Here is a 121,896-nt window from a genome sequence, read left to right as displayed (position 1 = left end):
ATTGAAATCAACATTTCAAAAATTAAACGGAAAGCTCCATAGTGTTTTGTACATAGCAAAGGTATTATTTCATGAAACTCTTATTTCTTATGAACACACACACATAAACACACATACACACACAAACATATACACACACATGTATACGGAGTTGTGAAATAAAATTTTACCAAAAGTTTAAGCATCGAGTGCCATCAAAAATATTTGATCCTGGGGTGCCTAGGTGGCTCAGTCAGTTGGGTGTCTGCCTCTTAATTTTGGCTCAAGTCATGATCCCAGGGTCGTGGGATGGACCCCACACTGGGCTCTGCACGGAGCATGGAGCCTGCTTAAGATTCTCTGTCTCTTTCCCTCTGCCCCTCTCCCCCACTTTCTCTCTCTCTCTCAAATAAAGTAAATAAATAAATAAATTGCATCTAAAAAAACTAAAAAATTTTTTGACCCTAAGAGACCCCATTTAGCATTTGGACCATAGATACGACACCAGAAGGAACAAATGGTTTTGGATCCTCTGTTAGTGAGTTGGCATATTAATGTGTTTTTTAAAATTGTGATAAAATATACATAACATAAACAGATTAATTAATTAATTAATTTTTGAGAAAGAGTGAGTGGGAGGGCAGAGACAGAGCCAGGCACAGGATCCAAAGCAGGCTCTGCGCTGATAGCAGCAAGCCTGATGCAGGCTTGAGCTCACAAGCTGTGAGATCGTGATCTGAGCCAAAGTCCAACACTCAACTGACTGAGCCACCCAGGTTCCCCCAAAAAGATTAATGTTTTTAAATGTAAGAAACAAAGTACTAAAACGAAGAACCTCCCACCTCCAATTTGCATCCTCTTGTACCTTTGGGTTTATGATGCCTTTCCCCCTCCTCTACTCACCTTTTTTTTTTTTTTCTTCCTAGGTTCCTGGTCTATAACTAAGGTAAGAGGTGTACATTTTGACTTTGATCTTATGGGACAAGCAGCCAAAGTTCCCTCTTGCTGCATCTGTGCCTGAGTTAGAGAGGAGAATGTGTCTACATGCAATTGTACATTTCTGTTAAAAATAGGTTATTAAAAACAGTTAAACAGAAAGATTAACTAGAATCTACATAGGCATATAATTTGGAGCAGGATTTAGAGAACTACAGGTATGTCCTAGTGGGCACATCAAAGCCTTATGTATCTTTTCAGATCTGGACATTTCGCTGTCATAGACCCCAGCTTGCTTTTATTTTTGCTTGTATTTAACATTTGCATCCTTGTTATCTTTTAAGTATAAATTCTGTTTCCCCATTTGTCTTCTGTGTCCCCTGTCTTTTCAGAGGTATAGATTTGTCATATCTACTTATGAGTCTTTGCCTGATGCCCAACACTACTACAGTAAATGTTAATAATAATGGCAATTAATTACCTTTTCTTCTCAGCCATTACCAATGAGTCTTTTTTTTCTGTAATCAGGATATTGAAAGCCGTTAAAGACAACTTTCCTTTTCTTAAGTAATAGTTGCTTAGAACTTTCCCATTTCCAGGCTTTTCCCCACTCTGGCCACATTTACTCAAGTGGCTTGGGCTCTGAACTAGCTGCACATTATATCTGTATAACCGTGTGGTTTAAGGAACTTTCCTACTTTTTAATTCACTGGCGAAGGAAATAAAAGGGTGTTATCTCCATGTGGCCAATGGGGAAACTGATACATGGAGCCATTAAACCCATGTTTCTACACCACAATCGGTAACAGCTCTGAGACCAGTTGCTGACTTCTAGGCTGGGATGCCTTTTCACTATGTCAGTGGCTTTTCTGGCTTGTTTTTTTCCTGCAATTTCTCCTTCACCAAATAGCAAGACTTCTGCTTTCATCTCCAGGTGAAGAAAAAAGGGAGAGGGAGAGAATTTTATAGCTGATGACTCCTGTACCCTTTTCTCCACCAGTAATTCCCCTGATGTAGCTGTCAGGTATTTCTGTAGACTAGGGTCTTTTAACATTGGCATGCCACAGGCTCGTTGTCACTTCAGAATCTTTGCGCAAATCATTCTCCTAGGCTGAAAGCCTCATTTCTTCTTCTTCATTGACCTAAAATCCTACACTAGTCTGCAGACATCTTCCATGTTACTTTTCTGCCTGACTCTGCTCCATCCCACCCAGGCTGACTCCACCAACGCTGACCAAAGTCTATTATGTGCCAGTTTACTGTGTGTTTTTAGGAGCTTGCGCCTGCCACATCTCATTTAAACACACAGAAAATCTGCAAGGCAGGTATTTTAATCCCATTTTCAGTAAGCATTACTAAGAGAGATGAATTTTGTCTGAATGACCCATCTGTATGGCAGGGCAAACATTTAATTACCTAACACCTGCTCTTCTTATAGTCCTGTGAAATATCCTCTTCCCATTTAAAGCCCCAGGCCTGTCTCCCATTCCTTAGCTCAGCATGGCATATAAGCCGCAATTGTCCAGGATGGAGGAAAAAATTTTCCTTTCCCCAAACTGCAAGAATTTCAGTTCTAAGGTCTCTTACGTCTGAAGAAGATTGGACCTTGAATAATAGCCATTTCAGTTAGGCCAGATAGTTTAAATAAAGATGATGAAAAGCTGATGTCATTGCAAGCATCCAAATTATTGGGTCTCCAGAAGTGGGAGCTAATGTAGTGTAATAATGGCAACCGCAATGACTACAATGAAAATCAGATTAAAAAAATAAGATGTTGGACCATTTGAATGGAATACCAAACAAAGCAAACTTGCCTCTCAGTGGGTATAGATTCTGCAACAAATCAAGACAAATTTATATTCATCTACTTGAAATTGCAGAGGAGGGAGAGCCTGCAAAGCTTCTAGGGAGAAAGGGGTAGTAAAGGGAATTTAATTCCATAGTGTCCATTGTTGCTAATAAAAGATATGAAATTAAAAATATAATTGACATACTGTTTAAAGTGGTGTCCTCTTGGTTGTTTCATTTTAGTGACTGTAAATTCTTTCAGGTTACCTTTAAAAAATTTTTTTTTCATTATGGTAAGTGTACTTTTTAATTCCCATTCCCTACTTCTCCCATCCCCCCTCTGACTCCCCTTTGGTCACCATTAGTTTGTTCTCTATAGTTAAGAGTCTGTTTCTTGGTTTGTCTTTTTTTTTTCTTTTCTCATTCATTTTATTTCTTAAATTCCACATATGAGTGAGGTCAGATGGTATTTGTCTGCCTTTCTTTGACTTATTTTGCTTAGCATCATCATCTCTAGCTCTATCCATGTCATTGCAAATAGCAAGATTTTATTATTTTTTATGGCCAAATAATATTCCATTTTATCTGTACACCACATCTTCTTTATCCATTCATCTATGGATGGACGCTTGGACTCCTTGCATAGTTTGGCTATATAAAATAGAGGTGCATGTATCCCTTTGATTTTGTGTGTGTGTGTGTGTGTGTGTGTGTGTGTCTTTTTGGTAACCACCAGCAGTGCTATTACTGGCCCCAGGGTAGTTCTATTTTTAAATTTTGAGGAAACTCCATACTGTTATCCACAGTTGCTGTACCAGTGAATGTAAAATTTTTAATTTGGATTTTCGTAGGTTCCTCCTAACCTTGGTCTCCTTAGCCCGTTTGTCCATGTGGCTGTAAGATTTTCACCTCGATTCTAGCCATGTTTGTTAAGATCCCACAGGGCAAGGAAAGGGAGAAGGGACTCAGCCGGCCCATTGTCGGAATTTCAAGGCGGCCCCTCCACAGCTAATCCCTATCCGTCCCATTCCTCGATTTCACTTTTTCCTGCGTAGACCCTCTAAAATGCAGCTATGTTTCTGCTTATAAGATTTAAAAATATTCCTCCCTGGGGCGAGATTTTAAAGAACGGGGGGCAAAGGGAAGGGGGCGGTGCGCAAACCTCGTGGTACTTCCTGAAATTTAGCGCAGAATTGGGGGAAGAGCCGGAGCCCAAGCCAGGAAACGGATTTGCATTTTAAAGGATTGTGCATTGTCCCTCAGGGCTCGGACCTGGAAAGCGCTTTATCTATGACCCTTTTATGGCCCTGCCCGTTTTCTCGCTTTGTACCTGTTTGTAAACTTGTCCAATCTTGCCTGGACCGACTAGAGGCGGGGAGCGGGTGTAATTGTTGGAAAGAGTTTAAAAAGTGACAAGAATCCTATTTTATTTGTTATGCATTGCACAACCTTATAATAACAATAATGGCAGTGAACATTAAAGTTCATCTACAATTATGCCCCCCTAATAAATCACTTGTTTCTGCTTTCCTTTTCATTCCCTCATGCATTAAACATCATGCAAAGCACTGTGCCCGTCTTGGTCCACGTGCATTTTTTACACATCCTAAATACAAACTTGCATTCTGCTTTTAATTCTTTTTCCTTTTTGCTTCTCCTAAGCACTTCTGAGGCTGCAAAATATATACTCACAATATGTCTTTATTGGCTACCTAATATCCCAACTAGGGCATACACTTTAAGGAATTATTTCAGTGTTAAGTATCCAAGATGTAAAAGTAAACGCCAACACCATCACCCTTTGTACTGCAAGGCCTGGAGGTCGGTCAAGGTTAGACGGAGGGCTCCGTGTATCAAGGCTGCGGCCCGGGACGCGGCGGAAGGCGGCGAGGAGGAAGCCAGTGCGGGTTCCACGGCTCCTCCCGGCACCTGCAAGCTTGGCGCCTTTTCCCTCCGACCACGCCCCAACCCGCTCCTCCCCGCCCCTCCGCGCACACTAGTCGAGCGCCCTTGTCCCAGTGCGTGCTCACGGCTCGCCCAAGGCAGTCCATTTCCAGGGCACCTCTGGGGTGTACGTGAGGCAGGAAGTGACGCAAAGCCTGGGGGGGTCGGAAGAGGGCGGGGCCAGGTTATAAACAGCCGGTTGGGGGCGTACATCCCCCACAGAGCCTCAGCTTCGGCCTGTAGCGGCTCGGGCGGTAGCGGCCGGAGGGGAGACTGTGTGAGTGACGCGCCGATGCTAGAATCTCGCCGACCCTCCCTGGCCTCCCCTCAGCCTGCTGGGCGGGTGCGAGCGGTCTCCGGTGCGGGCCCCCTTGGTGCTGTCCAGCTGCATTGGGGGACCGCAGGGGGCGCGGGGAGGCTTGCGGAGCCTTCGGGAGGAGAGGGCGGGATGGAGCGGGGCCCGCGTGCGGGACTGGAAGGGGCCGCCGCGGCGCGGGGAGCGGGCTGCAGGTGCAGCGAGGTGGAGCCGCGGTGCGGAGAAGGGCTGCCCTTCTCTGCCTTTCTGCGCCCTTCTCGTCTCGCCGGGCGGCGAATGGTTTCTCCGTTAAGGCACTGAAGGCGGGATGAGGGGTACCCGGCTGTCGCTCTGCGCCCCGCCATTCTGCTTCCGGCCGTTCCTCAGGCCACCCCGATCCCTTGTCCTCACTAGCTCGTCCTTAAAAGATACAGGACCTCGTGGGACAGCCATAGGCCGCGGGCGCGGGAGTGCGAGCCACGCTGCCGCAGCGTAGACTGGCTCTGCTGGGAGCACGTGGCTACTCCGGGAAGTTTCCCCAAAGAACTGCTGTCGGGGTGCGCGGGTGACCTTGAGCTTGTAGCCCTACGCTCTCTCGGCGCCTACCCTGATCGTGGTCTCACTGCTCAAAGTGACAGAGCTGTCCTCCACTCGGTTACGAGTGTGCCCTGGGAATTTGATGTGAGCTTCTGTAAGCCGTGCGTTTGAACTCCGGCACAACCTGATCTTTCAGCGATGCCGTTGGCTTTGTGTGTGGGTTCTCAGTTTTCCCTAAGCAGAAGCTGTTTGAATGCCGCAGGTGCTGACTCGAAGAATATTCTGATTGCTCTCCTTGTTATAAGATGGGAGATTCAGAAATAAGACTTCTACTTTGTGAAAGCTATGGTCTAGAGGCCAAGTGAAAGCTGTTTAGATTAGAATTGGCTTTCCCTTTCAGGAAATTAGCAGTATGGTTAAAGGGCTTGCTATATTGACAAATGTCTTAGACGCCCATTGTGTTACTTTCTAGTGGATAGCTTTCTAATGTAGTGGGTAGGGTAAGAAAATATTTTGTGACTTGACTTTTTTCGGTTAACGTTTTTTCCTCTGTTTGTAGCGACCTTGGGTAAAGCAGGGAACTTAATTGTTTCTGCTTTCTCCCTTTTTTGGGGGGTGGGGTGAGAGGATTGAAGTAGGAAGTAGTTGTCCTCTTACAAAAGTACATGGATACCTGATATCTTTATTCCAGGCTTAGATAGGAGTTGGAATACTAGATGCTGATTCAGTTGCCTCTGAGCTAGGGAGTTTGACCTTACTGACAAAGACGTTTAAGGTGATTTCCAGAAGTTGTTGTCTACTGCAAAATTCAAGTTTAGTCTATTTAAAGTACTTCTTGGCTCTTCTTTTTTCTGTTTTGGATTATCATAAATTTAGTATACTTCACAAGATCTAGAACCTAAAACGTTTTGTCATCGATACGAAATATTTTCCAAAAATCGACTTACAGCATAGCACCTTTTAACTTTTCTTTGATAGAATATGGAATGTTTTTGTGAAGTAATGGTTGTGAACTTAGCCTGTACTGAAGATTGTTGGGTAGAGACAACAACTCCACTAACCCTGCCCTAGGTTGTGGCAGTTATTTGCCTCTGATAACGTACTTAACTATAGGGGAGCAAGGTGCCCGGCGAAACTTGAATCAGACAACAACAAAAGCTAGTTAAAAATGATCCTCTGAGGCCTTTTGGAACCCTTCTCTGGATGTGCCATTTGTCTGCTGTCTCAGATGAGCACTGTACAGGTAGACTGAATTGGACAATCTTTTTACAGAAAGCTGAATAGAAATGAAGATTCTCCTTGTTTTCCTCCATGGGGTTTCATTTTAGACCCTTAAAGCTAGGAAAGAGCTTGACCATCCTGGGTAGACACAATTATATGTGTCCTGGGGGCCCTGAAGAAGTTTTGTAGGTTCATGTCATCTTTTCATTTCTCCTGCAAATGCATAGGGAAACAATTTGCAAAACAGGTATCCATAACCAATTGCTTAAGATCTTGGAGCCCCACCAGGTAACCTTTTAAGTTTTTCTACCTTTTTTTAAAATTTGTTTGTTTACTTATTTTGAGAGAGAGAGCAGGGGAGGGGCAGAGAGAGAGGGAGAGAGAGAGAATTCCATGCTGTCATCACAGAGCCCAATGCAGGACTCGAACTCATGAACCGTAAGATCAGGACCTGAACCAAAACTGAGTTGGGTGCTTAACCGACTGAGCCACCCAGGTGCCCGTGAAGTTTTTCTACTTAAAAAAAAATTTTTTTTTAATGTTTATTTTTGAGAGAGACAGAGACAGAATGCGAGTGGGTTATGGCAGAGAGAGAGGGAGACACAGAATCCGAAGCAGGCTCCAGGCTCCACGCTGTCAGCACAGGGCCCCACGCGGGGCTTGAACTCACGATCTGTGAGATCATGACCTGAGCTGAAGTCGGACGCTCAACCGACTGAGCCACGCAGGCGCCCCTGAAGTTTTTCTCCTTTTTAAAATCTCCCTAGTATCCATGCTTTGTCCTGTGATTCTAGAATAAGCCAGAGTAGTGGCAGAGATGGGAGATGATTCCAGTTCCAAGTGCAAGGTTTTCATTGTATTCTTTTTTATGTAATTTCCAAATGATATGAGAAATGAACTTTACATACATTTAAGTATGTCCCCATACTGTTAAGAAATAAAATATCTTTCTTTGTTAATTATTCTTTGTATATTCCCTATCAAGTATAGGGTAGCGAAATCAATCAGAGAAGGCTTCATAAAGATGTTCCCTGAGCTGAGTCAAGAAGAAAGGAAGGATGAGTAGAACAAAGGAAGGATGTTAGTAGAGGCAGGGACTGAATTCGGTCTCATTTTGGAGATAGTAGAGGGCACCATTTAGTAGGTAGTGAAGTTCTCTAGAACAGAGAGCCTTAAAAGCAAGTAGAGGAACTTTGTTTCATGTGTGCTGCAAGGACTTGAGGCTGTGGCGCATTTTCCAAATGGAAGTAGGCTTGTCAATAATAAACAAGTGACTCATTCTTATTTCAGGTAAAATGCAGTAGCAGTTTTGGGTATGTTATACATAGATGACCATGCATTTTGGTGCAAAGATCCCCCCACCCTCAGCTGTATGTATTGTGTACAGACTCCTGGTCTTGAGACACCCCAAAGTAGCTTAAGACCTCAAGGTATTTACTGTATTTAAAAAAATTAAATAGAAATTAATGCCACGTTTGAAGAAAGTAGGAATAAGATGATAGGAATTATAAAGAAGTTTAGAACTGAATTATGAAGAAGTTTAGGACTGTAGTCTAGCTTGTACCTTCGCCTGCCTCCTGTCTTCCATCCATGGCTCAATTAAAAGACATTTCAGAAAGAAAAAAAAGACTCAGTTACTCCTTCCATTTCATGTTCAAAACATACACGGCTCTGTTTTGCTTACTTTAATTTTCATTATTAATGTGAGAAACTGAATACATTTTCAAGTTATCATTGAGAGCACCAAAGATACACAAGGTGCTAATATGTACAAAAATCCAGTTGGTGTTTGGTTTGTCTCTTGTTATGGGTTATCAGCAATGGTGGTGACATCGTGAAATAAGCTGTAATAAAAGATGTTTGGCTTTTAGATGCCATCTTTTAACAGAACTATGTAACTATAAACAGAACTGTTTATAGACAGTGATTATAACTGGTAGGAAAAGTTTCTCTGATGCTTCTAGAGTACATAAATTAGAGTGATTTCAGTTCAAAGAAAATTCAGTAAGGGGTTCTTTTCAATACACAGCTTTATCATGTATGAAGTCATTTTGAAAGAATGACTCAATTTTTTTGTATATAAAACTTAAGGAGTAACTTTTGTAGATATCCTAGAATTATCGTGTTATTCATAGATGCGGGGTTAAATTATGAAGTTAAAATGGGAATTGCCTAAGTCACAATTTTTTCCTCTGACTTGATTTCTTTTATGTTATAGTCTTCATTTTGTGTCTGGATATTGAAATAGAAATAACATACTGGTGTTCTCAGTAAAAACTGTACTTAGATTTTAATTATACAAAATCATAATTACATGTTCTATTAATATCTGTTTATGCAGAATTGCAATCAACTCAATCTCATCATTTATTTAAATCCTTTATTTAGATCATTTATTTAAAAGTGTTGTCACTTTAATCTCAAAATTAATTTAAAACTGGAAACCTTGAGGAATGGCTGGTTCAGATCAGCATTAAACTTGTAAACTGGTTTTTCCTAGAAAAGGGTGATTAAAATTGGTTCAGGGTGGGGTCTTCTAGTTCTGGTTCTAGTGATTGGGTTTGTAGGGTTCTGGTGCAGTGATAATGGTAAACTTTTTGTACCAGATAGGGCAAGAGACTTTGCTTCTCAGAATATGATCTTGCTTCTTGGCTCTGGTCGTTAAAGCTTGGGGATTAAATTTTTGTTGTTGTTAATAGGTTTTGATAGGAGACTTTTCTAATGCCAGTTTATGTAACGTCTTTTATTTTATAGTCTGTGTATATCTCAGTTTGCTTTGTGACATGTGCATGTTAAATGGTCTGTTAAGTGTACTTGTAGTGTAGGAAAAGCCTTAAAATAGTATGAAATAAATGACCATTTTATATATCTCAACATAATATCGCTTTAAAACATTTAGAGGCACTCAAATCAAATTAATTAGAAAATCTGGATTTCACTAAATACCAGTGCTTTAATTTAACATAGAACTCTGTTGGTTATAGAGGTGTTTTTCACCTTTAAAATGGATGTTAAGTTGCCTGGCTGGCTCAGTTGGTAGAGCATGTGACTCTTGATCTCTGGGTAAGTTCAAGCCCCATGTTGGGTGTAGAGATTATTTGAAAATAAAAAAATCTTTTAGCAGTGCCTGGGTGGCTCAGTTAGTTGAGCATCCAGCTCTTGATTTCGGCTCAGGCCTTGATCCCAGGGTCGTGGGATTGAGCCCTGTGTCTGTGTGCTGAGTGTGGAGCCTGCTTGGGATTCTCTCTGTCTTCCCTCTGCACTTTCCCCTGTTTGGGATTCTCTCTCACCCTCTCTTCCCTCTATCCCTCCCCCACTCTCTTTCTTTTCTCTTTCTCTCAAATAAAAAAATGTTTAAATCTTTAAAAAATAATAAAATGGCTGTCATTTATTTATTTTTAAATTTATTTTATTTATGGATAGTTGACATACAATATACAGTGTTAGGTACACAACATAGTGATTCGAAGGTTAAGATTAATTTCTTACATTTCTGGAGATGAGAACAGAATTTTTATAACTCAGTAACCCATTGAACTTCAGTTTTTGGATTATCAGTTTTCAGCCTTGAACAAGACACTGAACATCTCAGATGGTTGGCTTCTTTGTGTGTAAAACAGCATGGTGTGTTTTTCTTTTGTCTATTTCGTTTTGCATCAAAGATCTATTAAATCATTTGTAAGAACTGTTCCTTTAATCAGAAGGATCATGTTTTCTCTCCTTTTATATTGAAGATGGTTTGTTACAGGTCTTTTTAGCATGACCAGTCTTGACTTAATTCTACTTTGGGTTTTTTTTTCCCCCCAGGTGCTAGTCTGTTGTATTTGTCCCTTTGACTACTAAATTCAGTTACTTAAATTTACCTACCATGGTAGGTAGAACCATGGTAGGAGAACTTGAAATAATAGTACAGTATATATCCATATTCATGTACCCTTTATTCTGATTCATCAATTATTAACAGTTACCACATTTGCTTTACTTCTTATACACTTTTTAAAAAAAATTTTTTTAACATTTATTCATTTTTTGAGATACAGAGACAGAGCATGAGCAGGGGAAGGGCGGAGAGAGGAGACACAGAATCCGAAGCAGGCTTCAGGCTCTGAGCTGTCAGCACAGAGCCCAATGTGGGGCTCGAACTCGCAAACTGTGAGATCATGACCTGAGCCGATGTCGGACATTTAACTGACTGAGCCACCCAGGCACCCCAATTTCTTATACGCCTTTAAAGTAATTTATTAATTTATTTTTAGTCTATTTTGAGAGAGGAAGTGAGCAGGGGAGGGACAGAGAGAGAGAATCCCAAGCAGGCTTGCACCATGAGTGCAGAACCCAGTGTGGGGTTCAAACTCATGAAATCCAGAGTGGGATGTTTAACCGACTGAGCCACCTACGTGCCTCTAGGTGCCCCTCTTATACCCCTTTTTTTTCAGACGCTTTTTTTTAAACTAAACTATTTGAAAGTAAGTTATAAGTGTTAGGATACTTCATCCTTTCTTTTTTTTTTTTTTTAAGTTTTCCAATTTTTTTTTTAGTAATCTCTACACCCAGCATATGGCTTGAACTCATGACCCTGAGATCAAGAGTTACATGCTCTTCCAATGGAGCCAGCCAGGTGCCCCAATACTAAATTCTTAAATTCTTCAGCATTAATCTCCTAAGAACAAGGGCATTCTTTTCCAAAAACAGAATAAATCATCACACTCTCCAAATCTAATATAATCAAATCGAATATATCACACTCTCCAGATCTAATCTGATGCAATACTGTTATCCACTATGTAGTCTGTATTCAGATTTCTTATTTTTCCCAATAATATCCTTTGTAGTTGTTCTCACCTCCACCCCACCTCAACTCAGGATCTAATCAAGGATTATATTAAATTTAGTTTTCCTATGAACTAAATGTCTTTATTAAAGACCCTTTCTGGGAATGTGATAATATATTTAAAAGTAAACTTGATATATAATAATTTAGCGTGGTAATGAAAACCTCTTATAACTGGTACAATGGTATCTATTTTGTATTAAATTTCTGTTTTAATACTAGGTTCTTTCGTGTGGCAGCTCAGAATGATGGATCAAGCCAGATCAGCATTCTCTACCTTGGTAAGATATTTTAAGTTTTGTTATTCCTTGTCACCAGTTTGTGAGAATATGAAATATAGAAGAATGGCTCTCACCCAATAAGCATGAAGTAATATTCAAAGCTGTCATAAAGTATTTTTTTATGTTGAAGTGGTGGCTTGGCAATGTAACTCCTCCCACAAAGGGTATCTTCAGTCTTGTGTGGAGTTAACTATGGGAAATCTTGTAAGAACATACAGGGTATTTCAAGTATGGTAGGAGGGGGACAGCCACATTGATAAGATGAACAAAGAAAGCTGATCAAAATGTATACCTATATTAGTAGACATATGTAACAGAAACCCTGAATGAAAAGGCTGAATGAGATGCAAAAGGCCAGTGTGTGATCTAGCCCCCATCTACCATTGACAGAACTAGGTATCAGGAAGAATGTTGCTTTGAAAGAGGAACTTCTTTTTTCTTAAGAATATATAGCAAGTCATAGTAATGGTCCACTACTAAGTATAGTACCTAACCAAACTTTTGGTAAATGTTCCTCTTCCCTTTCTTCTCTTTCATGATGCTTTCTTTCTCTCTTTTCTTCAAATCTCAGTTTGGTGGAGAACCATTGTCCTATACCCGGTTTAGTCTGGCTCGGCAAGTAGATGGTGACAACAGTCATGTGGAGATGAAACTAGCTGCAGATGAAGAAGAAAATGTTGACAATAACATGAGGGATAATGGTGCCAGTGTCACGAAACCAAAAAGGTTTAATGGATTTATCTGCTATGGGACTATCGCTATAATCCTCTTTTTCTTGATTGGTAAGAGTGGCTATTCAAAACTTAAATGTTCCTTGGGAGTGACTCCAGGAAATCTGTTAATTCAGCCAAGCAAACATTTATTTTGTGCCTTTTTATGTGCCATTATGCTAGGCACTAGGAATACAACAACAATGACTAAGATTCTATGCCTGCCTTTGAGTTTGGCCTGGTGGAAGAAGAGAGACACATGAATCATTTCATTGTAATGTGCAAATGTTATACTAGGAATACACACAGGATATCTGTAGCATAGAAGCTTGGCCTAAGGATTTAAAGAAGGCTTCTGGGAAGAAAAGTTACCTATATTTTAAAAAGGTAACTATTTAGGGGCACCTCACTGGCTCAGTCAGTAGAGCATGTGACTCTTGATCTTGGGGCCAAGAGTTCAAGCCCCAGGTTGGGTATAGAGATTACTTAAATAAATAAATAAACTTAAACACAATTAAAAGGCAAGTATTTAAAGTTACTATAAAGTTGACTCTTGAACAACATGGACTTGAACTGTGTGGGTCCACATATATGCAGATTTTTTAAAATACGTATGTATATATTTAATTTATTTTGAGAGAGAGCGAGAGTGAGTAGGAGGGCAGGGCAGAGAGAGGAGAGAGAGAATCCCAAGCAGGCTCTGCACTGCCAGCGCAGAGCCAGATGGAGGGCTTGAACCCACGAACTGTGAGATCATGACCTGAGATGAAACCAAGAGTCGGACGCTTGACTGACTGAGCCACCCAGGTGCCCCTCAGTAAATATATTGGAAAAGTTTTTGGAGATTTGTGACAATTTGAAGAACTTGCACACCAACTGTGTAGTGTAGAAATACTGAAAAAGATAAGAAAAAGACAGATATTGTAAGAATATGGCACATAACATATGTAACATACAAATATGTGTTAATCAACTCTTTATGTTACCATAAGGCTTCCAGTCAACTGTAGGTTATTAGTAGTTAACGTTTTTGGAGAGTCAAAAGTTACATGCAGATTTTCTACTGTGTGAGGGTATACACCCCCAACCCCTGCATCGTTCAGGAGTCAACTGTATGATTTATTAGATTGAATGGTTTAAAATATAAAAAAATTGAGATTCATTATTTACTTTCCTACTGCTTACAATTTGATTAAAGCCAGTATTTTCAAGGCTTAGCTGAAAATATTAACAGTTCCTATAGGAATATATTGTCAGTTCTGAAACTTTTTATCCATAGGATTTATGATTGGCTACTTGGGCTATTGTAAACGTGTAGAAGCGAAGTCTGAATGTGAGAGACCAGCAGGAACAGAGTCTCTGGAGGTAGAGGGAACCGAACCTTCAGAAACAGAAGAGTACTTTCCTGAAGCACCTTCTCACTTATTTTGGTCGGACCTCAAAACAATGCTGTCAGAGAAACTGAGTAACACAGAGTTCACCAGCACCATCAGGTAAACTTGAGCTATTTCACAAATTTAATCTCAGTCCCTAACAAATACTGATTATTCAGAGCAGTGAAACAAAACAAACATGACAGTCTGGAGGAAAGACTTCTTACAGTAGGGGAGACTTCCCATGTTTAGCTGGAAGGTAAAGAATTAGTAAAGAATTCAAACTTGTTGGATGGGGAAAAAATTTTTGTGAGGACACTCCTTTTTCTTTAAAAAATTCAGAGGTCTTTGATCTTTTTGTCATCTGGTCTTTTATTTTTCAACGTTTATTTATTTTTGGGACAGAGAGAGACAGAGCATGAATGGGGGAGGGGCAGAGAGAGAAGGAGACTCAGAATCAGAAACAGGTTCCAGGCTCTGAGCCATCAGCCCAGAGCCTGACGCGGGGCTCGAACTCACGGACCGCGAGATCGTGACCTGGCTGAAGTCGGACGCTTAACCGACTGCGCCACCCAGGCGCCCCATCTGGTCTTTTAAGCTTGTTGCCTGCTGTCAGACTTTCTTTGCTTTGATTTTCATCTCAACCCCTTGTAAGGCACACTGAGCTTTGCTACCATCAACAAGGGCATCAGTAGCCTTTTTTATTCTTTAGATCAGGACTAACTTGACTGCCCGACTTGATATAGAGACTATCATGTCTCTAGTATTCGTGATTTCTTCTGGTTCTCATTAATCCGTATAGCCTTAGAAGTGTCCTTAAGGTTTCTGTCCTTCGATTTTGAAGACCTTCCTTAGACACGTATATAACCCTGTGTAAAGAACGTATTCATCGTTTACCTATTAGCTGGCTTCCAGTAGTTTCCGTGGTACAATGATTCTCTTAGTCTTAGATGAGGAATTTTGGCATTTTTACTTCATCTAATGAATACTTTTGTATATACCGTATACCAGGCATTATGGATAACGTAAGAGTGTAGTCTACCAAACAAAAATCAAATAACTAATATGATGTATATATATTTACAGTGAGACATAGGAGATCAGAACAAGGAGTAGTTTTGCTTCAAAGGTGAAAATTAAAGCTGTACATCTTGAGTTCACCAACAGTAATACTTTGATTTTGCTTACTCATTTCCCCTAAAATTACCCTAAGCACATATATGTGTTAAGATGGGGTTCTTGATGGAGTACTATACATTGGATTCAGAGGTTGGATAAAGCTGAAGTCATAAATTCCTTTAGACATTGGGCATAATTTTTTTTCTTCTAAGTTTGTCTCTAGTCAACCTTGAAATTTGGGGTCATAGTTATCTTAGCTATGATGAATAGTATTGAGTTATTTTAAAACAATTTTCTTGATATTTGAGTTCATTGTTTATTTTAAATTAAATTTTAGTTCATGTGACAGTGACTTTTTTTCCTCTAGGCAGCTGAATGAAAATTCATATTTCCCTCGTGAGGCTGGATCTCAAAAAGATGAAAGCCTTGCCTTTTTCATTGAGAACCGATTCCGTGAGCTTCAACTTAGCAAAGCCTGGCATGATGAACATTTTGTTAAGGTTCAGGTCAAAGGCAGGTATGTTGAAAGATGGTAAACTTATTTTCTAGAAGTAGCTATTTTCAGGTGTGCTAATACAGCAAAGACTTCCAGAATAAATAATGCAAATCAGATGCTAAATGTACTAAAGCCATTTTTTTCCCAAGGCTGTCCTTAGCTTCAGCTTCATTTTAACTTAATCTTTTTTTGCCAGTGCTTCAAACTCAGTGACCATAGTGGGCACGAACAGTGGCATGGTATACCTGGTGGAGAGTCCAGAGGGCTATGTGGCATACAGTAAGGCAGCGACAGTTACTGTAAGTAAGGCGAAACGGTGCATGAGATGGTCTTCCCTGTTGAAGAGCTCAGAAACTCATTGTCGTTACCTTTCTTAGGAATTTTGGTATAAATTTATTTTTTAAAATGTAACTGATCGTGAGATATTCTTATTCTCAGCCATCCTATGCCACAGTGAAAGTAAAATCCTAGGTCTTCTTTCAGGACGGCAAGGCTCTAAGTAATCCTACTGCTCTCTTCCTCTTGCACTCTGCCGGCCACTCCAACCTCCCCGGTGTTCCTAAACCACTCAAATGCAGGCATGCTTCCACCTCAAGGCTTTTATAAAACTCCCTTTCCTTCTGTGGGCCCACTCTTCCCCTGACTACCAATATGGCCTGTTCCCTCCTTTTGTGCAAGTGTCTTTTCCAGTGTTAACCTCCTTAGGGAAGTCTTCCTTGATTATCTTGTTAAAAATGGCCCTCCTCCAATCACTTCCCTTTATCCGCTTTATTTTTCTTACTGGTACTTACACCCCTGACATTACTCATTTGTTTCCACACTAGAATGAAAGCTACATGCAGGGCTAGAGGTTGGCTTCATTTACTGCTGTGTCATAGACCCTTGGACAGTGCCTGACAGATGGTGTTTGTTGAGTGAATGCATGTATCAAGATTCCACTTTATGGGGGCGCCTGGGTGGCTCAGTCGGTTAAGTGGCCGACTTCGGCTCAGGTCATGATCTCACGGTCTGTGAGTTCGAGCCCTGCGTCGGGCTCTGTGCTGACAGCTCAGAGCCTGGAGCCTGTTTCAGATTCTGTGTCTCCCTCTCTCTGACCCTCCCCTGTTCGTGCTGTGTCTCTCCCTGTCTCAAAAATAAATAATAAAAATGTTAAAAAAAAATTTTTTTTTAAATAAAAAAAAAAAGATTCCACTTTATGTGGGGACAGATATAATATAAGTAACCATCTTGGCTGGAGTCCAGTCTTAGCTTGAATCTTTAATTTAGGCAAATATGGCCAAACTACTGCAGAAATTTAAAAAACAGTTGATAGATCTACCTAGGTTTTTCAGGTTTTAAAAAACAAATGTTAGTATGTCAGGGGTCAATTTATTGGATGCCTTTCAAGCCAGATGAAGTTTTACCTGTGCTATATCACTTTCCCTGACTACCTATAACCTAGGGGTTTGGAGGTGGGTACACTGTTCTGTCAGAAACATTGAAGGTTTTAGTTCACCTGCAAGCTTTCTACATTTAGGTTATTTGGTTGTCAGGATCAGTTTATATAGCTCTATTAATAGTTTAGGAATATTATGAGACAGCTTTTATAAACATCTAAAAATTGATCTATGCAAGACACTTTATTGTGATAGATAGCGTTTAACAATTTTCATACAGATTTCTTATCAGAACTTTCCGTTAAGACCTATTTTTATGTATGTCCTCAATTATCTAGCATTCAAGTGTTAGGAACTTTATGTAATTGGTGCAGCCAGGGGTAGCCTACAGTATTTATATTGGTATATGTCTCTTTGTTTATCATATCCTGTTAGACTTTCTCTCCCCACACAATATTGGAAGCAATGTAAAAGAGATTAAATGTCAAGAGCAATGCAAATTAGATTCAAGGCAGCATGTGATGATGCAAGATGTGACTATAGGAGGCCAGAGTCTTGATTCACTCCTAACAACTGACTAGTTTGACTGGAATTCTTACATCCTTTTAGGCTTTGGCCTCCTTTTATCTCTGTTTTCTCTATTGGGTTTGATCTGTAAAACTATCCTCTCTCAGACTCTACGGCTGTTCTAATACCGTAATGCTCATTAAATCTCATGTTTTTATTCTAGGGTAGACTGGTCCATGCTAATTTTGGCACTAAAAAAGACTTTGAGAATTTAAACTCTCCTGTGAATGGATCTTTAGTGATTGTTAGAGCAGGGAAAATCACTTTTGCTGAAAAGGTGAGTATAAGTTATTAAATACACTGGTATCATACTATTCTTCCTTTAAGTGGTATCATTGATTATTTTTTTTTCACATTCTGGAAACCATCAGTCTTAAACTCTCATATCTAATAATATACTTGAATTTATTTTCTATTTACTTATTTTTTAATGTTTATTTAATTTTGAGAGAAAGAGAGACAGAGCTCAAGCAGGGAGGAGCAGAGAGAGAGAGGGAGACACAGAATCAGAAGCTGGCTCCAGGCTCTAAGCTGTCAGCACAGAGCCCAGTGCGGGGCTTGAACTCACGGACTAGGAGATTATGACCTGAGCCGAAGTGGGACGCTTAACTTACTGAGCCACCTAGGCACCCCTAAACTTGAATTTATTAAAGTATTCAACAAATCAAATAAGTTATAATTATCTAAACTGTAGGATACTTCCAGAACTATGGCATAGCCACTTGGAGTATTCTGTAGTCATTGTCTTTCGGTGACAATGAGGTAATCAGAAATGCTTCAGTGAAAGCAGTTTAAATTTAAAATAACAATATTCTGTTGTTACATAGAATTGCTAAATCATTGTTAAATTAAGGTGCTTTGTTAAGTTCTATATAACCAAATTTTATGTATATATGGAATATATATGTATAACTATGTTTTTTGAAAAAGAAAATTGAAAGTCAAACCTATGTAATAAGGGCCTAGAATGGAACATACTAAAAGACAGTGGTTGTGTTAGATGGGTTTTTATTATTTCTCTTATCTTTGAAACTCTCTTAATGAGTTAGTTAAGGGAAGTATTTTTTCTCAACATGTAAGCTATTTGCAACATTTGGGAGTTTCAGTGCAGTCCTCTGTAACCTTTTGTCTTAGCATAAAGCCCAACACTGTTCTTCTAACTTTGTGATTACATCTTCACTTCTGACCTTTACATGTTTTTCTTTAGGTTGCAAATGCTGAAAGCTTCAATGCAATTGGTGTCTTGATATACATGGACCAGGCTAAATTTCCCATTACTAATGCAGAGATTCCATTCTTTGGACATGTGAGTTCTTATTTCTTACGTAAATGAGTTTTTGGGTTCTACAAATTGTTGCTGGATTCCATCTGCATTAGTAGAAGTGTAACATGCCTTCCTTATTAAATACTCTTTTTTTTTTCTGGGAGGGTCTTAGCAGTAACAAGAAAATGGATTATGGGACTTTGAGACCTAGTTATTATTGCTAACATTACCTTTTCAATAGTGTCTTGAATTGAGATTTGGCATATGCCATTGCCATATAAAAACAAGAGTCACATATTTTAGAGCCACTCAGACCTTCATGGTTTGAGTTGCTAAACTAAATGTAGGCTATACCCTCATACTGAGTCTGAATCTTCTAAGGATTTCTTGAATAAATGTCTGACAGAGCACATTACTTTTTTGTTTAACTAGGCCCATCTGGGAACAGGTGACCCATATACACCTGGATTCCCTTCTTTCAATCATACTCAGTTTCCACCATCGCAATCATCAGGATTGCCGAATATACCTGTCCAAACCATCTCCAGAGCCACTGCAGAAAAGTTGTTTGGGTAAGTTCTTATTTGAAAATTGTCCTTTTTGAAAACTGGTTTTATGAGTTAGAAAGGAATAATAATCTCCTTAAGTTGATTTGATAACATTTTATTATTTATTTTTTTTTTTAAGTTATTCTGTTGGGCGCCTGGGTGGCTCAGTTAGTTGAGCATCCGACTTCGGCTCAGGTTATGATCTCCGGGTCTGTGAGTTGGAGCCCTGCGTTGGGCTCTGTGCTGACAGCTCAGAGCTTGGAGCCTGCTTCCGATTCTGTGTTTCCCCCTCTCTCTGCCCCTCCACCACTCATACTCTGTCTCTCTCAAAAACTAAATAAACATTTAAAAAAAAAAAAAAAAAGGTTACTTTGTTTTTGAGAGAGAGAGTGTGCATGAGCAGGGGAGGGGCAGAGAGAGGGAGAGATAGAGAATTCCAAGCAGGCTCCACCCTGTCAGCACAAAACATGATGTAAGGTTTGAACTCACAAACCATGAGATCATAACCTGAGCCAAAATCAAGAGTCAGACGCTTAAAAGTCACCTCAATTTGATAGCATTTTAGATAATTGGCTGTAGTTTTCCATATTTGGCATCTCGTGGGGTGGATAGCTCTTACGCTGGTGTAGATAAACATGAAGTTTTTCCTCCATAAAGTGATATTAATAATTAGACATTGGATTTACAAACTCTGCAAGTCCTTGTTCAATTTACCCAGTGAATTCCTTGTGTACCATTCCTGGCATAGCTTCTCCTTGAGGACTTCCTGAGGTAAAGCACTTTGTTGCCCTTGGCAACCTATTCAGTTATTGGAAAAGAGCTGTTAGAATTCATGTTGAACTGAAATCTTATTCCCTGTAACACCGATTAGTTCTAGATTTTCTTCTTAGCAACAACAGTTCAAGTTTTCTTGTCTATAATGGAATATCTTCAGTTCTCATGACAGTTTCCAGATGCTTTACAGTCATGATTAGTCCTGGATATCCTCCCTAATGTATTAGTATCTGTCTTTAAAAATAGAACCCTGTCTGATTAGAGTACATGTCATTAGTTTTTATCTTGATCTAGACATACTTCCCACCTGGTATTGGTATAGAATGTAGATCTGGTCTCAGACACTTAGATTTTCTGTGTGATGTAGAACAAGTTACTCTAACCCCACTGATCATGTTTCTTTCACTTAATTGGATAGCTAAAATATAATCTACTTAGCAGGGTGACTGATTTCAAATGAAGAGCATTTACATGTAAGGACACACATGTAACACCATGTGACTATTAACCATGCTATCTATGAGCATTTTTTTTTTTAACTTATTTATTTAGAGAGAGTAGTGCTCATGCGCGGGGAGGGGCAGAGAGAGAGGGAGAGACAGAATCCCAGGTGGGCTCCATGCTATTAGTGTAGAGGCCGACATAGGGCTCCATCCCACAAACAATGAGATGACTTGAGCAGAGATCAAGACTCAGACGCTTAATTGACTGAGCCACCCAGGCATCCCATGAAGCATTTTAAAAATGGTGATTTTTTATTGACTTATACCAAACTTCAAATCAGATCATTCTTACCTCCACCTACAGGTCTTCCCTAACCTGTGATGCCAGCTCCCTTCCCTGTCTTATCCTTGTGTAGTGTGGGGTAATTGTGTTTTGACATTTATGTAAATAGAGCAGTCATTGTTTGGGTAACATGAGGAATTAGACAGGGGAAGATACGTAACTATCAGCAGCATGAAAATATTCTTTTATAATTATGATAAGAATGTATAGGGGCGCCTGGGTGGCTCAGTCAGTTAAGTTCCGGCTTCAGCTCAGGTTATGATCTCGCGGTTCGTGAGCTCGAGCCCCACGTCGGGCTCTGTACTGACAGCTCAGAGCCTGGAGCCTGCTTCAGATTCTGCATCTCCTCCTCTCTCTCTGCCCCTCCCCTGCTCATGCTCTGTCTCTATCTCTCAAGAATAAATTAAAAAAAAAAAAAAAGAATGTATACTAGTTAGTGTAGAGAGGAAACATGGGAATATACTCACAGGTTTTTATGTCAGAACTTCATTCTGAGTCCATCTTGGTATCTACTTCACATGTAAATGATAGCTGTGTCTCTGGCAGAAAGGCACATTTCAGATGAGGATAGGTACAGAAATTTTTTTAAAACATTGTTTAAACCAGGAGATAACTGATGATTTTCAGATGATTGCCTACAGATCGGAGTAAGACACAAATGGTTAGCCACCAGGGAGTAAATTTTGTATATGTTTTCTTTATATGTCCTCTTAGCCTAAAACTTCACTGGAGAGTAAGGAAGATTGATTTTGTAAACCTGAGGGAAGCCATAATAATCAGAACTCTAATGTCTGTTTTCTACTTCTAGAAATATGGAAGGAGACTGTCCTTCTGCTTGGGAAACAGACTCCTCCTGTAGGCTGGAAACCTCACGGAACTGGAATGTGAAGCTCACTGTGAACAACGTGCTGAAAGAGATAAGAATTTTTAACGTGTTTGGAGTTATTAAAGGTTTTGAAGAACCTGGTAAAGACCCTTGGTTTTTTGTTTTGTTTTTTTCTTTTGTTTGTTAGTTTGTTTCTGTTTTCCTAGTTCATAAGAATGTGGCCAGAAGAGAGAGTGCAGGAAGGCTGGCTTTGGCTTGGTTTTGTGGAGTGCTCTGGTCTGTCCTACAGTGAACTTTTTAGGTGTCAGTTTTATTGGGAGGTAATAAGGCCCTAGGAAATTAATTTGTCAAAAATTGACCACTGTGACTAGAGAATCTCTTTGAAGTTATTGAATATGTCATCAGTAAGCAAACTACTTCTTAAGGGGACAGATAAACACTTTGCAGGATATACAGTCTCTGTTGCAACTACGTACTTAACTCTGACTAGCTGACTATGCTGACGCTGACGTTGTAGCATGAAAACAGCTGTAACCAATACATAATGAATGGGCATGTGGGCTGTGGTTTATTGATTGGTCCTTGAAATATGCAGTCTATCTATTTAAGTAGAATCTAATAGTCATGTAATTTAGTAAGGAAAGCCCTTGGACTTTGGTTGCTTATTAACCAATTAAGTAGAAGTAGTCAATACAATCTATCTAAGTAGAATCTAAGAGTCATGTCATTTAGTAAGGAAAGCCCTTGGACTTGGTCGCTGATTAAACAATTAAGTAGTACAAATTAGTCGACAAGTAAACTTAACTGGTAATGTGGAAAAGAGTAATAATACTAACAAGGAAAAAGAGATTAGTATTGTCATGTAAATTTTTAATTCCTAGAGTCCTAAGTCAGCTATGAAGAAAGGTTCTCTTATCCTTAATGCATATATTGCATTTTTATCCTTCTTACAAACATGCTTATTCTAGAGTTTAAAGCTCAGTATTAAAAACAGTTTAAAAGCTGATTGTGTAATTTATCTTTTTTTTCTTTTTTTTTTGTTTTTTTTAAAGATCGCTATGTTGTAGTAGGGGCTCAGAGGGATGCCTGGGGTCCTGGAGCTGCAAAGTCTAGCGTAGGAACAGCTCTCCTCTTGGAACTTGCACGGATACTCTCTGATATGGTCTTAAAAGGTAGAGTACAAATTGTGAGGACCCTTGAATATCTATTTGCTATATATAGTTCTAAATACTATATGCTTTCTCACTTTGGCCCATATTATTGTGGTTCACTTGTGCTGGACTCTGAGTTTGAGTACAAAAGCAGATCATCTTTTGTTGGATCTGCCTTTGACTTTGAAACAGCTTTCCATGCAGTGTCTTTGCACTGGGAATCAACTTCGATGAGACACTCAAAAAGTGTTGTACTGGACCCTAGCTCTTAGTCTGACATATTCAGAATGACATGGCTAATCTAGCGTGGTCCCTAAGAAATCTATTTTAAAGCAAGCAGTGGCAGACCTCTATACTAAGTTTCTATAATTTTGGTATAAAATTATAATATGTAACTTGATGTGTTATGTTTATAGACATAATACTGGATATGTTTTTATATATTTATAATATGTAAACACTTTCAAGCCTTTCTCCCTTGGTATTTGCCACTCCTCTACACACACCCACACACACATACAGACCCCTATCACATTCTTGAATCCTTGGGCCATGGGTAAGTTGCAGTGCTTATTAACTTTTGTGGAAAAGTACATAATACAGAAAAATGCATACCCAGGAAAAGGGGAGGTTTGGAGGGGAGCTGTCATTAATGTAATTTCTCTGTAAACTTTTTCGTAACTTAAATTTGTAAGTATTTACTCTGGTAACAATTGTAAAGTATCCCTATGTTTTCAGTGACTGACTTCTATGCAGATTCTTTTCAGAGAAGAGACACATTGTAGTTACACTGCAATTTCAAATATCTCTTGGTGCAGAATTTTAGGGGGGCTCAAAGAATGGAGTTGAAACAAAAGTGACTTCCTGTAAAAACTGGTCTCTACTATGTGTTTGAAATCTTATTTGCAAATGTTCTCTTCTTTTTTTGTAGATTACCTTTAAAATTTATTCTTATTTTTTTTTGTTCTTTCACCTGGGGCCTCAAAAGGGAAAGAAATATTTTTGAATCTGCTGTCTTGAGTTAGAAATTTCTGATTTCATCTGAAGTCAGTTGCCTACCTATAACCTTTCCCAAGATAAATTAACTTTTTTGCTATCTTTTAGGTGGCTTTAAACCCAGCAGAAGCATTGTCTTTGCCAGCTGGAGTGCTGGAGACTTCGGAGCTGTTGGTGCCACTGAATGGCTAGAGGTATTATTTGTATAACACTCATACCCAGAATGGGCACCTGAACTTGCCCTTGGCTTCATTTGTCCTCCAGAAACCAGACTCTTTTAGATTTGATTACAGTTGATCCTGAACAAGACAGGTTTGAACTGTGCAGGTCAAAACCTGGTGGATTTTTTTTTTTTTAATAAATGCAGCCTAGTCCTTTAAAAAAGTATAGTAATGGCCCTCTAAATGCATTTTCTCTTATGATTTTTTTTAACATTTTCTTTTCTCTAGGTTACTTTATTGTAAGTACAATATGTAATACATATACAAAATATGTGTTATCTATTTATGTTATTGGTAAGGCTTATGGTCAACAATAAGCTATTAGTAGGACAGTTTTCAGGAGTTCAGAAGTTACATGTGGATTTTCAAGTGCATAGTGGGGGTGGTCATCATCCCTAACCTCCCACGTTAGGGAAGTCAACTGTATATCATTTTTGCCTTTGTATATTTAGTGTTAATAGACTCTAAATTTAAAAAGAAGTCCCTAATAATAGCTACTCTATGTGACAGGTTAATACATATTAGTACATTTAGTATTTTTCCATCTCTTCTAGGGATACCTTTCCTCCTTGCATTTAAAAGCTTTCACTTACATTAATCTGGACAAAGCTGTTCTTGGTAAGTATCCTTTTCATCAGCTGTTAATGAATTCAGATAAACTACTTACAAAACAGAAGAAAGCTGGGGCAAGCGAGTGGCTCAGTTGGTTAAGCGTCCAACTTTTGATTTCGGCTCAGGTCATGATCTCATGGTTTCTGAGTTTAAGCCCCAAGTCAGGCTCCACACTGGCTGTGCAGAGCCTGCTTGAGATTCTCTCTCCCTCTGCCCTTCTGCTGCTTGTGAGCTTGTGCTCTCTCTGTCTCAAAGAAAAAAATAAAACTCCAAGAAACAAACCAGAAGAAAGCTTTCTTTTTTTTTTTTAAATGTTTATTTATTTTTGAGACAGAGACAGAACATGGATGGGGAGGATTAGAGAGAGGGAGACACAGAATGTGAAGCAGGCTCTGTTTCCGATTCTGTGTCTCCCTCTCTCTCTGCCCCTCCCCCGTTCATGCTCTGTCTCTCTCTGTCCCAAAAATAAATAAATGTTGAAAAAAAAAATTAAAAAAAAAAAAAAAAAAAGAATGTGAAGCAGGCTCCAGGCTCCAAGCTGTCAGCACAGAGCCCAGCGAGGGGCTCGAACTCCTGGACCGTGAGATTATGACCTGAGCTGAGGTCAGATGCTCAACCGACTGAGCCACCCAGGTGCCCCCAGGAGAAGGCTTTCTAAAGCAACACTTGTCTTTTTTTTTTTTTACAATTCACATTGTCCATTCCCTGATCAAAAGACTAACTTTGCTTTCTCTTAGTAGTCCATTAAATTATAAAATAGGTGCAGATTGCCTTGTCTAATGCAGTCATTCTCAGTGTGGTCCTCAATCAGCGGCATTAAGATCACCTGGGAACTGTTAGCAGTGTAAAATTTCAGACCCTACCCAGACTTTTCCACTTAGAAACTGGAACATAAATCCAGCAGGCTATGTTTTAACAAGCATTCCAGGGGATTCCGATAAACTAAAGTCTGAGAACCACTAGTCTGGACTATATTTTAGACCAGAAGGAACTCAACTGTACAATATAGAGTGATACTTCTATAGACTAATTCACATCTTGCTAGATTGTGGTATCACAAATAGAAATACCAGATAAACTAGTTCTGAAAGAGTTTGAATGTTATTAAAGGTACAGATGTAGCCAGTGGATGAACTGAGAATAGTAGAATATCTCATTTGAAAGAAAAAGGAAGGAATTTGATCTAAACCTTGGGGCACCTGGGTAGCTCAGTCAGTTGGGTGTCTGACTCTTGACTTCAGTTCAGGTCATGGTCTCCTGGTTCATGGGATTGAGCCCTGTGTCAGGCTGTCAGTGCTGTCAGCTTGGAGCCTGCTTGGAATTCTGTCTCCCTCTCTCTCTGTCCCTCCCCTACTTGTGCACGCATATGCATGCAATCTCTCAAAATATTTTTTAAAAATTGAACTAAACCTTTATTAGATTAGTTGTCATTGCCATCTTACCTATACAGCAGAATGTATGGAATATAGCAAGAGTAGCTAGCAGGCAATTGCCCTAAGATAGGTAAACTGAAAAAGTACCAAGAAACAGATCGTTAACATATGCAAACTCAGGAGTAAGATCTTCAGTCAATTAGAGTTAGCGTTTACTAAAGAACTTGACTCTTAAATCACTTTGTCTACTTCTTGAAGAGTATAGTCATATTTGCCACTGATCTAGGTTAATGTCTTCCTTTTTTGTCAAGTACTTTTAGTTGTTGAAGCAGCCATGTAAAAATCACTTGACTAGAGAAGAAGCAATGTTCAAATAATCTCTTTGCAGGTACCAGCAACTTCAAGGTTTCTGCCAGTCCACTGTTGTATTCGCTTATTGAGAAGATGATGAAAGATGTGAGTGTATACCTAATTACAAAATCTATAACTTAATTTTCTCATCTAATTTACGTAAAGTGAAAAGCATTGATGTTTAAACAATCATCATAAATAACCAAGTACAGGAATTTAGAATAAATTCTATAGTAGCATTATTTAAGTCATGCCCTTAGCTTATTTGCTCTCAGTCTATTGAACTGTGTGAGGTGAGGGTAAACTGCCCACTGGGGATTGTCTACAGAGTCATAATGCTAAGGAAGCTTTAAATGAACTTGAGAATGCCTAGCTGGCTCAGTTGGTAGAGCATGTGACCCTTGATCTTGGGATTGTGAGTTCAAGCCCCATGGTGGGTATGGCTTTAATTTTAAAAAATTAAAAATATGGGGCACTTGGGTGGCTCAGTTGGTTAAGCGACTGATTTCAGCTCAGGTCGTGATCTAACAGTTTGTGAATTTGAGCCCCATGTCAGACTCTGTGCTGACAGCTCAGAGCTTAGAGCCTGCTTCAGATTCTGTGTCTCCCTCTCTCTGCCCCTCCCCCCACTTGAGCTCTGTCTCTCTCTCAAAAATAAATTTTTTTTTTTTAATTTTTTTTCAACATTTATTATTTATTTTTGGGACACAGAGAGACAGCATGAATGGGGGAGGGGCAGAGAAAGAGGGAGACACAGAATCGGAAACAGGCTCCAGGCTCCGAGCCATCAGCCCAGAGCCCGACGCGGGGCTCGAACCCATGGACCGCGAGATCGTGACCTGGCTGAAGTCAGACGCTCAACCGACTGCGCCACCCAGGCGCCCGAAAAATAAATATTTAAAAAAATTAATGAACTATACCTAATACTTAAATAAGAAGGCCAGATGAAATATTCACTGGGTAAAAACAAACATGCAAATGACCGTGGTTTTGCAATAGGAAGGAATAAGATTTGGCTAATGAGCTTAGAGGCCATATATTGGAATCATTAAAGATGGAGGAAACAAGGGTCAGAGAACTTGGCCTTGATCCTATGGGAAACTAGGAATTGCTATCGAGTTTCCAGCAAGGCAGTAACGTGCAGATTAGGCTGCAGTAGTATAAAATGTGCTAGAAGGAAAAAGCCAGAAATAAGGTAGGCATCATGAAGGCTAGAAAGGGCTTTTAAAACTGTGCCACCTTTAAAATGGTTAAAGGAGGAAAACATTTTTTCTCTTGCTGTAACTAAAGGAACTGGCAGCATGAGCGTAGGAGGAATAACTTTAGAAATTGGAGATTGTTTTAGCTGTCTTAAATTTTTTTCAAGAAGAAACAATAAAATTTTTTTTTATAACTGTTTACAGATCGAAGTATGTTTGTGACTAGCCTGAATGACTGTGTGCAGAAAGATTCATTTTAGTGACAAATTAATTTTTCCTTTTATAGGTGAAACACCCAGTTACTGGGCAGTCTCTTTATCGGGACAGCAATTGGATCAACAAAGTGTAAGTTGAGAAAAGTGAATGAACAACTAGTAGAAAAGCAGAATCATCCAGTAGCCCCTGCTATGTTAGGTAGAGATCTAAACCTATCCTTGCAGTGAGCTTACCACCTATACAGTTGATTTAAGAATTTATTTGGGGATAGGGGTAGGGTTGCATGATAGCACAGGCTGTTCTTCAGAAAACCTAGAGACACATTCTTGCTTTCCTTGCAGTGAGAAATTTTCTTTGGATAATGCTGCTTTCCCTTTCCTTGCGTATTCTGGAATCCCAGCAGTTTCTTTCTGTTTTTGTGAGGTAAGTATGAAGAACTCTCAAGTTATATCTTAGCCCTTTCATCAGTTTTGAGACCAAATTTCCTAAAGTACTTGAAATGTTGTCAGAAGTTATACACCTGCAGTCATTACATGCTCCCTTATTATCAGTCTTAACGTGGAATTATTCTCAGCTTAATTAGCATTGGAATTTATTTGCTAAACCATCTTCACTTAGGTATGATGAGTCTTAATAACAAGGCTACCTACTGGACAGTGTGGGTATAGACTATTTCCACCAAATAGAAAGTTCAGCTGGACATTGCTGTTCTTGATACCTGTCGAAATACGGTTCTAGACGTTTGTCCAAAGATGTTAATCTCCTAAACCAGGTACAAGGTTGTTGTGACACAGAACTTTGAACTGACCAAGTTGTAGGAAAGCAAGATTGGCCTGTTTCAGGAGTCGTCAGAAGGCCCTGAAAGCCACGATGAGTAAACAAAATGATGAAGGCTTCTGCGCTGAAGCTGGAAAGCCAGCCCTGTAGTGGGCTTTCCCAGGGCTGAAGAGATCCTAGAGTTAATGTAGGAGGTCAGGGTGGAAGCTGTTGACTTTGGCATCAAATTATTGATGCTCTGGAGGCCAGGTCCTCACAAGACTTCTTATCACTGAGTGTTTTGGCCTGGAACTAGGAGGGGAAAGGTTTGGAGCTAGGGAGTGATGTAAGATCTGGATTCAGAGATTAACATAGGTGGAACTCCCTTGACCTTCTGCTAGAACAGCAGTATGGATGGCATTGAAATAGCTGGTCACAGTATCTGTTTAGTACATTAGGAAGAACTGGATGTCAGGTGCTACCGTTGTGGAGGTTTATGGATGATTTCTTTTGACCTCCAGAAGGTTTCTTAAAAACTTCTTAGATGTCAAAAACCCAGCAGGTAATACAGAAGTGTATAGTCTGAAAGTAAATAATTGAGGTCAGATCAAAGGATTGGCAGTGAAATTGTCACCAAGGACAAAGATAGGGAATAGAGTTGAAAAAGTAGTTACTGGGGCGCCTGGGTGGCGCAGTCGGTTAAGCGTCCGACTTCAGCCAGGTCACGATCTCGCGGTCCGTGAGTTCGAGCCCCGCGTCAGGCTCTGGGCTGATGGCTCAGAGCCTGGAGCCTGTTCCCGATTCTGTGTCTCCCTCTCTCTCTGCTCCCCGCCCGTTCATGCTCTGTCTCTCTCTGTCCCAAAATAAATAAACGTTGGAAAAAAAAAAATTAAAAAAAAAAAAAAAAAAAAAGAAAAAGTAGTTACTTAAATTGTCTAATCAAGGTGGAGAGAAGTTGTGAGCATCAGACATGTTTGTTAGAAAGGTTAACATGTATGAATGGATGGAGTGCTGAATCATTAGGAAGAAGGTAAATTCAGGTCTAAGCATGATGCTTTATATCAAAAGCACACTTCATACATGCTCTCTTCTTTCCTTATTTAATGAACCAAATTTCCCAGAGAAGAAAACAAGGATACAACCTCAAGAAATTCGGCTAGAAATCTTTTCAGGGTCTATGATGTGAGGGGACAAAGATTCTATAGAATCTAGAAGAAAGTAGTCATTCAAGGAGTTGGTCAGATTCAGAGGAAATAACAAGAGTGATATTAAAGTAGTGGATGTCAGATAAAATTGGAGTAGGTATGTATTAGAAGCAAGGGATGAATTGCAACTGTTATCACCTTGAAGGAAAAATGAATGTGAGGCTCCTACTCTTATGACCCTCCTGTGAGTACATTAACCTAGCTTTGTTTTTCAGGACACAGATTATCCTTATTTGGGTACTACCATGGATGTCTATGAGAAACTCATTCAGAAAGTTCCTCAGTTGAACAAAATGGCACGTGCAGCAGCAGAAGTAGCTGGTCAGCTTATAATGAAACTTACCTATGATCTTGAATTGAACCTGAACTATGAGATGTATAATGACAAAATACTTTCATTTGTGAGGGATGTGAGCCGATTCAGAGCAGACATAAAAGTAAGTACTAATTAAAATCAGGTTCTTGTTGCTGAAATATCAAGCAATTATGATGTTTAGCTATTCCTGAGAAAGGACATGATGGGTAGCCAAAGTACATTTTAAGGGAACTGATACATCATTTTTCTTAGATTTTTAACTCATTTGAAAGTTGAGAGGTTGTGGGTTATAAATCTAGGATATACCACACTAGGTATTTCAGAGTCTAGAACTGTGTTAACTTTTGTTAAGGCATGTTAAGTTTTTGTAATTCCAAGCAACCTGTGAAGAGAATCCAGAGAATACAAAGATCTCAACCATGACTTTGAAACTATGAGTTTGGGCCATATATCATATATGCCTTTCAGGGATGTCACGGCTAGAGAGATAACACAGTCAGTAATTACAGTCCTACTTAGTGTTCATCCTACGTGCCTAGTATTCAAATACTTGATAAAACCAAATTAATAATGGGGCACCTGGTTGACTCAGTTGGTAGAGTGTGTGCCTTGATCTCAGGGTTGTAAGTTCGAGCCTCACCTTGGGTGTAGAGATTACTTAAAAATAGAATCTTTTAAAAAATCAAATTAGTATTAATATGTGGCTTCTAACTGGTTTTATGGTACTAGAAGTCAGTTTAACAGAGATCCCTTAAATGAAGCAAATCACTGATGAACAAATCTTAATGATTATGGCTTTCTTGAAACTTGAAACTAATTGTAACTGATCAGAAAGTGGGAATTGTGAGACAAATCACTAGACTCTGAAGTTCACTGAACCAAAATGTTTTCAAATTTTCCCCCATAGGGAAATTGAACTGGAAACAATATACTACACAGGATTATATATTAAGTTAATTATGTTAAATTTCTCCAGGAGGACGGCTTCCTTATGAGACTAAGAGTGGAAAATTGTGCCATCTCTTGGGCTCAAATATGAGCATACCACTCTATAGAGCTTGGGGCCTCCTGGACAAGGTGCCTAAGTCTACCATTCTCTGCATCTTGAGCTTGTCCACGAGCCACCCCCTTTTACCAGAACCAACTCCCTTGCTATCACTAAATTAGAAAGGTATATAGTATAACATCCTTAGAAATACAACATCTACTAAAGAACGTAATGTCTCTCTGCTTCAGGAGATGGGTCTCAATCTACAGTGGCTGTATTCTGCTCGTGGAGACTTCTTCCGTGCCACCTCCAGACTGACAACAGATTATAGGAATGCTGAGAGAACAAACAGATTTATCATGAGGGACATCAATGACCGTATCATGAGAGTAAGTAAACTCCTAAAAATGGAAGAACTAAAGATTGTTAATTTTTAACTGGTGGGCCTTGCATTTCTAAAAAGCAGAGTAGTAACTCCAGGAGCCTAGCATCATTTGCTGCTTTAGAACTGAGCACAGATTTTTAACTCTTACTTATTAGCAAGATCTAGAACCAATATATCTAAACTGGAAGTCCAAGAGACATTTGTCCCAGTATTAACCTTTTTTAAGTTTTAAGAAACATTTTTAAGAAGGAATCATTGGGGCGCCTGGGTGGCGTAGTCGGTTAAGCGTCCGACTTCAGCCAGGTCACGATCTCACGGTCCGTGAGTTCGAGCCCCGCGTCAGGCTCTGGGCTGATGGCTCGGAGCCTGGAGCCTGTTTCCGATTCTGTGTCTCCCTCTCTCTCTGCCCCTTCCCCGTTCATGCTCTGTCTCTCTCTGTCCCCCCAAAAAATAAATAAACGTTGAAAAAATTTAAAAAAAAAAAAAAAGAAGGAATCATTAATGATTTTTAGCTATCATTTTCTCTGTATTCCTGTTCTCTAATTCAGCCCTTAACTGCTTCTATCTTAATCTGCCTGGAAGAGGCAGAAGACTCGATTACAGTAGAAGCTTGTAAATTTTCCATGTATATGCTTCAACTAAAAAAAAACCAATATAATTAGAGTTCACTTTTACAAAAGGATTGACTATACAAAAGGATTGATTGATTATAGTTTTAATGTTAGAAGATAAGTAGCCTGGTTCTCCACATTGCTAAATTGGGGGAATTTTCACATTTCAAGTGAGAAAATGGCCGTTGTTTTACTGTGTCAGGCCCCTACACCAAAAGTCCCAGCACAGTGTAAATTCTCTTGCATGTTTTGTTTCCGTAGGTGGAATATCACTTCCTCTCACCCTACGTATCTCCGAGAGAGTCTCCTTTCCGACATATCTTTTGGGGCACTGGCTCTCACACTCTGTCAGCATTACTAGAGCATCTGAAGCTGCGCCAGGAAAACATCAGTGCTTTTAATGAAACGCTGTTTAGAAACCAGTTGGCTCTAACAACTTGGACTATTCAGGGGGCTGCAAATGCCCTCTCTGGTGACATTTGGGACATTGACAATGAGCTTTAAATGTGGTACCCATAACTTATATGAGAACAGCAGGGTAGTGTGATTTTTAGACTTGTGCTGGTTGTGCTAAATTTTTAGTAGGGCTACAAAACCTAATATTGTTAAAATTCTACCCGACCATCTTGGTACCACTAGATTTCTTTAGGCAGCAGCTTTTAATACAGGGTAGGTACCTGCACTTCAAGTTAAAGTGAATAACCACTTAAAAATGTTCATGATAGAATCTTTTCTCTGATTATCTCTAAAATTTTAAATGTGTTGTATGGTAACTGCCTCTTTCTTGTTAGAGTTATGACAAAGTCAGAACCAGTTACGTAAACTATTGCTCTAAATCCTAAGGACATGAACTGGTATCTTCTAAATGGGAGGAGGGAGGTGGTGTCTCCTGGAGGCTGGAAGTGGTAGCTTAGTGGGATCCTCCACCTGCACTTGATGCTGGATAGGAGATACCAGGTTGTAAGACTTTATTCTCCAAATGAGATCTATGCCTTCCGTAAGGATTTAGCTGGTTTCCACATCCCTGAATGAAACAGTTAACTTTCAGAAGAGATGGGACTTGTTTTCTTGCCAGTGAGGTCTGAAACAGAGGTCCTTCCGCTGGATAAAGTGAGGTTCAACTGTTTATCACAGGAGTAAGGCCTTAATGTGTTAACCTCAAGATTATTTATGAGAAGAGGAGACCAGAAGCCAAAGACCTAGATTTTCTTTTCCTCTGCCCCTGCCCCGTAAGCCTTTGTATTAGTTTTTTGTCGTCTTTGTGTTTCCCAAAGTATTTTGAAAGAAAACCAGCTTTAGGTGTTTAATTTCAAACTCAGTTTGTCAGACTTTAAAGAACACGCTGCCAAATTTTGGCCAAAGTGTTAATTTTTTGGAAAAGCTTTCTATCATTTTGGCACTGAGATATTTATTGTTTATTTATCAGTGACAGAGTTCACTATAAATGGTGTTTTTTTTATAGAAGATAATTATCGGAAGCAGTGCCTTCCATAATTATGACAGTTATACTGTCGTTTTTTTTTAATAAAAGCAGCATCTGCTAATAAAACCCAACAGATACTGGAAGTTTTGCATTTATGGTCAACACTTGAGGGTTTTAAAAAACGGCCACACGCCAAATAAAATTATAAAGCTAAATATTGGTGAAGAATTCAATTGAATTAGAAGTTGCTAATCAAGTTAGAATTTTAGTCAACCAGATAAAAATGGCAGTTCTTAAAGGGAAGGAATTGTGACCAAGTTATACATTAATGTCACTTAAAGGCTGTGATACTCATACATGTGAAATTTTACAGCTCAATTTATCCAAGGTGTAACTTTAATTCGAATTTTGCAAAATTTCCAGTACCTTTGTCACAAACCTAACTCACATTATCGGGAGCAGTGTCTTCCATAATGTATAAAGAACAAGGTAGTTTTTGCCTACCACAGTGTCTATATCGGAGACAGTGATCTCCATATGTTACACTAAGGGTGTACGTAATTATCGGGAACAGTGTTTCCCATAATTTTCTTCATGCAATGACATCTTCAAAGCTTGAAGATCGTTAGTATCTAACATGTATTCCCAGCTCCCTATAATTCTCTTTTAGTTTTAGTTGCAGAAACATTTTATGGTCATTAAACATTTGGTGGGTGAATTCAACCACTATAAAATAAAATTACTTCATTCGAGAGTCTTTGTTTTTAAACCTAATGTAGTGTTTTATTATATTTGTGGTTTCTCCAGGTCTTCTGTTTAGTGGGATGGTAGTCCACATTTACAATGTTTGCTGTTGACAAATGAATTTAACTTTATCCCCTTATTTGCATGTCATCTCCTGGAAACTTAGTTCACACAAGTTTATATCCAGAATTGATCTTTTAGCTTAAATCAGGGGAAACTTGTATAGGAGACTCAGGGGGCTGGGGGAGTGAAATGTGTAGGGAAGCAAAGCTTGCAAAAGGATCCTTGATCATGTCTCCCTACCCGTTAGTATATGGTGGTTTTAAGTTAAACAGAGATGTGAACAAATAAGTTTGAAGCTACATGAGTAAAGACTTTATTTTCTAGTCCACCATCATTATAAACCTGATAATCAGTTGTTTGTTATAGGGCAGTTCACCCTAAGAAACTGCCACCTAAGAAAAAGTCCATAGACTTAATGTCCCTTACCGAAGTTAACATAGGTCTAGATTATTACAGCCTCACTGAATTGTTTCACTGCTCATGGTCTGTTTAGTCTTCACGGTGTTTTATCTTGAACTGGTGTTTAGTGTAGCTAAGTGGAAAGGTCATAGCTGGGATTCCTGGTTTGGGTATCATGCTTTACCACACTTTAATGAAAGCTCAGTAACTTCAAGACATACTATGAATATGGGCATACATTTTACAGCAGTAGATCTCTTCAAATACCTCTTTTCTGTAGTGAGGATTGAGTTATTTCTAATCAAAAAATCCAGTAAGTGGTAAGAGGTGTAATATTTCTGAATGAAATGTGTATCTGACTAGTGACAACCTGCTGGACTTCAGATTTTGTCTGGTTATAGATATCAGGTGCATTTTGAAGGTAAAGGATAAATGAGCTCTATCATGATTCACTATTCTAGAACTTGCATGACCTTTACTGTGTTTCCTCTTTGAATGTTCTTGAAATTTTAGTTGGCTAAACATGGCTTATTAGACTTGCCAACCTACTGCTCATTGATATCTTTGTAAACAAATGATATGCCCTTATAATTGTGTCCAAACTGGTATGTGCAACAGTGTGGAAATTCCTTATCTGATTTAATAAAATGCTTGAACACGGAGTTGTCATTTTTTAAAAAATAGATTATATTGTTTTAGGGCATTTTTGGGTTCACAGCAAAATTGAGAGGAAAGTGTAGAGTTCCCATATACTCTCTGCCTGCTCACCCATGGCCCAGCTTCCCCCACTGTCAGCATCTCCCAGCAGAGTAGTACACATGTTACAATTGAACATACATCGACATATCGTTATCGCTGAAAGCCTATAGTTTACATTAAAGTCCACTCTCAGTGTTGTATATTTTGTGAGTTTGAACAAATCTATAATGAAACATATCCACCATTTATAATATATATATATATATACTGAATGGTTTTATTGTCTTGAAAATCGTCTGTTCTCTGCCTCTTCATCTTCCTCTGCCTGATCTCTGGCAACCACTGATCTTTTTACCGTCCGTAGTTTTTGCCTTTTCCAGAATGTCACGTGGTTAGAATCGTACAGTAGGCAGCCTTTTCAGATTGGCTTCTTTCACTTAGTAATATGCATTTAAGGCTTGATAGCTCACTTTCTTAAAAGTTTATTTGTTTTGAAAGAGTGCGCATGAAAGATAGAGAATGAGTGGGGGAGGGGGAGAGAGACGGAGGGACAGAATCCTAAGCAGAATCCTAACCAAGCTCAAACTCACCAACAGATCATAACCTGAGCCTAGCAAGATCAAGAGTCAGATGCTTAACTGACTGAGCTACCCAGGTGCCCGATAGCTCACTTCTTCCTAGTGCTGAATTTTATTCCATTGTCTGGATGTAACTTAGTTTATTTATCCATTTATCTGCTGAAGGACCTCTTCATTGCTCCCAAATTTCGGCAACTATGAATAAAGCTGTTCTAAACAGTTTTTGCGTGGGCAGGTTTTCAGTTCATTTGGGTAAAGACCAAGGAGTACAATTGCCGGATCATATGGAAATAGTATGCTTAGTTTTGTAAGAAATTTCCAAACTCTTCCAAAGTGGCTGTACGATGTGAATTCCTGTAGCAGTGAGTTCCTGTTGCTTCACATACTTGCCAGCATCTGGTGGTGTCCACTGTTTTGGATTTTGGCCATCCTAATAGGCGTGCGGTGATAATCTTGTTTTGATTTCCGTTTGTCCAATGACATGATGTTAAGCATCTTCGTATATGCTTATTTATCAGCGTATGTCTTTGGTGAGGTGTCTGTTCACATCTTTTGCCCCTTTTTCTATTGGGTTGTTCATTTGAAACCTTGTATATTTTGGATAACCATACCATCATTTGTCAGATATATGTTTTGCAAATATTTTTTCCCCAGTCTATGGTTTGTCTTCTCATTCTCTTGACAATGTCTTTTACAGAGCATGAGTTTATAAATTTTAATGAGGTCCAACTTAATTATTTCCTTTGTGAATCATGCTTTTGGCATTTTATCTAAGTCACTGCCAAACCCAGTGTCATCTAGATACTCTCCTGTGCTGTCTTTTAGTAGTTTTACAGTTTGGCATATTACATTCAGGTCTGTGATCCATTTTGAATTCAGTTTTGTAAAGGGTATGTGGTCTGTGTGTAGATTCATTTTTTTGCATGTGGATGTCCAATTGGTCATGAGTTTTTGTTAAGAATACTCTAGTAAGACTCTTCCCTCTGAAAACATGAGCTAAGTAATTTTAAATGTCCTTAAAAAAAAAATTAAAAAAAGAAAAAAGGGGGCGCATGGGTGGCTCGGTTGGTTAAGCGTCTGACTTCAGCTCAGGTCACGATCTCGCGGTCCGTGAGTTCGAGCCCCGCGTCGGGCTCTGGGCTGATGGCTCAGAGCCTGGAGCCTGCTTCCAATTCTGTGTCTCCCTCTCTATCCCTCCCCCGTTCATGCTCTGTCTCTCTCTGTCGCAAAAATAAATAAAAACGTTAAAAAAAATTAAAAAATAAATGTCCTTATAGCTACATTAGAAAACTAAAAAGAAATATGTGAAAATTTTCTATATTTAACTCCATATATCCAAAATACTGTCATTTCAACTGGTATGCATTAAAATTACTGCCAAGATATTTTATACTCCTTCAGAGTTAAGTCTTCAAAATCCATTGTACTTCTAGCACATCTCAATTTGGAATACCCACATTTCAAGTGCTCAATAGCTACTTACGGTGAGTGGACACTGCTGCTGTATAGCAAAAGGCATAATTGGTAGGGCTTGCTTGCTTGCTTGCTTTTTTTTTTAATAGGCTTTCTGTGCAATTACCAAAACCATCATACGGTTTCATCTCATCACTACAAGTGCCAGCTGGGATCCTTCAGTATGATTGCAGGAATTGCAGCCCCTAGAATAGGGAGGCTTTTTAATTGCTTCACCTGTGTCCAAGCTTGCCCTTGTGAGAATTAGTAGCCACATGCATATCCTTGAGGAAGAAGCAAGACAGTAACGAAACTGCTTTGTTCTATAGAGGGGAAGTGCCTACATGAAAGATGGTGAGTGAGGAGACAGGCCTAAACAAATATATTTGAAGACATCTGTTTATTTATAAGATACACTTCCCTTGGAATATAATACATCAGAATGGCTTCCTTACGGCTACCAATGGGTTTACTTTTTTAGGTGGTTCAGAGACTTTACCATTTGCTACATCTAATGCATCTCACATGGATTTCTTTGACTAGTTAATACCTTTTTTGAAAATCTGTACATACTAATTAATGGTCAATGTACAGAACGGTCTGATTGAAAACTTTTTCTTCTCGTTTTTCACAATTTCTCCCTCTTTCCACAATCACCAGTTTCCTGCGTATACTTTCAAAGTAGTCTCTGCATAAGTGAGAATGTCCATGAAACCTTGATAAAAGCACACACGGGAGGGTGGTTGTTGGTTCCACTATCACAATGGAAATCCCTGCAACCCAACCCTCCGACTGCTTACAGTGATAAACTGGTTAAAATAGAAAAAATTCTCTCTCCCTGCCCCTCCCCCACTCTCAAAAATAAATAAATAAAACTTAAAAAAAGAGAAGGGGAGGTGCCTGGGTGCCTAAGCATCAGACTCTTGATTTTAGCTCGGGTCATGATCTCACTGTGAGATTGAGCTCCATGGGCTCCACGCTGATAACGCAGAACCTGATGGGGATTCTCTCTCTCCCTCTTTCTCTGCACCTCCCTTGCTCCTGCACCTGGGCTCTCTCTCTCAAAAATAAAACTGGGGCACCTGGGTGGCTCGGTCAGTTGGGCATCCAACTTCAACTCAGGTTATGGTCTCAGAGTTCATGAGTTTGAGCCCCGTGTCGGGCTCTGTGCTGACAGCTCAGAGCCTGGAGCCTGCTTAGGATTCTGTGTCTCCCTCTCTCTCTACCCCTAGCCCCCTCACACTGTCTCTCTCTCAAAAATAAACATTAAATTTTTTTTTAATAAACCGTTTTTAAAAATAGAAAAAAAACAAGAAAACCACCCAGGGACTTTAAAAAGTAAATAAAAGCAAACAGACTGGAGGGTAGTAAAACCTGAAGTGTTTGGCAAGAACAAAAAGAAGAGACAAAAAACTAATAGGATAATGGTATGCCAGAGTCCAACCAAATCAATAAAATTACATTATTGACCTATTAACATTCTAATTAAAAGTCTGATAGTGGCTTAGGGGGTAAAAAAAGCTCATTCATATGCTGCCTATAAGAAACACTTTATTTTTATTTTTTAAGATATTTGTTTTTGGGAGAGCACAAGTGGGGGACGGATAGAGAGAGGGGGACAGAGTATCTGAAACCGGCTTCATGCTAACAGGCTTGATGGCAGTGAACCTGATGTGGGGCTCAAACTCACGAACTGTGAGATTATGTCCCGAGCCAAAGCCGGAATGAGTTTAAGGTTAAAAGATGGAAAAAAATAGGATAGGCAAATTAGCATAAGACTAGAGTGGCTATAATAAATACCAGGTAAAACAGACTTCAATACAGAGATTATTACCATGGATAAAAATTAGGAACATTTCATAATGATAAAAGGAACAATTCATTAAAAAGATAGTACAAGTATAAATGTGTATGTGCCTAATAGCCTTAAAATACGTGAATAAAACGTTTAAAGAATTGAAGGAAGTAACTGACAATTTTGCCATAGTAGATTTTTTGAAAATTAAAAAAGAATTTTTTTTTAAATAAGCTCCATGCCGTATGTGGGGCTTGAACTCATGACTCTGAGATCAAGAGTCACATGCTCTGCTGACTGAGCCAGCCAGGCACCCCACTATAGTAAATTTTAAACACCCACTTAGTAGTCAATAGACAAATCAGGACAAAAGATTTGAACCACTTTATCAGCCACCTCAATCTACTTGACATTTATAGAATGCTACGTCCAACAACTGCAAAACACATTTTTTTAGGTACGCATGGCATATGCATCAAGATCCACGTATTCTGGGCTGTGAAACAAGTGTCAATGGAAGTATTGAAATTATACATAGTGTATTCTCTGACCACAGCGGAGCAAGAAATCAATGACAGGATATCCAGAAAACCCCCAAAACATCAGGAAATTAAGCCACGTTTTTTAAAGTAATTGATGGGCCAAAGATGAAATCACAAGAGAAGTTAGACAAATTTGAACTTCATGATAATTACGATATAAAGTATGCGGATGCGGTAAAGCAGTAGAGATGCGCTGCTCACTACAGTAGCCGTCAGCCACACATGATCAAATTTAAATTACTTAGAATTAAAGGTTCCAAATCCTGGGGCACCTGGGTGGCTCAGTTCATTGAATGTCTGACTTTGGCTCAGGTCATGATCTCGCAGTTTGTGAGTTTGAGCCCCACATCAGGCTTGCTGCTGTCAGCCTGTCAGTGCAGAGCCTACTTCAGATCCTCTGTACCCCCTGCCCCTCCCCTACGTGCACTCTCAAAAAATAAAAACATTTTTTAAAAATCTAAAAAAAGGTTCAAATTCCTCAGATACACTGACCACATTTCAAGTGCCCAGTAGCTACACATGGCTAGTGGCTACTGTATCAGACAGCAGAAAATCAAATATTTCCATCACTGCAGAAAGTTCTATTAGTCATGGCTAGAGGGAAACTTATGGTTTTAAATATATCAGAAAAGAAGAAACCTTTAAAATCAATGACCTGTTTCCACCTTAACAAATTCGAGACAGAAAAGCAAGGTAAACCCAAATGAAATAGGACAAAGGGAAATACTATAGACAGCAAAAATCAATAAAGTGGGAATCAGACAATAGATAACAAAGCCGAAATCTAATTCTTTGGAATGAAAAGCACAATTGAAAAACCCCTAGCTGGACTGATGAAGAAAAACATAGGGGTGCCTGAGTGGCTCGGTTGAGCATCTGACTCTTGATTTCAGCTCAGGTCATGATCCCAGGGTCGTGAGACAGATCCACGTTGGGCTCTGTGCTGAGCGTGGAGGCTGTTTAAGGTTCTCTCCCTCTGCCCTTCTCCCCTGTTTGTTTTCTCTCTCTCTCTCTCTCTCTCTCAAATAAATAAATAAAAAACATATAAAACAATCACCAATGTCAGGAATGAAAAAGATTATCACCACAAGTCCTTTAGACATTAAAGGAGAATAACGGTATACCATGAGCAACTTTATGCCAGCAAAATTAGACCACTTACACGAAGTAGATACATTTATTTATTTATAATTCAACTTAACCAAAATTAACATAAGAAAAATCAGAAAATCTGAATGGCTCTGTATCAAAGAAATAAAATTTATCAAAACTTTCCAAAAAGGAAACTCTAGACTCAATTTCATTGGTGAATTCTACCAAACATTTAGGGAAGGAATACCACCCATCTTACACAAACTCGTTCAGCAAACAGAGGAAGAGGAAACTGTTGAGACTAATACAACATACCAAAGCCTAACAAAGACGTTACGAAAACTACAGACCGATATTATAATGAATATAGATTCAAAACCCTAAACAATACTAGCAAATTGAAAACCAACAACGTGTAAAAGGATTATATGCCATGATCAAGTAAGATTTCTTCCAAGAATGTAGCCTTAATGCTCAAAAATCAATGTACCCAGCAATATCCCACCTATGTATATACCTCAGTGAGATGAAAACATAAGTCCACATAAAAGCTTACACGTGAGAGATCATAGTAGTATTATTTCTAATAGTCAAAAACTAAAAAACCAAATGTGGTATACACATACAATGGAATATTACTTGACAATAAAAAGGAATGAAGTGAAGTAATATCATGGAAGATGGCAGAGTAGGAAGCCATTCCTTCACGTAAATAGCTATTGAGCTGGCAAGAACTGTCTGAAGTAATTATTTTGGAGCTCGGGAGTCTAGTTGGATGCTTGCAAAGTCCAGGGTAGAGCTTGATGAAGAGGATAGTAAATTTCAGTAAATTCTAGTCAATTTTAGCCTTTCATGTAGTGGCTACTATCCCCCACTTCCCAGCCTCAGAGCAGAAAGCTGAGAGGAGGGATGGTGGCCCGTGATCCTGGTGCAGCTTCCTGGAGCCAGGGTAGGCAATAAGGATCTTGTCCTCTAAATATCAAGAGTTGTGTGTTTTGACTGACAGTGCTTTTGATCACTGCTTTTGAGCCCCTGTTGGCTGAAGTGACTTACAAGGGTTTTAAAGAGACATGATTTCTCTTTGGGAAACAGACATTTAAGGAAATCTTTGTCAGGTCACTGGCTGGCTGACTGCAGAGATAACAGAACAGAAACTTGAATGACCACACACAAGCAATACACACTTTGCAAAAATAGTTTGGAAATGTCACAAACACATGGCTTTAATCCTTAACAAGCAAGATTTAACAATCTCTGAGGAGTGAGAATTAGATTTCCAGAATTACCACAACATAATGCTCAGTATGTCCAATTCTCAGTAAAAAGAACAAAACAAAACAAAACAGGAAACAGAAAGTACAGCCCACGGTGGGGGAAAAAATTGACAGAAATCACTCCGGAGGAAGCCCAGATACTGGAATTACTCACTAAAGATGTTAAATCAACTGCTTTAAATATGTTAAGTGAGCTAAAGGAAACCATGGACAAAGAACTAAAGGAAATTAGGAAAACTATGTAGAACAAATGAGAGTATCAGTAAAGAGATAGAAATTATAAAAAGAAACCAAACACATTCTGGAGCTGGAAAGTAAAATAAATGAAAAACTCACTAGAGATATTTGATAGCAAATTTGAGCAGTGAGAAGAAAAGATCTGTGAACTTAAAGATAAGGCCACTGAAATTATCCAGTATAAGGAGCAGAAAGGAAAAGGATAAAGAAAAGTGAACAGAGCCTAAGGGACCCATGGACCACCATCAAATGTACCAGTGTAGGCATTATCCCTGTGCTAGAACCCAGTCCCAGCCTTCGTTGATACCCAGCTGGTCCTCTCAATGAATCCCTTAAGTGCTATCTCATCACCCCCAACCAAGTGCATAGAGACTGGGCCACATATAATCCTTATATGTAAGTCCTCAGCTCCACTAAAATAATGTTCACTCTCTTCCACTTGTTTTTGCAGCACAGCTTTGGAATGGCATATACATGTATGTGCTAGAGCGGTTAGGGAGTTGGGTTAAAAGAGAATCGGAGTTTGCATCTGGGTCGTGGAAATGCTAATCCAAATTCAGTCACCACTCTTAAATTGTTGGGTATCCTTGGGTAACCTGCTATACCTCTCGGAACCTCAGTGTCCTCACTTCTACATGAGGGGGTTAGGCCTGATGTTCTCTGATATTCCTTGTAGCTCTAACACAAAATCCCTTTCTCACTAAGAATGTGTGTTTCCTCTTTCAAACTCAGATTCAGTTCTCTCCTTTAAGGGTGCCATTATAATCCTTTCTTCTCTTTCCTGAGAGCAGAGATGTACTATTGATGAGACTGTGTTAATCTGAATTTATCTTGTAGACATTCTTCAGGCACTTGTTCAGTTGTCCTGGGTGTTCCCCTTGGTCTAATGATCTGATCACCTCTTTTGGGGCTGTTGATATTAAGGTGTCTTAGATGACTAAAACTGATATTCCAGAACTTGCCTTTTTACTATGGACAAGCCCACTATTGCAGGAGTTGTAGGTTAGCATCCTTGCTGTTGGTGACTTGTATTTGCTGTTCTGGATGCTTTCCTGGTTTCTGACATACTGACTGCCTTATCTTCTGGAAACAGAATTTTCTTAAGTTCTAACCCACAGACCTATCTATCTTGACCTCGTTTCAGCTGGTGCTCCATCTGGACCCAATTTCCCACTCTGTTACCATAACCAGTCACTTGCCGTGATTTGCAGACTACCTAGGGGGAAGTGGAGAGCAATTATAAGCTCTTGAGTAAGGGAGTAGGTTAACCAGTGTTTTAGAAAGATTAATGGAGAATTAACATGGAGACAGAGAGGCTGAAGTCAGTAAGGTCAGGAAAGAACATTTCCAGTAAAACACCATTCAAGAGTATAAATATCACAGTATCATCGTGTCACATCCTTAAAGTTTCCAGTGAAGGGAGAAACAGAGGCCTTCTGATGAAAGGCTGTGTTCCACTTCACAGGGAAGTAAATGCAAAATTAGATACGTAGCATTTCAAAGGTGCTTGATTACTATTTATTTATTTATTTATTTAAATGCTTACTTATTCTGAGAGAGAGAGAGAGAGCAAGCGGGGGAGAGGCGGAGAGAGAGGGAGAGAGAAAATCCCGAGTAGGCTCTGCGCTGTCAGCCTGGAGCCCAATGCAGGGCTCAGTTTCACGAACTGTGAGATCATGACCTGAGTGAGCCAAAATCAAGAGTCAGATGCTTAACCGACTGAGCCACCCAGGCACTGCCTTGATTACCATTTAAATGAATAAATGGTGTGGTGACGGTGGGTCCTGGGCCTGGATTCTCCCTAACTGTGCCGAGGTGGTGGCTGAGAGGAAGCCAGTCTGGAGACGAGGCAGGAGGGTGGAGCCCTGTGGTGTTTGGGGTCTGCACAAAGTGCTATAAGAGGAGCTGGATAAAGATGCTGTAAAGGACCTGAGGCTAGTTTCTGGGCAAATGAGAGAGCTAGGGGAGTAGGGGAGACAGAGCTGGATTTGAGAGTTTGGATTCGGTTGCCCCTTCCTCAGATTGCTGTGACCAAATGCAAGTGTCTGGGAGTCAACATCATTACTCTGGAGGCAGCCACCGATGTGGGAGGCTGTATCCACGTAGGCCTCACTAATTCGGATGTGTGAGTGCGTGCGTGTGTGTATGTGTGGTGGGGGGAGAGGTTAGTAGACATGAGCTCACCAAGCTGAGAGGGTGTCTCAAAAAAGCAGCTGCTGGGGCTTCTCTGGGATGGTCATTGTTGGAGCAGCAGGAGAAAGGAACAGACCACAAAGGACTGTGTTGTGTCTACACTACCAATGGGGAGATTTAACAAAAGGAGAGAGGAAAGGTGAAAAAATACCTCCTCTTCATTTAAGGATAAGCCCTGACAGCTCATTTCCAAACTTAGTACAGTGACTTCCAGGGGAAGCTGGATTTCAGGGACGTAAAGGAGTAGGTAGAACATAAAAGGAGCCAGGCTTCAATATGTTTAGTCACTAGCAGTTTCTGGATTATGTACACTGGGCCATGTCTTACATGACCGTGCCAGACACTGGCTCAAAATCTTGAAAACCTGTACCACTCGGTCCTTGTTCGTTACTAAACTTCAATTCTAGGTGTCCACCAGGGGGCGTCGGAACCCAGGTCTATGGTGTTCCTTTCTGAATAGCCCGTGTTGATCCAGGGTTTGTAATCTCTTGGCTCATTTAGCCCTTTCTCTAGCTGGGCAGAGGGGCAGGTGCGTGGGAGCAGCTGGCAGCACCTCCTCCCAATGCCCTAGTAAGGTTGTGCAACTGTCTGAATTGCTTAGGGGCATATGAGCCGGCCCATCTGAGCAGTTCCAGGGAGCTCTGGCTTGCTTGATAGGGTAAAGGCACAGTGTGTTCTCAGTTCTGGGAGGACATGGCCTGGGCTAGCAGATAGCCCCATGCCTAAGAATTCCTTCAGAAATCCCTCCCCTCAACCTCCTCCAGTAAGAGACAAATGGTCTCTTAGTCTCTTCCCAACTAAGAAATCTTCTGCCCTTTTTCAAATTGGTTTGTTTGCAAATTGGTTTGTTTCCAATTTAATTATTCTGGGGTGGGGCCTGGGCATCATTGTTTTTTTTTGTTTTTTTTTTTTTTAATTTTTTTTTTCAACGTTTATTTATTTTTGCGACAGAGAGAGACAGAGCATGAACGGGGGAGGGGCAGAGAGAGAGGGAGACACAGAATCGGAAACAGGCTCCAGGCTCTGAGCCATCAGCCCAGAGCCCGATGCAGGGCTCGAACTCGCGGACCGCGAGATCGTGACCTGGCTGAAGTCGGACGCTTAACCGACTGCGCCACCCAGGCGCCCCTGGGCATCATTGTTTTTAAAAGCTTCTCATGTGATTCTTATGTGCAGCGTAATTGAGACTCTCTGGGTCCAAGGCCTTGCTGCTCAAAGTGTAGAAGCTTGATAGGAATGTAGGGTCTTAGCATCCCCTTCCAAACCTGCTGAATCAGAATCTACATTTCAAGAAGATCCCCAGCTCATTCAATTGCACACTGGAGTTTGAGAAGCACTGATATAATCAGTATATTGTTCTGCTTCACCCATGCTCATTACCTGGCCTGAATCGGAGCCTCCACAACTTTCTCAAGCTGGAGCAGTGGGCTTTGGGAGCAGAAAGTTTTGAGTGTGACCTACAGAAAGAAACAGGTTGTATATCAAGAAGTAGAGCACATATGCACGTATAATGAAACAAAAATGTCACAAACACAACACCTTTATTAGCTGTGATGCATTCTCATTCATTCAATATACATTTCTGGCACCTACTAGGCAGTGTCGTAGGTGTCTGTGCCAATCTGCTCGCAGACAAAAACCTCTGTCCTTGTGGAGTTTACATTCTGTGTGTTGAGAGCGGGGAGGAGGGTTGTCAGAAAGTTAAGAAGTCATGAATATGAAGGGTATGCTAAATTAATATAACAGTTATTTAAAAATTAAATTTGTGGAAATGCAAGCTGGTGCAGCCACTCTGGAAAACAGTATGGAGGTTCCTCAAAAAACTAAAAATGGAAATACCCTACGACCCAGCAATTGCACTACTAGGCATTTATCCACGGGATACAGGTGTGCTGTTTGGAAGGGACACATGCACCCCCATGTTTATAGCAGCACTATCAACAATAGCCAAAGTATGGAAAGAGCCCAAATGTCCATCGATGGATGAATGGATAAAGAAGATGTGGTATATATATACAATGGAGTATTATTCGGCAATCAAAAAGAATGAAATCTTGCCATTTGCAACTATGTGGATGGAACTGGAGGGTATTATGCTAAGTCAAATTAGTCAGAGACAAAAATCATATGACTTCACTCATATGAGGACTTTAAGAGACAAAACAGATGAACATAAGGGAAGGGAAACAAAAACAATATAAAAACAGGGACGGCTGGGGCGCCTGGGTGGCGCAGTCGGTTAAGCGTCCGACTTCAGCCAGGTCGCAATCTCGCGGTCCGTGAGTTCGAGCCCCGCGTCGGGCTCTGGGCTGATGGCTCAGAGCCTGGAGCCTGTTTCCGATTCTGTGTCTCCCTCTCTCTCTGCCCCTCCCCCGTTCATGCTCTGTCTCTCTCTGTCCCAAGGATAAATAAACGTTGAAAAGAAAAAAAATTAAAAAAAAAAAAAAAAAAACAGGGATGGGGACAAACCATAAGAGACTCTTAAATGTGGAGAACAAACTGAGGGTTACTGGAGGGGTTGTGGGAGGGGGGATGGGCTAAATGCGTAAGGGACACTAAGGAATCTACTCCTGAAATCATTTTGTTTCACTATATGCTAACTAATTTGAATGTAAATTAAAAAAAATAAAAAATAAAATAAAAACCAATATGGACAGGGCTAGAGAGTATAATGCTAAGCAAAATAAGTCATTCCGAGAAAGATGAATACTAAATGACCTCACTCATATGTGGAATTTAAGAAACAAAACAAACAAGCAAAGGAAAATAAAAAAAAGAGAGACAAACCAAGAAACAGACTCTTAACTATAGAGAATAAACAGATGGTTACCAGAGGGGATGTAGGGAGATGGGAGAAATAGCGGATGGGGATTAAAGAGTACACTCATGATGAAAAATAAAATAAAATAAAATAAAATAAAATAAAATAAAATAATTTTAATAAAATATTGAAAAAAATCTGTTTGTATTTTCTCTTTGACACAAAAACTGTTTAATAAACTTTACATTTCTAGGTAGAAGAAACTTTGGTTCCTGACTTTTTTCCTATTTTCTAATTTTACTGTATTTTAATAAAAGAATATCGTCTGTTTTGTTTTTTTAAAAAATAAATAAAATAAAAATTAAATTTGGAAGTGCTTCTAGATGCTGGTTACGTCCTGTTTTCTGATCTGGGTGCTAGGTACCTTCACTTTGTAAAATGTGCACGTGTTTGCACTTCTCTGGATGTATGTCATACTTTAATCAAAAGTTCAAAAAAATTACATTCTCATATTTTCTATTGCATTATTGTCCTCTTCCACTAAAAAAAAGCCAGTTAAAACCTACTGAATTCAGTTCACCTCCTATGCATAGGTTGCAACAGTAGTTTAAAAAAACATTGCTCTATAAAAAAAACAAAACAAAACAAAACAAAAAACAGAACAAAAACCCTTCAGCCCAATCACTCAGCAACATTCACCACTCTTCGATGAGCACTTGCTTGCTGGTATGAGCCAGGCTGCCCCGTCACCACCTTCCTTGTCCTCCTGTATACCCTGCAGTGCAGTCATCTCGAGGTGGGGATTCTTAAGGGCACCCCACAAACCTCCCTCAAGCAGCTTGGTTCACCTCCATTTAGAACTAGACCTGACAAGCCCTTCTCCCTGCAGTCACTCTGCTGTGGGCAACCTTCCTCAAGTTCCAGATCTGGGAAGAGACTGGTACAGGCACGTTAAAGGGTTGAGGTTTATCCCCACAGCCACCTTTAAGCTCCTGAGCCTTATGCTTCTAGACTGTGTCTCATTTCCTCTAATATGCTGTCAGCTCCCTGAGGGCAGAGCCGTCTTCCTAGGTGTCTCTAGGCGATGGTACTGGACTCACAGAACAATGCAGGGGAGACAGACAGCCTCAGGGACCTCTCTCAGCATAGCCTCTGGTGCTCAGCGTGGTGGTGGAGAGAGTCCAAGAGTTGGGACTAAAAAGGATGGAGGAAGCTTTTCTGTGAAACTAAAGCTCCAGATAACCTTGCACTAAGCATGTAAGAAGGATGGATCTGGCTCTTGTGGGCAGGAGGAGGGGAAGTGGAAGAATGGGGACTTGGGCTCCCTTAAGAAAATCACCTAGCAGGACTGACCAGGATACAAGTGCTTTGATTCTTTGCTTTGATGTGGAGCTTGATTTACAGGCAGAAAGCTTGCTCCAAATCAGTTGTTTGCATCTATTGACTCCCAAATTTAGTCAGACCTTATACATCCCAAAGTGAGGCTCCTGGGTTTGGCATTGCTTTGTTGTGCTGATATCAGTGGTATAGGGCAGACTTTGGAGTCAAAAACTGGATCTGAATCCTGGTTTTAATGCCACCAGCTGTATGACCTGGAGCAAGTTACTTAACAATGTAAAGTCCATCTTTAAAATGAGGATGGTAATATGTAACATCATTTGATCGTGGTGGCCGGTAGATGAGAATACATGCCAAATGCAGGGCCTTACCCATAGGAAGTCTCCATAAACCTTAGCAATTGTCATTACCCATGTAGTGTAAAGGAGCTTGGGAGAGGACTCCCCTCAGATTCCTTCTCCCTGACTTCTTCCTCTGAGATCAGGCAGCAAGGGGGAACTTGGCTGAACCCAGAGGTGGCGTCAGGAGTCCTGCCTGCCCTAGACCCTCCCTTGGACCAGGTAGGGTGCATTCACCCCATGCTCTGGCTTCCTGATTAAGGTAAGCTGCTACACACACTGTTATCAAATGATTTAGTGGAAAGATGCCCAGCCTATCTCACAAGGCAAGACACCAAGACCCAAATCCACCCAGTCCAGCCCCCCCTTAGGTGTCTCTAACCCATCCCGATCTGCCCTACTGCTTCCCCCACCTCCCGCCAGGGCCCTTGAGCTCAATGCTGGACAACAGGGGTGCAGAGTCATCCTACACAGTTCTTTGATGTCTGATCCTTGGGACAATTCTCTCTGGACTTGTTTTATTATCGTACCCATTGCATAGATGAGGTAGTCAGTAACAGTGTCAACTGGCCTTAAACCTTTGGGTTCTAAGCACCATGCCTCAAGGCTGCCTCCAACTAGCTAGGATCTGGGTGCGATAGCTGCTCTATCAATGGGAGGAGGAGCTCTGAATTTTCTCCTTCTTTGTGGGTACAGGGAGGAAAGCACCCAAGAAGGAGAACGGTGCAGGAGGGAGGAAGGCCCCCTTTACCTGGGACTGTTTATGCCTGTGTTCCCGGCAGAAAGTGTCATAGGTCTGAAACCACCTCTCCCTTGTTGAAATGTCCTCCTTTGGCCCCAGAGAAAGGATGGGGGTGGCCCAGGTTCCCAGGCCTCTGGGCTGCTGCTGAGAGATTATGACTCAAGTCCACTTCTGCAAACACTCACTGGATTGTGGCCTTGGAAACTTTCCAATCCAACCTCCTCATTTTAGAAACAAAGCAACTGAGACCAGATGGAAGTGACTTTTTACACTGTCACGTGGTAAGTGAGCAGCTGCTGAACTGCTGCTACTTAGAATTCGAGACTCCTGTTTCAGTGCTCCTCCACTGGGCCCAGTTAACTGCACAGTCTCAGTGTAACTCCCTACCTTCGACTTCGTCTCTTCTCCGGTAGACACACAGGAAGGCGCAAGCTGTGCGGAGGGTGGGGAGATTCTGGAGAGTAAAGCAGGAGAATGGGTAGTGGGACTGAAGAGAGGAGAGAGGGGAGGAGCTAGCGGGACCTGGCTCCTTAAGAGGGCGGGCCAACCCTGCTGGACTCCGCCCCCCTGGGGCGGCGCAGGCGCAGGCGGGCTCCAGGAACTCAGGCGGGAGGGCGGGCGCTCCTGGCTCCCGAGCCGGTGCGCGGGGCCGCAGCACCTGCGGGGGCCGGCGCTGGGCGCGGCGCCCGGCGGGCGGACGTCGACGCCGGGAGGCTAGGGCGGGGAGGCGGGCCTAGGACGTGGGGGTGGCCGCGGAACCCGCGGGAAGGCCAGCCTGTAGCCCCCTCCCCAGGGGGACGGGGCGGAGGGAGCGGGGCAGGGGGCGGTGTAAGCGGGCGCCGAGGGCAGCACCATCTGGAGGGGTGGGACCGCGCGGCCTCTTGGGGGCAGGCGAGTGCGCTGGGCAGTGCCGGCGAGGGGCCCCGAGCGGGGAGCGCAGGAGGAGCGCGGCGGACTCAGTCCGGCGCTGCCGGAGCAGCAGCCGCAGCGGGTTGGAGTTCTCAGCTGGGGCCCGCAGCTGCTCCGCGGGCTGAAGCTCGGCGTGGAGGAGCAGGGGGGCGTGGGTCCGGCCGTGCAGGAGGAGGGCGGGGTGGGCCCGGGGGTGCAGGAGCGGGGCGGCCGTGGCCACGAGCCCAGCCTGGGGGTGGTGTGGGGTCCGCCGGACGGCGCGGACTGGAGGCGCCCGCCGCCGTGGACGGGCTCGGCGGGCTGGCCTGTGGTGCAGGAGGAGGGGTTGGGGCCCCGCAAGCAGTACCAGGAGAAGGGGGGAGGCAGCCCCGCAGTGCAGGAGCGTGGGGAGGCCCGCGCCGGGGTGCAGGAACAGGGGGAGGGGAGCCCACGCAGGCTGCTGCAGCAGCCCGAGCCGCTCTCCGAGTTCGGGGACCGTTCCTGGGAGCGCGGGGAGGGGCTCGAAAGTTCCGGGGAGCCGGGGGCTCAGCACTGGGAGAGCTGCGGGCACCTCAGGCGGGAGGCAGTGGTCCTGGGAGCGGCCCCGACACGCCGCGAGAGACTCGAGCTGGTGGGGAGGGCCAGGCCTGTGGGGCCCCAGGGGCCTGAGGGGGAGGGGCGCCTGGGGGTGCAAGAAGCAAATTGGTTGCCCGGGGTGCAGGAAGGACAGGTGGTGCGGGCTGTCCAGGAGACATACCTGGACGGGAAGGGGTCCCAGGAGGGAGAGGGGCCCCCCGAGGGGCACAGGATCCGGAGGCGCCGGCGGAGGAGGAGGTGGTAACCTACAGGCCGGCTGCCCAGCGCCCGGATCGCTCAAGGGCCGTGGTGAGCGCAAGATGTAGGGGTTTGGGGATTGGAGCATTGGAAGCCACTTCCCCAGAGCGGGCAGTGTGTCCTGCTGGATCCTCTTCTGCCACCTCAGCCTGGACATCATCGAAACTGTGTCTGCAGGGAGGCAGCCGAAGGCAGCAGGTAAGGAAACCCAATTCCCTTCCCAGCGGGAGTTGGTGTGTTTTGAAGCAGGGGGCTGCAGTTATTTCAGGAGAGGGTGGTCTCCAAACTGCTCTTGTTCACTTTGCTGTGTTTAAACCTGGGGAGGAAGGAAGCAGTGCAATTTCAACAGCGAGGCAGGACCCCTCCCCCCAGTACTAAAAATGCCAACTAGAGTGATGGGGCATTTCCTTAGAGTCTAGACTGGAGGTGAGACTGCCAGGCTACCAGGCCTGGGCAGAAGGCAGAGAGGGGTAGCCCTAGGCCAAGGTTGCGGAGGAGGTAGTCACCCCTCCATCAGTCTGCCCCTGGAGATAGGAGTGCCTCCGTGCCAGGGCTGGGATGGTGCAATCAGCACAGGTTTTCTCAGGTCCTCAAAACAGATTCCAAAAAAGGGAAGGGGCAGCATTGCATTAACTGGACTTTATCTAGTAACCCTGTTAGCCATGTGATGTGAGTGTGGCTGCCAGTGACTTGAGCACGAGCCTGACCTGCTCCCGCCACACCTTCTTGTCACAGCTGATTAATAATCGAGGGCTCAGAGCCAAGGATGAATAGGGGTAGCAGGGCAGAGAACTACTGGTGAGGCCTTCTGTCTGGGTGTGGGCTCTAGGCCTCTAATTTGAAAGGGACACTTTGAGGAGAGGGTGTTTGTACTACTGGACTCTGGGCATTCTCTGTGGCCCAGAGCTCAGCCCCACCCCATGGAGGTGGACAGCTGTGGCATCATAGGTTCTGTACCAGCCAAGGCCAGCTCCTGTCGCAGCCTAGAGGTGGGGCTTACAGGGTGGGGACTAGATTTGGCTTCCTGTTGACTCCCCGGTGGCCCAAGTGCCAGGCCTACTCATTCCTGGCCCATAGGGGGTTGGTTGGCCAGTTTATGGGCCTCATCCTCCTAGGGTTGTTCACCTCTTACTTGGCACTTAGAAGTTCCTGCTCCTATGGCCCTCAGGTTGGGGTGGGTGCAGAGTTGCTGCTTGCCTTAGCTGGGTCCTATGTCTGAGTCAGGTGGCCCCAGCCGCTTGTCTAAACCAGAGTGGGTGGAGATAGTCCTCTCTAGTCTGGACAGGGGGAGTGGTGGTGGTGGTGGCTGGGGCAGCAGAGCCATAGGCAGGCAGCTCCTGGGACTATGCTGGAGGAGCCGGTTAGTCTGCTCCTCATGCAAACCCCAAACCGACTGTCAGCTTCGTCCCACGCCTGCCTGTCACACTGCTACCCCAAACACTCATGCACCGGAAGTTCAGCTGCTGTGTCCACGGTGCCTGGCTCTTCTGGGGTGTCCAAACTGGTTCTGGCTCTCTGGAGCCAATGGAGAGATTTGTCTGTTCTAAACACATAGACATAAGCATATACCTTTATCCTGTTTCAGGTCAACTTTTTTGAATTTGTGGTAGATGAAGAGAAGCACTTTGACAGTTCTGGGTTTAGACCATCTACTACCTGTGTAACCTCCTGGGGCAAGATAACGTCTCTGGGCTTCAGTTTCTGTGCAGTGGGCCATGGTTTTCCTTACACTGTCCTGAGAGCAGAGGGCTCAGTCCCCTTTTTGGCAGTTTGGTGCCCACTTTCCCGGGACCCCTGCTGGCAGATGTTGGGGAGGAGGTGTCTGTGCTCCCAGACCTTTTCCTCTGGTCCCTAAATTCACGATTATCCCCTGTCCTGTGCTTTATTCTGGAGAAGGAAGTGGTTATTCTTTTTGTTTTTGTTTTTTTTAAATTTTTTTTTCAACGTTTATTTATTTTGGGGACAGAGAGAGACAGAGCATGAATGGGGGAGGGGCAGAGAGAGAGGGAGACACAGAATCGGAAACAGGCTCCAGGCTCTGAGCCATCAGCTCAGAGCCTGACGCGGGGCTCGAACTCACGGACCGCGAGACCGTGACCTGGCTGAAGTCGGGCGCTTAACCGACTGCGCCACCCAGGCGCCCCTGAATGGAACATATTTAAAACAGTAGGTTTTAACGTATGAATATATCTGTAAAACCACCACCACAATAAAGATAATGAACATACCTATTATTCCCAACCAACCCCCATAGTTCTTTGTGCCCCTTCCTAATTCCTTCTTCCCGCCCCTCCTTTGCCATGCTGTTTCCCCAGGCAACAGACTGGTCTGCTTTCTGTCACCATACATTAGTTCACATTACCTGGAATTTTATGGAAATGAAATCAGACAGCATGTGTCCTTTTTTGCCTGGCTTTTTTTTTTTTTTTCAGCATAATTATTTTGAGATTCATGCATGTTGTGTAAGCTTCAGTAGCTCATTTTTTATTGCTGAGTAGCATTCCATTACACATATATGCCACAGTTTATCCATTCACCTGATGATGGGTTGTTTTTAGTTTTTGGTTATTACAAATAAAACTACTGTGAACATTTGTGTAAGTTTTTCTATGGACATACTATTTTATTTCTCTTGGGTAAATCCTTAGGACTGGAATTGTGAATCATATGGTAGGTATACATTTAACTTTTAAGAAAATTGCCAGACTTTTTTCCAAAGTGGTTGTCTTATATTACATACCTACTAGTTGTAGGGCGCCTGGGTGGCTCAGTCAGTTAAGCTTCTGACTTCAGCTCAGGTCATGATCTCGCAGTTAGTGAGTTGGAGCCCCACATTGGGCTCTGTGCTGACAGCTCAGACCTTGGAGCCTGCTTCAGATTACATGTCTCCCTCTCTCTCTGCCCCAACCCCGCTCACACTCTGTCTCTCTCTCTCTCAAAAATAAACATTAAAAAAACTTTTTCACATACCTACTAGTTGTATATGAAAGTTCAAATTCTTCCACCTCTTTGTCAGCACTTGGTATGGTTAGTCTCTTTAATTTAATTTAGCTTTTATTTTTTTTTAATGTTTATTCATTTTTGAGAGAGAGAGAGACAGACACAGAGAGCGAGCCGGGGAGGAGCAGAGAAAGAGAGGCGGACAGAGGATTCAAAGTGGGCTCTGCCCTGAAAGTAGCAAGCCTGATGCTGGGCTCGAACTCATGAACCTTGAGACTGTGACCTGAGCTGAAGTCAGATGCTCAACCGACTGAGCCACCCATGTGCCCCAGTTTCTTTAATTTTAGACCTTCGAATAGGTCTGCAGTGGTTATCTCCTTGACTTTAATTTACATTTCCCTAATGACTAATGTTACTGAGCATCTTTTCATGTACTTATTTGCCATTTGTATATCTGGTGATATGTCTGTTCAAATTGTTTACCCATTTTTTAATTGTGAGGTTTTTTTTTTTGTATTGAGTTTTATGAGTTCTTTATATATTCTGCATACAGATCCTTTATTGAATATGTTGGGATTGGATATGTTTGATTTGCAAATATTTCCTTCCATCTTTGGCTTACATTTTAATTTTCCTTACGGTGCCTTTTTTGATGAGCAGAAATTTAAAATTTTAATGAACTCCAGTTTAACAACTTTTTTTTGTGGTTTATGCTTTTGGTGTCACGTCTAAGAAATCTTTGCCTAACCCAAAGCACAATGGTTTTCTCCTATTTCTCTTCTAGACATTTTATTTATTTATTCTTTTTTTTTTTTTCAACGTTTATTTATTTTTGGGACAGAGAGAGATAGAGCATGAATGGGGGAGGGGCAGAGAGAGAGGGAGACACAGAATCGGAAATAGGCTCCAGGCTCTGAGCCATCAGCCCAGAGCCTGACGCGGGGCTCGAACTCACGGACCGCGAGATCGTGACCTGGCTGAAGTCGGACGCTTAACCGACTGCGCCACCCAGGCGCCCCTTATTTATTTATTCTTAAAACAATTTTATTTTTAAGTAATCTCTGTGTGCAATGTGGGGTGCGAACTCACAACCCTGAGATCAAGAGTCTCATGCTCTACCGCCTTCCCCCTTCTAGAAATGATTTTTAGGTTTTACATTTAGGTTTAATGATCCATTTTGGGTTCATTCTTGTGTATGGTGCAAGGAATGAATTGAAGTTCAGCTTTTTTGCTTGTGGAGATCCAACTATTCCAGCACCATTTGTTGAAAAAAACGTGTCCTTCCATGGAATTGCCTTTGCACCTTTGTAAAAAAATCAATTGTATATGTGTAGATACAATCTGGGCTCTCTTGCTTCATTGGTCATTTTGTCTATCTTTATCCTAATACCACACTGTCTTGATTATTGTAGATTTATAGTAGTCTTGAAATCAGGGTAAAACCTTGAACGTTGTTCTTTTCAAAATTGCTTTAGTTTTTCCAGCTTCTTTGCACTTCCACATGCATTTTAGAATCAATTTGGGGATAATTTCTATAAGGAAGCCTCCTGGGATTTTGATTGGGATTGCATTGAATCTGTAGATCATTTTGGGGGAAATGTCCATTATCTTAGCAATATTAAACCTTCTGACCCATAAACAATATATATGTCTGTATATGGACTTTTAAGAATTTCACCAGTGTTTTCTAGTTTAAGTATACAGATTTTTCATGTGTTTTGTCAGATATATACTTAAGTATTATGTTTTTTTTTTATGCTATGTAAATGGTATTTGGCTTTCTTACTTTTTTATCTTAATTTTGGTAAAATATATATAACATAAAATTTACCATCTTAACCATCTTTCAGGGTATGGTTCAGTAGTGTTAGGTACATTTACATTGCAACTATCACCACCATCCATCTCCAGAACTTTTTAATCTTGCAAAATTAAAACTCTGTACCTATTAAACAATAGCTCTCCATACCCTCTCCACCCTAGTCCTTGGAACCACATTCTACTTTATATGAATTTGGCTATTCTAAATACCTCATAGGAGTAGAATCATGCAGTATTTGTCCCTTGGTGAATGGCTTTTTTCACTTACCATACATAATGTATTTGGAGTTCATCCATGTTGTGGCATGTGTTAGAATTTACTTCTTTTTTAAGGCTAAGTAATAACCCATTGTATGAATATGCTACATTTTTATTCGTCTGGTGGTTGTTTCCCACCTTTTGGCTGTCGTCAATAATGCTGCTATAAAATGGTATTGTTTTTAAATTTCTATTTCCTATTGTTAGTGTGTGTGTGTGTATATATATATATATACACACATATATATATTGTATATTATATTGATTTTTGTATATTAATCTTGAATCGTACCACCTTGATAAATGTATTCTAGTAGCTTTTTGTCGCTTCCATTGGATTTTATACATAGACTGTCATGTCATTTGTTAATAAAGACAGTTTTACTTCTTTCTTTCTGATCTTTATGCCTGATAATTACTTGTTTTTCTTGTCTAATTGCACTGGCTATATCTTCTGGTATAAAGTTGAGTAGAAGAGGGGTTACTTGTTCCTTCAGTCTTTTCACCATTATGCATGATATTAGCTGTGGGTTTTTCATATATGATCTTTATTAAGTTGAAGAAATTCCCTCTGTTCCTATTTTACTGAGATTTTTAAATTTGTTATTAAAAAAAAATTTTTTTAACGTTTATTTGAGAGAGAGAGTTGAGAGCACGAGCAGGGGAGGGTCAGAGAGAGGGAGAGACAAAATCAGAAGAAGGCTCCAGGCTTTGAGCTGTCAGCATAGGCCTGACACGGGGCTGGAACTCACGGACCGCGAGATCATGACCTGAGCCGAAGTCGGATGCTTAACCCACTGAGCCACCCAGAAGGTCCTGAGATTTTTAATAGGAATGGATGTCGGACTTTGTCAAATGTTTTTTCCGGGGTCGCCTGGGTGGCTCAGTCGGTTAAGCGGCCGACTTCGGCTCAGGTCATGATCTCGCGGTCCGTGAGTTCGAGCCCCGCGTCGGGCTCTGTGCTGACAGCTCAGAGCCTGGAGCCTGTTTCAGATTCTGTGTCTCCCTGTCTCTGACCCTCCCCCGTTCATGCTCTGTCTCTCTCTGTCTCACAAATAAATAAACGTTAAAAATAAATAAATAATAAATTAACAAAAAATGTTTTTTCTGTGACTATGGGATTTTTTTGTTTTAGTTTGTTAATATGTTGAATTACATTGATTTTCAAATTTTTGTTTGTTTTTTAAATGCTTATATTTGAGAGAAAGAGAGAATGAGCAGGGGAGGGGCAGAGAGGGGGCAGGGTAGAGGATTTGAAGCAGGCTCTGCACTGGCAGCAGTGAGCTTGATGTTGGGTTCGAATTCACGCACCCTGAGATCATGACCTGAGCTGAAGTCAGTCACTTAACCAACTGAGCCACCAGGCACCCCTGATTTTCAAATGTTATACCAACCTTGCATTCCTTAGACGAACTCCACTTGGTCATGGTGTGTTATTTTTTATATGTATTGTTGAATTCCGTTTGCTAGAGAATTTGTTAAGAATTTTGCATCTGTGTTTATGAGGATAGTTTTCTTTCCTTGTACTGGCTATGGGATTCATAATATACATCTTTATTTTAAATAATTTTTTAAATGTTTATTTTTGACAGAGTGAGCAGGGGAGGGGCAGAGAAAGGGGGGTACAGATGATCCAAAGCAGCCTCTGTGCTGACAGCAGACAGCCCGATGTGGGGCTTGAAGTCACAAACCGTGAGATCATGACGTAACCTGAAGTCAGAAGCCTAACTGACTGAGCCACCCGGGTGCCCCAGGATTCATAATACACATCTTTAATCACAGTCTGCCTTCAAGTGATAATAGTATAAAAATTTATATTTTTATTTCTCTCCTCCTTTTATGCTATTATTCAGAAATTATTCTTACACACGTTGTAAACCACACTATTTGGTATTATTTGTGTTTAAACAATTTATTTTTAAAAATAATGTACATAATAAAAATGTCTTAGATGTCTACCCCTGTAGTTGCTATTTCCAGTGCTTCATTCTTTGCATAGATCCATATTTCTATATGGTATTACTTTCCTTTTGTCTGAAGGACTTCTTTTGACATTTATGGTAGTGCAGGTTGGTGATGAATTCTTTCAGCTTTTGTATGCTTAAGTTTATTTAGCTTTTATTTTAAAAAGATATTTTCATTGGACTAAATTCCATTTCATTAGTTTATTTTTCAGTACTTTAATGATGTTGTGCCACTGTCTTCTCATTTTCATTTCTGCAGGAAATCTGTTGTCATTTTTTTTTTTTTTTTTAAGTAAGCTCTGTGTGCCCTTCATGGGGCTCAAACTCACCACCTGAGATCAAAAGTTGCATGCTTTCCCAGCTGAGCCAGCCAGGCGCCTCCTCTGCTGTCATCTTTATCTTTGCTCCCTGTCTGTAACATGTCTTCCTCGCCCTCCCCAGCTACATTTTAAGATTTTCTCTTTATCACTGATTTTGAGCAATTTGATTATGAGGTATGTTGGTACAGTTTTCTTCATGAGTCTTGTGCTTGGAGTTCATTGAACTTTTTGAGTCGGTGGGCTTATAATCTTAATCAAATGTGGAAATATTTAGGCCATTATTTCTTCAAATATTTTTTTCTGTTTCCAGCTCTCTCTCCTTTCCTCAGGGAACTCCAACAATACAAATGTTAGGCCACTTGAAATTGTCCCATTGCTCACAGACGCTTTGTTCATTTATTATTTTTTTTCTTTCAAATTTTTTAAAATTTAATATTTATTTTGAGAGAGAGAGAATGAGCAGGGAAGGGGCAGAGAGGTAGACACAGAATCCGAAGTTAGCTCTAGGCTCTGAGCTGTCAGCACAGAGCCTGACATGGGGCTTGAACCTATGATCCGTGAATTCATGACCTGAGCTGAAGTCAGATGTTTAACTGATTGAGCCACCCAGGTGTCCCCCCTATTTAAAAAAATTTTTTTTTCTCTTTTTAAATTTTTATTTAAATTCTATTTAGTTAACATACAGTGCAATATTGTTTCAGGAGCAGATGCTTTGTTTATTTAAAAAAGATTTTTTTTTCTTCTCTGGAGTTAATTTCAGATCATTTCTATTACTGTGTCTTCAGGTTCACCAGGTTTTTCTTCTGCAGTATGTCATCACCTTTAATTGCATTCAGTTTATTTTTTTCATCTCATGCAATGTAGTTTTTATTCTAGAAGTTCAATTATATTCTTTTTAAAAATATATGTTTAAAATTTTAAAAATACTTATTTTTTTTAATGTTTATTTATTTTTGAGACAGAGAGGCAGAGCTTGAGTGGGGGAGGGTCAGAGAGTGAGGGAGACACAGAATCCAAAGCAGGTTCCAGGCTCTGAGCTGTCAGCACAGAGCCCGACGCGGGGCTCGAACCCACGAACCGCGAGATCATGACCTGAGCCGAAGTCAGACGCTTAACCGACTGAGCCACCCAGGCGCCCCAAAATCTTTATTTTTGAGAGAGAGAGAGAGAGAGAGAGAGAGCAAGTGGGGAGGGGCAGAGAGAGAGAGAGAGGCACAGAATCTGAAGCAGCCTCCAGGCTCTGAGCTGTCAGCACAGAGCCTGATGCAGGGCTCAAACTCACAAGCTGTGAGATCATGACTTGAGCTGAAGTTGGATGCCCAACTGACTGAGCCATCCAGGTGCCCCTTAAAAAATTTTTTTTAATAGCTATATAGTTTTATAGTAATAATAGTTTTAATAATTGTTTTAATGTTTAATTATTTTAATGTCCTTGCTAATTCTACCATTTGTGTTAGTTCTGAGTTGGTTTTGATTAATTGCTTTATCTCCTTATTATAGGTCCTAGTTCCTGGCTTTTGGCATGCCTGATAATTTTTTATTGGATGCCAGACAATGTTAATTTTACCTGGTTGGTTGCTGGATACTTTTGTATTCTTATAACTATTCTTGAGCTTTATTCTAGGATGCAGTGACTTGGAAACAGTTTGATTATCTTGGGTCTTGTTTTTAAGACTTGTTAGGACCAGAGCCATGTTCAATCTAAGGCTACTAATTTTCCTGCTGAGGCAAGACCCATCTGTGAATTGTACCCAGTGCCTACCTTTTCCAGTTTGGCTGGTGGGAACAGGCACTTTTCCCAGCCTTGGGAGCACCAGGCATTGTTACTTCTAATCCTTTTGGGTGGTTATTTTCCCTACCCTTGGGTAATTTCTACACATTCACATAGATGATTAGTGCTCAGCTAAATACTTGAGGGGAACCCTTTATAGACTTCTGTGGTACTCTCTCTTCTTTGCTGCTCTGTTCTGTGAACTCTGGCCCCCTAAGACTCCCCAAACTCTAAGCTCCATCTCCTCAACTCCTGGAGTCTTTTGGGGTCTGACAGTTTCCCTTCTCTGTGCTGTAGCCTGGAAACTCAACCATAGGGCTGACCTCTTTTATTTCCTGACTCACAGGTATCACTGTCTTTAGTTCCCTGATATCTGGTATTTTCAAAACCATTTTGTATATTTCGTCCAATTTTTTGTTATTGCAGTCAGGAGAACAAATCTGATCCTTATTATTCCATCTTGGCCAAAGATGAGAATTTGAATTTAATTCCCCCATTGCTACCCTTCTATATTTCCCATCCTTCAATCTCTTCACTCTACTGTCTGTGTTTATTGTTACGGTGTAGTAAATTGTGATGACTTTTCCTTTCCTGCACAACTTTTTGTTCTTCCTGGAGTTGCTTTTGTTTGTTTGCTTAGTTTTCTGTGCACCTTTCAATTAGCCAAATTCCAGTAGCTGTCTAAGTTTCTCAAGATGTCAGTTCCATCAGATATTCTATCAAATTTATCTTTCTGAAGAAGTCTCTTTCAGAGCCTTGTGCCCTGAAGCAACATGGTCTGGTTGGTGTCTATCACAGGTGCTTAGCCATCCTCTTGGAACCTCCTTTCAGCATCTGGGCATCTCCTTCACTGCTCTTCTGTGTTGGATCTCCTGCATCCCATGTCTTCTCCTTTGTTGGTTTACTCTCTAGTTTTGGTAGAGTCCGTCCTTTAGTAGCTTCCTGAGGGAGGAGGGTGTATGGGTGGGAGATTATTTGGAGACCTTGCCAGCCTGCTATTCACTCAGCTGAATATAAAGATCTAGGTTGGAAATTGCTTTCCTTCACATCTTGAGGATATTGCTTTTAGGTTCTAGAATTAACACTGAAGTCTAAGGTCACTCCAAATCCTGTATGGGACCCTCTCCCTTGCCCCAAAGTGTGTAGGATCTTCTCTTTATCTCCAGTATTGTGTTTTGTAATGATTTCCTAATTAAGTAGCTTAGTATGGGTCTGTTTTCAACTTGTGCTGTATGCTCAGTGAACCCTTTTAGTTTGGAAACTTGTACTTCAGGTCTGGGAAGTTTTCTTGTATTATTTTGGTCATCTCTCTCTCTCTCTCTCTCTCTCTCTCTCTCTCTGTCTCTCTCTGTCTCTGTCTCTCTGAGCTCCTTTTGTTTAGATATTGGACCTTCTTATACTGATCATCTGGTTTTCTTTTTTTTTTTTTCCCTCTCCTGTTTGCCATCTTTGTGTCTTTTGTTCTCTGTTGCAGAAGATCTGAACTTTATCCTCCATCCCTTCTATTGTAGTTTTAGCAATTATGATAGCAGTAAATGTCTGTTGATACTATTTTTTCCCATGTGTGACATGGATGAGGTAGACACAAAACTACTAAATTCAACTTTAGTAATAGAAACCTTGGGAGAATGGGTTAGGATTTTTGATTAGGGAATTATCCACATTTCACTAAAAAACAAAAACAAAGGGGCGCCTGGGTGGCTCGGTCGGTTAAGCGTCCGACTTCGGCTCAGGTCACGATCTCACGGTCCGTGAGTTCGAGCCCCGCGTTGGGCTCTGTGCTGACAGCTCAGAGCCTGGAGCCTGTTTCAGATTCTGTGTCTCCCTCTCTCTCTGCCCCTCCCCTGTTCATGCTCTGTCTCTCTCTGTCTCAAAAATAAATAAACGTTTAAAAAAAAAAAAACAAAAACAAAAACAAAACCTCCTTCCCAAAAGGGCTTATTAACCTGATAAAGTTTCAAGGTTAAGGGTAACAAAAAATTAGATTAAGATAAGTGTGAGAATTTGATAAGGAAAACATTCTCAGACTGAATTTATTGAGAATTCAGTAGAATGATTTTTTTCATCCATATTAATGGGACTCAAAATTGAGAATCACTATCAGTATAAAAAGTAGTCCCATAAATTGATGCTCATGGCTATGATGAGAAGGGCCTTTGAGAGAGTGGTCAGTGTCAATAATGGAAGAGAACATCTGAGAACAGGACTGTTCTGGCCAGGTCAAACGAATTGGCACAATTACAAGCTTTCTACAGAGCAATGGTATTCAACCCCAGTCTGGATTCATCTGAAGAGGCTTCAAACTACGATGTCTCAGGGGGCGCCTGAGTGGCTCATTTGGTTAAGCGTCCACCTCTTGGTTTCAGCTCAGGTCATGATCTCACTGTTCATGAGTTCAAGCCCCACATCAGGCTCCACGTTGACCGCACAGAGCCTGCCTGGGATTCTCTCTCTTCCTCTCTCTCTGCCCCTCCTCTGTTCTCTCTGTCTCTCAAAATAAATAAACTTAAAATAAACTAAAAAAAAAAAAAAAAAAAAAAAAAAAAAGATACGCCTCAGGGGTGCCTGGGTGGCACAGTCATTTAAGTATCTGACTCTTGATTTCCGCTCAGGTCATGATCTGACTGTTGTGAAATTGAGCCCTGGATTAGGCTCCACATGCTGAGTGTGGAGCCTGCTTAAGATTCTCTCCCTCCCTCTCCTTCTGCCCCTCCCCTGCTTGCATGTGCACTTGTGCGCTGTCTCTCTCTCTCTCTCTCTTAAAAAAAAAAAAAAATGACACCTCAGTCTCACCTAGGTCAAGTTGATTAGAATCTCAGTGGGTGGGGTCTACACATTGACACTTTCCTAGCTCCAAGGTGATTTTAATGCATAGCCAGGGCAAAGAGCACCTCCAGAGTTTATTGAAGACCCTTGCTTCTCAGAGTGCGGTCTACTGGACCAAAACATGTGTCACTTGGCAGCTTGTTAGAAATGGAGAATCTTAGGCCCTACCTCATATCCATGGAATCTGTATCTGCAGTTTAACAATATCCCCAGGTGATCTGTATGTGCATTAAAATTTGAGAATCACTACTTCATTTATCCATTCAACAGGTATTTATGAGCGAGCACCTGCCATGGGCCAGACTCTGCTGGGTGGATTGGGGATGGGTCTGATGAATTTTGTATGTCACCTATTGTGTTTGTAATTTTTTGTTTCCCAATAATATCCTGTTCTTATTTTGAAGATACACTGTCTTGTCTCTGAGGGTATATTAATGAGCATTTTTTGGTCTGAAATTTTCTTCTGCATAGTCTGTTTCCTCTTGGTTGCTTTTTTCTGTGTGTTTTGCTCTCTGTCTTCCATGTTAGAGGCTTGTCTTGGGTGTCTGGTAATTTTGTGTTGTCTGCTCTCAACGGAGGATGGGGAACTACAGCACTGAATGGTCTTGTTGATGGAGTTTCTTTGTGTGGTGACCTAGATGGGCCATTTGTTGGGAACTCCTAGTGTTGGTATCTTTATATCTTTCTTGGCCAGGTCAGAGTTGCCAGAAAAGACACTTGTGTCTCCTGCCAAGATGTGGAAGCCTGGCTCCATGTTCCAGGAGCAAGTCGAGAAGGGGATTGGGATCTCAACATCCATGCATGCTTTCCTTGTTTGGGATGTAGCACCTGCCTGCTGCTCCCTCCCACCCCCCTGCCATCTTCCATGAAGCCCACTGTGCCAGTCTCAAGATGTTCCATTTATCCACTGTAGGGAAATCCCTGTTTTTTGCAGGGTGGTAAAGGGACAGTCACTCAGTGGCTCTGTATTGGGGAAGGAGTATGGTGGTGCTGGTGGTGGGGTCTTACTGCTTCTTAAATAGCTTTTAAATAATCCTCTATTTTTTAGCACTTCCCTCTCTCACCTCTTCTTCTTGTAGGGGTTTCTGGGGCTTCAAATTCCCAGGCCATTTGAGGATTCTGTGGGATCAGTCAGGTGCTTCTCACCTTGGGAGTTGTGACTTTTTTTTTTTAGGTTCTGCTCCCAGTTGTCACTGGCCCATCATCTGCTTTCCAGCTTGTTGTGGTTGTTTCCTCTGCCATTCAAAAAATTTCTCTTGAGGGGCACCTGGGTGGCTCAGTTGGTTAAACATCCAACTTCGGCTCGGGTCATGCTCTTGTGGTTTGTGGGTTTGAGCCCCATGTCAGGCTCTGTGCTGATAATTCAGAGACTGCTTCAGATCCTCTCTCCTCTGCTCAGATCCTGTCTGCCCCTCCCCTGCTCATTTTTGTGCTGTCTCTCTCAAAAATAAATAAATATTTTTTAAAAAATTCTCTTTAGAAAAATAAATTCTCTTTAAAAGTGTAGTTTTGGAGGGGTTTTGAGAAGGAATGGAATTATGTGCATGTGTGCAATTTACTGGTTTTTTTCCTGGAACCTCTGTCCCCTCTTTAAACTTCCTCATAGAATCCATGAATTCATTCAATATCCAGTATATATTTAATGAATAGGACTATAACTCTGCCCTCCGTGGGCTCGCGTCATTGAGCCAAGAAATTTAGTGTGCCTTTGTATATGGACTGAATCCTGGCTTCAGCTCTTATTCTCTGCATGACCTTGGTCACTTCTTCAAAACGTCAATTTCTTCATCTGTAAAACGGGGATAATGTAGAGTAATAAGGGGAAGTTTTTAATCAGTTAGTGAAGATAAAGCTTTTAAAGGACTGCATGTAGGGATCCCTGGCTGGCTCAGTTGGTAGAGTGTGCAACTCTTTGATCTTGGTGTTGTGAGTTCAAGTCCCACATTGGGCTTAGAACTCACTAAAAAAAATAAAAGTAAATAAATAGATAAAAAAAAAAAAACATTGCTTTCTATTAAAAAAAATAAAAGAACCTGCACATAGTGTCTTCTTGAGGACCCAGAACATAACTTCCCTTTCCTATTTCCCCAAAACCCTAACACAGGGTGAGCACATAGAAGGTGCATGGTGAGTGACTGAGGCGGGGTTTGGAGTGAGAGTTTTGGCTTGGTCTCTTCCTTCAGCAGCTGTATCTCCTGGGAGCCCTGGAGCCAAGGGCCTTAGCTGGGTGTAAGAACAGTGGGCTCTTCCTGTCTCTGCCTGTCTCCTGTACGCTGTGTCTTCTAATAAGGCAAGGCCTCCTCTTCCTGGGTCCTTACGTTTACTAATCCCTGACCTTGGTATGGCTGCTCCTCTGTGTCTACAGTCACCACCGCTCTGAACTATTGATCTCCCCTAGTTCCTAGGGATCTGTTTCCAAAGATAGCTCCGTAAGTGCCTTGTTTCACAAGTCCCTTCCCCTTTTAGGATCTCAGTTTCTTTATTGCTAAAATGGATAGGCAGGATATAGTGGGAAGGTAGTCCAACATTTCTTTTACTCCTAGGTTCAGTCCCTTTGTCTCCTGGGCCCTGCAGCCTGTCCTTCACTGGGTGTTGCTAGCTCCTGGGGTTCTGGTATGGACATGGTCCAGAGGGGATGAGCAGTCCCTCTTGCAGAATAAATGCTCTACCATTCACAGCTCTGGCTTCTTTCCCCACCCCACCTCCGGGGCTCAACAATAGGCCCCTTCAGCTCTAGGCTCTTGCTGAAGGGGTGGGGGTGGGGTGAGGCCTGAGCCAGCAGGCAGAGGACCAGCCAGGCAGCCTCTGCGCAGCCCCAGCCCTAGAAGAGCTCTGGGAGTGGCTGGCTGCTGGGAGCTGTGCTGCATCCTTCCTTCCGGGGAATCACTGCATCGCTTGGTGTTGTGATGATGCCTGGGCCAGAGGATTGGCAAGAGGCAGCTCTCTGCAGTGCCCTGCATCCGAGCCCTGGCACCAGGGCGTGTATGGTGTGCATGTGCACAAGACCCAGACAGCTGCTGGAATTTATCCTCTGTCACACATGAGTAGGGTTTTGTTGGTGGGAGGAGTGCTCCAGGAATGTGTTAGGGCTCTCAGTGTCCTGTCTCTGAGTGTCAGGGTTGGCATGCCAATCTTGAGCCACTGGAGCATGAAACAGCAACTAAATACTTTCAAGATCAAGTTGGTACATGTGGGGAGGTGTTGAGTTCAATGTGGGTCTGGATAGTGGATAGGTTCTGTGTAAAGGTAGATTCTTTCCTTTCTTCTCTGAAAGTCACACCTCCTTTTCTGTTGGAGTCGAAGATGAGGCATAGTGGGTCCCTGTATCTGATCTGATTCCCTGCTTCTGTGCCCTGCCTTCCCACCCTGTTACTCCCTTGACCCCCGTGGTGAGGCTGGGATGCCTGACAAACTGAGCTTCCTTCCCATCAACATTGTTGTATCGCCTACCCCAGCTGTCCCTGCAGTCTAGTGAGAATGCAGCCTTCTGCAGAAGGCCGATTCCTGGCCCTCCCTCTACATAAGCAACTGACTGGCCTTGTCATCCCTGGTGCTGAAACGGCTTTGTGGGAGCAAAGTAGCTTACTGGGACTGGAGTGGCTGTAATGAGATTGGCAGCCCCTCTTTCTATGAAGGTGCTTGCTTTTCTGGATTAGAAATACTGGGAGGGAGCAAAGCCTGGGCGGGGGTGGGGTGGGGGAATGAGGCTTATTTCTGATACCCTCTGGAAGTAAAGTAGGCCCCCTTTCTCCAGTGTCCATCTTATGGGTTTGAAGTCTCTTTCAGGAAACTCTCCTTGACCAGATACCTTGCCAGCTTCTGCCTTCAAGTTGATAGATAAAAACAGCTGGTTACTTTACAGGGTACAAACTACAGTAGAGGTGTGTACATAGAATCTCTCAGTAGAATTATATATTGATACAGAATGCTATAAGAACAGTGAGCCTTTAAGGATCAGAGTGTGATGGATAATTTGAAAATTATACATTGATTTGGCTATTTTCCACATGTACTACACTATCGTTGACTGTTGAACGCATGGGGGCTAGGAGTGCTGACCTCTCACACAGTCTAAAATCTGCATATAACTTTTGACTCCCCAAAAACTGAACTGATAGCCCACGGTTGAGTGGAAAACTTAACCAATAACATAAACAGCACATATTTTACATTTTATATGTATTACGTACTATATTCTTAGAACAAAGTAAACTGGAGAAAAGAAAATGTTATTAAGAAAATCATAAGAGAAAATACATTGTACTGTACCGTATTGAAAAAATTCACACATTAGTGGACCTGCACGATTCAAACCCATGTTGTTCAAGAGTTAACTGTATTGTGTGTTTATACCATTCCTGTTTTCAAATATTATTTTAACGGAATAACATGGGAAGCATGGCAAAAATAACCATTTAGAGGTAGGAAATGGCAATTTACAGAGGAGATGACATGGGTCTTGGGGGATGTGTTGGAATTCATCATGTAGACAAAGAGAAGGACTGTCACAAAGAGAATAGCTCAGAGACATTAAAAATTTTTTAATGAGAAATGTTCTTTTTTTTCTAAAGTTTTCTTTCTTGATTTTTGAGAGAGAGAGAAAGAAAGAAAGAGAGAGCAAGTGGGAAAGGGGCAGAGAGAGGGAGAAAGAGAGAATCCCAAGCAGGGTCCACATTGTCAGCACAGAGCCCAATATGAGGCTCTAACTCACGAACTGAGATCATGACTTGAGCTGAAATCAAGAGTCAGATACTTAATTGACTGAGCCACCCAGGCACCCTGAAACATTAAGATTCAAGAAGGGAGTGGGGCGCCTGGATGGCTCATCGGTTAAGCGTCCAGCTTCAGCTCAGGGTCATGATCTCAGGGTCTGTGGGTTCAAGCCCTGCATTGGGCTCTGTGCTGACAGCTCAGAGCCTGGAGCCTGTTTGGGATTCTGTGTCTCTCTTTCTCTCTGCCCCCTCCCCCGCTGTCTCTGTGTCTCTCTCTGTCTCTCTCAAAAACATTAAAAAAAAAAATTAAAGAAGGGAGTGTGTGTAGGGAAGGGCAAATATTTAATTTGGCTGGAATATGGACATTTGAAGAAAATGATGAGGTATGGAGGTGGACAAATAGGCAAGGGGAGGATCTTGAAGGGCCTTGTATTTGGCTCAATGAGGAGTTACAGAAGGATATAAGCAGGGGAGGGACTTCAGATGACAATAATAGCAATAGGCAGCTGTGTGCCAGGTGCTGTGCTAAGTGTGCTGTTCATTATCTCATTGAATCTGCACTCTGTGAAGGAGGTGCTGCTATTTCTTCCCATTTTACAGGAGAGGAAATTGAGTCTTAGAGGTTAAGGTATTTGCCCCAAAGTTGCTCAAGTACAAAGTGACAGAGCCAAGATTTCAGATCTGGGCTGTCTGACTCTTGATCCTAATGGTATTGATTGGGAGGACTAATGAGGAGGCAGAAACAAGATTTTGTGTCCTGTCCAGTGGGGAAGGTAGGAAGTTATAGTTGCAGGGGGGCCAGGGGTGAGGTTTCTAGCCTGGGTGGCTGGCATTGGCTTGTGATATTTTCAGTTGGGATATAGGAGCATGCCTTAGCTAAGTTGAAGGGGGTGATGATGAGCTCAGTATGGTTATACAGAATTTGTGGTACTTGTGCATCCTCCTGGTGGAGCTGTCCTGTAAATGTCTGTAAATGTGGGCCTAGAGCTTCAGGTGGTCAGAAATAAAGACAGACAGCACATGGTAATTGGAGCCCTGGGGCAGGGGAGGGAGAGGAAGTGACCCCCCAGGGAGCAGAGCATCCACTGAGAAGAGAAGGAAGGGTGAGTTCAGAAGTCTTGGGGAAATATCAATAGTAAGGAGGATGGGAAAGAGGCTCCAGGGCTAGACTTGGGGCCTATGGGCCCAGCACCACTAGCAAATATGCCTCAGCTTTGCCTCTCCTCAGAACCACAGCTGCCAAGCTCTCCTGGGAGGGAGGGGGCCCCTGTGTCCTGGAGATGGAGAGGGTGTGGACAGCCATGGTGTGTGTCTGAATCACCCCCTCTCTCCATTGGCCCCAGACCAGCCTCCTCCCCAGATCTGTGTGATGTCAGAACTGGGCTGACCTGAAGGTGTGGGGTTGCTTGGTGCAGTTCCCTCTGGGATGAGGTCCCAAGGGGAGCCAGCCTGGCCTTGGTCCAGAAGTTTGGGGCCTGTGTATGGAGGGGTGAGTTGAACTTGACTGGGCTTTGTGGGGCTGGCATGTGGAGGCAAGATAATCCTCTGGCTGGGAGAGGAACTATAAGCCCCCCCCCCCCCAATATGTTGTTTTCCCTCTAGAGCTTAGAGAAGAGGGAGGGCAGGGGTGGAGAGGGCTGGCTTGGAGGTGAGGTTGGCATATATTCCCAAGAATACGGTAGATTGTTTTGGAAAAATCTCTTGGCCGGAAATTACATGTCATGTCTGCTCCTCAGTGTGGATTTGTCACTTCACTGATGCTGCTGGAGAGGCTGGGGGAGGGGAGTGGACAGCAGAGGCAAGCTGGTTCCTGGCCACTCCCATCTCTCTTTAGAGATATGGGGGCAGGTTGTAGACTACAGGGGTATGTAGGGTAGATCCCCCAAGTCCTAAAGGTAGTTTGGATCCTGTGGGAATCTTGGCAGGATGGCATTAGGAAGGGAGGGTAATGGGGGGGGGGGTGGGGAGGAGATAGGGAGAAAGCAGGAAGGAGGAATAATTTGGATCATACCATTCATCCAGTGAAGGGAAGAATGGATGGGCCTGGCATTTTCATGCTCTTTTTCTCTGACTTTGGGTCAGGACAGCTTCCTGACTTTGGCTGGTTTCTTGCAGCTTCCCACAAAACTGCTATAGCTGCTGTAAGATACCCAGGGACTTCTGCCTGGATTAGATCTCCTGCCTGGCAGGGTCATCCCCTACCTCAGCATGCTTCAAGGTGAAGGAACTTGTGAGGAGATTGAGCCTTATAGGAACTCACCCAGTATCCTCCTGGGGTCCCTTTCCTTAGTCTCAAGGTTGAGTTGGTTGATGGGAGGGCAGGTGTCTCAGCATCTCCCTCCTCCTCTGCCCCAACCCTCCCGGAAGTGGAGGGTGCCCTGAGCTCAGCCCTAAATACCTGGTACTAAGGAGTCAGTGGATGCTTCAGATGCCAGCACAATGAAAGGGTGTGCGTGGGGCGCCTTGAGGCCCTCAGGGCGGGAGGGAGAGGAGGAGCCTCTGCAGTAGGACTTCCTGATCACTAGGCAATGGCCTCGCCCCAGTGCTGGGTGGCAGAGCCCGGCGTGGGCACGTGTTGGAGCAGCTCCTACGGCGGGGAGTGTGGGCACTCGAGGCACTCTACTGAGGCCAGAGGTCAGCTCCAGCACTGTGCCCTGCCCTGAGCTCCCCTGCGCACAGCTTGTGCAGTCTTGGGGGAGGGGGACGGGGAGGCTAGGGAGATGTCAAGGCCGGGCTGGGAAGAGGCGTGGGGCAGGGGCGGGCTGTGGTCTCCCTCCTGGTGCCGGAGGCGTGGCTTCTACGACTGGGCAGGTTCTCGGGGCGCTGAGCGAGTGGAGTGCAGTGGAGTGCGGAGTGGAGCGGCAGGGAGTCCGGCAGGTGGGCGCATGCTTGGAGCTTGGTGGAAGCCGGGCGGATTGGGGGGATAGGCTTCAGGCCCCAGTGAACGGAGGGGGGGTCTCAGGCCGAGTCAGGATGAGGCTCCTTTCCTGTGAGCCTCTTGGGTGGACCTCCTTATGTGGGAGGTCTTGATTCCCCAGGACCTAATTGGTGGCAGTGGAGCTCAGGGATCATGGAGGTAGCCAAGGAGCTGAGGGGAGCTGTGGCCCTGCGGTCAGTGGAGGTGGGGTCGAGGCACCTGGATGTCTCTGGGGGTCAGCAGGTGGTGCTGCGGAGAGGCGAGAGGCGGCGGCTCCTTGGAATGGAGGCTGGGGAAGCGATTGGGGGAGGGGCCGGTCGCAGGCCCGGCATAGGTGACGGCGACCATCCAACCATCCGGGCTCGGCTCCGACACTGGCCAACCAGCGGTGGATATGAGGCTGTGGGTGGGTATGCTGTGGGGTACGGACCGGCCTTCTCGGTTGAGGCGCTCAAGCAGCCCCTGCCCTCCTTCTGGAGGATGCTGGAGGCCCGGCCCCTCGGGACGCAGGGCAGTGACGCTGCCGCTGCCGGTGCCGCTGGAGGGGCGGGGGCTGCGGGAGGGCTCTGCTCTCCTCCCTGGCTCTAACGCCCGGGAGTTTGGGTGCCATGGGGGAGAGATCTGCATATCAGCGCCTGGCTGGGGGTGAGGAGGGACAGCAGGTAATGGGAGAGGCCTGGGGGATAGCCAGGTAGCTGGGTCCTAGACCCCATCATGTGCCAATGAGCTGAGGGCCCAGCCCTGCTCCGCAGCAGCCTCTCAGGAGTGAGGGGCGTCTGTGCTTCTGGGCCCCGGGACAGATCCTGGGGGCTGAGAGGCTGGGTAATGAGGTATTTGTGTGTGTATGTGGTGGGTGAGGGGCAAGTCAGTGGTGGGAAATTACTGATGCTGCCACCTGCCTCAGTGTCTCCGGTTTCTCTGGGACCCAGTTAAACTGCCTTTTGGGCTTTCTTCAACACCCGGTGGGAGCACCAGAAGCAGTGCCAGGCTTTGGGTGTAGTCTTTTATGGGCACTGAGTCCTTGTTCCCTGGACATTCCTGCTTACTTTTGAATATGCATATCAAGCGAAATGCCCTTATTTGCTTTAGGAAATATGATCGTTATTCGTGGGGCTGCTTCCCTTCTGCTTGGAGATCAAGCACTTTCTCTCTCGGTCGGCAGAGGGCGATAGCTGACAGGACTAAGGGGGACAGAAAAGGTGGAGGTTGTTTTCCGGGTCTGAGAGAAGGGGTCCAAGAAGTGGCCTGAGCTCTGACCAGGCTTTGCTTTTCCTCACAGCCTTTTGCAGCTGGATTGCTGACCAAGTTGCTGAGGCTTGTTCTTACCCAAGGTCTAAGGGAAGAGTCAGGCATGGGGTTCTGAATGATTTGGGACACATCTTTTGGGGGTGGCTAGACTCTTCAATCTGGCCATTCTGATCCAGCAGCCCCCCTTTTGCAGTAGAGGGAGTAATTTTGCTTAAATTGTCCCCTAAAGTCAGGTCCCTGGGGCTCCTTCAGGGTGGTGCCTGGTGGGAAGTAGGCAGTAGGCTTCTCTGAGCCAAGGGCACTGTCTGCCAGGGTTTTGGGAAAAGTCATTTCCAGTGTGATCTCAGCCCGGCCTTATCTTGTCTATTAGCTCTGACCCCAGCCTCAGACTGGTGATTCACTGGACCAAGGGGAGGCTATACCTGGCTGGATCCACGAGCTTTGTGTGGTAGATGACACAGGGATGAGGAGGAGGGACTGAGAGCTTGAGAGCTGGCATGTCCCCCAACACCCACACCCCCCACCCCTCCACAGGGTTGGACCAGGAAATGGCTGACCTTTCAGGTAACCTCCCTGCTAAGAAGGCTGGGCACTAAGAGAGGCCCTGGAAAGAGAGCCTAAGATGCTAACTCCCCAAAACTCTCACCCAGCTGTCTGCCCCACCATCCAGCTGGGGTTCCCAGAGCTAGTAGCCAGCTGGATAGGGACAAGAGAACAGTGTACAAGAAACGGGCTCTCTGGACATGGCTGCTGATGGGGGGAGGGGTTGCTGAGGGAGCCTGTGAGGACTTCCTGCAGCTGTCAGGTGTGTCTGGGGGCTGTAGTGAGGGGGGTGTAGGAGCAGCTGGTACTCTTGAGGAGGGGCAGAGGGATCATTTGTCAGCTGTAGGAACATGGGGGGCCAATGGGGGCTTGGTGGAGTTTCTCCAGTTCTTTTTAGCTGAGGCTGTTGCCTGTGTTCGGGGGTGCCATACAAGAAACATCCTATAGCCTAGAATCCTGTTGCTTTGGAGTGAGGACATCCCAGCAGGGTCTAGGGGCATATTTGTTTGTTTAGAGGGGCTTTGGATCTTAGCTAGCTGGTCTGGGGGAGGAGGCACCCTGAATGTTGTGGGCAGTGCAAGGCAACCCCAGGGGAGGGGGTGGAGATTCCTCACCCCCACAACCCCCCTCGCTCTTGGCTGGACTGCCCCACTCTGGCAGGCTGCCGGCCTCCTATTTCCGTCGGGCACCAGGGTAACAGGGCCACATTAGGGCCTGAGCCAGGAGACGCCCAGCCAAGACTGGGACTGGGAGATGGGGGAGGGTCTCTGAAGGGTCTGCCTGCAGGGCCCAGGAATGTCTGTCTGGGGTCCAGGCCCTCAACTCAGGCTGTGTTCTAGCCCCCACAGCCCCAGACAAGCCCATGTAGGAGCCTGTAGCCCCTCTTTGTACGTTGCTGCTTGATTCACATAGCCCCCACCCTAAAATCCCAAGAGTTGTCTGCAGCTATGGGGGCTGGGGTGGAAGCCAAAGACAGGGGGCCTTGTGTATGGGGAGGCAGGGGGGCCAGCGCGGGTGGCTGGGAGGAAGAGTCCCCTCATTCCCGCCACCCTTTTGGCAGTGATTCAGAAAGGTCCTTTTTCAGCCAGTGTCAGAGCTGCTCAGCCGGGGAGGGAGGGACGAGGGAGGGAGGGCAGTCAGGCGGGGGAGCCAGGGAGTAGGGCTGAGCTGTGACCACTGCACTGAAGAGAAGTCAGAGAAACAGGACAGAGGACCCAGGCTGCAGCCAGCCTAGAGAAGAGCTCACCTCCTGCCAGACTAGCCAGCTGTGGAAACAGCTGTGCAGCAAAGAAAAGGAGCCCACCCTCTTCTTCTGTCCCATTTCCCACTCCTGTTGTGGGATTTGGGGGACTCCTGGAGCAGGTCTTTGGCCAACTTCCCTTCTGGGCAGAACCTTAAATTCAGGAGCTAAAGGCTCTGCTCCCTCATATCTTGGGCCAAAGTCCCAGGGTCCCAGTCAGGGGGTCCAGCTCCGTGGAGATGCCAGCAGCCCGTCGGTTCCCTGGCCTGGAGCTTTCTTTCCCTCTCCTGGCCAGACTACGGCGACGCCTGTACACAGTGAGTGGGGGCTGGGGATGTGGGTAGGACTGACTGGGGACTGGGTCAGCCCCTCAGAGCCAGCACTTCACTGAGGAGCAGAGGACAGGACTGAGAATGGCTGAGGGCTTGATAGGGGTTCTGAGACCAGGGCCTCTCCCCTCAGCTGCTGCATTCTGGTTGGTGAGCATGTTAGCAAAGTGTATGCGGGAAATGTGCGTGTCTGGAGAGTGCCACGCCACACGTCAGACACAGGTGTGGGACTGTGGGTGTGCTGGGGGCCAGGCACACGCACAGCTGAAGACTGTGAGCAGGGTGGGGGGGAAAGCTTCAGAGACAAAGAAACTTGGCGGGGAAGGGGCACTTAGCCAAGGGGAAGGGGCTTATCCAGGGTCACCCTGGTGGTAAAGACAGAACTAAGACCCTGATTGCTTTCTTCTCACTGGGATCCCAGTGTTCTTCCCTGTCCCCCACACACCCCTGCGCAGAGCAACCCTGTCCCTGGGGCTGGTGAGCAGGGAGGGGAGTGTCCAGCTGAGCAGGGAGATCTGTTAGCTGGTGTCTCAGGGAAAAGGAACATGCCAGACTGTGCTTTCTGCACAGCTTCAGGGGAAGGGCTGTGTGTCTCCCCAAGTCCTGACTACCCAGGGCATGGCTTTGAGCAGTTGCCCCCAGAGGAGGGTGGGAGTGGGGAGTCTAGAACCCTGAGACTTGGAGACTGGGCAAGAAGAGGAGGGAGACTTCAAACTGCTTGCCCTGCTGGCAAGCCACATCGTGGGGCATGTAGTGGGTGCAATTGCTTTGCTCCAGGGACAGGGTAGTGATGGTGGAAGTGCTGGCTGGCCCTGCCTGGCCAGGCTGCGGAGAGACACGGCCTAGGTCAGTGATTTTCACAGTGCACCTTTGGGGCCTTCTTCTGGAAAGCAGCAGTGCCCTGCCCTCTTAACGTCCACGGACTCCCTTGTGTGTAACAAATGGTTTTGTTGAGGATAAGTGAGTTAATACAGCTAAACGCTTAGAACCGTGCCTGGCATATAATAAGTGTAGTTGAAATGTTAGAGTTATTTTTATAGTTCTTCTTAAATAAAAATAATAAAAATATAACTTTTTTACTGTGTGTGTGTAGTCAGTCAACACGATGTCACCTGTAGTATAAAGGAGAAATAAAAGGAAAGTGATGATAGCATTTCATGTATTCTGGTATGTCTGTACACTCTGACGTGATGAGGTAGTCAGTGCTAACACCTCTAGGAGGACCACCGTGGAGGCAGCGTCTACAAGTGCTGACCGAGAGTGGGGTTTGGAAATAATAAGGGCAGGTTGCCTTCAGTGACATTTTTCTGATTAGTGAACAACTTTTGCTAAGTTCTGAACAAAGCAAAGGTCAGTGTTCCCTCATTTTACACCATAGTTCTGTTCTAGGAAGATTCAGTGTGTATTAAAAACCAAAAAATACATTTTTGCTCATGTTAAGATGGAATTCGGTTCTAGGTTCAGATGTTTATAAACCAGTTTTTCACCCGCACGAATTAAGTTGTGTGGGATTTGGGACAATGTGTGAGACTCCCCTGCACATTACAGGATAACTTACATTCTTGTCCCCCAGTCACCCACTAAATGCCACTAGTGGCCCCCCAACATCCAAGAATGTCCCCTAGGAGGCTGCACAGACCTCATGGGAACCATCTAGGTAAAGGGTCACAGCTTGAAGTTTAAAAACCCCCCTCTGGCCCAGCTGCCTTGGTGGAAGAGCCAGGGTTTGAACTGAGGGCTTCTCATTCCCGTTTGTCACTCTTTGCGTTGCCCTGAGCTGCCTGGGAAGCTCTGATGTCCTGCTGCTAGGCTGGCAACACCGCTGGGAACTGTGGGGGCAGGAGGCTCATGCTCCGCCTGGGCTGCAAGCGCCGGCTTCTCTTGGTGAGCCTGTGTTGAGAGCTGGAGGCCAAGGCCACCTCTGATTTGTGGGGTGTCGAGGGGCAGCTGGCCTTTTCCTTCTTGTGGGTTTTCCTCCGTGGGGATTGAACACAGGTCAGGGGCCGGCCTGGACAAGCTCTCAGCTCTGTTGGGTCTTAATTGGACAAGGATGGGCTTGGTGTCCGGTGGGCCAGGCTGCTTTGTGTTATGGGTGCCCTGTCCTCTTTCTCTGGACCGCACAGAGTGTAGGTCAGAGGTCACTCTCTGGTGGCCTATTGGCTGATTATAGCCTGCACATGTGTTTTGCTTGGCTTGCACAGCGTGTGTGTGTGTGTGTGTGTGTGTGTGTGTGTATTTCAAACTTGAATTAGTCGATATAATTAAAAAGTCAAGAGAAAGATGTAATGTTAAGTGAAAACAAGAAACAGAATGGTGTGGGTAATGGGTAAATGTGTGTGTGTGGGGGGGGGGGGGTGAAACAAAGTCTGGAAGGATGTGTAAAAGTCATTTATGGCAGCTGGTTTTGGGGACAGGGGGCTAGGTGGCTGTGCAGTATGGCAGGGAATGAGACTTTATGGCTCCTGTGTGCTTTTTGAATATCTTACCATGTGCATATATTACCTTTTCAAAAAGAATTTTAGTGGTCAGATTTCACATATAGATTCAGATTTCCAGTATTTCTTGAAAAAATTAAAAGCTTTGATGACATTGGGCAGTAGTCTATGGTGACAACTGTTGATGGAGCTAAGCAGGACTGCCTCTTTGAGCTGGCATCTGAAAGCTGACCCCAGCCAGCCTTTGCCTGCCTCTTGTCTCCCACTCACTGTGGTTCTAAGGGGACTTGAGTGGTCTGTGGGATGGTGAGGGGACAGCCTCTGGTGGTGTCAGGCATTGGGTGAAACTTAGCTAGAGCTCATCTAGTCCACAGTGCTTTCTTTCCCTGGGGTCCACCAGGTCCAAGGAGCCTATGGATAGGTCTCAAGGGACCCTGCACCCCCCCCCAATTGTTTTTTTTTTCTATTTTTTTAATGTTTATTTATTTTTTGAGAGAGAGAGAGACAGTGTGTGAGTGGGGGAGGGGCAGAGAGAGGGAGACACAAAATCCGAAGCAGGCTCCAGGCTCTGAGCTGTCTGCACAGAGCCAGACATAGGGCTTGAACTCATGAACCGCGAGATCATGACCTAGCTGAAGTCTGATGCTTAATCGACTGAGGGGAGGCACCCCTCCCCCACCAATTGTTTTTTAAAATATTTTAAAAATATTTTTTAAGTAATCTCTACAATACAAAACCCTGAGATCAAGAGTTGCATGTTCGACTGATTGAGCTAGTCAGGCGCCCCACCCCCCAATTTTTTAATGGAAACTTCATGAGTAAGAATGTGTATGTTTTCTTGGAAACATAATCGATAGTTTTCATTGTTCTCAAAGGGCTTGTGACTCTCTGAAAGCAGAGAGGTTGATCTCATATCACTCAGCCACAGATCACAGAGTTTGGGCTTAAGACCCTGACTCCAGGGCCTGGGCTGTATTCCAGTTGCCCTAATTCTACCCTTGTTGCTGGCAGGAAGAGGGGCACAGGAGTATAGGCCATTCTGTACAGTTGTTTTGGGGAGCAAGAACATGGTTTGAGTCCTTCCCTTGAAGCAGTTTAGTAGAATGTGGGTGAGCCTAGGACACTCGGGACAGGGTCCCCTGCCACCTCCCTGTACCCCTTGGTCCCTGAGCCATTCTTCCCTCCCCACAGAGGCTGGGGAGCAGCAGCATGCAGCCCGAGGAGGGCACGGGCTGGCTGCTGGAGCTGCTGTCCGAGGTGCAGCTACAACAGTACTTCCTGCGGCTCCGCGATGACCTCAATGTTACCCGCCTGTCCCACTTTGAGTATGTCAAGAATGAGGACCTGGAGAAGATTGGCATGGGCCGGCCTGGTAGGTGGGGATATTGGCCTTGCTTGTTGCTTCCCCACTGACCGTTTACCTCCTCTATCCTCAGGATTGCCAGTTGGAAGAGCCCTCCTCCTTATTCCATGGGGTGGCATAGCTGAGAACTCTCGCTGCATCAGTAGATGCTGCACGCAGTGAGTGCATGAGAACAGTTAGCAGTTGTAAAGGTGAACTGGAGTGTGAGGAGAATGAAGTCATACTTAAAGCTCTGGATTCTCAGGATTGAAAAAATACTGCTTTTGGTTTGTTCAGACGTTTGTAGGATGTATTTCCTCCATATCCTCCTCCTTTATAAACATGGCATTGAGTCTGCTCTGTTCACCATTCTGAACATCAGAGGGGTCAATGTCCAGAGATCTGTATGGAGAAGAGAAGATTAAAAACCCTCAGATGATTTGGAAATTTTCTCTTAATCTGTCTCTTTTTCTCTCTCCCTCGCAAAGATCTGCTTTAAATTGAACTCATTCTGTCTCTTTCCCATGCACAAAAATATGCTCTATAAGTTTTTATCCTAAAAGTAGTGATCATAGCATCTAGAAGCCATGGTATTCCTTGTAGAGTATTAGAAACTTATTAGTATATTCAACTTAAAATAGCTGAATAAGTAATAACGTGCTAAATTAGACACTGACATAGACTACTTTGGGATTGGATAGTTGGTATCTGATGCTAGTAACAATAAAATTTTATGGGAGAAAAACACAAAATTGGGTAAATCCTACACATTGCCTTTTTTTCCCCCTTGAGGGTTGGAAAAAGACCACTGCTGTTCAATTTTGGTGGTTAAACACCTCCATCTAGTTTGAGAACCACTGCCTAGAAGTGGAATGCTGTGACCATCCGGCTAACTATGGCCCCTGGTTGGTTAGAATGGTCTGTTTCCTTGGTGTCATTGTGCTGGGCAGTATCTAGTGGTGGGCCCACCCCAGGGGGACCAAGGAAGCATGCAAGTGGGGGCCCTGGGGGCTGTGAACTACTTTAACAGCATTTGATTCCCCTTTTTTCTCTGCAGGACAGCGGCGATTGTGGGAGGCTGTGAAGAGGAGAAAGGCCATGTGCAAACGCAAGTCTTGGATGAGCAAGGTGCGTGAATGAGGAACAAGATGGGGTGGGCAGCCTTGCAGGCCCAGCTCTGATGTTAGTCCTAGGAAACTCCCCCATTCCCAGGCAGGTATGATCTTGTATTTTGTACAGACTTCCCTCCTCCAAGGTCTTACCGGGCAGGGTACTTGTAGGACCACCCAGCTAAGTGTCTGTCTCCACCAGAGATGGCACGTGAGTAGCCTGTGTGCGGCGATGGCTTTACCTCCCCTCCCGCTGTGCAGTGGCGCTGGGTGTGGAGCAGGCACCCGTTGACGAGTGCGCCGTAACTTGAGCCCTTGCTCAGTCTGAGTGTTGGGGCCAGTGTCCAGGACAGAGTGGTGGGGACTGTCTGGACCTAGCACATCTTTGCCTTGCTTCCCTCCCCCGCCCCCTGCCCTCCCTAGTCTGCAGAGGGTTTCTCTGGTCATCTGGCCCTGCTGACCACTTCCTTCCCCACAATCTGCCCCCCTTTCCCTTTGCCCTAATTTGGGTCTGTGGAGTGGTGAGTCCCTGGTCTGACTCAGTGGAACTTTGCCCATTGTCTGGAAGACAATGCGAGAGGAAGTGAACCAGCCAGGGGCCTTCCCTCCCCACTTCTGGCCTCAGGGCTGGGATGGGGGGTGGGCAGGGCAGAACAGCTGGACTAGGATTGGGCAGCAGAGATTTCCTGGCTGCGATCTGGCAAAGGGGCTGTCTCTTGGGAGCCTGTGGCCTTTTCTGGGGACACTGTCCTGGTCCCTTGCCCAGGTTTTAGGGAAGGATGAGTTTGTTGGGCGAGTGAAGGTAGGAGGGAGGAGCTGTGCGGTGTGCCAGGGTTTGGGGGTCTTGGACCACCATGCAGGAGGTCTTCAGGTCAGTCAGCGAACCTCTCCAGACTTGAGGCATGTCTTCAGTAAAACCGTGGTGGTGGCACTTGTGCCCAGTTCCCCTCACGGGGCGGCGGAAAAGGTCCCTGGAGATAAAGGCTGTGAAGGGCCTTGTTAGCTGAACACTGCTTACAAACATAAGAGATTTCAGTTACTAGGATGAAGGACGGAGCAGTGGCTAGAAGAGGCTCTCAGATTGGAAACGCGCCTACCCCATACGGACAAGGTTCTGCCAGCCTTTGAGGGGCAGGGGCCCAACTGGACAGAGTCTGCAGCCTGAGGCCAAGGCTTTGGAAGCCCCAGTCAGACTAATGGGGCCAACTGTGCTACTCAGGGTCTCCTTCCTCCTGTCCCTTGACCTTTGACCCCTTCCCTCCACATCCCAGGTCACAGAGTCACCTTCAGTCTTCATTTCCCAGCTCTCAGCTCTAGCTCCTCCAGAAACCCAGCTGTCTTCCCAGGCCTTTCCCCAGCAAGACCTTGCTTCATCTGCACATACCCCCCACCCCCACCCCGCACACATTCACGGTCCAACCTCAGGCTCAAATTATCCTCTCCCCTGGCAGGATGAAGGGCAGTCAGCTCCCCAGGGAGGGTGGAGACAGACAGCGCCAAATGGGCAACCCAGAGAAGGGGCCAAGGCTAAAAATGGACAGGGAGGTGTTTGTGGAGGGCCCCTCAGGCTCCTGCCCATCTGCTCTGGTTAGGGGCCCGAGTCTGTGCTGGGTAGGGGGATAGGGAGGGACAGGTGGTGCACAAGATGGGTCTGGAGTGGCTTTAGGCTGTCCCTGACCCTACAGCTGGGTGTGGGGCTATGGCAGTCATGAGCTACATGCCTGTCAGTCCATTTCTGGCACATACTCTGAGGCCACACTGAGACTGTGGGTTCCTGTTTGAGGGTGTGATCTGGAGGTGAGGGGTGGGTGGGCCTCCAGCCAGGCTGCCCCCTGGCAGTTTGGCAAAGCCAGGACCTCTCTCGAGGCCTAGCCGAGGATCCTGTGGGCCGGACTGAGTGACTGGCTCTGGGACCTCAGAGTTCCATCTGGCCCCTGGCTGCCTTCAAACAGGTGTTCAGTGGAAAGCGACTGGAGGCTGAGTTCCCTCCTCATCACTCTCAGAGCACCTTCCGGAAGACCTCGCCCACTCCAGGGGGCCCAGCAGGGGAGGGGCCCTTGCAGAGCCTCACGTGCCTCATTGGGGAGAAGGACCTGCATCTCTTCGAGAAGCTAGGAGATGGCTCCTTTGGCGTGGTGCGCAGGGGCGAGTGGGACGCCCCCTCGGGGAAGACGGTAAGCTTTCTGGGTCATGTGGGGTGTGCCAGAGGGACAGGCCTCTAAGAGACTCTGGCAGAGTCCATCCCCACTCTCCCTCCACCCTGGCCTTCCCCGACTCTACCCTCTGAGGCAGATCTTTCCCCTCTGCTGGGATGGTGGTGTGTGTGGCTGGGCACAGATCAGAAAGGGGCTTCCTCTGGACTACATGCTCAGGTTTAATTAGACACCTCTGTTTCTTTTTTTAATTTTGAAAATAATTTACTTACTGTAAAAGTTTGAAAACTTTTTAAAAAATAAGAAAAAACAATTGTTTGTAATCCCCTCACTCAGGGGAAGCAGAGTTAGCATTTCTGCTTTTTTTCGCCCCAGGTATTTTGTTGAATTTGGTGAAGATACAAATTTTGAATGCAACTTTTAAAACCTTGCCTTTTCATCTTGGTATTCTAAACATTTTCCCCAGAAAGATAGGTAGCATGTATACAATAAAGCACATAGTTCTTGAGTGGACAGCTTAGTGAATTTTTGCATATGCACGGACCTATGTGACCACTGCCCAGATCATGATTAAGAGCAGTTGCAGCGCCCAGAAGGCTCCCTCCTGCCTCTTCTACTGAGTATCCTCTTTATCCAAGGGAAGCACTATTCTGATTTCTGTCACTATAGATTAGTTTCTTGTCATTATATTTACAGCATTTTCCTTCCACACCAAAAACATTTTAATTTTTTAATTTTTTTTTTTCAACGTTTATTTATTTTTGGGACAGAGAGAGACAGAGCATGAACGGGGGAGGGGCAGAGAGAGAGGGAGACACAGACTCAGAAACAGGCTCCAGGCTCCGAGCCATCAGCCCAGAGCCTGACACGGGGCTCGAACTCACGGACCGCGAGATCGTGACCTGGCCGAAGTCGGACGCTTAACTGACTGCGCCACCCAGGCGCCCCACCAAAAACATTTTAATATTCCATCTTATTACAAGATTTTAATATTCTGTCATCATACTGATCATCTCTTATTTTATGGTTGCTGTTTAATCTGGACGTTCCCCCAGGAAGGAGAGGCCCAAGGGAGGGCTGCCCTCTCCCAGCCAACCCACAGGCACCTGTGGACATACATGCTCATCCATCCAGATGAGCAGATCTGAGGCAGGGATATTTGGGCTGAGTTGGAGGGAGGGACAGTTTGGCTCAGAGTGTTGGGGCCTGGGACCTGTCCTGACTTCTTCTGCTCCCCACTCTGGGCAGGTGAGTGTGGCTGTGAAGTGCCTGAAGCCTGATGTGCTAAGCCAGCCAGAGGCCATGGATGACTTTATCCGGGAGGTTAATGCCATGCATTCCCTGGACCATCGAAACCTCATTCGTCTCTATGGTGTGGTGCTCACGCCGCCCATGAAGATGGTGAGTGCTGTGGGCAGAGGGCAAGGTGCTCAAGCAGGGTCTCTGGGCCCCCAGATCTGCCCCTCCTCCTGCCTGTGTTACTCCGTCCATCCTGACAAAGATGCTTTGGTCCCCCACCTGATGTGGCAGACTGGCTCCTAGGGGGCCCAGCCTACTGTGTCCGCTGGAGCCCATGTCTGTCTTTGGATTTTGTTTGTGCTCATTGACAGAGAGTCGCACTCACAGGAGGGACTGGCCCTAGGGTTTATTTTTTATTTTTTATTTTTTATTTTTATTATTATTATTTTTTTTAGAGTTTAGTTTTTAGAAATTCTAATCTGAGCCTCTGTGGGTTGCTTCTCTCGGGCCTCAGGTTCCCACGTTACCTGGAGGGAGAGGCTTGGGAAGCTGTAGAACTCTCAGAGGTCCCCCGAGAGCAGGCCAGGAAGGAGCATCCAGCTTGGGGCACTGAGGGAGGGGCAGGGCTCAGCCACGCTTATTCCTCCTGCCTCCTCCGTGGCCTCAGGTGACAGAGCTGGCGCCGCTGGGATCGTTGTTGGACCGGCTGCGCAAGCACCAGGGCCACTTCCTCCTGGGAACTCTGAGCCGCTACGCCGTGCAGGTGGCTGAGGGCATGGGCTACCTAGAGTCCAAGCGCTTTATTCACCGTGACCTGGCTGCCCGAAATCTGCTGTTGGCCACCCGTGACCTGGTCAAGATTGGGGACTTCGGGTTGATGCGTGCACTACCCCAGAATGACGACCACTATGTCATGCAAGAGCATCGCAAGGTGCCCTTTGCCTGGTGAGGGACAGGTGCTGCCGGCTCACAGGGCCTGGACCCCGTGCTACCCCTCTTGGTCCCTGTGTTTCCAGGCCTTCTGTAACCACAACAGCCTTTGTTTTCTCTGGGTCTGGGATGCCCTTCTTGTGCGCAGTCCATTCACTCATTCATCCAGGAATTCTCTGGGCCCATGTACCAGGTACTGTGGTGCACGGGGATAAGTGCTGCGGGAGTTCAAAAAGTCATCCTATAGGACTCCGTATTAAGCTTCTGAAATACCAGAAGTTCGCCAGGCAGACTGGTTGGCAAATATGTTCCAGGTAGAGTTAGCTGCAGGCAGGGCCAGACCATACTGGGCCTTGTAGACTGACCAGGGATGTTTACCTGCACACTGAGGTGCTACCTGGCCCTACCCTAGCTCCTGTGTGAACTCATCCTGTGCTGACACCATCGTGGTCCACTGGCTTTGGAGGCGCCCAGAGGAGTGTAGTCTCCTTGTTTTGGGGCGGGAGGAGTAGATCTAGTTCTTGCCAGAGCACCCTTCTCACCCAGGATGCATGGTCACCCTAACTAATAACTGATTTTATATGTAGAGTGACCATACATTTCAGATTACGTTATGCCTGTTGTTCTGGAGTAATTAATAGCACCCCCTTCACACCCAAGCATCCTGGTTTGGATGGTAAATTATAAGGTCCCCTTATCATAGCACTGTGAAATAAGCAGATTATTGTTACTCGCATTTCACAGATGAGGACCGTGAGGCTTTAGAGATCTTGAGTGACTGTCCCTGGGTCCCACCCCCTTTGAGTGGCAGGGCCAGCTCTCCAGTCCCGGGAGAGAGTCTTTGATACTCCATTCGGTCAGCTTCCCTGTCGCTCTGTACCTCACCCCACCCCGGAATACCCCTTTGCTGGCCTCACTGCAGTGACATTTCTCTTCCTCACCTAAAAGGGAGTCCCAGAGGGAGTGTGGGATGTTTGGGTGAAGTGAGTGTAACTATTTCCACCCGTTTTGGTTCTTCCCCAGACCCTATCCAAATTTCCCACCCACACCTTCCTGCTGAAATGACCCAAATCCCAGGATCCTGCCCCAAATCCGGAAATTGTCATCCTCCCACCACAATTAGAAAACAGCCTGAGATCTTATCCCCTCACCAACTTCTGTAGCCTCTGACCTCCTGGCTTCCCTGACCTGGGAATTTCACCCTCTTCCTACCCCAGGCTTCATGTGAATAAAGACATGAACATAGATGATTTTCTCCATCTGTGCACCCCATAGTCAACATGTCCTGTCCCTGTTCACTTTGCACGTGTCCCAGTACCTGCTGTTGAGCCTGGCACACAGGGTAACAACACGTTTGTTGAATGAATATGTTCTGTCCATTGGGCTGATGTGGGTGGGTGTGCTCTGAGGGGCCTTCTTTTTGACCCCTGCCTCTGCCAGGTGTGCTCCCGAGAGCCTGAAGACACGTACCTTCTCCCATGCCAGTGACACCTGGATGTTTGGGGTAACATTGTGGGAGATGTTCACCTATGGCCAGGAGCCCTGGATTGGCCTCAATGGCAGTCAGGTGAGTGGCTGGAGATGTGCTCCCTACAGGATGGGTGGGGGTTGATTTGATTCCTGGTTCCCAACCTGGCCCTGTTGGAACTAGCTCTTATTTGCTGGAGTTCCTGTCCCCCTTGCCCGGTGTCTGCATGACCTCTCAAATAGTTGAGCAAAGAGAAGAGCCTCCAGTGGTCAGGAGAGGGGCAGACTGGGGCTTGCTCACATTCTTTTCCCTTGTAATAGCCACCTATCCAGAGGCCCCAGCCAGGGGATAAGGGTCAGAGGCCCAGGATAGGCTCTTGGAGACAGACCTTTTCTTTGGGGTGCAGGCATGGCAGCCCACAGCTCCAGTTGTTCCATGGGCTGGAGGGAAGGTGGGAAGTGAAGAGCTGGGTGCTCTGCTTGTGCTCAAACTGCACCACCCCACCGCCAGATTCTGCATAAGATTGACAAGGAGGGGGAACGTCTGCCGCGGCCTGAGGACTGCCCACAGGATATCTACAATGTCATGGTTCAGTGCTGGGCTCACAAGCCAGAGGACAGACCCACCTTTGTGGCCCTGCGGGACTTCCTGCTGGAGGTGAGGACTGGTCTGCCCATGGGGGCTGAGGTATCCCAGCAGGGGTCAGTCCCAGGGTGGGCAGTGACGGGTCTCCGCCCCCAGGCCCAGCCCACTGACATGAGGGCGCTTCAGGACTTTGAGGAGCCAGACAAGCTGCACATCCAGATGAATGACGTCATCACCGTCATCGAGGGAAGGTAGGGAGCTTGAGGCTGTGCCTACACTGCCTTGAAGGGTGCAGGGTGGAGGGGCCTGCTGGCTGAGAGCTCTTCTGCCTCCAAGGTTCCCATGGCAACACAGGCTGTGGGGAGCCTGAGCTGTGCAGTAAGGGGAGGACAGGCCCGGGTCCAGTCTTGAGTGCCTGGGGTTAAGTACCAGATGCTGCTGCTAAGAGGGATTTTCCCTGCCTAGCACCACCCTTTCACCCTTTTCCCACTCGGCTCCAGCCCTGGCTGTGTGGGTCAAAGCCAAACTGCCGATATGGTGAGGCGAAGGAAGTGGCTCAGCCTTGGCCCCACAACTAGGGACTCTGGAACTCCTGAACATTCCTCTCATCCTGTCTTTCTTCCCTTCCCACCTCCTCCCAGGACGGGACTCTAGACTACCCGGCTGGGTACCTGTCAGAACCCCAAAGCAGCCCCACCCTCTTCCTGGCAGCCTCTGCCCTCCCACTGAGCCCCACTGTCGCCTCCTGAGGCTCCCCTCCATTTTCTGCTGGGCTGCCCACCTGGGCTCCTTTGTCCCCAGTCCCCATTCCTTACCCGCCCCTGCCCAGACACCTGGGACACACGTCTCTGCCTCCAGGCAGCATCTCCTGAGTCATGTCTCCTACCTGTAGCCCCCATTCAAGCCCTTCTGCTAAGGAGGCCCTACCCACCACTCACCCCACCCTTTGTTATCTGATCCCCAGGGCTGCCGAGGAACTGGTTGGGGCAGGGCGGGGTCGAGGTGCCTTTGGGGTAGGGGGTGAGCATGGAGGACCAGGAAGAGGAGCAAGGCAGAGGAAATCCCCTGTGCTCCCAGCTCCTCTGACTCAGAGCCAGGCAGGGATGAGGACAGGGTTCGCTTCCTACAGAGCCCTTTCTACCTGGGCTTCAGGTCTGGGGGTCTGGGGCCTTTAGTTCATTCAGTCTGTGCCTCATGGGGTGTTGGTGAGAGGGGAGAGCTTCTGCGTTTGGTCAGAGTGATAGGGTAGGCCCTGGAGCCCAAGCTGGTTGTGGAGGAACATGACCTACCCTCACTGTGGCCCCAGCACCTCTTCCCCAGGCCAGGGCTTGCCTAGCCTTTGGGCCCAGTCTGAGAATATGAATGACAAACCAACAAGTTGTGGGGGTGAAGTTTGGGGAGTTGGTGGTAAACGAAAGCAGAAAGCTTTTAGATGGAGAGAGGCTCAGGGGACAGGAAGGAAGACAGTCTGTGGGTTTGGGGCTGAGGAGCCAGACAAGGGACTGGGGAGCATTCCAGAAATAGGAAGATTAGGGTGAGGGCCTGTCTAGAGGGGCATGGCAGGGTGTTAATTCAGAAGTCTGGACCTATATCCATTCCTACCTACAAGAGCAGGAGGACCTTGAACCTGACCCATCTTGTGCACCGTAGCCCTCAGGTCTTTACCTCCCCCATCCCTTGCTCTCAGTGGGGACCCAGTGGTCCCCAGCGGGTGACTCAGATGCTTCTTGTGTTCCTGGGATGTGTGTCTCTGGAGCTGGCACCCTGGGTTACCACCAGAGCTAGGCGGGCAACAGGTGGGGCCCCAGGGGAGCCGCTCCTCTTGGGAGGCACTGTGGTCGTGCCCTGCCCTGCCCTTGCGTCACAGCCTCCGGTTGGCCTGGGCTGCTGGCTCCGCAGCTGCCTGCCAGTGTGGGCTTGCTGGGCTCCTCCTCCAGGGCCACGGCCGACTTGGACCACAGCGCCTGCTCTTGGTTCCTGGAGCTGCTCAGGAGGTGGGAGGTGAGGGGCAGGAGGCCACAACAGCTGGTGAGGCTTTGGGGGTAGGCCTGTATGCGGATGGTACCAGAGCTTTAACTCTGCCCCCTTGTTTTTTCAGTGCCCAGATGTCTCTATGTTTGTTTGGCTGACTCTGTCTCCATGTCTCCTAGTGGAGGGGCTCTCTGTTCGTATGTGTCTTTTTGGGTCTGGGCTTGTACGTGTGGGTCTCTGTTTCTGTGTCTCCTCTTAGCCTGGCTCTCTGCTTTGTTTCTGCTCATCTGTCAGCCTTGGACTCCTCTTGCGGAAGCTGTGCCAGTGTTTGTTTCCAAGTGGAGTCTGAGAGCCCCCTTGTCCCTGGCTCTGATTGGTTCTGTAGGCTCAGTGTTTCTCGGGGTAGCAGGCAGTGGGCAGAGACAGGACACCTAGATGTTTTGCTGAGCCTGTGAGGTGCTGTCTAGATGGAAGGACAAATGATGACTTGGGTCTTTTCCATGGGTTCTTACTTGGAAATTAGGATGGCTGGCAGCTGTTTCATGTTCCATTTTTATAGATCTAGAGAAGGGAGACAGAGGTTTTGAAGTCCATCTTCTGGGCCTTGGCCTGGTCTGGCCAGGTCCCTGGAGCCTCTGCTCCCAGTGGTAGGTAGGGGAGGGGGATGCAAGGGCCTAGGTTGTCTCTCAAAACCAGGGGCTGCCTGGGTCTCTCAGAGAGAAGTGAGTGGGGTGGGGTTTTTGAGTAGAATATTCAAGCAACATTTATCAGCCATTTCTGGACTACTTTAGACCAGGAGTGGGACAGAGGTCTGAGATTTCCAGAAGCTGGTCCCAAATAGAGCAGGGCTTGTTCTCAGCTCAGGCCTTGGCTTCCCAGGTGCCACTCCACTTTGTACTTGTCCCAGGATACTGACAGGTAGCAGGAAATAGAGAGTTCGTGCTGGAGGTGCTGGCCCCTTCTCCTGTTCCCCCAGGGACTTCTGTCCTCACTGCAGTGTCTGCCCATGGTAGGCCTAGCCCTCCCATTGCTATGGAGACTCTGGCCTGTTCAAGGAGGGGGAGCGGGTGTGGCCAGTGCAGGAGGGTGGGGAGGGTGGCCTCAGTCCTCTCTGAGCTGCTGGTACTTCGGCCCTACTGATTCTCAGAGGGGCACAGGTAGGCAGCACGATATAGCATTGGCCATCTCAAGACTTACATTTGAGCCTTGTCGAGAGGATGCTGCTTCTGAGGGTGTCTGTCTTACGCTTGCCCTGCCCTCCAGCTCCCCTCCCCTAGTAGCACAGATCTTTTGGGAAGTGATGTCGGGACTTCCAGCAGTCCTGGAGGCTCTTGCCTCGGCCATACCTATAATAAAGGGAGGTGGGTTGGCATCTCTCACTTTCAGAAGTGGGTCCAAAGGAGCCCCTGTGTGTTCGGCTGCGCTGGCAAAAGGAAGGGGGTGGACGGAGTGACCTGCCAGTCTGGCCTTGCTCAGGGTCGACACAGGGAAGACAGGGTCACAGGGTGGAACTGGCCTTGGACATGCTTCCATTCTACTTTGAACTATCTCTCTGCCTCGGTTACCTCTCTCACCCAGGTTAATGAGCACCTCTGAAGAGGTGTGGAGAGCAGAGTCCAATGTCCAGCCTGGGGTTGGTGTTTAGAAGGTCTGTAAAGGGGTATGCAGAACCCAGGGAGCCGTTGGGTGCAGGGGTGGGGGTGGGCAGAGAGCAGCAGGGGGTCCCCTGGTGTCAGGCATCCCTCTTCACCCTGCTTCATGGGAGGCTCTCGACCTCAGCCAGTCCTTGGGACTGGGGTGCTAGGGGACGTTCTCTTCTCGGAACAGCCCTGCTGTTTTCCGATGGGCTTTGTCCCTTCCTGGGTGTTGTCCTCTCTTCTTGCTTCCTTTCCTGCCCTTCCCACCCTAGGGCAGGGTGTAATCACAGGGCTGCTGTGTCTGGTGGTAGGCTGGTCAGTGGCCCTGTTTATGGGGAGGCTGGGCTCCCAGCCCTCTGCCGTCCCACCTCTTGGCTTCCCAAGCACTGCTGTGCTCATGGGGTTTGACTTGTGATCTCCAGAGCAGGCTGATTGAGGTCGTGCTGCCCCAACGGGCCATGTCACCTCATGGAGGAGGGTCCAGGAGCTCAGCCTCCATCTGCCCTTGGTCCCTGTGGTCTGGCTCCAGTTTGGAGGAGACCTTGATGCTCCTGGCTGCCCAGGTGGGTGTTGACTGGGTGTGTGCATGTGTCCACTACAGCGGCATGAGGCTGCACTACCTCTGCCTTAGCTCAGATTCTGCCCGTGTCAGCTGGTGTGAGCGATCCTAGTGGCAGACAAAGGAGCTGCATCCTGCCACTTGAAGTGTCCAGGAGGGCACCATCCTACCCCAACCCCCACCCAGGCTCAGGCTTAGGCCACGTCAGTAGAGGTTCTGTGTCTGAGATCAGAGTGAGGGGGGGTGGTGGTCCCACAGTCAAGCCGCACTGGGAGGCTGGGTCCCCTTATAGACCCCTTATTTAAGACAAGAGTAGAACTCCCCAGGAGATGACCAGGGTTAAGGGCACAGGTCCCACAGCCCTGCCTAGAGGTGGTGGAAGACACTGGAGATACAAAAACTGGTGATGGGAAGGCGTGGGTTGCTTGCAGTGCTTCCAAATTCACAAGGGGCTGCATGCAGGAGACAGAGTGTGGTTGGGGGGCTTGGCTCCAAGCCCAGTGCTAAGGCCATGGTGTTCCCTTGGCCCCTGCAGCTCAGGATGCCCGGGAACTGGGCTGAATAGCAAGGTCAGGTGGCCAGAGGGTAGGGGTACAGGTCTTGCCAGGGAGGAGGGAGGCAAGGCAGATTTATAGGAAGGGTGGTAGCTGGAGACTAACAGCCAAATTTGAATCCTGAGTCTGCTATGATCTGTCTGGGAACTGTAGGCAAGTCCTGTCACTTATTTGTAACCTATCTGCTTATTTGTAAACTGTTGGAAAAGGTTGTCTGACCCACCTAAGTGTCTCAGGGTAAGGTGTGTATAAACAGACAGGCCCTGTACTGGGAGAGTGACAGGTCGTGGGGCAGGCAGGCTGATGACAGACCAGCCTGGTCTCAGAGCCACAGCCCTTGGGTCCCCTCCTGCCAAGATAGTCAGATATATTCTGGCTGGAGAGAGCTTGGAATGAAAAGGGTCCCACTTCCTGGGGCCACCTCACACACCCTGGTGTTCACCATGTCATCTCTGTTGAGCAGGGCTGAGAATTACTGGTGGCGTGGACAGAACACCCGGACACTGTGTGTGGGACCCTTTCCTCGCAACGTGGTGACCTCCGTGGCTGGCCTTTCAGCCCAGGACATCAGCCAACCCCTGCAGAATAGCTTCATCCACACGGGACATGGCGACAGTGACCCCCGCCACTGCTGGGGCTTCCCCGACAAGATTGATGAGTGAGTGCGTTTGTGGGGGTGGGGGTCACCTGTGGCTCCAGAGTCAGCAGCTCCTCCCTGGGCATGCAGGCTCTCACTGCCAAGGTCCTTGTCACAACAATAGGGCAGAGGGTCTCTTATTGCCTGAAAGCTGTTCCCTGTAGGCAGAACTGAGGTTAGGAGCTTCAGAGGATGGAGGCACACTTCTGTTTGGTGGAACCCCCCCCCCGCCAGAACACCGACCTTAGGAACATGGACTTGAGAACAGCCTCTGGAATGAGTTCAGCAGGAGGGTTTCTGTCATGCCCCCTAGTGTTTGTGTAGAGTCTGGGAGATGGAGCCTGCTGGGTCAAGCCCTGGGGTGTGCACAGGTGCCAGGGGGTGAGCTGGGGGCCCAGAGAAAGAGCTCCCTGTGGGGAAAGCCCAGGAGGAAGGTTAGGCAACACCCCCCGCCCCTGCGTGCTCACTCTCTACCTGGCAGGGGGTTCAGTCTCCTTTAAGTGAAAGGATGAGGTCACTGGGGACCTGTCCTCTGCGGAGGACACAGAGGAGAAGAATTAGTCACTTCCTGGGTGCCCTACCCCAGCGAGCCACCTGGCAGCTCCTCAGCCCAGGCTTCATGCCTCTCTGCTGGCCCCAGGAGGCTTCGAGGCAGCCCTTTCTCCTCTGACTTCTCCTGACATTCGGTTCTGCCCTGAGAGGCACAGTGAAGCAGGCCTGCCCTCTTGCCCCCACACACCAGAACCCGAAGCCCTGGGAGAGCAGCTGGTGTGAGCCAGCACGGGCCTGTGGGAATTGGGGCAAGGAGTGTAGACGCCCTCCAGAAGGTGGCCCGGCACCCTCTGCCCTGCTCCTGGCGTGCTGCGGCCAGCCCAGCCCCATTCCTCCAGGCTTTCATCAGCTCAGTGACTAAGTCCCAAGGCCTGACAGTCAGCACAGGGTTTGAGAGGGTGAATTGGGAGCAGGGCAAGTGGCCCAGCCCCTCTCCCACCTGGCAGCGGGGCAGAAGGGTGCCTCCTACGGACCCCGACAGGGGAGCGGGCCCCCCAGGACAGAAGAGAGTATGCCAACAGGTGGCTGCTAGACGTGGGTTGGGGTGCCATGGCAGTCATGGAGGGCCAGCTCTGCTTTTGTAGGGTATTGTTGGAGCCCCTTCAGTCCAAGCCTTTCACCCTGCAGTCAGTTCTGTCTCTGCCCTCTCTCCATGACACCCTCCCTGAGTATGGTCTTCGGGGAATCGCACGTCCTGTGCTCCAGACCCAAGTCTGTGCGGGGCTTGGACAAGATGGTCCCCTACATGCACTCAGGGTTTTGTTCTCTGCCTGACCCCGGGCATCTCCTCCTAAGGTTCCCCACGACCGTCACCACTCCACACCCTTCCCCCAGCCCCCACCCTCTGACCCGGTTCTCTCCCCACAGACTGTACCTGGGAAACCCCATGGACCCTCCTGACCTGCTGAGCGTGGAACTGAGCACCTCCCGACCCACCCAACATCTAGGAAGGGTGAAAAGTAAGAGCCTGGCTCCCCAGTGCCCCCTAGTTCATCAGCTGCCCAGGAAAAGGCACTGTCTTGTGCAGGCACTCTGAGCTGGCTGTTCTGGCTCTGGGACAGTTGGGCCAGGGCTGCCGGGGGACAGCTGTGACCCGGCTCCGGCTGGGTGTGGGGTGGAAGATGAGAAGCAGCTGTATCCGCCGAGGTGGGCATCCTCGGCCGTCCTGTGTTGGCCTGCCCACCTCAGCTTCCCTCCTCCCTCCTTCCCGCTGTGCTCAGATCCTGGCTTTCCTCACCCCCCCCCCCCCCCCCCCCAATCCTGCTGTCCTCTCCCAAGCCAAAACCACCCCACGGGCTTCATGTTGGCCAGGAGCCTCATCCATCTCCCGGATCCTGTGCCTGTTGTTCCGGAACCCGTTTTTCCCCATCCTGCCACCCCATTGCTTCCCATTGCTCTTGGGTGTGTATGTCCACTCACTCCTATTCACTGCCCTCTCTCTGTCTCTCTCCACACTCTGCCCTCTTGTCTGGCTGTCTTCCCTCCCCCGTCCTCTGTCTCTCCCGCTCTGTCCCTTCTACTCTCCGCATGGCCTTTCTTGCAGGGGAGCCTCCACCTCGCCCACCTCAGCCTGCCATCTTCGCTCAGAGTAAGTGGGGCTGCTCTCGATGCCTTGGCCCCTGCCCCTGCCCCCTCTCTCCTCTCATTCCTCCTCTCCTTCTGAAAGGTACAGAGCCCTGGTGGGCTGGCCGGGCGGGAGGGGAGGTGGGATGTGTGCTGTGAGCTCGTGCCGCTGACCTGGCCCAGCATGCCTGCCTCTCCCCCGCCTTGCAAACACCTGGGCTCCTGGAGCATTTGTGTGGTCCTGGTCCCCCCTCTCCACCGTCACCTGGCCCTGCTCCACTCCCTTTGGGGCCTGCAGAGGTTGTGTCTGGGCTTTCGTGGTGGCTAGTCAGGAGCTCTGTGCTCTTCCAAGGACAGCTCCTGTTGCCCTTAATGGTGGAGGATTGCCCATAGCCCGCTGCCTGCACTAGTGGTGTGCTGTGTGCCATAACGGAGTGGGGACAAGGGATTACCAACCAGGCCCAGGAGCCCGGGATACCTGGGGTCTTGTGTGTTGGGGTATTAGGCAGGCAGGTGTGGGGTGTTGCTTGCTCTAGCCGAGATGGAGGCAGGGGCTCATTAGCCTGTGTGGAGAGCTCATGGCGTCCAGAGCAGGTCCTGTCCTCCCGTGTGAATAGGGTTGGTGTGCCTTAAGAATTTTGGCAGCTGAGGGCTAACCTCTGGGGGCATTTGGAGTGGGGAGTTGGTGGAAGGCACTTGTCTTTCTTCCCGTCCCCCTGACACTGCCTTCTCGTTAGGATCTCCCTCTCTATCCTAGAGCCAACCTACGACCCAGTGAGTGAGGACCAGGACCCTCTGTCCAGCGACTTCAAGAGGCTGGGCCTCCGGAAACCAGGCCTGACCCGTGGGCTGTGGCTGGCAAAGCCCTCAGCTAGGGTGCCGGGCACCAAGGCAGGGCGTGGCGGCGGGAGCGAGGTCACACTCATTGACTTCGGCGAGGAGCCCGTCGTCCCCGCCCCCCGGCCCTGTGCACCCTCACTGGCACAGCTGGCCATGGATGCCTGCTCCTTGCTGGACAAGACTCCACCGCAGAGCCCTACTCGGGCACTGCCCCGGCCCCTGCATCCCACACCTGTGGTGGACTGGGATGCCCGCCCGCTGCCCCCGCCTCCTGCCTACGACGATGTGGCCCAGGATGAGGACGACTTTGAAGTCTGCTCCATCAACAGCACCCTGGTGGCTGCAGGGGTCTGTGCTGGGCCCAGCCAGGGTGAAACCAATTATGCCTTTGTGCCTGAGCAGGCGCAGCTCCTCCCTCCCCTGGAGGACAATCTGTTCCTCCCACCCCAGGGTGGGAGCAAGCCGCCCAGCTCGGCCCAGACCGCACAGATCTTCCAGGCGCTGCAGCAGGAGTGCATGCGGCAGCTGCGGGTCCCGGCTGGCTCCCTGGTCCCTTCACCTGGCCCAGCCCCAGCGGGTGAGGACAAGCCCCAGGTGCCCCCCCGGGTGCCCATCCCCCCGAGGCCCACTCGCCCACGTGGTGAGCTGTCTCCAGCCCCCTCAGGTGAGGAGGAGATAGGGCGGTGGCCTGGACCTGCCTCCCCTCCCCGGGTGCCTCCCCGGGAGCCCCTGTCCCCTCAAGGCTCGAGGACCCCTAGCCCCCTGGTACCACCTGGAAGCTCCCCACTGCCGCCCCGGCTCTCAAGTTCACCTGGGAAGACCATGCCCACCACCCAGAGCTTTGCCTCAGACCCCAAGTATGCTACACCACAAGTGATCCAGGCACCCGGCCCACGGGCTGGTCCCTGCATCCTACCCATCGTCCGTGATGGCAAGAAGGTCAGCAACACCCACTATTACCTGCTGCCCGAGCGCCCATCCTACCTGGAACGCTACCAGCGCTTCCTGCGTGAGGCCCAAAGCCCTGAAGAGCCGGCCCCCTTGCCTGTGCCCCTGCTGCTGCCCCCACCCAGCACCCCAGCCCCTGCCGCCCCCACTGCCACTGTTCGACCAATGCCCCAGGCTGCCCCAGACCCCAAGGCCAACTTCTCCACCAACAACAGTAACCCAGGGGTCCGGCCACCAGCCCTGAGGGCCACTGCACGGCTGCCACAGAGGGGCTGCCCTGGGGACGGGCCAGAGGCTGGACGACCAACAGACAAGATCCAGATGGTGAGTACCGGGCCTGGCCGCTGGTTGGAGGGGCAGGGGCCCAAGGGCCCGGGAGGAATGGGCCCAAGTGGTGCTGATGGGTAGGTGGGTGGGTGTGCCCAGCTGCAGGCCATGGTGCATGGGGTGACCACAGAGGAGTGCCAGGCGGCCCTGCAGAGTCACAGCTGGAGCGTGCAGAGGGCTGCCCAGTATCTGAAGGTACCACCACCTCCTGCCCACTCTGGCTTTCAGGGACCCTGAAGACTGGTTCTGCCGCTCTCACCTCCTTTTGCCCCTCCCTACCATCCTGCCTCTGGCTCTCCTCTGCCCCTACCCTGCCCGGTGCCCTTCAGCCCCAGTGTGTCCCATGGCACCACCCTCTGCTCCTCAGGTGGAGCAGCTCTTTGGGTTGGGTCTGCGGCCGCGAAGCGAGTGCCACAAGGTGCTGGAGATGTGTGACTGGAACCTGGAGCAGGCAGGCTGCCACCTCCTGGGCTCCTGCGGCCCCGCCCACCACAAGTGAGTGAGCCCCTCAGGGAGCATACCCCGCTAGAAGAGAGCCCCACGCCTGGAGGGCCTCACAGGGCCAGGAGGCACAGGGCTGCCCAGCTGGGAGGAGGGAAGGCAGCCCCCACCCTGGGATGCAGGCAGTTCTGGGTGAAAACAGTTTCTCCTCAGTGCATTTAGACTTTGTAGCCACTTGGTGCAAAAGAACTAATAAGTAAAGAGAGGGCACTGGAGCCTCTCCCCTTGTGGGGGCTTGCTTCCTAACCCCACACAGCACCCTTGAACCTGCGTCAGGGAGCAGCAGTTTAGGGCTCAGTGATTTCAACATATTTCTCACCTCTCCATTTCGTATTTCAGTTTAAAGTTTTAATGCCATTTTAATGGAACGCTTAACCAAAAATAATCCCGTTACTTTCCTGTTAAAAATGTATATGTGGACACGTAATAAATGATACAAATGATCTGTAGTATAAATATAAATATATACATCATAAATGAGAATTGTATCAAATCGGAGGTAGAGATATGGGTAGATCCCAGCATTGTCCTCGGAGGGACGCTGGTGGGTGGGGGGTTTTGGAGCTGGTGGGCCCTGGCAGCAGATAGCTGGAATTAGAGCCCAGCCTTCCGCTCAGGGACGGAGTCAGCTTGGGCATGTTTCCCGACCTCTCCATCCTCATCTGTAAAACGTGTACTAATGAGGGCCTGGCTGGCTCAGTCAGTAGAGAGTACGATCTCGGGGTCGTGAGTTTTAGCTCCACATTGGGAGTAGAGATAACTTAGGGGGGAAAAAAATCTGTACAAATGACAGTATCTACCTCATAGAAATGACTAGAAGAAACGAGGGATGCATCTGTCAAATCACACAGCAAGCGTCTGGCACATGGGACACCATCACCGAGTGTCAGCTGTTAACTTGTGGTGATTCTTACTAATTTGCATCCAGAGAAACTTAGGCTTTACCGTGCCTATTGCCCTCTGATAGTCTAATACTCAGTAGTGCTGTTCTTTTTTTTTAATTAAAGAGAAAAAGGCATCCCAGGATGATAAGTTCCAAAATCATTGCTGACTTTTCAACCGATTAGCCCACCATCAAGAGGCCCTCTTGTGCCCACGCACTCTAGACACTCTGTAGAATCAGCCCCTGTATTGATAGAGGGGCTTTCTCGTTGTTTCCCGTCCTTTAGGCGCTGAGATGTCTGAAGAGCCAGAGGGTCTGCCCTGAAGGAATCACTTGAGCCTGTCCATCTGACAAGGGTGGGGAGAAGACCTGCCCAGGCCTGGAGGACCTGCTGTCACTTGCCGTGGCAGAGCAAAGCCAAGGCAGCAGGAGACTGGGAGCCCCGCCTTGCTGTCCCTCCCTCACCCAGTGCTGTCCCTGCAACTTTGGATCAGCTCTTGGTGCCCTTAGCCAAGGGGTGGGAAGGAACCCCATGAAGGCAGGCCTGGTGGCCGCCTCAGCAGGCCCTGCAGCTGACCTGCTTCTGGCTCCAGCCCCTGGTTGGGCCTGTGGCCGGAGTGTGTTTCCATGCTCTACCAGTGGGGAAGCCGGGCTTGACTCGTGCAGGGAGGATGTGTTGGCCACACAGAAAGGTGGACCAGCACCCAGCAAGCCCTCCCAGGGTAGGGCCCTTCTCCAGGGATCCCCTGGAGGGCAGTTAGGGTGTCGGAGAGAATGTGACTTGTGGCCTCACCATGGATATGTTATGGGACTAGGCTGGTCTTAGGATCTTGTGCCTGGAAATAGCCCTGAGTGGCTCAGAAAGCAGAGCGAGGGTGCCAGATTGTTCTCTGGCAGGGACCAGGGCCCAAGGCCCCAGGGTTGGAAGGAGACCAAGGGGGCAGCTGCCCTGGAGGGATACCAGTGCTTCCTCTTTGACCCAGCTCCTCCCCTGTGCTGTTCTGTGTTTTCCTACCAGCCTGTGTCGCCAAAGTTGCTGCCCCAGCTATGGATACCTGCTTCTTCCAGAGAAATAAAGTTAGTTTCTATTTTATGTTACTTACTTGTGACTGTCTGTTTCTTTGACTCTTGGTCAGCAGCCTGAGGCCCCGGGGCTTCCCAGGCCACCACCATCTGTCCAGGGTGGCAGTCCTCCTGGTGCCACCTGTGGACAGAGGGAGGAAGTGCGGGCCCCGGGTGACCCTGGCAGAGGGGCAGAGCCCCTGCTGGTGTAGTCACTGACTCTGTCTCCATGGTTTTGCTCGAGAGTTCTATAAGGCCATATATACTGCAGGAGAGAGCATGTACGATAACTCACCTAGTTAGAGCTAAGCCAGAACCTTTAGTAATGGAGGAAAGCTTCAATATGTATTTTGTTTTTCTGAATATTTCATATGGTTCAGAATTCAAGGGGCACCTGGGTGGCTCAGTCGGTTAAGCGTCCGACTTCAGCTCAGGTCACGATCTCACAGACTGTAAGTTCGAGCCCCGCGTCGGGCTCTGGGCTGATGGCTCGGAGCCTGGAGCCTTCTTCCGATTCTGTGTCTCCCTCTCTCTCTGCCCCTCCCCCATTCATGCTCTGTCTCTCTCTGTCCCCAAAATAAATAAACGTTAAAAAAAAAAATTTTTCAAAAAAAAAATTCAAAAGGTGTTGAAGAGTCCTCAGTGAAGTCTACTGCCCCAGCCGCCACCTCCCCTCCCCAGAGGCTGCCTTCTTGTCTGGTTTTTTTCACAGCACATTCTGAAGGGTTCCATGGCCATACTGAAAGAGTGTCCCCATTCTTGTTCAGGGGTGCCTGGGTGTGTGGATGTACCATAGTCTGCTTAACCAGGCCCCTTGGGCTGTTTCCAGTCCTTTGCAATTATAACCGTTGATGCAATAAATGGCGTATATGGATTATTTTGCACCTGCAGGTCAGTCTGAAGGATGAGTTCCCAGGAGTGGAACTCCTGAGTCCAAGAGTATGTGCAGTAGTGATGGGTGTTGCTGAATTGCTCTCCACGGAGGAGCTCATTCCAGTAGCCACAGCCACCAGCGTGTGAGAGCTCTCTCCATGTGTCCCAGAGCTTTCTGATTTTGGCCAGTGAAATGGGTTTCTGTAGTTTTTGTATTTACCCAATGGGTGAATAAACATTATAAAAAGTGATTTGGGCCATTTATATTTCCTTTTCTGTCAGCTGCCTATTAATACCCTTGGCCCATTTAAATTTTTTTTTTTTTTTAATGTTTGCTTATTTTTGAGAGAGAGAGAGAGAGCATGAGCAGGGGAGGGGCAGAAGGAGAGGGAGACACAGAATCCGAAGGAGGCTCCAGGCTCTGAGCTGTCAGCACAGAGCCTGACGCGGGGCTCAAACTCACAAACCGCGAGATCATGACCTGAGCAGAAGTCAGATGCTTAACTGAGCCACCCAGGCACCCCTGGTCCATTCTACAAAGTAAGTGATTAGTCTGTTACTGGTTCTTAGGAAATGACTGGATGAAGGGAATTAGCTCTTTGAGCTTTACCATGTGATCTGAACTTTAGGAATACAGCTAAATCATGAGAGGGGAAGCTGATGGTTTAGTTTATTAAAAACAACACAAAAGCCATTTAGGATGGGCCTGGGTGCTATGTGTTTGCTGTTCCAGGCTGGACTGCTTGGTGGGCCCTCAGGCCTGGGAGGTCTGGGCCTTCAGATCCAGACATGTTCTGAATACCCTGTGTACTAAGTTAAGAATTCAATTATATTTTACTGCAATTTAAAAATATTTAGTCAAGAGGTGCCTGGGTGGCTCAGTCAGTTAAGCTTCTGACTCTTGATTTCAGTTCAGGTCATGATCACGCAGTTCGTGAGATTGAGCCCCATATTGGGCTCTGCATGGACAGCTGACAGCACGGAACCTGCTTGGGATTCTCTCTCTCTCCCTCTCTCTCTGCCCCTCCTCAGCATGCACTCTGTCTCAAAATAAGCATTTTTTAAAAAATAAATAAGAATATTTAATCAAAATATATCACCCAAAAGAAAACATTAGTATGGTTAACTTTGGACTTTGCTGTTAGACCTGGATTCCATTCTCAGTTCTGTTTGATCTTGGAGAAGTTACTTAACCTTTCTCAGCCTATAATCTGGGGGACAGTAATCCTTGCTTTTTAGAATGGTGGTGTGTATTAAATGAGATTGCACAGGTAAAGTATTTTGCCTAGTGCATGGGCCATGATACGTACCCAATAAACTATAATCATTCTACGTTTTATTTTTTCATGTTGCTGCTATCAATCAATAGCTTACATTACACACTGACCACATCTCTTTGCGTGAAATTGTTTTCTCTTCCCATTTCCCCTTAATTTCACTTTATTTTTTTGAAATAATTTTCTTTTGCTGTAAAGCCATTCCTTTTTTATAGATCATGGACATTTATTTTTAACGTTTATTTTTGAGACAGAGAGACAGAGAATGAACAGGGGAGGGGCAGAGAGAGAGGGAGACACAGAATCGGAAACAGGCTCCAGGCTCTGAGCTGTCAGCACAGTGCCCGACGCAGGGCTCGAACTCATGGACCGTGAGATCATGACCTGAGCCGAAGTCGGACGCTTAACCGACCAAGCCACCCAGGCGCCCTGATCATGGACATTTTCAACTCCCATTTTTTTTTAATCCTGTTTTTTGGTAAATGATGGCAGAGCTAGTACATTTTAGATATTTTGCAAGGGTGACACCAAAGGATCTGGGGGCTCCTCAGAGGATTGGGAAACCCCATGTACTTTTCTTGCCAGATACATAGCCCCTAAATCCTAGGGGCTTCCTGCTGTTTTTCTCACTTCTAACCAGCCTGCCAATTCTTACGAGCATCTCCTGGGTTTGTTGAAAAGATCTTAAAGGAGGATGTTGAAAAAGCTGGCCCAGGTTTGTTTGCCAACAAGGAGAATCAATCAGCAAAAATTCACTGGGTATCTTACTGAGTCAAGCCCTGAAGAGGGAATACAAGCTGAACAGTCTGTCCACAGGACTGTGACATTATAGCAAGGTGATAAGTGCTCTAAGATCATAATGTGCCCGATGCCTTGGGAGCAAAGGAGGTGGCTCCCTGGAGTAGGTGACCTTGTGCTGACTTGATGGGGGAAGAATAGGTATATGTCAGGAAAGTGAGGGGGCGTGCAAATATTGCAGGTGGAGGGACTTGTGTAAATGCTCAAGTTTGGTAAGGCTGGAGGCCATCCTTTGTGTATTTGGGATGAGTTGGAGGTAGCTTTTATGTGATCCTGATTCTGGTGGAGTGAGGCAGTCCTGGATCATGCAGCCGCTGGTGTGATACCCGGAGGCCTTTTGACCATGTAGATGAGGGGAGACAGCAGAGAATAAGCAGAGCAACGTAAGTCTATGTTTTTAAGAAGAGAGCTCTGCTTAAAAGTGGCTCACTGCTCCACTTTAACCATGGGTGGAGGAAAGATCTAGTAGATGTGTCTCACTGCACACTGGGAACACAAATGTGTTCTTAGTTTGAAGCAAATAAATTTTACAGAAATTTGACCTTGGGGAATGGAACGACCTCCAACTCTGGAATCCTTGACTAGAGCAGGGGTTCCCAAAGGCCAAGCCAGTGCCAGTGGTGGTCTCGGGTCAAGTTTTGGTCTGAGTTGAAACGGTAAGAATGTGAACCATATAACAGTTTTTCTTAAAAGGTATTCAAGTTCAAAGTCTGCCTTAGTTCTGAGATTTTTGTCTTCCTGCATTTTTGGTATTGAAATGGCTATTTTTGTCTGGTGATGATAGTGATACTGGCAGGTGACAGATTTGTCCCCCTGCCCTTATGTGGTGATGCTATATCAGCACACACTCTCCAGCAATTATTGTAAGGATCCCTGAAATCTAGCCTCAGAACCGCGGGACAAAAGTGCTTTTGTGTTACGCAGCACCACCTATTGGCCAAAGAAGACATTGCAGTCAGGCTAAATTTCAGATGACAGAGAGAGAAGATTGTGTGAAAGTCATTGCCCAATAAATACATTAAATCCAAAAGCTGCTGGCCCAGGTCCATGGGTGCTAAAAGGGACTCGTCCCAGGGAAGCTGGGAGGGGAGGTAACTGGTTCTCCCACCATCTGGAGCCAAATGGAGGCCAGCTAGGATTTAATGGCGGGAAAAGGGACTGGCTCTGAAGACCGCCCCTAAACCTAGGAAAGAAACCTAGGTTCTTCCTAGGAAGAAGCCTAGGAAAGAAACCTAGGGGGTCCCTGGGGGGATGCTGTGGGCTGAGGAAGTGCATGCAGTCATTCACCAATGAAAAGTCCTGGGATGACACAAGTGCCCTTTGGGAAGCCCCAGCCACTACTATATATATATATATATATTTTTTTTTAATGTTTTTATGATTGCCACACATGCTCATTGTTCATGGAACATTCAGAAAAGCACTGTGAGAAAATTAAAATTACCCAGAAAGGCACTTGGAATTTTGTTATATTTTCTTCGAGTTTCTTTCCTGTGCGTGTATGTTGTGTGTATTACAGTTTCATAAAGGCCATCCTGCTTATACTGTTTTGTAACCCCTTTTTACTTAATATTTTATACCACAGGCAGTTTTCTATATCTTGAAACTCATTTTCTCAAGGGACATTAAAACACAGCGTAGTTTTCATTCTATAGAAATGAAATGCAGACATTGTTATTTAACACCTTGTTAGCATTTTTATTTTGCAACAAATTATTTTAACAAATACTGCTAAATGACTTTTCAGAAAGATTTGTGTCTTTTATTAAAACAAAGTATATGTGTTATTAAAGAGAGGACTTGTATTTTGGAGATAACGTTTTAAAATATTTCTGAATGAAGTCATCTGTTGAGGAAATGGATGGTTGGAGGAAATGGGACACGGGTTGATAATTGTTGAAGCTGATGATGGAGTAGGAGGGCTTATTGTAGTCCTCAAGATGAGGGATGTTCCTTTCCACAATAAAAAGCTCAGCAAAAATGCACGCGTTCTCCAGCGAGGGACATTCCCACTGGTCCAGCCGTCTTCTCTGAAGTCGCCCCTTGGAGGTTTCTTTGTTTCCGTTGACACAAGGCAGACCCCAGGGATGCGTAACTTCCACCTTTGTGGCTCTGGCACAGAGTGTTCAGAACCTCCTTCTCTTGCTAGCTTTTGCAAGGTGGAGTCAAGGTGGAGTTTTACAAACCACAGAGCCAAATCCTGAGGGAAATATCTCCAGTCCTGTCACCAGCCTTGTCACAGACCCCATCCCGTGTGTTCACCCTTTATCCTGAGGCCTTGCTACTAAAAGGGCTGCACGAGGTCCATCCACATCAGCATCACCTGGGGAACCTGTTGGAAATGCAGAACCTGAGCCCTATCCTGGACCTACTGAACTAGAATCTTTGCTCTACCAAGATTCCCAGGAGGGGCACAGAAACGGTCAAGTGTGTGAAGCCTTCAACTAAGGCAGCCCTGCTCTAATCCCAAAGAGCTGGTGGGCCTTGGGAGGCCCCGCCTGGCTGCCAGGAGTCCCTGGTCCCCGTAGGCAGGGCTGTGCTACCTGTGCCCCCTCCCATGACCCATCACCCAGCCTAAATGCCCTTTTTTGAATAAATAATTCACTTAAAACTATATGCAAGGAATTTAGTTGCCAAGTATTATCGTAAATAATTGGAAACTATCAAAATGTACCATCATAGGGGATTGGTTAAATATAACTGTTTCACCCACAGAATGGGAAATAGCACCACAAATCAAAGAATCCTTAAAAAGACCATTTGATTAATAATATTAAAATCAATTATTTTGAGATATGAGATTGTGGCTTTTTTTTAACTTCTACATTATGTTCTGCAAAATGGCTTCCTATTAGTTTTTTTGTTGTTGTTATTTTGGTGGTAAAATACACATATAAAACTTATGCTTTTTTTTTTTTTTAACTAGCTCATCCTAATGAGCATGAAGTGGTATCTCATGGTTTTGATTTGCATTTCCCTAATGATTAGTGATGTGGAACATCTTTTCCTGTGCTTGTTGCTTGTCTCTCTTCCATTTTTTAATTGGGTTGTTTGGATTTTGTTGTCCTAATTGCCCTTTTGCCAGACGCCATGACCTGTGCCCCATCTCTCACCATCTGGTTTCACTGGCCTTGGGAATACTGCTTTCTGCCTTTCTCCTCTCTGCAAGCACGTGACATGGGCTTGGTTCTCCCTCCATGCGCACAAGCGCCTTCTGTCGTGCCTGTTCCTTTTTTTGAGGGAATTATCAGCCTGTTCTTGGAGGAGCAGCATCATGCATGTGTCTCTCGGAGTCCCCATATCTAGCCTGGATCTACACCTGTCCAGAGACCGCTTGCAGTCCTGCTGATGGTCTCCAGCCCTTGTGAAATGCCACCGCCCCCACGGCTGCCCCACTGTCCTCATGGCTGTCTGTCCCAGCCCCTGCAAGGTCGGCTGCTCTTGTGCACGCGTGCATGGCCAGCAGCTGCCCAGTAGTTGTTCACGGCGGTCCTGCCTAGCTGTGAGCTGCCCTCTGGAGCAGTAACTAGGTTCTGTGGGCTCACAGTGAGCGAGGGGCAGGGCCAAGTTAGAAGGAGCAAAGATCAAAAATCACAGAAGCACTCGTGTGGTAGAAAATGGTGCCTGGACCTGGGTTCAGATAGGCAGGGGAGAGCCCAGAGAAGAGTTGGAAAGGTGACCTCAGGGGATGGTTTTGTCTCTATGATTAGGTTTTAAGCTCTAGAGAGCAGACTTGTATCTTATTCCTCCTTATGTGGTCTAGGAAAGTGTGTCAATTACTTGCTTTCATTGTTTTCCAGGTTAGCATTTCTATTTCATTTCCCTGCCTCACTCCTTCTTCCCTTCCTCTCTTCCTTTCCTCCCTCCCTCCTTCCTCACTCCCCGTTGGAACTGAGGCTTCCTTTGTGTACCTAGGATACATTAATTGTATGACATGAGGTCTGATGGTGGCAAATTGCTGCTCCCGGTCCATTTCTCCCCTGCCAGCACTAGGTGGCCACATGGGGCAGTGAGCACCCCTGTGTCCTGTCAAGGGCAGGCCTTGTTGGCCTGTTGGCTGCCCACTTCTCTCACCTGCTTCCCCTTAGAACCTCAGGAAGGTTCTGGCCATGGAGGTAAGGGAGAGCTGGTCAGAGAAGGATGGCTGAGCTGCAGAAAATCCACATCTGGCCCATGTTTTGGAGGAACGGTTTGGCTGCCGAAAGCCCTGGCGTTCTGAGCACTATGTCATGTCTGATGGTCACCCTGTTTTCCCTACAGCCCAACCCACAGGTGAGAAGGCTAACAGTTTTCTCCAATCCTCACTTATTTTTGTCTCCGTTGCACAGCCCCCGTTTGGAATAATTCTCATTTTCAACTCCTTTATGTCTCTACTAGGTATTTGGAAATTTTAAGGATCAACTATTTCCACATATGTCATCCAACCAACTTATTCAAACAACATTTGCCTGCATTCCTGCCGGAGGTACAGTCAGAAGCAAAACGGGGATAGGCTCCCGGGCTTGGCATTTGCTTAACGCCAGACAAGCTATTGTTCCAGCTACGTCCCCTACCAAAGAAAAGGAGTGGTTTTCTTTTTTTCTTCCCAAATAAAACATTTCCTTCTTTGCCAAAAGGATATTCTCATTTTAGAATTTCTGGGACACCAAAATAAAAAATAATAATAAAAAAATAATAAATAAAGTCTTTAGCTCAAGTGTAGTCTGACACTTGAATATACAACCACCGTGTAACATCTTGGTTTTGTCTTTTTCTCCCCCCACTGCGTTCACGTCGTGGTACGTTCATAAGCACAATCCACTGAGTACATGTGCCAAAATGTCCTTCCTAGTCATTCCCCTTTGGGTGGGCATACAAGTACTTCCCATTTTCCTTCTATAGTTCTTATTGCCAAAGCTAACTGTTAAATCTATTACTATTTAATCCACTTCACTCGGTGCTTAGCGTTTCATTTGGTGTATTCCAAAATACACTTACAAAATAATTACCCGTCATGACCTGAGCCGAAATCAAGAGTCAGACGCTTAACAGACTGAGCCACCAGGCACCCCTCATCATGCTATTCTAGCTATTTATTAAGCACATCTACACCTAAGAACTTTTCTTCCTTGAATGGTACACGTTTTGGCAAAAATGAAACCCTTAATGAAACTTCAGGAAGCCTTATTGTACTTAATTCCCCTTAGATGTAGGCACCTCAGGAAAGTGGGTATTTCTGCCCCTGGTTGTATGATCTTAGCCAAGTCCCTGTCCTTCCTTGGGTCCGAAATTCATGGGCCATAAGGGAGCGGGTTGGAGGAGGGTCCTCACCAGCCTGCCAGGCCCAAGATCCAGTGTTCTGTCCCAGGGAGGAGAAGCTGATGCTTTTGCTCTGCCCACTGCACTCCTCACCCTTGTCTCTCTCGTCTTCCCTAAGGGGCCGGGGTCACAGACGGAAGGCCTGGTGAGGCCTCAGGCTGCCATTCCCGTGCAACCTCATTCCGATCTTTTAATCTCTCGGGAGCATTGGTTTCCTCATCTTGAAATGGGAGTGAGCAGTTTTGAAGCCATACATGTGTCAGGGCTTCTGGCGTGGCGGTGAGGTTTTATTACCCATTACCTTTTGCTTCTCCCCCAAAGCCCAAGCTGGAGGTGAGTCCTTAGCTTCCCAGATTCCCTTTTGTGCCTCCCGCTGTGTGCAGGGCATTATGAAGAGAAAGAAGAACCACAGTCCTTTCCTGGTAGGGAGCTTACACGTGGGTGGGGAGGCCGACTCACAGAGGAGGTGGGTAAGCAAACACGTAACGCTAGGCTGGAAGGCACAGCCGAGTTCTGAGACAGGAGCTGGTGTGGATGGGCCAGGAAGTTCTGGGAAGACTCACACATATGTAGGCCACACGATATGCACATATCCACACATATGCAGCCACACTAACGGTTCCGGGATCAAAGCCACTTGGTACGGTGCTGGCCTTAGTGCCTCTACCCTAGTCTGCCAAATCTGAGGAGGATGAGGCGCTGCCTGTGGAACTCCATGGCTTGTGGCCCATTCTGATGTTACGCCCCTCCAGTGAATTTTTTATTTAGGTTATTGTATTTTTCACTTCTATAATTTCCATTTGGTTCTTTTAATTTTTTATTTCTCTCCTGAAATTATCTTTTTATTCAGGCCAAGAGTGTTTGTTGTTATTTCTTAAAATAAATTTTTAAAAAATGTTTATTCATGTTTGAGAGAGAGAGAGAGTTGGGGAGGTGCAGAGAGAGAAGGAGACACAGAATCCGAAGCAGGCTCCAGGCTCTGAGTTGTCAGCACAGAGCCCGATGTAGGGCTTGAATTCATGATCTGTGAGCTCACGACCTGAGCTAAAGTCAGATGCTTAACCAACTGAGCCACCCAGGCGCCTCTGTTTGTTATTATTTCTTGGAGCATGGTTATAATAGCTGCTTTAAAGCCTCCTAGATAATTCCAACATCTGCCTCATCTTGGGATTGGCATCTCATTACCTTTTTCTCTGGGAGATGTTAAATTTTTTTGGTTCTTTGTATATTGAGTTTTTGATCATGTGTAGACATTGTGAAAATTATGTTCTAAGACTCTAGTCTTGTTTACAGTCTGTGGAGAATGTTCTTTTGTTTGTTTCAGCATGTCCTTGATTTAGGTAGGTTCAGGGCACGAGTTTGCTCGCCTTCTGTAAGCTGTGTGGTTCCAGTGTCATCTGATTTTCAAGCCTTTGCTAGTGTTTCGTAGCGCTATCCTGATCATCCCACGTACACATCACCTGGTGGCCAGTTTGGGACCTGGGTGGCCGTCTATCCCCTAGTTCAGTGCCCAATGCCTTTGGAGTGTTGGTTAGGGTTGGATCCATGCCTGGGCAGCTTGGGGATGGGCCCAGGAATTCAACTACACCTTTATGGGGTTGATTTCTTGAGCCTCCTCCTCTTCACAATCCACTTGGCACTTTTTGGTTCTCACGGACCCTCTTTTCCGGTTCTCTGGCGTGACAGCCAACATTTGAGTTTGCCTGCTCTACCATGCATTTCCCATGACTGCGGCTGCCTCTGACCAAGCAAAGAGAGAATGGAGAGAGAGGGGAAAGCGATGGGGATTTCTCCCATCCTTCTGGGATCGAGCGTCTGGTCAGAGAGAAGAGTCCCCTCCCTTGGAGCTTTAGTTGCCTATTCAGCTGTTGCTGCCGCTGCTGGTGCTTTCCTTCCCCAGCCCACCTGCCATCGTTTACTTTTCCGAGTCTCAAGTAGCAGGCCTCAGACCAGACCAGGGATCTGCCTCCAGGTTAGCACTCCTGAGGGTGTACAAGTAGGAGAAAGCCACAGGCCAATCAAGGATTGATCCTGGTCTAGAAAACTTACATTGGCCCTGTCACTTAATTAACATCAACCTGATGACCCCAGTCCTACCCAGACACAAACTGCATCTCGGAGGCTAACACTATCTTTACGGAGCATTTACTAAACAGGAGGCACTTGCCTTACCTCATATAATACAATAGTCTCAAAAATTAGATTTTCTCAAAAATTAGATTTTATTGGTCCCATTTTACAGACAAGAAAACTGAGACTCAGAAAGGTTAGGTGACTTCTTCCAAAGCCACGGAAAGAGATGGTATTAGAATCTAAATTCAGATCTGGGTTACACTAGCACCCACATAGCTTGCCTGCTGCATAAGCACCCAGCATGGCCACCAAAGTGGATCCTGGGAAGCCAGTCATGAAGAGTCAGAGGACAGCTGAAGAAACCACGTGACTTCTTGGAACCTCTCCTAGTGCCCAGAGCACACCTGAGGGGATGAGATGGTGCATTCTGGCCTTCTGGGCAATCCCCTAAGAGAGTCCTTTTGTTGCCCTCTGCCCCTACTGATCAGGGTGACCATCCATACTAGTTTCTCTGGCACATTCCCATTTATGTCCATTGCTCCTAAGTATTGCTAATAGCAACCCTTTTCACTCTCAAAAGCATCCCAGTATAGACCATAGGTTATAACAGAGTTGCCCTACCATTGGGGGACGCTTAGCCGTGCCTCTGGCCATATGCTCAGCCTTGTTCTCAGGAAAGGATAGGCACTAGCCCCTCCAGTTAACCCTCTGCATGGACCAGAAGGTGTTTCCTGAATCTTCCCTCAGCCTCTTCTTCTCCAGCCTGGGCAATCCCCAGAGGGCTTCCGGCAGGCTGCAAACTGTTATGGAAAGGGCATGAGCCCAGACCTAGGCTCTCCACTTGCTGCCTCTGGCTAAACTGTTTGGTTTCCTTGAGTCTTAGTATCTTCATCCATAAAATGGACATAAGAAGACATATTTTGTGGTGGTTGTAAGGATTCGATGAAATAAAGAATGTAAAGCACTTGGCACAAACTTCAGGTTAGAGAAGCTGGAGAATAAGGAGGCAGAAGAGGATCTTGGGAGGGGGTCACCGCTGCAGTGGAGCCCTAATTAGTGAGCAGTAATGTTGCTTAAACACAGGTTCCCTGAACAAACACTAGGGTCTTAATAAGACTGCAGTCGTGACTGTAATAGCTGTTGATGGTAGCTCCATTGTAACCGCAGAGAAAGAACCCAGCAAGTGATTCATCCTGAGTTAGCAATGCCCGACTGTGGGTGGCGACATTGTGGGTAACCTTTAGTTCTTCTTAAAATATGTATATTTTTAGTTTTTCAACTTTCTTTTTTTTAAGTTTATTTATTTATTTTGAGAGAGATAGAGAGAGAGCATGAGTGGGGGAGAGAGAGAGAGAGAGAGAGAGAGAGAATTCCAAGTAGGTTCTATGCTCAGTGCAGAGCCCAATGTGGGGCTTGCTCCCATGACCCTGAGATCATGACCTGAGCCGAAATCAAGAATCAGATGCTCAACCGACTGAGCCACACAGGCGCTCCAGCTTACCAGCACTCTAAATCATGTGTGTGTGTGCGTACATGTGTGTGCACAATTTTGTATTCAAAGGAAATCAAACACTATAGAAACAGACCCATCGTAATAATTGTGTTTATTAGTGAGTTAAAAGTTACCTGAGGTTGATGGTTCCTGACAATCCAAATGGTCTATGGAGGAGCCCGGGTGGAAACCCAAATTCCTAGACGCTCAGAAAAATGCAGGAAAGCGTGTGCACGTTCATTTGCACAGATGACTGCTCTGTTCTCCCATCTGGGCCCTTATCTGGTTGTCCTTGGGGTGCTTGGGGACTGAGACTAAGACTTGACCCAGACTCAGGGAAAAAATAGGGATTGCCCCAAGGAGAGGCCAGCAGTAGCAAGGGTTGCTGTGGAAAGGCCTCTGGCTCGAGACCCTCCCTTTAGCTCCTTGCCTGGGCTCCAGTCTGGGCATGTCTCTCCCAGAAATCAGTCAGTGAGGGTCTGGGTGGACCTAGTGGAGGGAAAGCTGCAGAGGGAAAGAGGTCTAGAGTGGGTTTGGAGACCCCCACAAGGTGGCCTATGACTGACTCACTGAGCAACAGGTACCCCAGTTTCACTAAAGGGAAGTGGTCCTCTATCCTCCCCAAATCATTGACATGACAGTCATCCTGCCCCGCAGTCATGCCCCATTGCCCGATGTGACCCCCCACTAGCACTTGACAACCACTGTGAGGGTCTGAGCACCCCCCTTTCCTGGCCCAGCCCCTCAAACATTTCAGTAAACACAGGGCTCAAACTGCAGCCTGAATGCATCCTGACCTGTGTCTACACTTTGCCAAAGCAGTGAGAGATGTCCCCAGATGGTTCTAGAATGCTGGGGACAGCTAAATAACATGTCTGTCAGGACACTGACAGAAGGGGAAGAGATTTGGGGCGATTTAATGGTTTTTATCTTATTACTGTTGTTTTCTTGTCAAATTGTTTGCGTTGACTCAACAACCCCTCCCCCAGCTGTGAGTAGGGACCTCTCTCAGAGCTGTTTACCTCTTGTGGGGACAGCTAGTACAAGGGGGCAGGGACTGAATTAGTCATTTTTGTTTTTCACACCTTTCGGTTCCGGCACTTAGTAAGAATTTAACAAATAAATGAATGAGTGAATGAAAGCTTGGGCAAGAAATAATGAAAACTCTCCAGCGTCAGAGCAGAACCCTGTGAGAAGTTTTCCATGGGAGCTGAGGTTGACACACCCTCTCCTTGAGCCGCCGGCCTTAGCGTTACAGAAACAAAGTTTATTTTCTGTCCTTCATTCTGGGCCCCAGGCTGAAGAAGCCTCCCCTGTCTTGGATGTACCAGATTCATTGCAGAGGAGGGGGGCGGGAAACAGGACAAAGGTAAAAATCCTGGAGGTTTTTACCTCAGAATGCATACACTCCATTTCCACCCCAGTGACAAGAAACACGTCCATGGCCTGGCCTGGCCTGGCCGAGTTTGGCAACCTGGGGCTCCATGGGGTTGCCGCCGTAGGGAGGGCAGGGAACACTTGGCGGATAAGAAAATCTCTCACAGGCCACCAGGTCCATCCTCCCCCAATGAAACAACCTACACGTTCTGACCAGTCACGTTGCGGGCCATAGTCCTGGCTTTCTGGAGAATCTCCTCAGCAGTTCTGATTTCTCTTCTCTGAGCCTTTTAAAACTTGGACAGATTTATTATTCCACTTATTTCTCCTTTACCAGCTTTTTTTTAGTTACTCATTTTCATTTTGGTGGTTTCCATGTTTATTCTTTCTAATGATCTCATTTGCTCCCTGCAGCTCTGTGCTTCCATCTGCGGTCATTGTCCTGTAGTATGAGAACTTCTTTTAATATTTCTTGTGGTGCAAGCTGGTTGGTGATACATTCTTTCTGCTGTTGAAAAGGGCCTTCTCATCTACTTTTTCCATATTTTCCTCCACATAGTGATCACAGTTGTTCTAAAGTCCTTGAATGATGTTGGGATCATCTGTGGGTCTACTTCTATTTGTCTACTTTTCCCCCATGTCAGTCACTTTGTGGGGGAGGCACTCTCTCTATGCCTGATGATTACTTTATGCTGAACAGTGTGTAGGGAAGACTAAGAGGCTTCAGATGGCATCTTTCATGAAGAAATGTTCCTACTTTGTTCGGTATCTAGGGTGCAATCAATCAGGGGCTGGGTCAGCACTATTGCATGTTACTAGGTGGCCCTCTTGCTGTCCTAGAGGATCTGTGAGCTACTCAGTATCCTGTAATACATACCTTTTCTTTGTAAAATTTTATTAATTTTTTTAAAAATGCTTATTTGTTTTTGAGAGAAAGAGAGACAGAGCATGGGCAGGGGAGGGGCAGAGAGACAGGGAGACACAGAATCCGAAGCAGGCTCCAGGCTCCGAGCTGTCAGCACAGGGCCCGACGCAGGGCTCGAACCCACGAGATCATGACCTGAGCAGAAGTCGGACGCTTAACTGACTGAGCCACCCAGGTGCCCCTAACACATGCCTTTTCTGTTTAAAGTAGCCATAGGCAGTTTCTATGGTTAGTAATGAGAACCTGACTGAGAGATGAAGCCCAAGGACAAGAATCTGTTACATGCAGGCAGCCTGGATGGAGCAAGAAGAGAGGCTTTCACCATGAACTAGGCACCCACTGAATGGCATGGGTTGTGGGTTGGGTGGTGGGCCACCTGGGGGGCAGATACAGGCCGAAAACTGAAAACTGGGACCACAGTCTCTAACCCCCTGGCACTGGCTAGAATGTAACCTCCACGGGGGCAGGGGCCTTTGTTACTATGTTCACTGACGGATCTTTACGTTCAGTGCCTGGCACATAGTAAGCACCCAATAAATGTTTGTCAAGTTTGGTGAACTATTGTTTTTATTAATAGACACACCAATTACTATGTACAGAGGTTCTAAATGAAACCCAGAGGTCCCTTTCAGTAACAAATATTTAAAAAAAATTTTTTTTAATGTTTATTTATTTTTGAGACAGAGAGAGACAGAGCATGAACAGGGGAGGGGCAGAGAGAGAGGGAGACACAGAATCTGAAGCAGGCTCCAGGCTCTGAGCTGTCAGCACAGAGCCTGACACGGGGCTCGAACTCACAGACCTTGAGATCATGACCTGAGCCGAAGTCGGACGCTTAACCGACCAAGCCATCCAGGCGCCCCTCAGTAACAAATATTTTGATACATCCTCTTTGCTATCTGAAAATGAAATTTCATAGATAATATAATCTGTCCACATATACCATTTTAAAACTGAATACTGCCCATACAGGATGCCAGGTGTCCTGCCTGCCCAGATCCCTTGTGCAGAGAGTCCCCCTCCTTCCTCCAGCTGCGGGAGCATTGGATGCGCAAACAGCTCACAGCTGAGGCCTCCCCAGGACTTGCCTGGGACCAGAGAGCCAAGGTTACGCACCTATCACTTCCAGTGAGTGCTTGATGTGGAATAAATGCCGGCCCCTCCTGCTTCAATGTGAGACATCTCTGGAGGGCCACCAGATCCTGAGCTCCCGAGGGATCAGCTGAGGCCTCTCCTGTGACTGCATCGTGGAGTGACTTCTTCCTCTGCCCAATCCTGCATTTCCCACACACCACGGGTGTTTCCAAGAACATGCCTCAATTACTGCACACAAGTCTCTCTGAGTCTGTTTCCTAGGGAAACATCTTGACCTAAGATGAAGCAGCCCTGTCATACAAATGGAGACTAAAAGAAGAGTAATTTTTAATAAAACATGTTCTCTGTACGTCCTGCTCAGGTGTGACTGCCTTGGGACCCTGCAACATTGGCCTTTCCTGGGGGCTGGTGATGCAGACTCAGCTCCCACCTCAGACCTGCTGGATGCAACCTCAACCTCAGCAGGGTCCCCAGGGAACATGTGTGCACAGTAGAGTATGAAAAGTACACTTCGTGGCCACTCAAATACCACAAGTGGTTATATTGTCAGTGGTAAGATTTTCTAAATCGGTGAACAACTTTTGATAATGTGCCAAACAAAACACATTATGAAATTCCCTCAACTTACACAGCGGTTGCTTTCCTGGAAAATTCAGTGTGTCTAAAACTTACGCAAAAACCTGTTTTGCCATGTAGAATAAAGGATATTTCCTCATGTGCTTTACTGCCCAGGGTACTGCAGGCCTTTTACACCAGTGGCCTGAGCCGTGAGGACAACGGAAAACACCCCCAGCACTTCCCAAACTGTCCTCTAGAGGTCATTACCATCCTCATTTAGAACCACTGGTCCCGTAGAGAAAACCCTGTGCTTGGAACTTCACATATTATTCATCTAATCCTCCCAATAAGCGTAGGGGGTATGTGTTAGTATTACCTCTCTTTTGCTAAGAAAATCAAGTTCAGACAAGTTAATTTATCCAAGTTCACACACATAGCAGGTGGGAGCAAGCAAGATCTGAACCCAAGTCAGCCAGTTTCTCCCAGAGGCTGCTTTGCGGGTGTTCGTAGTTTATCGAGTTGCATGGCCACAAGGTTATTGCCAGGTTTGTTTCTAACAGAAAAAAACCTTGGGTAAGGGCCACCCTCCACATGGACACAGGGCAACAGCAGGAACTTGAGGCTGAGAGCAGCTGGGCCTCCCTGTGCTGTGCCCTCGGAGGCTGGGTGGGCAGATGGAACCACAGCCCTAAGCCTCCTTCCTCAGGTGGCACCCTAAGTGACCTGCCATCCCTACACACCACAAGCAGACCCCTAGAAAGATCAGCAGGCCCAGATCAGGGAAGTGCCAGTGACAGCATCTCTGGGGGCCCTTTGCCCTGCTCCACACCCGGGTCCTAGAGGAAGCAGAGAGAGCTGCAGTATCCACTTCAGATGCCCTGTGGCTTCCTCTTGAATTAACATGGCCTTGAGGGTGGCTCTGAAGGACAGCTAAGTTTGGCAGGTCTAAGAGGTCACTGACAAAGGCATGGAGGAGTGCGCTCTTCCCTGACTGGGCCTGGCGGAGGAGGGCAGAGGGGCACTCTCTCTGCCTGCTACGCCCCCTGCTGGTAGAATCTGTGATTGGGTTTGGCTGAGGCTGAGAGTGTGGGGCGAAGACATGCATAGCCCAGTTGCGTTAGTCCAGATTCTCCAAAAACAAACAAACAAAATACCCACTTAACAAGGGTTGGGATTGGATGCCCAAGGATTTGACTTGGGAGAGTGATTGTGAGAGGAAATGAGGGAGGGAGCCGGAGATGCTGGGAGAGCCTTCAGGCCACTGTGCAAGCCTGAACCCAAGTGAAGGAGAGAGGGAGGGCAGATTGGCGTGTCCCAGACCTCCAGGAGTCTACAAAAGGTTGGAAAAAGTTGTCAGGGAGTTCTGGAGCCTGTGTCTGTCTCTCAGGGATGGATTTCTATCCCTGCCACGGTCAGACAGTGTCTGGGGACACAAGATTTTCTACTCTGACCCTAACAACACCTCTAACACGCATGCACACACACACACACACACACACATCCATCAACCTCCCATCAGCCCAGGGTTTTGGCTGTGTCAGGATTTCCTCTACTTGGAGCTGATGAAGAGACTTCAGAAGTTGTGTAGGAGGAAGAGGATAAAGGCAAATGGCCCTCCACACCCAGCCTCAGAAAGGCTCAGCCACAAAATAAGCATACCTTTCTCTTGCTCACATTGAGAACTCACAACTGTGGAGCACTATTATGCTAAGAGCATCTCTATTTTTTCTCCCTCCATTTCCCTAAGGAACCCCTCCCAGGAAGAGTTTGGGGTGGGGCGAGCATGGTGATCTGTCACATTGTTCATGGATTAGCAGGAGAAACACCTGGGGAGGTATGGTTGTACCAACCACAGAGGTCAGGGCAAGGTTTGAGCAGGGTTGTTCAGCAGGAATCAAGGAGGAGGATCGTGTGAAGGTGAATGTGGTGGTTGGTACAGGATGAACCAGAGTAGAGGGTATAGAAGGGTATTAGGGAGGCCCCTGAATGGCCACAGGGAGCAGGTCTGAGGGCCTGAAACGCCATGTCGAACAAGAAGTATGTTGGTTTGTTACAGACTTGGGGAGGAAAGAGTCAGTGCAGGACTGGACATCCCAGGGTAGCTAGTACTTCTCTCCTCTGTGTATATGGGCAGATTAGACAAGTCACTGCTGGAGCCCCAACACCCAGAACCAGTGTCAACTAGACCCACTTCCATCTGTGCTTTCCTTTCTCTCCAGGGTGAGCTTGGCCTTGGTCATTCCAGAGCAGCCCAGAGGCTGTGAGACGCTGAGACAAGTCCTTGCTCTGCAGACCAGACTTCCTCCCCGTCCTCCTAGTGACCCCATCATCTCTGCTGTCCTGTGCTCCCCTGGCAGAGTGACTAATGCACAGGAATCTCCCCAGGAAAAGCAGAGACCAGGCTGAACTCTGAAATGAAAACTAAGCCCAAAAGGGTGTGGTTGGCGCTTGGGGGAGCCACCTGTCATTGCCCATGGGTGCCAGGAGAGAGATCTGGAGCCCTGAGAGAGGAAGGAAGGGGGTCAAAGGTAAGAAGAGGGGAAGACAGAGGGAGTGGGCAAGGGTGGGCAGGGAGAGATTTCTCCCTAGACTGGGAGGTCCAGGAGAACAGGAACCAGGTGTCTCATGCCCCCAGGGCCTGGCAAGCAAGTAACACACAGTAAACACTCAAGGACTTATTGATTTTGGTTGATTGATTTTGGACAATTTCACCGAGAGGATGGTGAAGATGGAGTTGGGATCAGGGGAGCTAGTTTGCTTCCTAGGGGAGACAGCCTCTGGGCAAAAATGGGAGGAGTCTTTTTGTACCCCTGAATGGCAGCCATTTTGAGAAGTCTAAGCAGGGCCATGGGAGCGATCTAGGGTGTGCATTTCAGGGTGGCCTCCAACTGCTCCTGTGATCCATGGTCAGTCACCAATGTCCCATAGAGCGTTCAAATGGGAAAGATGACTGAGGATGTGGAGGCTGCGTAGTTGCTTCCTGCTGTGTGCTTGTTATTCACATAGTCTCACCATCCGTTATGGTTGCCACTAACCACAGGTGGCCGTTGAGCACTTGAAACATGGCTAGACCAAATTGGCATGAACAGTAAGTACAAAGTACACCTCAAAGGCTTAGAATTTCTAAGATTTCATATGAGAAAAAAATTAAATATCTTATTAATAATTTTTTGTATTGGTATGTTGAAATACTATTTTGGATATATTGAGTTAAATAAACTATATTGTTAAAATGAATCCCCATGATGGCATCTGGGTCCCTCTGTGTGGACAGCTCACCTGGTACATCCTCTCACTCTCTGCAACCTGCGAAGTCCCACTTGGAATTCCCTTTGTGCCTCTAAACTGTGTGATAGCACACCAATGGCTCTAGCAATTAAGCTGATTACAGACTGGATTTGTAATGACTACAAACTCACCACGTCGAAACCTAACTATAGCATTTTTATGCAAATGTATGTACCATGTGGCCATTGAAAAGAATGAAACAGTTCCATATGTATTGATTTGGAATAATTTCCAAATACGTGGAAAAAAACAAGATGTAGAATGATGTGCAGAGTAGGGTTGCCCAGCAGAAATATAATGTAAGCCACATATATAATTTTAGGTTTCCTTTAGTGTGTAAAGGAGAGAACTAAGACCCAGGTGTTGAGGAAAGCCGAGAGCTGGGAGGGCAAAGAAGAGGAAGAGGAAGGGGAAACAGGAAATAAGTAGACAAAGAACCAGTCAGAGAATGAGAGAAGAACCAGGGTGACCCAAGAGCCACAGAGGTCAGAGAGTAGAATCTCGTAGGCGTGTCTGGGTGGCTCAGTTGGTTGAACGTCCAACTTCAGCTCAGGTCATGATCGCACGGTTTGTGAGTTCAAGCCCTGCATCAGGTTCCCTGTGGTCAGCACAGAGCCCGCTTCAGATTTTCTGTCCTCCTCTCTCTCTCTCTCTCTGCCCCTCCCCTGCTCGTGCATGCGCATGCGCTCTCTCTCTCTTAAAAATAAATAAAACACTAAAAGAAAATAAAAGAATCTCCTAAAGGAGGAGGATGTCAAGGTTAGGTTGGCACAGCAGTGATATGGGGGCCTTTAACTTCTGCACAGGGTCTTCAGATTTGTGATTTTAAAAATGGTCATTGTGTGACAGATGGTGACTAGACTTGTGGTGTAAACAAAGATCAAATTCTGGACACCTGAAACTAATATAATGTGTATACCAATTTTCCTGCAGTTAAAAAATCAGTATGTGATCTTTAATTTTTTTTAAGTTTATTTATTTTGAAAGAGAGAGAGAGAGAGCAAGCAGGGGAGGGGCAGAGAGAGAATACAGAAAGAATCCCAAGCAGCCTCTGCACTGTCAGTGTGTGAGGTTTGAATTCATGAACTGCAAGATCATGATCTGAGCCGAAATCAAGAGTCAGATGCCCAGCTGACTGAGCCACCCAGGCACCCCAATGTGATTTTTAACAAACAAAATCTATTTTCACTTTAAACATATATTCATCACTTAATATATGGTTATCGAGTCCTTTCTGGGCACCAGGCTCTGTTCTGAGGTTGGGGTTCAGAGATAAATAAGAAACACAAGGTTCTTACTCTCAGGGAACTTATATTTTAGTGTGGAGAAATAGATAATACACAAGAAAACAAATTAATAAGACTTCAGGTAGTTATAAATGTTAAAACTGAAATGTGATGGAGCCCCCAGAATGGATGGTGGCATCATCATGGAAGGTCTGTCTGTGGAGGTGACATGGTGACAGTTGAGAGGAGATGTGAGCAAGAAGGGGTCTGACTGCCGTGGGAAGGCTTGTGTGGGGTCTAGTCCAACCCAGAGTGTGAGTAAGGGATGAAGAACGTCAGAGAGAAAGTGGCCACTGAGGTGAGTCTTGATCAATGAGCTGCTATTTGTCAGGGAACAGCCTGGCTGGCTCAAGACAGGGTGTTTAGTGGGCTGGAGTGTAGGATGTCAGACAAAGCTGAGAACCAGGCAGAGCACATGGCCGGCAGAGATTTGTAAGCTGTGCTGAGAAACTTGGACTTTATCCTGAAGACAGTGGACAGGCATTGAAGGAAGGAAGGGTAGAGACATGGTCAGCTCTGAAAATAAGGAGGATCACGGCCACCATGGCATAGAAAATGGGCAGAGGACACAGGGCTGGAGACAGGGTGACAGCTTGGGGGCTCGGGGCAGTCATCTAGATGAGAGGGGAGGGTGTCCTGAACTGGGGTAGGGTCCATGACGATGGATAGAGGGAAGGGAGGGAGAGAGATACAGAGAGGGATAAAATTAACAAGACTTCTATCTTATCTGAATGGGTTCTGAGGGTGGATGAGAGAAAAAGGCATCAAGAAGGCATCCCAATTTTTGGTTTGGAACCTTGCATGTAGTATGGTGCTACTCAGTAGATCCAGAAGACAGGCACGAAAATAGGTTTGGGATAAGCAAACCTGTAGTATATCTGTATAATGGAATATTCCTCAGCCACAAAAAGGAATGAAGGACTGACACACGCTGCAACATGGATGAACCTTGAAAGTGTATGCTAAGTGAGCAAGGTCCGATATGAAAGACCACATGCTGGATGGTCCCATTTCCAAGAATGGATCAGAATAGGCAAATCCATTGAGACAGAAAGTAGCTTAGTGGTTGTCAGGGGCTGAGGGGGAAGGAGGATCGGGAGTGACTGTTTAATGAGGGCAGGGTTGTTTTAGGGGTGATAAAAATATTCTGGAATTCATGGTGAAGGTCACACAACGTTGTAAAATAACAAAAAACCATTGAACTGTACACTAAAATGGGCTAAACGATGAATTTTATATTATGTGAATTTTATCTCAATAAAAACTTTAATAAAAAAAAAAAGAGCAGGTTTAATGAGGTTGTTTGGGAGATGCGAATTTGGAGTGTGTGACAGACAGCCAATGGAACAGGCCAGTAGGTAGTTGTGGTATTTGACTCGGGGAAGAGGCCTCAGTTATCAACACATAGAACCACAGAGACACCTCGATCTGTATTAGGTCTGTGCCCACAGAGACAGAGATCAGGTCACCCTTCGTGTTAATTATTCACCCTCTTTGCAATGCAGAATTTTACATTTTCACGTGAGGAATGAGGTCAGGTTCATATCCATAAGGTATTATGAAAAGAGCTACTGAACTTTTTGTTACAGAGCATGACCTCTGAGTCAACTCTATAGGACTGCAGAATCTGGCTTTGCCCATGTCAACACTAGGAGTTACTCACTGGTCGGTTTCTCTGGGGTCAAATTAAATTCCAAGTCCACCTGAAAGGCTCCCACCTTCATCGCCATCACCAAGAGTGATTTTACTTTGACTTCTTTGGTATTTATGGACTGAACTTCTTTTCCACATTTCACATGTCCATTCTCGCCCCTCACCAAATGGAACAAAAGCTTTACACAGTCATTCAGTTATTTGCCTCATATCTTAAAGCATAAAAAATACAAATATCTGACATTTTCATGAGACTCTTCCTTCATTTTTGGTTGAGTGGGTCAAAATCTTTCCACTCATTTCTTTTCCTGAGTCTTAGTTTTTATGGTTTTGAAAGAATTGTTTTGTGTTTTCTTATAATGTATGGGGTTGTAGATGTATTGATAAATATTCTACTAGGTTGTGAACTTTTTGAGGGACAGTATGCCTCTATGTCCTTATCCCAGACACCCACTAAGGGCCTGGCATTAGGTAGGCTCTTATTCTAGGGCTATGGAATCTCATCAAACACAAGGGCTTTACCTAATGCCCAGGGCCACATGCATTGTTTTCTTCTTCCTTCTTCCTTCCACTTCCTGAGTCTGCATAAAGGCTTTTTTAAAATAACCATGGCTTGCCTACTTTTGTTTTCTTCCATAATCTTGTCCAACTGGCTCCTAAATTGTTTCAGAGTAGCTATTCACAGCTCAGAGTGAGAGATCCCCTCATAGTGCTTGGACAGGGAAGAAACAACAGACAGACATGGGAACCAGCTCAGGAGTCAGAACCAGACAGATGTGGCTTCATATGCTCACTCTGCCCCGGGCAGCAGAGTGACCATGAACAGGTTATTTAGAACTCTGCCTCTCACACAATCTGTGGCAAAGGATCAGGTTTTTGAAAAAAAATTAATTCATTTTAGATCAATATTTTTACACAATACAATTCTTTCTGCAAAAGGCAAAATTATAGCAACGGTAAAAAGACCAGTGGTTGCTAAGGAGAAGAGGGTGAGGAGGAGTTGAGTACAATTGAGGTGAGGAACATGGTTTTTTTTAAGACAGTGAAACTATCCTAAAAAAATTTTTTTTAATGTTTATTTACTTTTGAGAGAGAGAGAGAGAGTGAGAGAGAGCACAAGCAGGGGGTGGGGCAGAGAGAGACAGAGACACAGAATCCGAAGCAGGCTCCAGGCTCTGAGTTATCAGCACAGAGCCTGATGTGGGGCTCGAACTCACAAACCATGAGATCATGATCGGAGCCGAAGTGGGACACTCAACTGACTGAGCCACCCAGGTGCCCCAGGACAATGAAATTATTCTATATGATTCTGTAATGGTGGATACATGACACCAAGCATGCGTCAAAACTGGAGAACTTTATAGCACATAAAGTGAAACTTCACGCATGCAAACGAAACAAGGATCATTTAGGAGGTCAGGGATCCCAGGATGGAATGAAGAATGTGACAAAACAATCTAACTGTATTGGGAATATACAAAACAGTCTTGCTAAAGGCAGTGGGGAAATGGTGCTGATATGAGTAACTTTGCAAATGAGTGAAGTCTATAAGGCTAACGGCAAAAGAAACTAGTAAGTTGCTTCTCATGGAGGCGCAGGCTAAGAATCCTGCCAACACTATACAAACTAGAATTGAGCAATTAAGTGGATGGTGATGGTGGCAGCTAGGTGGCTCTCTCTCAGGAGCAGGAAGTTACAGGTAAGTAAGAGGAGGAGGCTAAAATTATTCGTGTGGATTGCAGGTGGGGACATCAGAATGAACTGATTCCCAAGGTTAATGTAGGTCAGGACTCTGAGATTAAATGTGCTAGAAGTACCGTGCACTTGACCTTCATAATGTTTAGTACCACATTTTAAAATATTTGTACAATGTCTATTTTCACCAGCTGACTATATGCCTGATGAGGACAGGTCACCCATCTGCCTTATACAGGCCTGGGTTTGAGAATATTTTCAACAATTACTAACAGAATTCAAATGGAGAAACTACAGATAACAGAACTCATGTTGAGCTTAATGTAGATACTGAAGGTTATATAAAGAATTTATAAATATGTGTATGTTGTGGGTTAGTACACACATATATTTCCTTTCTCTGTCACCTGAGAGACACCAAAGGAACAGTGGGCATGCCTAGCGTCAAGATTTTGGCTTCTAATGGCATTCTCCCATAAAAAAGAACCTGGGTTCCTTGGAGAAATGACGAATTCTAAGACCAAGGCAAGATACGCTGCAGCATCTTGTAGAAGTGCAGAAAGTAAAGAAGTGCTTAAAAAAATAAAACACAATGATGAGA

At 45.8% G+C, this 121,896-nt stretch overlaps 2 protein-coding genes across 21 annotated transcripts; both read left to right on the top strand.

The window, feature by feature from the left end:
- The first annotated feature begins 905 nt into the window (after positions 1-905).
- Positions 906-35,322, top strand: TFRC (transferrin receptor). Of its 4 annotated transcripts, none has more exons than XM_043594462.1 (19): positions 906-925; positions 11,754-11,812; positions 12,384-12,594; positions 13,802-14,015; positions 15,382-15,531; positions 15,707-15,809; positions 17,617-17,730; positions 18,661-18,759; positions 19,150-19,289; positions 21,634-21,791; positions 22,704-22,823; positions 23,907-23,992; positions 24,574-24,637; positions 26,393-26,460; positions 27,841-27,899; positions 28,112-28,193; positions 29,947-30,168; positions 31,284-31,424; positions 32,293-35,322. In XM_043594462.1, exons 2-19 carry the CDS (start codon positions 11,777-11,779, stop codon positions 32,533-32,535), a joined length of 2,310 nt encoding a protein of 769 aa, XP_043450397.1. In that variant the 5' UTR covers positions 906-925; positions 11,754-11,776; the 3' UTR covers positions 32,536-35,322. The 4 variants fall into 4 exon arrangements, with proteins under 4 accessions (XP_043450397.1, XP_043450395.1, XP_043450394.1 ...); XM_043594460.1 differs by lacking the exon at positions 906-925 and adding an exon at positions 4,819-4,922; XM_043594459.1 differs by lacking the exon at positions 906-925 and adding an exon at positions 4,870-5,006.
- A 15,941-nt stretch (positions 35,323-51,263) lies between these two features.
- TNK2 (tyrosine kinase non receptor 2) lies at positions 51,264-97,643 on the top strand. 17 transcript variants are annotated; one of them, XM_043594446.1, is made up of 16 exons: positions 51,264-51,621; positions 77,939-78,119; positions 79,147-79,217; positions 81,151-81,372; positions 82,600-82,752; positions 83,258-83,535; positions 84,961-85,087; positions 85,499-85,645; positions 85,730-85,824; positions 90,758-90,952; positions 92,351-92,442; positions 93,027-93,149; positions 93,804-95,158; positions 95,261-95,356; positions 95,529-95,656; positions 96,832-97,643. In XM_043594446.1, exons 2-16 carry the CDS (start codon positions 77,957-77,959, stop codon positions 96,836-96,838), a joined length of 3,252 nt encoding a protein of 1,083 aa, XP_043450381.1. In that variant the 5' UTR covers positions 51,264-51,621; positions 77,939-77,956; the 3' UTR covers positions 96,839-97,643. The 17 variants fall into 17 exon arrangements, with proteins under 17 accessions (XP_043450381.1, XP_043450392.1, XP_043450391.1 ...); XM_043594447.1 differs by lacking the exon at positions 51,264-51,621 and adding an exon at positions 70,889-70,912; XM_043594444.1 differs by lacking the exon at positions 51,264-51,621 and adding an exon at positions 73,927-74,300 and having other exon boundaries at positions 93,027-93,071.
- The last annotated feature ends 24,253 nt before the right edge of the window (positions 97,644-121,896 follow it).

This window comes from Prionailurus bengalensis, chromosome C2 (assembly GCF_016509475.1).
Source record: "Prionailurus bengalensis isolate Pbe53 chromosome C2, Fcat_Pben_1.1_paternal_pri, whole genome shotgun sequence".
In the NCBI taxonomy this organism is placed as follows: Eukaryota; Metazoa; Chordata; class Mammalia; order Carnivora; family Felidae; genus Prionailurus; species Prionailurus bengalensis.
Note: the sequence above shows the minus strand (reverse complement) of the source record. Positions and strands in the feature narration are given on the sequence as shown.

Coding starts and splice junctions, on each gene's coding strand:
- TFRC (XM_043594459.1), top strand. CDS start 4,940: ATGCTAGAATCTCGCCGACCCTCCCTGGCCTCCCCTCAGCCTGCTGGG. Junction 15,532..15,706: donor AAGGTTCAGGTCAAAGGCAG/GTATGTTGAAAG, acceptor TTTTTTTGCCAG/TGCTTCAAACTCAGTGACCA. Junction 30,169..31,283: donor GATTCAGAGCAGACATAAAA/GTAAGTACTAAT, acceptor TCTCTGCTTCAG/GAGATGGGTCTCAATCTACA.
- TNK2 (XM_043594441.1), top strand. CDS start 74,223: ATGCCAGCAGCCCGTCGGTTCCCTGGCCTGGAGCTTTCTTTCCCTCTC. Junction 85,825..90,757: donor ATCACCGTCATCGAGGGAAG/GTAGGGAGCTTG, acceptor TCTGTTGAGCAG/GGCTGAGAATTACTGGTGGC. Junction 90,953..92,350: donor TTCCCCGACAAGATTGATGA/GTGAGTGCGTTT, acceptor CTCTCCCCACAG/ACTGTACCTGGGAAACCCCA.